The 144,179-nt window shown below is 35.0% G+C and overlaps 2 long non-coding RNA genes across 2 annotated transcripts; one reads left to right on the forward strand and one right to left on the reverse strand.

The window, feature by feature from the left end:
- Nucleotides 1-1,644: 1,644 nt before the first annotated feature.
- On the reverse strand, nucleotides 1,645-16,075 carry LOC143677641 (uncharacterized). Its single transcript, XR_013172771.1, has 3 exons — nucleotides 15,965-16,075; nucleotides 2,558-2,643; nucleotides 1,645-1,727 (listed from the first exon to the last, which is right to left on the reverse strand). It is a non-coding gene; the product is annotated as an uncharacterized LOC143677641 (long non-coding RNA).
- Nucleotides 16,076-16,120: 45 nt separating this feature from the next.
- Nucleotides 16,121-87,486, forward strand: LOC143676342 (uncharacterized). Its single transcript, XR_013172021.1, has 3 exons — nucleotides 16,121-16,348; nucleotides 83,505-83,748; nucleotides 87,147-87,486. It is a non-coding gene; the product is annotated as an uncharacterized LOC143676342 (long non-coding RNA).
- Nucleotides 87,487-144,179: the final 56,693 nt, after the last annotated feature.

Here is a 144,179-nt window from a genome sequence, read left to right on the forward strand (position 1 = left end):
TATACGTAGAGCAGTTAGGCAAGAGAAAGAAATAAAAGGCATCCAAATTAAAAAGGAAGAAGTAAAACTTTCAGTATTTGCAGATGACAAGATCCCATATGTATAAAATCCCCAAATACTGAGATAAAGCTACTAGAGCTAATAAAAAGGTACAGCAAAGTAGCAACAGATACAAGAGCTACACACAAAAATCTATAGTGTTTTTATACACCAGCAATGAGCAATCTGATGAGGAAATCAAGAAAAAAAATTCATTTACAATAGCAACCAAAAGAATAGAATGTTTAGGAATAAATTTAACCAAGGATATTAAAGACCTATACACAGAAAATGACAAAACATTGCTAAAAATCAAATAAATCAAGTAAGACATAAATAAATGGAAGGACATACTGTGTTCATGGACTGGAAGACTAACTATAGTTACGATGTCACTTCTACCCAAGTTGATTTGTAGATTCAATGCAATACCAATTAAAATCCAACATCTTACTTTGCAGAAATAGAAAAATCAATAGTCAAATTTATTGGGAAGGATAGGTTGCCCCAAATAGCCAAAAATATATTGAGAAAGAAAAATGAAGTGGGAGGTCTCAGACTACCCGAATTTAAAACATGTAACAAAGCTACAATGGTCAAAACAGCATAGTAATGGCATAAAGACAGATGTACTGACCAATGGAACAGAATTAAGTGTTCAGAATTAAACACTTTAATCTATGGACAATGGATCTTTGATATGGTGGTCAAGTTGACTCAACTGGGACAAAGCAGCCTCTTCAACAAATGGTGCTTAGAGAATTGGATATCCATATCTGAAAGACTGAAAGAGGACCCCTATCTCACACCTCATACAAAAATTAATTCAAAATGGATCAAAGACCTACACATTCAAACTAAGACTATAAAACATTTAGAAGAAAATGTAGGGAAACATCTTAACGATTTTGTGATAGGTGGTTTCCTAGATCTTACACCCAAAATGCAACCAATGAAAGAAGAATTAGATAAATGTCATCTCCTCAAAACTGAATACTCTTCTGCTTCAAAGGGCTTTGTCAGGAAGGTAAAAAGGCAGCCTACACAATGTGAGACAATATTTGAAAACCACATATTAGACAAGGTACAATATCTAGAATATATAAAGAGATACTACCATTCAACAACAAAAAGACATACAACTCAATTTAAAAACGGGTAAAAGACATGTACAGATACTTTTACAAAGAGGAAATACAAATGGCTTAAAAGCATGAAAAGATGCTCAACCTCACTAGTGATTAGGGAAGTGCAAATCAAAACACAATTAGATATCATCTCACACCTACTAGAATGGCCATTATTAAAAAAACACCCAGAAAATTACAAGTGCTGGAGATGATATGGAGAAATAGGTACACTCATTTACTGTTGGTGGGGATTTATAGAATGGTGCAACTGCTCTGGAAGACAGTTTGGTGGTTCTTCAGGAAACTAAGCATAGAATTGCCATATGATCCAGCAATCCCATTACAAGGTATGTACCCAGAGGAACTGAAAGCAGAGACACAAATGGAGATTTGCATTTGATGTTTATATAAACATTTATGGTTATATGTTAAAATAAATACTCACTTGATTTTTATAGCAACATTATTTATAATTGCCAGTAGATGGAAACAGCCCAAATATTCATCAACGGACAAGTGCTAAACTCTGGTATAAACATATGATGGAATATTATGCAGCTGTAAGACAGAATAAAGTCATGAAGCATGTAACAATGAAGACGAACCTTGAGGACATTGTGTTGAGTGAAATAAGCCAAAAAAAAAAAGGGACAAAGAATGTACGGTGTCATTAATATAAATGAACTATAATGAGCAAGCTCTGAGAATTAAATTCGAGTGCATAGGTTATCATGGAATAGAGAGTGGGCAGAGATTATACAAGCAATGATTAAGGACTACAGAATGTTCACCAAGGCTCATTGTAAAGGTTCCTAGATTGTAAGCTCTTACAGTAGTCACATCTATTCATGAGTTTTAACTGCTATTTCTAAACTCTGAAATGTTGTGCTTTTTGTACATAACCAGGTAATTCCTTGGAACATTGTATATCTGATGACACCAGTCTCAATTAGCTTTATGAGACTCTGTTAGATTTCTGCAGCTCTGAAAGACAGCATTACTGCATACTGTAATTTTAAAAGAAGCTGTATTGTATTATAATAGAGATATGAATGAAATAGACCTAGTTAGAACTGAGGTCAATCAAAACAGTAGATAAAGGATGATATTGTCTGTGTTTGAAAACTTCAACTTCTCTGTGAGCCCAAAGGAAGAGATGTTTGTTTGGTCCAAAATTAAATTTTAGTGTAGCATACTATCTAATTTAACCTGTCTGGTCAGTGTACTTAAATAATCTAATTACATGGAACCTAGAATAACGAATGAGATTTTATTATTCTGTGCAGGTTAATGTAATACCTGGATATATTCCAGAGTATTTGGGCCAGAAAATAAAAAAGATACTTGAAATGTCTTAGTGAGGGACTGGGGAGATATGTGGAACTAACCTTTTATGGGGTAGTTTCCTCTACCCCGTTAGGACCACACCATTTTCCAGCACGAACAAGTTAAAAAGGTCATTGCCCAGATATCCCTGAAGATTGAGAGAAAGATTAAATGAGAAGGAGGAGATGTAATTGAGAAATTAGGGATAAAAATGATTTCCCCACTTGGGGTACCTAATATTCTCTCAGGCAATAAGGTCTCCCAATTTAACAAGCCAAGCCCTCAAACTTGCCCTTAGGAAACTTATTTTCACAATGGCAAACCTAGGGCTGCATACAATTACACCTATGTGTCACCCCCAGAGAGCCTCTTTCATTGCTCAGATGTGGCCTCTCTCTTTAAGCCAACTCTACAAATAAACTCACAATCCTCCCCTCTAGGTGGGACATGACTCACAGGGATGAGCCTGGTCCTGGCATCATGGGATTGAGAATGCCTTCTTGACCAAAAGGGGGAAAAGAAACAGGAGAAAGTAGAGTTTCAATGGCTAAGAGATTTCAAATAGAGTCAAGAGGTCATTCTGGAGGGTACTCTTACATAAGCTTTAGCAAAATACTGCAAACATACCATAGTATGTCAAGCCCCAACCAATAGTATTCCTGAAAACCCTAGGAAATGCCCTGGGTTCTATCTAAGTCTCTATAAAAGTTTTTGTTTGTAAGTTTATTTTTTTTAGAAAGTTAATGCCGCCAGATGGATCCTATAACAGATAAGCCCTGAAACCCATAGGTACCAGTCTCTCCAGAAACATCAGCCAGTTTCCTCTACCCCATAAGGACCACACCACTTTCCAGCATGAACAATTTAAAACTTGCCCAGATATCCCTGAAGATCGAGAGAAAGATTAAATGAGAAGGAGGAGATGCAATTGAGAGATTACTGTGAATACTGACTCATTATATAGATATTTCTTTTTAGTGTCTAATGTTTTGGAATAGCCAGAAGGAAATGCCTGAAGTGTAATCCACTAGCCCTGCTTTTTGATAATGATTGTATAACTATATTGTGAAAAAAGCCAATTGCCCGTGTTTGTATAGATCTACTTCTGGATGTTTTGTTCTGCTCCACTAATATATAGATCTATCTCTGACAATACTACATTGTCTTAGTTTACCTACCCCTGTTGTAAGTCTTAAAATTTTGGGTAGAGTGCAAAACAACTGGCTAAAAGAGGGAGGCATAAGGGGCATGGTATGCTTAGAGTTTTCTTTTTAATTTTTATTTATTTTTATGGAGTAATGCAAATGTTATAAAAATGATTATGGTGATGAACGCAGGACTATGTGATGATACTATGAACCATTTATTGTGTACTTTGGATGGATTGTACAGGGTATGACTATATCTCAATAAAATGACATTAAAAATATGAAGAGCTAATGGAGGCAGTTTTCTAAATAGAAGGACCTTATGGAAAGGTACAGAAATATAAAATGGAATGCGCTGACATGTGGGTTGGGGAGTAAGATAATGTGGCCAAATATAGAGGTAGGGAGAACCCTGACTACATCATATAACAAAGATTTCAGCTTTTATACATAGTTGAGAAAAGAGTTTGAAGGGGAAAAGTTAATGGATTTCATCACATATAACAGAGAAATTTTGCTGGCTGTATGGAAAGTTCATTAGCAAAGGTCATGGCTTGTGATGGGATACTTATTTTGCAGTGTTTTTCAGATCGCAGGTAGCAACTCATTAGTGAAGTTGTAAATCAAATTTGTCTTAAAAAATAGAATATAAAGCATCCGTGTGAATCATACATGTGAATCAAATAATACATGTGAATCAAATACATAAAGAGTATGTATTGTTTCTAAAAACTTATAACTGTCTAAAAATATTCAGTTTTAATTTTGTATATTATAGTGAGTCATTAAGGATATATATTTCTTCATGGTGATAGGCAAAAATTTGAAAGCCTTTGCTTTAAAGTACTATCGAAATTATTGATGTAAAAGATTACAAGCCAAGGCATAAACAAGTGTGAATATATTCAATTGATAAAGAAAATGTAGGATTTACAGAATTTAGAGTTCAATGGGTTGTATGACAAATGAGTACAGGATGCCATCTTTGCAAATAACATATAAGTGGGTGTTTGGTGGTGACTTTCCCTATGATAAGTACTGCAGGAGGAGGTATAAATTTTGGAAAACCAAATATGGCTTCAGACAAAGAAAAACTGTAAAGACACAAAGGGTGATTAGGAAAGGAGGAAACATATCTAAGTTTTTACACAACACAAAAAAGTCAACACTAGTTAGCCTCATCTCCTCAGCCAGTGGACATAAGAAATTCAAGTAACAAAAGTGTAATGACAGAGTAACCTAAAAGCAGATGCACAAATCAGAGCAACAATCTAAATGAAATACAACATTTCCTTCTCAATACATTACTTCACTTTTTGGCTTAAAGAAAAAAAAGTATTTGATGATGAAATAAAGGCCATTGGAGGATTTTGACAAAATATAGAAATATAGGAAGATAGACAGAAGAACTGTACATTATACATAATACATAAGAGCTTAAGCCCTTGATGGCATTTATCTTCACTTGTGAGAGAAGATTTAATAAAGTAATTTATTAAGTCCCTTCTCTCTCATGAAAAGAAATGTCATAAAAGACCTATGCCTTCATATAGTGTCCATATATTGAGTATTAATCCTTATATTCCTAACTCAGTATGATATACTAAATTTTTAGTAGTTTTGCTTAAAAAGCAGAGCAAAACAAATGTAGATGCCAAGAAAACCTTAAATTTGGAGGACAGAAGAATTTCAAGACTGGTGTGTTTTAGAGTTCTTCAATTTTAAGTGCTTAATTATTTTTAGCAGAAAACTAACCCTAGGAAATAATTCAAACACCATTTGTGAAGGAAGAGCTCATGGGAAAAAAATAAGGAGTTGATCTTATCTAGTCATAGGGGTTATTTTGCTTAGCTGGTTAAATTGTGATGCCAAGTATGATATCCGTTCAGATGACAGAGATAATAACAATTTATATAGGCAAATCTCCTTCCCAACCTCATGTCTTCAAGAGGAGAAGTGACAAAAAAGTGTTGATGAAGTGGTATAAACTTCTCTAATGCTAAAAAAGCAACTCAGTTCTCTTCTGTTCAAGACAGCAGGGTTATCATTGAATACCTCAACTATTTTAAAAGGCATGTATTTAAAGTATATATAAAGCTTAGATCAAAGATTCATGAAAACAGGAGGATGTAGCCATTTTAGTTAGATATTTTAATTACTGCTAAAACATTGCTTGTTTTTCATCTTTGCCTTCCAGGCTTATCTTCACTTGGGAAGGGATCTGTCTTATCCAATAAATTTTCAGGTATATCTTCAGTTGCTTGAGACATGAGCAAAATGATATAAAACAGACTAAGTATGAAATGGCTTCAGAAATTGACAAAAATTCCTGCAGTTGATACAAGTGACAGGTCTTTTCAAAGGAGAACTCTTCTGACATTGGAAGCGTTATCTTCCTCAAAGCAGAGCTTCAGCTCCAGCAACATAGATAGATGGAAATGAATTTTAGGGAACTGGACAAGAGAACATTACATACATTGATAAATGGTCATAGTAATCAGGTTCATACAGACTACAGATTTCTTTGTTAGTTAAAAATTCTAATTCATTAAACTTCATTTTTTTTTTTTAATTTAAAAAGCATCTCATGGAAATGTGAATTCCAACATGGTGTTTCAGCTCTAGCATTTCAAGCTGAAAGTCTCATAAGAACATATGGGTGGACAACGGTGGCTCAGTGGCAGTGTTCTTGCCTGCCATGCTGGAGACCTGGATTCAGTTCCCAGTGCCTGCCCATGTAAAAAAGAATCTAACTATAATTCTTGAGCTGTTAGACTTTGGAACCCCTGCAATGCAAAAACATTCATTTTAGGTAGAAGTGACACTGAAATTAGAAATAACATGGATAGCTTCCTTTTTTGAGAATGTGCCCTGGTTCTTCTGTATATATAAGGGATATATATAAGGAAAGGCCATGCTTTTAGTTAGCTCTCAATTACAAATTTTGAGAAGAAAATCTAAAAGATGAAAAATGTATATAAAAGCAAAACTTATACTTTGCTTCTTCTACCCATGTTTTTACAGTAATCATTATTAGCAGATCAGTTATGAGAAATGGTTTTCATTGGATACGCTTTGATGTAAGAATCCATTGAGACTCAGAAAAACACTATCATTTTCTTTTTTAAACTATCATTTCATCACAGAATTAATTAGACTAATTAAATTGATTATAGAAATAAAGTATTGCCAAGAACATGTTATAGAAAAGAATGCATGGATAAATGTGCAAAATGGAATTATTCCAAAGGGGGTTTAAAAATTTCTTATTTTTGTTTAATTATATATGATGAGCTTGGTTCTGGGCTAACAGAGGTGAACTAGCAGCAATTGTTTTTCTTCTGTCAACTCCCATGAAATACTCACTGACACTCATTCTATGCAGGGATGGAATGCTTTAACAACTTTAGACACTAGAGATAGCTGTCCATGATCTGCAAAAAATCTCATAAGAAATTTCCACTCAGCAAATTTCGGTAGAATGAAGAATTTTACAACCCTTAACATCTACTCCTACATCAATGCCAGATATCTGCGGACCAGGAATTGAAGACAATGTATTGCAGCTGGTTTTTTAAATAAGTAGAAACGTGTCCTTTCCTACCATTCCCCAACATTGTTGCTCTTCTATAATTATAGAGAAACAATACGTCCCAGGATCACAGTGTGCCTGGGCACAGAAATGGACAGGTATGATATTGTATTCAGATGAATCCTGCAGAAATAAACTTAAATGTGAAAAAGCAGTGAAGGTCACGTACTCTGACAGTTTGAATACAATGAGTAACAAAATAGACCCAACGTGGGACTTCAAAAATATTTTTTAACGTGAAAAGAAAAGTACTTTCTTCTTAAGAGAAAAAATAAAACAACACAATAAAAAGAATATTTTTATAACATCTATTTTCACTTACAATATATTTTTTAAGGAAAAAGTAAAATAAATAATGACAAGATGAGATATAAACAAAGATGAAATTAAGCCTAGAAACATGGAATGATTGTAGGAAACAGGAAGATACACTAGCAGAGTTAAAATCTGTATAGAAGCATTAAAAAGCAAAATAACATGTCAGATATAGAAAGCTGTTTTGTAGACAAATATGAAAAATGTTTCTAGAAAACATAGGATCTTGTTTTGAAAAATTAAAAGTGTGTGATAGAAGATGATAGTTTCCCAAAATAGACAAAAGATCAAATTTTAGATAATTGATGTCCCTGAAAATGAGACAAAAATAAATGAAATAGAATCAATAAACAACAATATCATAGAAGAAAACTTTCCTCATCTGAAGACTTTAATCTGCATATTAACAGAACCTTTCAGGGAAAGATTCTTCAAAAGGGGGCAATGCTTGGACAATTGCTGGTGAGTTTGTTTTACAATCAAATATTCTATAGAGGATAATATTCTATAAGCATTTAGTTAGGGAACAAAAGGTTACATTAAAAGGTGCAAACATTATCCTGCTCTCACATTTCTCTGGAATAGTAATCATCACAAATCAACGGATCAAGATCCACTGAGTCTGAAGAGGGAAAAATGATGCCCCTCAAACTCGTGTACAGAAAACAGCAAAACCATCTTAGTTATTCCAACATTTAGAATTTTCACCTCCCATGTACCATTCCAAACCATATTTACAATTATACTTCCCATGTACTACTTGGGAGAAAATAGAATTTATACCTCCTTTGTTCCTTCCTGAGAAAACTACTCAGATATGTATCACCTGACCAGCAGTTAAATCAAATTGAAGATCTCAAGAATCAAAGCCATGATATGACTTGACTACTAATTACAAAACCATATTTAAAGAATTATAGAAAATATTCTTAAGAACAAATACACATATAAAATGTTTCTTAAAAAAGATGTATAGTATAAAATAATTATTAATCATAATCTTGGTTCAAAATTTTAGATAATAGAGAAAATTTTTAAATAGCTAAATGATAAAGGAATTTCAAATTTTGCTTATTCTATTTTATGACAGGAAGAACCAATAAACAACAGTTTTATTGATATAAATAATTCAGTACATTTATTAGAGCATATTTAAAAACTGTGGTGATACCATACAAATCAATAAAATATGATATCTTCTAAACCTCCAAATAAAAAAGGCAATTATAGCTTAGCCCATTTACCAATAGACAGGAAACAAGGAAAACATCAAGAAACTATGTTTTTTTGAAAAGTCAAGTTGCAAACGAGAAGATTAAGAATATAGGATGTAACAGAGCAAAAGAGTCAGTTAAGCCCCTTACAAAAAAATTAAACAAAGATGGCTGCTCAAGGTGCAAAATGATACAGGTAGATTAAAAAATAAAGAAAACAAAGCTATGTCAGGTAATTAGAATTAAATAGGAAGCAATAACAGAAATAGTACAAAAAATATCATTTCAAGGTTAAAAACAAAAAATAGTACAAAGAGGTTAATCTTATTTTGTCAAAAGGCAGGCTATGAGAAAAACATTATGTGCATGTGTTTTGCATGTGTGTGTATAATGGCCCAGCAGTGTAATGGATGTAGAAGCATTACATTAGGGGATATTATACCAAGGTTTTTTTCTTCATGTACTTTTGTAAAATCCAAAATCCTTCCTTGGCTTTTGATCTGGTTAGAAAACAAAAGAGATCAAGTTAGTTGAAACAAAATGAGTTGTTAGTAAATTTAGGGAAGAGTGTATAGATTGGAGGAAACATCTAGATAAATGATTACCAATGCGAGAAGAATTTGAGAGAACTGTAGTTTGTTATTGTTTTAATCATAGCAGTTTAAATCACATTTGAAGTTTGACCATGTAAAATTAATCTTTTGGTATAAACAAGGTAGCACATTACATTAGATTTTAAAATACATCACAGAACCACAATCTCATGGTAAATAGTTAAGTTACTAAGAAGACATTTGTAAATCACTGATTGGCAAAGACAACATATATACATTTTATTAATTTATTATTTTTTTGAGACAATATTTTTGAAAGTCATAAATTTAAATATGAAACATTTTTGAGAAAGAAGAGGACGTTCATTCCTTTGATTATAATGCAACACAACTTTACATTTCAAGGACAAATGGCGATTGACTCAGATTTTAGAGCTGATTTCATAAAACATAGAGTAGAGATGAATGTTTGACACTTTTAGAGTTATTTTTGTACTTAAAAGATGCTAAGCATTCAAACACTAACGGAAAGAGATTTATAGGGAATGGGACAAAGAGCTGGGACACCTCTGACTTTTCCAAGTGGCCAGATTTTGCTTCTTCTTTTGGGCTGACTCCTAAAATTATTAGGCAGGAATGTAGCTGGGAAACCTGAAACTTCTGCTCAGTGTGACAAGAGTTAACAGTGTCTGAGGGAGGGTCCAGGTAAATAGCTTCCAGGCAATGTTACAGAATCGCAGAAGTTTTCTAGTTACACCAAAGAGCCTGAGAGAAGTTGTTCTGAAGAGTGTGCCTGAAGAGCTTTCCCAACCATGACTTGAGGTCCTTGTTAGGAGACACGTAACTGTGAGCCAGGGGTGACGTTAGCAGAGGGTCCAGTGTTGCTGGGAAGAACCAGCCAAGCTCCAGATCCCCCGGAGGAGGAAAGAATGAATAACTGTGTGGAGAGAGAAATAATTTTCCTTACTACTTACTCCCAAGAGTCTGAATTTAGCCTAAAGGAACACCAAATTCCCTAAATTGGCAAGTTTTTAGCATAAGTGAATATGGGGTCTTGAGAGCTAAATTAATTTCAGTTAGAGAAGAATGATACTTTGTGTCTTATAGTCTTGAGTTATAAATGCAAAGGAATCACTACAAATACAAAATAAAAGTTAATACAATGAAACACTTGGAGATTTAAAAATAAATAAGGATATAGGATATTGGAAGGTTAATGAAACTGATTAAATTTGTATCCAACAGAAAATTCATTTAAGTGTCCATAGAGTACTTACGTATCTTCATTAAAACCTCCAAACGTTAACAGGACAGTCTACATTATCTGAGCACAATTTAGCAACAATTGATAAAATAAATAATATTCTATAACAATTTATAAATATAAATTATATATATATGAAAAACTTCAAAATAATTGTTGGGTTACATATGAACAATGAGAAGGCAAGGGTGTAAGTTGGGCAGATTTTATCAAATTTTAAAATACATTATAAATCTACAATAACAAACCAGAGTGATATTGGCTCAAAATAAATAGATTATTTTAAAAAAACTATAGAGTCCAGAAACTGAATCAATAATATGTATGCAACATTTTGCAATGATAAGGTGGTGTTTGAGTAAGTGAGAGGGGGAAAGGTGATTGTTCCATGAATATTCCTGCTTTAATTGACTGCATAACTGGAGAAAATTTAGATTTTTACCTATCTCTAAAATAAATTTCAGACATATAGTACTGGGAGAACACAAATAACTATTTTAATATATTGGGAGAAGGAGGCATCTTTAATTATCAAAGAAAAAAGAAATGAGGCAAATAATGATATTCTTTTCTGTTTACATTTATTTTTATTTTCTTATTGTATTGTCTAGAACTTCCAGAGCTTGTAGAACAATGAACTTGAAATGAACATGAAAATGGAAATCTTATCTCTTCCTGACATATGGTAATTCTTCTGAGTCTTTGCAATAGGCTTGATGCATATAGTACTCAAAAGTCTTTATTATGCTAAAGAGAAATCTTTTCCCTTATATTGCAGAATATTTACTTGTTTTAAAATCAGAAATCCTAGGTGACTTTTATAAAATGGATTTTTATATTATCTAAGATGATTATATGATAAATTATATTAGCAGATCTGTCTTTGCATTTAAAAAATAAAAATTTACTTTGTCATGACTTATTCTTTCATACACTTCTAAATTCAATTTACTATTACTTTAGGATGGTTAACTCTATATCTATAAAAAATATTTATCTGTGCTTAGCTGTGTCTATGAGTGACCAGGTTTTGCGATCAGGGTTGAGCTAGCTTCATAAAACATGATTTTGTACCCCTTCCTTCTTTTCACTTCCCAGAAAAGACAGACTTTGGGGATGTAGAGTGTTTAATTATGAAAACAGCTTCTCCACACTTATCTTACACATGAGGAAACTGAGAGATAAACAAATTAAGTGGTGATTTACATTAAACTAGCATGATTGAGAATATAATAAAAATCATCTTTATTTTTCTTTCCCACTCTCTTTTCAAAATATGTAGCACAGGAAAAGCCTCTCTTCTGCCATAGGATGAAAATTCTGGAGGTTCCATGACTTTCCAGCTCATTCTCTGGTAATACTAAATTGTATGCTCTTTCTAACTCACAAAACAATCTTATTTGGTCTTGAACACCTAGTGCCAAACTTGATTTATTTGAATCTGTTCCATTTTACTGGATGGGGATGACTTCATTTTGGCTGTTGATACCTAAAAAGTGAGTAGGCTTAGTATTTTCTCTCATTTTCTGCTTCTCCTCTCCCAACTTGATGGTGGTTTCTGGCCCTTCCAAAGACTGTGCAGAGTGGAAGAAAGTGAAATAAGGCAGGGAAAGTACACTAGTGCTATGTAAGATCGCTTCACATTCTCTGAGACCCGATACTATTTAAAGATGCCATTCCTGCTGCAGCCCTGCAGGCATTGCCCCAGGCCCTGGTCTTCTCCTGACCTGCTCCACACCAAGTTCCAGGTGGCGTTCCTGGACACAATCTGAAATGGCTCAGGTCAGCTCCTAATCCTTTTTGGCTCAATGAATGAAAAGCACTCCAACATTCTGTGCTTGGGTAGAAGAGCATTTCTACCTAGAACGGCCTTCCTTTTCTCTCTGACCTGTCACCTCAGACCTTTGGCACAGAAACCTGCCTTGAGATTCCTCAAGATTTGTCAGACCCCAATCCACTGTGGCCCACACTGCTTGCTGAAGGCTCCTGTGAAGGACCCTTAATGAGCCTGTGGAAGCCCTCTTTTGTCTTCCTAAATAAAAAGTGACAGGCAAATACCCCAGTCCCTACACACTGGGATCTACACCTTGGCAGTAGCTCTCACCAAAAAATACCCTCTCAAAATTCATTTTTGACACTTTAATGCTCTCAAAGTGGGAAGGTGATTTCAAGAGACCTAAAACTAGCTCTTGATAATTCTTCATAGGGTCAGGCCCCTCCCTCTGGAACATTATATTTACCATATGCTGGCAATTTTGCTGAGATTTACAATATAATGTACTGTCTTAGAGCTTGCCCAGGCCATACACGAGACAGGAAAGAGCTGCATGTGGGCTCTTTGGTTCCCATTCAGGGCTTCTCCATGACTTCATGCTATCACCTCCTCATTTAAATCATTGTGGACTAATGTCAAATGAGTTTAATTTCTCATATCTTGCATTTTAAAGCAAGGATTAGAAGTAATCCACATTTACACTTAGGTTCAGGATGTATCTATTTAGGCTGAAAAATTGATACGCCTTAATGGTTAAAATCATCCTGGATCCCAATTACTTATGATGAGAACAACCCTTCCCTCCAGAAATTAACCATGATTTGATCTTTAGACATAACACAAAATCTTTTAAAAATAAGAGATCAGAAATAAAAGAAAATAATCAAAATCATTTACTGTTTGACCAGATGATATCTGCACTACATATGAATGAGATGAATGTTAATTAATAGCTAACTTGATACAAAGAACTTTTTCTAATTAGGTACACATAATCCACATTGTTTATCATTTTATGTAAAACAATGAAGACTGAAAATAGCAAGGGCAAGGTAAGTGGGTTTTTTTTTTGTTGTTAAGTGTTTTTTAACGAAGTGTTATTTACACTAACCATGTTATATTTGTTAGTAGTTATTTTCTATAAAGAATAGGAAAACTGCTGTTGAAAAAAGAATATTACCTTGAGATATGTGTGAAAAATTGTGTAAGTGAAATTGTGTGTTAAGCTAATAGACACTATTATTAATTATTGGCTATTTTTCTGATATTTTCTGGTTTAAATATTTTCTTTGACTTTTGTTATAGCTTGATGTTTTACAATATTTATTTTATGAATTTGTTACTTAATTTTATTTGTTTTACAGAAAACTTCTCTCCAAAGTAATTATCTTATGAATAAATTATAGCTATGATCAAGAAGTGATAAAGGATGAATATCTGAACTTTTCAGTAGATATTTATGCATATTACCAAAGTACCATTCATTTGTAATACATTTCACATAACACATTTTAAAATATAATTTCATATATGCGGGATACTTGGTTTTATTAAAAACATTTCTTGATAATTTATATAGTTCTATCAAGGTTTTTGATCTATCTTTATTGCTTGATCATTCAAATATATATTTATTGAGTGGCTATTACATGCCTAACATGGGATCAGATAGTACATAACTATATTAGGCACATCAATCTTACTTTAAATTTTCAATATTGTTAGCAAGAAAAACTTTCAACAGAAAGCAATGAATGACAATTCTGGGCAGTAAGATCTTACAGAAGTAGATTTAATGGGACTTTAAAGAACTGAGAGTGCACAGAAGACAAAGGAGATGAATAAGACTTAATGGAGGAATTGGGGAATGAGTTAATCCTTCATGATTGCAAAAGATGATTGAAGTAGAGAACTCTAAACACACACACACACACATCCACAACATGACCAAAGTAAGTGATGTATGAAAACCCATGTCATATTTAGGGGATGTTGACTAGGACAGAAACAAAGAAGACAAGGAACAGAATATATTTTGGAAGGATATATTGAGGGAGGACCATGTCAGTCCTTCAATGCCGGGATAAAAGACATCAGCTTTATCCTCAAGATAGTATAATTACATGGGAACTAAGAAACATGGGAGGGAAGAAACCATCGGAAACTCGTGAGATTATTGCAATGGTCTAGGATGAGGGGGTAAAGAAACCCTCAAATAGGATATGGAAAGGAATGAAGAAGAATGAGTGGCTTCCAGGCACACTGAGAAGGAAGCCCCAATAGAATGAGGTGAATGGACTGATAAAGGGAACAAGGAACAGGGAGGAAACAAAGACCAGTTGAAGATCTCCTGGGTGACGTTTTGATCGCAGAGCATATTCATTTCTAACCATAATTAGAAGATAACTTTTTCTTGAGAGAGATACTTTAAAATACTACTACCATTTACATATATTTAAAAATGACAAACATATTAATGGTCATAATTCAATTACCAAAGTAAATCCTTAATCTGGAAGTTTACATGCCAGTTATTTGTCAGTGAATCAAATTTTTAAAATCATCTTGAGGAAAGGTGCCTTATTAATAGAATTCTTTTAGTCAAACTACAAATTAATTATTTTAGAAAGCAATGTATCTGGCAAATCATGTATCACAAATAAAGTTAGGTAATAGAAATGTAAACATGTCTATCAGGACTATTAATTTCCTTATTACTTCCTATTTTGATTGCAACTCATGGCTACTTCCTGTAGCAGAGAAAAATCTGCATTTACATTTGCTGAAACATGCAAATATTCTCAAAGAAGTAGCCCAAAGGACAGCATTCCTGATGGACATCAGCCTTTCCCTTAGATTCTTCCCCAGAGGCCACACCCATCCTTTTCTTCCAATAAATCCTCTTAACAAGGACTCATGTGTTTCAAGTCAGCATTTGAGAACCTAAAGTTTGGGGATGGTCTAAATAAAGGACTGCAAATTAGAAATAGTTGTTCTATGTTTTGGGATGTATTTGCTAGTTTCCTACATACTACTGTGGGTGAGCTGCCATAGCGAACTCTCTAACATCTCAGTTTCCCATAATGTACTAGGAAACATTCACTGACTGCATAAATATGATGTCTTAAGAATTTCACTGAGAACTGAAGTCATCCTAAATTACAGGAGTGGGTCTATATGCTTTTATTACCTCTGTAACATTTTATACAGGGTAGCAATATGTTCTTGGTCTTAAGGTTTTTAATTGACTTTCCCAAGGGCATGGTGCTTGTTTTTCTAAGATCATGCTGGTAGTGTCAACGGAGCCTGTTGCCTACAAACAATCCAACAAACTGCAGCTAGTTACTGTTTAATCTTTTTCATTGTAATTGACATAGAACAAAGTTCATAGGGACCACTAGCAAAAATAAGACTAGGCATCTTGGAGGAGCTTTATATATGCTCCTGCAATAATAGGTGCAGGCAGAAGAGAAATATGAGGGGAGTGGGGTGGGAGAGTGGGGCAGTATTAAAAAGAGATTAAGGCCCAGTGGGAATGTGGGCACTTTGGTTTCCAGGTTGCTCCTATATAGTGGGTTGGTTTAAAAGATAGGAATTAATTGGCTCACTGTTTCAGAGGTTAGAAGGCTTGCTTCCTTCTGGGCTTTGTAGTACTGTGGCTGGCTGGCAATCCCTGCCTTCCTTAGCGTTTCCGTCATCTGCCCATCTCTTCTCCTTTCTCTTCCGAGTTCCGTTGACTTCCGGGTTCCTCCACTTCCGGCTTCTGGCTGCTCCCTGTGGCGTTCTCTCACTACTTCTGAATTTCTTCTGTTTACAAAGGACTCCAGTAAACCAGATCAAGACTCAACTTCACTAAGCTGGACAAAGCCTTAACTAAAAGTATTTCGTCAAGAGATCCTATTTACAATGAGTTCACACCCACAGGAATGGAATTAATTTTTTTTCTGAGGTACAGAATTCGACCTACCACAGCTCCAAACATCAATATACAGGTAAGGAAGCTAAACTGAGAGGATGCTCCAGCGATGAAGGTAAATTACTTAATGATTTTGCCTAGAGAGTCGATGTGAAATAATCAACTATCACATTTTGGGGCAACAGTTTTTCTTGGTCTCAGAGCTGTGCTTCCCTTTCCACCGTTTAATCCCACTCTTTTTTTTCTTTTTTTCCTCATTTTGTTTTTTCATGAGCATTGTATATGTAGGTCAATATATATGTACTAGAGTAGTTCAAATTGTAGTAAATGTATTAAATAAAATTTAAGGTTATCTAAAGGAAAAAAACCAGGTGTTTTTGTATATAAATTTTGAGAAATGAATGTTCATGCCTCACAAATTAGAATCCAGTCTAATCACTAAGGGTTTTTAGATTTTCAAATCACATGCCAAATATTTTTTAAACTGAAGGATTGTATTCTCTAAAGAACATTAAGAGCTGCTCTTCTGTATTAAAATGATAACTAACCAATGCAAAATTAGTGTTGGTTTATCATAAAAAGTGTTTATATATCACTGCCCACATTATTGCCTCATCCGGAAATACCTCCTACACAACAGTGTTTGACAGAACACTGACCTAGCATTAAAACAAATCACCAATGAACTCTTTCACAGCCTAATTCTTTATCAGAGGAACTCAAATTTCAGGTACTTTCATAGGTCATTACTTTTCTTTAGAGTGGAAAGTATTATAAAAATACTATAGTGTCCAGCTGTGTCCAAGATTTCAGTCTTATTTAATAATACTACTAGATATGACATCCTTATGTAAAGAAAATTTTGATTGGAAGAGGTTGAGTTTTCTTAGTTTTCTTAGTAACCAATGAGGTTAGTTTAGAAAGCGTTCCCTCAATGATCTTGGTGTAACGAGTGGGCAAAGGCAATCTTTTAAATTGGTCAGCAGGATCCTCATTTGTTTGGGTATTCTGTTGTAGCACTAGTTGGAAGGTCTCTTAAACTTAGAACTTTGAAAACTATCATTTGAAGAGAAACAAAATAGTTAAGTATAACAGGAGTATTACGGCATTATCTTAGGGTCAATAAGACTAAAATATTATCCACAACATAGGGGTAATTCTCATTTAAGTAGTAATGACACTATATAGATTGATAAAATCTTTTAGCCATAAGGTCCAGTGGTATAAATTCAGTTCTTTGTTGTCTGTTTTTGTGCCATACTTTCCACGCACAAGTTACCTTATTTTCTTAATGATATAACTTATATTTGCAAGATTTCTTTTAGATCAGGGTATAAAAGTACAAGATGAAGGTATTCTGCCATAATGTCTATTCTGTGGTCAATAGGTCTCACTTTTATCTCAGTCTGTCTCCCTGCGTTTGCACAGTTATACACTGCATCACACTACTGGGTGGTTTTCAGTTTTCTGTCTGGGTAGAACAACGATGATATTTCTTTTACCTATTGCACCTTGTTCTTGATGTATGGTGTTAACTTATTGGGTCTGTATTTTTGTGTTTACCAACATTCCATTCTTGAATTTCTGTTTGTATATATTACACAATGCTACGTGTTCCCATCAGCTTCCCCATTCTGAAAGGCCTTAGGTTTCTGAGGCTCTCTAAGCATTGCTGTACATTGTGTGGTCCACAGATCAGCAACATCAGCGTCATCCGGGAACCTGTTAGAGAAGCAGTCTCAGTCCTACCTAGACTCGCTGAACCATAATCCGTATTTTAATCGGATCTCTGAATGAATAGCATGCCCTCTGAGATCATTCTATATATTTCTGGCCCTTTATTTTATCAACATTGATTTCTGTTACATTAAAGTCAGGACTGCTGGGTCAACCTAGTAACAGCCTTGTGTGTCTACATGGGTGCCAGATTCCGGTAATCTTCTGATCTCTCCTGTCTGCACTTTGGGTTTGGCTGTTCATCCTGCTAGTTTGAGTAGAAATAGGAAGGAGAGGATCGAGGCTAGGAAACCACAAACTGATACTTTTCCCCTCATTTTGCGTTCCCACTATTCCTTCTATCTGGCTATAAGGTGAACAAAATAATTTAAAGTGCTCCTGCCCCAGCAACAAACCCTCTAGAATTTAACTCTTTCTTTCTCCCACTACAAATGAGATACTCCTGTCTTAAACCAGCTATTTTGACTTAGAGAAAGGAGTCTTATTTGTAGGCTTGGGCATTTTATTGGCAGAAAAGAATACTCTGTTCTGCACTTCTATAGGGTTTGAAAGATGTTTCCTCAGACTTGTTCCTAGTGTACGTTACAATGTTTTTTTGTTAAATTTGGTTAGCAAGGGGCTTGCTGAAGCTTTAGTATCATGCTGTACTATGAATGCTCTTGTGTTTTGTATTTTCATTGTGTTTTGAAGTCCTTGAACTGACCAAGTGAAGTGAAGCAATTTTAAAAGGAGAAAGATGCACTGTACATTTCCGTATAGAATTGTCATGGTATGGCAATGGGCTATTGTTCTTCAATTGTGCTATTTGTCTCTTGGACACGGTGAAGATCTTTCACACACAGTAAACCTACAACAGAGACGAGGATAAGAGGCGCATGACGTCTTGATGTTCTTTTGTGGAAGGATGTTTCTACAGAAAGTAAAACAATTCTCAAATGAAAATGAACAGGTAGTTTATATTATAGTTTGGAAATGTATCAAAATTATATATATAATGAGAAATTCTCTTAGGAATTGTATGACAGGTTTTTGACAACAGAAACATTGAGATGGTTAAAGGACCCTAATAGAAATTGATCACATAAAGAAGGAAATCTTGAAGCCTGGTCAATTAAGATCAGAATTATTGTATCTGATTTCAGTTAATCATAGGCAACTGTAAAGATATAAATATATAGAGTGACTAATATAAGGTATACTTGATGTATTAATTTTCATTTCTAAAGGTAGTTGTACTGTTTCCCTAAGCTGACAGAAAAACATTTCATAAATTCTGTACTATTAATAATAAGTTACATTTACTCAATACTGATATCTATGTAAGAAATGTGTTGCTGCTGCAAAAAATGTAATGTTGAGTTAATATAAAATGTAATTGACAAATATTAAATTTAACATGAGTTATATTTTAAATTACAACACATTGCATATCATACTAGTTTAGGATTTCTGATTTTGGAAATTATGTTCTGTTACTTGTTTGCAAAAATATATGATCTAAATATTATAATTGTAAAATGAAGTTCCTTTCTGCAAATGCATAAGGTATGTAAATTCAGCCATGTATTCTGTTTCCATTTAAAAATTTGTTTTCAATTTACATATTCTTCATATATGTCTAACATTTTTATGGTTTTGATACTGGTTACCTTGATTCCTGCTGAAGAAAAAGTCTTAATGTTCTATGGTAAATGGTTCTAAGCTGAGACATTATAACATTTGTGAGTTTGATCAGCTTTGGAGTTAATGAGGGGTATGGATGCCATTTACTGTTCAGGAGTGTGTTTGAAAGCTGCCAGAATGCAATCTACCTAAAATGGAACAGCTATTAAAGAGGGGAATTTATTAAGTTGCAAATTTACAGTTCTAAGGCCATGAAAATGTCCAAATTAAGGCAAGGCTATAAAAATGTCCAATCTAAGGCATCCAGGGACAGATACCTAGGTTTAACAATGTTGATGATGTTTGGGGTTTCTCTCCCAGCTGGAAAAGCACAGGTGAACATGGCGAGATCTGCCAGCTTTCTCTTCAGTCTTTTTCAGCGTAACTCTTCTTCCCTGGAGCTGTTAGTTCTGTGGGCTCTGTTGGTTCTGGTGGTTCTAAAGCTTTTTCCAAAGTGGTTCCCTCTTAGAGGGCTCCAGTTAGAAACCCCACCTTGAATGGGTGGAGACACATCTCCACAGAAACCATCAATCAAAGGTTACCACCCACAATTGAATGGGTTACATCTCCATGGAAACAATAAAAAAGCTCCCACCCAGCAATACTGAATGAGGATTAAAGTACATGGCTTTCCTGGGTATATAATAGCTTCAAACCAGCACAAGGAGACAGGACACTAGACATCTTGTACTGTACAAGGCAGGCCCTACATTGAAGAACAGTCCTGAATACAGCAATTTATGTGGTAATTCATATGCAGCCTTTAAATGTTCCTTTAGACAGACATTCGGGGAGTTGAAATTGCTATTGGTAATTGTATGAGCCTAGAAATTAGCTGAGTTTACATATCAAAACAAAATATTTTTGTATGTATTTTAGTCTTCCAGTGCTGTCAGAGAATGCAACACATGAGAGATTGACTGGCTTTTAATAAAGGGATTTATTTAGTTAAAACTGTATAGTTCTTCAGAGGAAAGGCAGCTAACTTTCATCTGAGATTCTCTGTTACACGGGAAGGCACAAAGCAATGACTGCTGGCCTTCTCTCCCTGCTTATGGGTTCCAACAGCTTTCCCTGGGGTGAATCCTTTCTGTATCTCCAAACGTCTGGGCTTAGCTACAGGTGCTGAGATGAGGAATGCTGAGCTGCTTGAGCTGTGCTGCATCAAGCTCTCTTCTGACCTCTGTCTTTTAAGCCTCCAGCTAATTAAATTAAACATCATTCATTGTGGAAGACACCCCCCTTAGCCCAGTGCAGATGTAATCAACCATAGATGAGTTTCACATGCTAATGATTCAAGTCTACAGCAACAGAACTAGGTACCGTCATCTGGCTAAGTTGACACCTGAACTAAACTACCACAGCATGGTTTTAATATGTGCCAAATTTTCTAAAAATGCAAAGAACATATATAAGAGCAATTAAATAATAAAATTTCAATAGTTGCAATTGGTTTTGAAGCTTTTCCAAGATTCTACTCATCATGTCAGCAGATACTGTCAATCATAAGCAATATCCTTCATGGTGTTTGAGTCAGTGATAAAATACCCCTGCCTTTTGTAGATGCATGTGCATGGGGAGTCTTCTTAAAGAGGCAAACATCTAATTACTTCCTTGTATTATTTAGTATAGTTGTGTCCAAGTATTTAGCATAATGAAACGCTACACATGTACTCCATATACTACTTTTCCTTTATAATTATGTATTGAATTGATTTTTAAAAATGATCTGTGTAAGTAACTATGAATTTTAGTTCAGGAAAGTAAAAGGGGCATTACAATGTATTTTTGTTATAGAATGGAGTATGTTGGGTCTGATAGTTTAAGAACCACTGTCCCAGGAGCATTTTGTCTCAGATAGATTCATATCTTCTGGTAGTCACTTGTAATATAACCAGATAGTATGGCAAAAGTTCAGTGTGGTAGAAGGGCAAGTGTACATTGAACAGAAAATGTGTGGGTAGAGTGACCTGGGAGACGGATGGGTATTTGCATCAGAACACATGCCCATCCACTGTCTAGTTGCGTGGCTCTGAGTGTCAATAAAATTATCTGGGCCTAAATCTTTTTTCTATAAAATGAAAGTGTTGAATTTAAGGAGTTCTGTAATCCCTGTGATGTCATGATATTATAGATAAAAATTGTTTCCATGATATAGAATCTATATGCAGAAAGTTACATTACAGTTTCAGTATTCATAGTTTTTGATACCTGTTCTCTGGCCATTTTAACACTGCTATTAAACAATATCAAAGTGAACTTTTCTATAAATATATTTGCCACAAAGTACACTTTGTTTTGAGTAATATGGTAGCAGCATGATAGATACTTGTAGTGATCACAACTTCTTTGACAAAACCAAAAGCATGAGTGTTCACTTTTAACACATAGAGAAGCAAACATCTATATGATAGTGTGTGCATATGTATGTGTATGTACCCATATATAGAGATTTACCTCTGATATTTTGAAGGTATGTGTAGCAGTGTATTTTAATAAGTGATTTTCTTAAAGCTCAGGCAAGAAAATTACTTGTCCCCGGGTCATATGAGAAGTTGGTTAGAAAAGGGCACGTTCATCTTTATCTTTGGAGTAGGCCAGCATTCTGTCCTTCAGTTCCCATTTTCTTCCTCCCTTGACCATATGTACTTCGCCACCTTTTTTCTTTAAATTATCAAGAGGAGGCCACGAGATGAGGAATATCTCACTGTGGGTGATGATATGAAACTGACAAGTAGTTTATAAACTAGCCCTACTCTATTGCTTGGAAAAGCTTTATAACTGATTGTTTTAATACCAGAGTGACACCAAAGGGGGTCAAGTAAATAAATATGCAAGCCTCACCAGTTCAAAATAATAAAATTCCAATGTGTGCAAGCCTGCTTGTTGAACATATGTTTGAGGCACGGCTAAGCCATCTGGCTCAGTGTCAAGCATTTACACCAACTGCAGTCTTACAGTACCTGACAGCAGAAAAGCTTTATTCCCCTGGTGTTTGGGCACAAATGGAGAAATATTATTGAAATGATTATCTGCATCAAGACTCAGATTTGCTTTGACATTTAGCTGGCTCTGTTTAATCCAAAGGGTTGTCTGAATGAATAAAGAGAAGGGTTCCTCCAGAAGATGCTGCGAGCAGCCAGGGAAAGCCAAATGATTAATGAGACTGAAAGGCAGGGTAGACCTGCCCACCTCCACCCAGACCTCAGTGCCAAGAACTGCATATGAAATTAGTCGAAAGCTTTCCGTGCCTTGTCAGGGAGATTCTTCTACCTTCACATGGGTGCTCATTTTGGACCTCTGGAAACAAAAGGAAGTGATACCTTATCCAATATGAAAGAAATAAGCTAGGAGAGAGCTACATATTAGAATCAGAACAGTTAATATTCAAACACTTGTTTTCTTTCAACAGCTCTACCAGAGGCATTTAGATATTGTTTAGGAATAGAGTCTCTTTTAGGATGCAGAAAGCTACAACTTGCTGCCTTGTTTCTGTTTTGGCAGCTGGTTTCTATGTGTTGTGGTCCTCACATTGAGATAATTTCATTTGGCATAGAAGCCATGTTCCACTGGTTATTCTGTGCTGTTATTCATTTTAAAATGCTAGATTAAGCCGAGTTTCTTGAAAAATGAGGAATAGTGCTAATGTCAACATACATCTGTGATGATAAAATTCAGAGGTTCAGCCAAAAAAAGACACCTTTATTAGAGTCACTATTTCCAAACCAAAATATTTGCTGACACCAATGCAGAATAAGGACCTTAATTTGGAACTCTTATATCAAAAAATTAAAGGTTCATATCTGCCTTTATCTGATTTTCAGGTGTACTTTAATTCGGGCAGGGAGAATTTTCATACTGATTGTTGATTTAGATTTGAAATAATTTTGGCGATTTAGAATTAATAAGAATATTAAAGATGATGTCTTCCTTACTCTTACTTTTAATTAATTTTTGATAGAGATATGAATGATTCTAATGAACACAACTGGCAGGCTAATTGATTTGTCTCAGAGCACAGAGAGTGATCAGTATTCTGGAAGCATTGTGATATTCAAGGATGTCAAACAGTTTTTGGGTTAATTTTCTGGCAGAGGTTAGTTAGGGAAACTGTTTAAAATATGTACTGCTTTTGATTTTCAAATAAGTGCCTGTTTTTTAAAATTCAGTGAATTAAAGATATCTATTGCTTTGAATTTATAGTGTCTTTAAATTATCACATTGCCACTTGGGAGTTGTTTTGTGTATTCTGCGCATATTAACAGAATACTTTTACATGTGTTATGTACATGAGAATATTAAAGACAGTTTTTAAGAAGATAAAGCATTCTTGCTGCAAGAGAGAAGCCAGATATATGCTCCTCTTTAAAAAAAAGTTCTTTTTAAAAGTTGTACAAAATCAAGAATGGGCAAAATAAATCCTAAAAGCACCCATTTAAAAAATAAAGCATTATTCCGAGAGGCTGCGGTTTTGCCAGGGATCTCACTTTAAAGGTTTTGTTTAAATAAATCCCCGTGAAATGACATTCTTTTATAGTGTTAAGAACAATGAGCGGGTGAGAAAATATATTATGACATAGTTAAACACAGGGCTATAATTTCTAAACTGCATAAATTACATGTTTTCCCCTATTATGATACAGACAGCGAAACTGAACATTTTTGAAAGAAAATGACCAACGTATGATTAATTGCAAGCTCACAGATTTTGCAGCTTCAAGAGTAAATCAACTGCTAAGAAGTGCTAACTTGCTAAAATATAAACTAATTTTAGTCTCTGGATATTAAAATATAATCCATCTTCCTCCATTGGAAAAGCTAATTAGAAAATATGACTGGCAGAAGGAGGAGAACCCAGAGAACATCAAGATTGAGTTCATACACTTAAAGCCTGAGCCTAGAAAAGGTGGCCGGATTTTTATTCTTTACATTTCACAGATAAGAGTTTCCTGAAACCAGTTTATGGTAATGGCTTGCTATCCAAATGTGCATGTGACAGAAGAGTGTTTTTGTATAAAGCATGCTATTAGCTGACATCAAATGCTACAAATATAATGAATTTTCTTCTTACACACAGCTATACAGAAATAGTCCTTGGATTCCATTTATAGTCTTCCTCTCAAAATATCTAACTATTTTCACATAAACCATCTAAACTAACAGCTAGTGTTTGGGGAGGTCCATCAGATAAGTGGTATTTGTGTTCCAAACTTTTATCTTGTAAAAACTTCCCAAACTGTAAACTTGTCTGGATTCCAAGTTGGTTTTACCTGGGCTATGATAACTCTTCTATGAGGTTGAAGTGAAGAATTTTGAGATTGAGACTACATCATGAATAGATAAACTTTCTTGTTCAAACATCAGGATACTCCAGAAGTCTTGCTGGCAATATCAGACTTGCCATTTTATATGTCTAGGGTCTTATTTCACAGAATTTTTATGTTGCTATACTTTTTAAAAGAACAAATATTGAGATTTCGCAATTGTATAAACCGTGGACATAGAAGAAATGCAAAGGAAAGATTCCCAACTTATATGATGTTATAGTGTGAATAAGTGAGTGAGTTAGAATTGCATAGTTTCAAGGTGTTTCAGTCTTATAATAATAACACATTTTCTTTATTTGCCATTGAAGGAAGAGATCCAGGTCAACATTTCAGTATAGAAATACAGAGCTGATATTCTATGAGAATTTTAAAATATTAAAGTATGATGAAAATTTTCCAATGGATATTTTTGGCGTAGATTTACTTATATGGCATTGAAATTAGTCTCAATATAGTTTTAAAGAATAGTGTGTTTTTCCCCTAGGAATTTTAATTAAATTCAGTTTGTATAACAAAACACTAATTTTTCCAGGTTTTGGAACAAAACCTACACACATTTCTTTCCCTTAAAGCTTTAATGATTTTAACCAGCCAGGATTCCAAATTCTAATGTAAGTTTCATGATTAAAAAGTGTAGAATTATGAGAGGCATTATTACATATACTTCTAGGCCTGATATCGCAATTCTACCACTTCCCAGTTGTGAAGTGTTGGAAAATTTATTTAAAATCTCCACCTTACATTTCGAATCTACAAAATGAGGATAATAATAATAATATCCACCTCAGGTTTTCCATGTGGACTCAAGATATTAATACACCTAAAATAAGTGGAAGAGTATCTGGCACACTGTAACTGCTTAATAAATATTAAAACACATGCACATGCCAAACATTACAAGTTATAGTCAATATATAATGCATGAGCCTGTGGAAAACAAATTTTGTTTCTTTTCAATAGATCTCTTTGTCTTAGGGTCTCCAGGAGGAGTAGCATGAGACCAAGAGCAGCTGGCCAGGTGAAATGACAGCAAAGACATATCTGAAACTTGGATTCTTGCAGAATCATACTTATATTGAAGGATGAGAGCCTGGAGAGTTCATAAGTTTGGTCATATAGCATATATAATCATTATTCCAATATTTTAGTCAGATGTTTATGATTTACTACAAAGAGTGTATCATTTTTACAGCACATTTTAATGTACATTTTAAAGAATGTAGCAGTTATATCAAGGTTAATGATTAAAACTTCAGTCTTCTCCAAGAAGAGTTGCCATTTTGAGTACCAGCTTTGTGCCAAACACATTTATTACAGTTTCCTTTAATCACCACCACAATCTAAAAACATTTGGCTCTACTATCAACCCCATTGTAAATACATATAAACATTTTCAGAGAGATTATGTAATGTACTTTAAGTCATGTACTTGTTCGTCATAGAGCCAAGATTCAAATGCAGACTTATTTAAATTTAAACCAATATTATTTGTACTCCTTCATATGCCACAAGAGAGAAGAAACCTAGGCTTACAATATGACTTTGCTCCTAGAAATAAGATTAACTTTTCTCTTCCTTAGGTTTTACAATTTGTAAAATGTATGAAAAGCGTGATCTTTTAACTCCAGATTCGGTCATTTATCTGCATCACATGTCAGAATCTACTGGGTAAAATAGATGCAAATGTCATTTCATTTCTCCAAGATTCTCTTTTCTCAGTGTAGTTCCCCCAGTTTCATGGCATCAGCATCTTCATGCCTTCAAACCAGTTTTTTTTTTTCTAAATTTCTAAATCATACCCAAATTTCCCAATTGGTGTTGGTAACAGCATAGGTCTGCTGCAGACAACTTTGAACCACTCAAGAGATGTTCCTTCTGCCATTTCTTGGCATGTAGGACAGAATGAAAAGGGCTTATGTTTGTGTAGTTGAAATCCCAGAAGGGAGTGGAAACAAAGAATAGCAGAAGCAATATTTGAACAGATGATGGCTAAGAATTTTCCAAAACTGATAAAGTACATGCACAAATAGTCAAGAAATTCGACAAACCCAAGCAGGTTAAATATAAACACACACACATACATACACACACCCCTAGGCATATTAGAGAGTTGAAAACCAAAGACAAAAGAGGAAATATTAAAATCAGACAGAGACGAAAGACATTTTACCTTCATTGAAGCATCAATAAAATGAAATGACTTAACAGAAATGGTAGAAGCCAATGAAAAAATGCAATACCATCCTAATGCATTGCAAAAAAATAACTGCCTATCTAGAAGTATGTATCTAGCAAAAATATCTCCAAAAACAAGGTGAAAACATATTTTTTTGGCAAACATGAGAAAATTCATTGTTAGCAGATCTTCACTAAATACAGGCAGTCTTCAGAACTTGAAAATATGATTCTATTGGGAAATATGAAATTGCTCAGAGAAATGGAGGGCAAGAAAATAGATAAATATGTGGGTAAATATAAATGGATGCTGAGTGCGTATTTCTGTACAAAACAAAATAATGTCTGAGAAATTTAAGTATCCTGAGAATTAAAATGCATGACTTATGTAAATTGATCAAAGTAAATAGAGTTAAGATATTCTAAAGTCTTAGTATTATTGGGAGAGTGGTAGTAATTTTTATTGGGCTGTGATAAATCAAAGATGCATATGACAATCCAGGTAACTAGTAAGATAACATAAAAAACAAAATTACTAGGGAGAAAATTAAAATTACTACAAAAGGAGGCAAGAAAAGAAAGGAAAAAAGTAACATAAAGCAGGTACATGTAGTGCAATGGAAAACAAAAAGGAGGATAGTAAATATAAATCCAAATATATCATTATTTATTTTGAATATAAATTGAATAAAATTACAATTTAAAAGTCTAAAACTGTCAGATGGGATAAGATATAAAGGAAAAGAAAGTGCGTAAGCCAGGAAAGGTAAAAACACTAGACAAAAGCAAAAATAATCACAAAGCAATATGTAACAGAAACCTGCCTTGATATGGTAGAGAGTGATGGGGAGCAAAATCATACTATGGTAGAAGTAGCAAAAGCAGAGAGAAGAAGAACCCCCTACCAGGAGTGGTGGAAATGTTAATCAGAAAGTGACATTGCTATGAGGAAAGAGAAATAAATGAACTGAATTAAGAAAAAAATGAATGAAAACAACTTAGTAGTCTGTGGAAAATAATATAGGTTTTATTAAGGGCTGCATAACTCACTAAACTTGCATCTCATTTTGTGTCAGGCACAGTTCTATTGAGGAAATTTGTAATCATAACCAGTATTTATCAAGAAAAGGTTATGTTATGTTCAGTGTGGCCTATTTTTGTGGATGTGGAAATGTGTGATACGTTTTGGAAAATTTTCCATCAAATAAATAAGCAATGCTGCAGAAAGTGATATCTTTACATTCACTAGAAATTCAGGATACTTAAAAACCGTCATTCTGTCAACAGAATTATTATATTTTCTTTTCACTACCTCCCCCTTCTTAGTGAGCATTATGTATGTCTCTCTTCTTTGCTTATCCTCTTTCACACTAATGATTATCTTATTAATGGAAGAATAAAATGTGAACTTCAAGGCTTGGGAATCTCAGACAAGGGCATGTGATGCATTCTTAAGTCAGCTGATAAAAAAGCACGGAGATGGTATTAAAATAATAACAGATTTATTTAGGGCAGTACTTCTCACATTATAAAAGGCAGATGAATTACCTGAGGATTCTGTTAAAATGCAGATTTTATTCAGGGAGTCTGCTGAGGACTGAGAACCTGCATTTTTAACAAGTTGCCAAGTGATGAAATGTTCCAGTGCCTGGGCCATACTTGGAGTAGCCAGATCCTAGAGAACACAGACATGAACTTCTTGAGGGGACAATCAAATGTAAATCATGAAAACAACTCATTTCTTTTTTTTTTTTTTTTTTTGGGGGGGGGAACATTGCCCCCATAGATGTCACATCTGTCTTGACCATATATATTCAATACATTTTCAACAGGAAAAATCTCCAAAACAGAAAGCCAGGATATTTTAGGAAAACTATAAAAACTTAAATGTGTACCAAAATATTTCAACGAAAGTAATTTTTAAAAGGGTTTGCAATTGTTTAGTTAATACCACAAGTAGCAAAAGAGTTTGCAGCCTGTTAATGCATATCTATTATATTCCGTATCAAGACTATTGAATTCTACTTGAAGAAACAAAAGCTTCCTTAAAAAAAATACATACAGAGGAGCTGCAGTCATTTTTTGCTAATAATTTCTAAAATATACTTCCTACCAAATTTCATATAAAATTAAAATCCAGGGTCATATAAAGCTGCCAATCAAAACACTGGCAAATGAGAAGTGAACACAGTAAACATTTGGGAAAATACATAGCAGTTTCCTCCTTTTATTAAATTTTGACTGAACAAATGGTAAGTGCTTTGATGTCAGAGAAGCTGAAAGAATAAAAGGCAATGAATTTGGAAACAGTGTGTTATCAAGATTAAAATAAATATATTCGATTATCTTACTTACATAATGATTTTCACATATCTTCTGAAAAGTATTTACTCAATAATGTTGAATCCTGAGACTTTCTGGAAATTCTTCATATTGTTTTATGTTTGTAATTTTTGAGATCTATTGATATAATGAAGAAATCAAAAACATTAAATATAAAATCATTTTAAAAATATAACATGAGACATAAAGTATATTTAAGTGTCTTTAAAAGGAATATGATTCTCACTGAAAAGTATTTGTCTGGGATTAAACAGGTCTTGTTCAATAATCTTTCCATTTTATTTCATGGCTAGAATAAAAACAAGGGAAAAATACGTGAAAAACATTAAAGTAAGAAATAGGAGAATTTGGAAGAGAAGCACATGAATTTATTTAATCAGAAATTGAGTAAATCAAATTAGAAAAATAGTAATTGAATCTTTAGATGGCTAATTGGAATTGCACATAGAGACAAAGATAAAATAAGAAATTAGTACAATGAGGGGAAAAAGAATTGATTAAAACCCTGAAGGAATTAGAAAACAAAAGTTACTATATGAAGGAAAGGAGAAAAGTTATTCTAGTTCCGTAATAAGAGGAAGAGACAGATGAATACTTTTTAATCTCTAAATTTGTTTATGGATCACTTATAATAAGATGATTTTAAAGTGGTTTTCACATTGTAATGAGTTTCTGTACACCTTAGCTAACTAAATTAAGATAAAAATATCACTGTTATCACCCTTCACAATTAATTGCCTATTGAACATGAACTATTTAACAAACTGCTTTTCTAGACCTGGGAGTCCAAAATGTATAAAGCATGGCCAAGCAATCTCAGCAATTATAATCTAATCAGGGTGAGAGTATGTCATTTTATTTTTCATGAATTTATTCCTTTATTCAATTTGTTTCAATTCAGTGAATGTCAATTTGGCAAAAGAGGCCATTAGGGAGAAAGAATGAGTGGACAGAATTGTTGGCTTCAAGGAGCCTATACTTTAATAGGAGAAATACATCATGCAAAAACATACTAAACAAGACGTGAAGTGATGAGCTATGCCTTCTGTTAGCTCTGTTATGCCTTCTGTTAGCTTCAGAACCAAGCATAGTCCCTGGCACAGGGAAGGCCTCTAAAATTTGTTGAAAGAATATTCAGTGTTCTCAACGAGAAGGAGAGAACATGTGCTGTATGAAATCAGAGCTTGAATCACTGCTTCTGACTGGTGAGAACAAGAAATAATTTCTGAAAGAAGTGACATTAGCGATGGGTATGAAAATATTAATAGAACTTGAACATGATGAAATATGGTGAAATTTGAACATGATGAAATAAGAAATTTGGCAAAGTGGAAAGTAGGGGAACTGGTATAGGAAAATGAGAAGGACATGTAGAAAATAAGGAGTACCATGGTTTGGCTCTAGTATAAAAATAAATGCAAGTATATTTCTAGTACTGAAGACTTATGAGTTCATAATTAAAAAAGAAATTCCCAGGAGTGTGGATTATTAGGTTGGAGCCTATTATAAAGGGTCCTAGATTGCAAGCTCTTAAAGCAGTCACATATATTCACAAGTTGTAACTGTTATTTCTAAATTCTGAGATACTGAGCTGTACGTTTATAACCTGGTCATTCCAGAAACTTTGGGTATCTGTGTGATATCTGAGACTCAGAATTAAAGCATTGAAGCTATGAGAGTTAGCAGTACCCTATACAGGAACTGTTTAAAAAGTTGAAAAAGGGATCTGACTTTGAGTAGAGATATGAATGAAGCTGATCTGGATAGGATTAAGGTGTATCATAATACAGGGTAAAGGATGATATTGTCCATATTTTAAAACTTCAACTTCTGTTGAGACCAAAGGGAGAGATGCTTATTTGGTGCAAAATTTATGTTTTAGGCAGTGCATTTCCTAATTTAACCTGCATGGTTGGTTTAGTTGAATACCTTACTGATGCCCTGATATATACCAGAGTAATTTGGGGAGTGAATAAAGAAGTATTTGCAAGGTCTCTGTTCTAGTTTGCTAGCTGCTGGAATGCAATATACCAGAAACGGAATGGCTTTTAAAAGGGGAATTTAATAAGTTGCTAGTTTACAGTTCTAAGGCTGAGAAAATGTCCTAATTAGAACAAGTCAATAGAAATGTCCAGTCAAAGGCATCCAGGGAAAGATACCTTGGTTCAAGAAGGCTGATGAAGTTCAGGGTTTCTTTCTCAAGTGAGTAGGCACATGGGGAACACAGTCACAGTTCCTCTTTCAGCTGAAAGGGCACATGGCGAACACGGCATCATCTGTTAGCTTTCTCTCCTGGCTTCCTGTTTCATGAAGCTCCCCAGGAGGCATTTTCCTTCCTCATCTCCAAAGGTCACTGGCTGTGGACTCTGCTTCATGGTGCTGCAGCATTATCTGCTCTCTCCGAATCTCCTTCATTCTCCAAAATGTTTCCTCTTTTATAGGACTCCAGAAACTTATCATGACCCACCCAAATGGGTGGAGACATGTCGTCACCTAATCCATCTTAACCACCACTCTTGATTAAATCACATCTCCAGGGAGATGATCTGATTACAGTTTCAAACATACAGTCTTGAATAAGAATTATCCTACCTTTATGAAATAGGATTTTGATTAAAACATGGCTTTTCTAGGGTACATGCCTCCTTTCAAATCAACACAGTCTCCTTGAGGCACTGAGGAAAAAGGAGAAAATATTCAGCTTCCCCATTTGGGAATATTTCTGATATTCTCTCAAGCAGTAGAGACAACCAATAGGCCAAGCCCTCAATTTTGGGGTTTGCTCCTATAAAACTTATTCCTGCAAAGGATAGGCTAAAGCCTACTTAAAATTAGGCCTAAGAGTCACCTCCCAGAGAACCTCTTTTGTTGCTCAGATGTGGCCTCTCTCTCTAAACCAACATGGCATTGAACTCACTGTCCTCCTCTCGCCCCCCCGCCCCCCCACCTCCCAGCCCCATGAGATATAACTCCCAGGGATGTAAATCTCTGTGGCAACATGGAACAGAAATCCTGGGATGAGCCAGGACCCAGCATCAAGGGATTGAGAAAGCCTTCTTAACCAAAAAGGAAAGGAGAGAAATGATACAAAATAAAGTTTCAGTGAGTGAGAGATTTCAAACAGAGTTGAATGGTTACTCTGGAAGTTATTCTTATGCATTATATAGATATTCCTTTTTAGTTTATGGTACATTGAAGTGGCTAGAGGGACGTACCTGAAACTGTTGAGCTGTGTGCCATGCTAGTAGCCTTGATTCTTGTGGTTGTGTAAACCTTGTGTCTGATGCTCCTTTTATCTAGGATATGGACAAATGAGTAAAAAATATGGATAAAATTTATAAATAATGTGGGGGGACACGAAGTCTTAAATAAATTGGGTAGTTGGAAATAGTAGTGGTCAATGAAAGAGAGGGGTAAGGGGATATGGTATGTATGAGTTTTTTCTTTTTTATTTCTTTTTCTGGAGTGATGCAAATATTCTAAATAATGGTCATAGTGATCAATAACAACTATGTGATGATACTGTGAGCCACTGATTGTATACCCTGTATGGAAAGTTTGTATGTTAAGATTTATCAGTAAAAATATTTAAAAAAGAGAAATACCCAAATATCACACACACATACACACCTCATAACATAAGTATGAGAAAAAAAAATTCAAAAAAGAAATGACCAGATGATAAACAAGATGTCTATCTCTGAGAGCTAGAAATGTAGAGAAATGTAATCAGTTGGAAGATAACTTTGTAGCTCAAAATCAGAAAGGAGAGCCTGTGGATTTGACTGTTGTGATCTAATGAGGACTCTTCTCTCTGAGGTAGGTAATTAAGGCAAATCTCACTGCTTGGTGGCTGAGAAAAGTGATTATAGCTACCAGGTTGGCTTGTGATTGAGCCTGCTAATTAGGGTATTTCCTAGGACAGGTGCCCAAGGGCCTGATATAAGAATTATCTCTGATTTGGAATTTTTATTTCCTAAATACCACATGAAGAAGATGTACACTGAGTGAGAAAATAAGATTTCACTCAGGAAGAGCTCCCAAAGTAAAATTTCAAAAGACAGAAGTTATGAAACAGAGGCCAGTATCTGTATTCATGAAAAAGAACTAATTGAAAATCATGTTAATAATGAAGGAAGAAATAATCAGCAGACTGTGTCAAAAACAGAATCACTGAGTTGGAAGATATATGAGAAAATTGTTCAGAGTGACACTTAAAGATCTAGGAATAAAAAATTGCTAATGTGATGTCTAAAAAGAGTTTCAGAGGAAAGATGAAGAAATGATCAAGGAAGTAATGACTGAGAATTCTCTATACTTAAAGAAACCTTAAACCCTCAATTGAAAAATCACAGGATATATATTTTTAAATTCCTAGACACATTGTATGAATCTGTAAAACTCAAGAATAAAGAGAAAAACTAAAAGGCACCAAGATTAAATGGGGGATAATTTATAATAAGAAAATTAGATTGGTGCTATCTTACAAGGAATGAGAGGTGCCAGAAGAAGCAGTATTATTTTCAAACTATTGAGGTGAAATAATTGTTAAACCAAAATTATCTAACCAGCTGAACTTTTAAATGTGAGGTATAATATAGGCTTAGAAACTCATAATGAGTAGGAGAATTTACCACTCACTGGCTTTCACTGAGAGAACTACCTAAAGACTACTGATTCGTCCAGAAGAAGAATAGTTATTCCATTCATTACATAGCAAATACTTTATAAGCAACCCTTTATGCCAGACATTACTCATATGCAGTGGTCAAAATACAATGAATAGAGCAGTTAAAAAGAAAAACAAAGCAAAATGAAAAACTGAAACACAAAGTCCTTGATGTCACAGTGCTGTCATTCAAGTTGGGGGTGGATGTGATACAGATAATAAGTAAACAAACATATTATATGCTCTCACATAATGATGACTAATATAATAAAATAGGGTAAGATAATATATAGTGCCAGGAGAGTATCTTGGTTGAAATGGTGCAGGGGTGGACATTGGATTACACCCGATTGAAGTTGGAGAGTCAACCACGTGAACATATGGGTGAAGAGATCCCAAGAGAAGAAAATGTCCAAGTCAATAGGCAGTAACTTACTTTGTGTGTTTGGAGAATAACCATGACACCAGAGAGGCGGGAGTGCAGTGAGCAAAGAAGAAAACCTAGGAAATGAAGGTAGTGGGGTCTGGACCTCATAAGACCTTGAAAGCCATTGTAAGCACCTTACCTTGTATTTTGAATGTGACACAAGCTATTTGAGTGACACGATCTTCATTACATTTGGAAAAGAACACTCTGGTATCTATGTACAGACTGAGAAAGAGAGAGAAGTAGTAATACAACCCAGTAGGTTACTGCAGTTGTCCTGGTATAGTAGTAGCTTAATCATGATGCTATGTGGTATAGCTAGTGACAAGCATGAGGATTTTGGATATATTTTGAGGGTAGAGATAATAGGACTTACTCAGAGGGGATACAAGAAGCAACACAGAGATAAATAAATAAAACAAATAATGATTTGGGGTAGTGGGAGAAAATATAGGAATGATAGTTTCGGTTGGGGCTAGTTCTTGTATGTTACATCAAGGATTTTGGTATACATTTAATGGATAGACTTTATTTGGTAGAATTTAATAGGTAGACAGATAGACATCATTTGTTCTATTGCTGTCTATATCTGGATGAAGTGTCTGGTTAAGTGCAGTGAACCTAGGCAGACTCAGAGAAGTGAGCATATAGCTAGGAATAACCTGTGCTGGGGAACATTTGAAATGGTAGAAGGAGTTTAGTCTTACATGTGGGAAATGGAATTTGATGGCTAAGACCACAGATCAGAGATGGTTGACTAGACATGTAGGGGGTAGGCATAAAATAACATGGGTGTTATAATGGTGAGTTTGAGATATAAATAGGAAACCTAGAAGTAAACACTTTTCTAAGACACAGTTACATTACAGAATAGCAGGCAGCATGCAAAGCTCCAGTCATAGGGCTATAGTTCAGAGTCAGAGCTTAGTATTTGGTGATGAGGTTGGAAAGAACAATACGTAGGTGCAGTCAAATAGAGTTTTAGATCCTCAACAAGTGTAACAAATAGAAATTGTTTTTTATGGCTAGTAATAGAGACCAGAAATACTAATAGCTTAAATAATACAGAAGATAATTTTCCCCATAAAATGTGAGAAGTACAGAAGTAAGGGCAGTTGGGGCTATTATGGTAGATTTATAAAAATCACCAGAGCTTCAAGCTTCTTCTATTTTATGTTCAGTCATCATTCTTAATGAGGCTAAGCATTTTTGAGTTTTTTTCACAAGAATGTTCAAGATCCTGGATTCATGTCTGCATTACAGTTGGCAGAACAAAATAAAGGAAAATATAGCAAAAGGCCACACCCCAGCTGCTCCTTTAAAAAGGTTTCTGTAAAGAATGATCCATCAGCTTTAACTAACATCTCACTGGCAGGGACTTGAGTTACACAGTTATATCCTGTTATAAGGGAGTCTGGGAAATGTCTTTTAGCTAAGCAACCTTAAATAAAATCAGAATTTTATTTCTGAATCAGAAGGAAGGAATGAATATTGAGTGGGCAACTTCTAACATCTACCAGATGAATTTATCAAAGTAGGAACTCAGGTGTGATGAATCTGGGGGAAAGATAAGACTTTGGAGTAGTGAAAGAGAGAGAGGGAGAGAGAGGAAAGGAAGTGGGCAGTAAGGAAGAAAGGGATAGAGGAATGAAGGAATGAAGAAAATAAGGAAAGAAGGAGGAAGTCTAGTGCTAATGTTTTTTATATTTGTTACTATAGCTTGATTGATTAAAGAGCGTAAGGACACCAAATGGTAAACTCTTTTAACTAGGCCCACCAAGGAATCTATGCAATAATTTAATGGAGTCCATGTTTTAGACTGGCTACCATCATTATCCAGACCCTTGCAACTCCTGGCCTCCTTGAAATCTTCACTGACTTATATTCTCCAGTGTCAGCCAGTAGGAGTCACTGTCAAAGTGGTTCCTAGAACTTAAAATTGAGCAAGCCATGTAGTGTAGTTCTTTTTGTGGTGAATATTTCTTCTAACTTGCTTCGTCACATAAATGCAACTGCAAACTTTGAATCCCAACAACCTGATCACACCAAGGGAAGAGCTTGTATCATTCCAAATAAAAACACCAAATCGGAAGTGTAGGGTTGGAGCCAAGGTTATAGTATGTCATATTTAAAAGCATGTCTTTCTGATTAAACTATTGAAAGAATTGTTTTTTCCTTAATCATGTGGTTTAAAAGCCCACAGAGTTTGCCTTTCCCCTGAAGTCTGATGTCTGGCCATGCTAGGTCTCTGTGTGCCACCACAGAATGAATGCTGCTCCAGTGAGTCTGTTATGTGTATGTGTTGCTTGGCCAGTTCTCTCTTTTTTTTACCAAATTTCAAGCCCAACTTCCTTGCTAGACTTTAAAGTACATCAAGACCAATATATGTCTCTTTTAATTAGTTTTAGAAATGGTTTTATGTCCAATTTCTTTGCTAGCCTGTAAGTTAAATGAGAATAGAATCCTCTTTTTTTCCACAGTCTCATTATATATAGCATATAGCAGGACACTAATAATTATTTGTTGACTGATTGATTGATTTTATATAACTGCATTTTGTTTAGGCCTCATAACAATTTCCCATTTTGATAGCCTCCATTGAATTAGAATCAAAATAAAGGAATCATGCTGCCAGGATATTTCCAAGGTCAGAATCATGACGGTTGGTGTGCTGAAACTGAAGTTAAGGGTTGGGATAGTGTATTTTTCAGTTCTGGGCTACAACAGTGAATGCCAGGTGAAAAACCACCCAGAACTCCAAATGACATAAAAAATAAGCACTTAGTTTTCACTCATTTGTTTGCATGTTGTCTTAAAAAGACTGCTCTTGATTGATTTCAGGTGAGTTGACTGTAAGGTTTAGATTGGGGTCAAGTCGATTTCACACATCTCTCATCTTCCTGAGACCAGCACTTACTCAAAGTTTATTCTTCTGGTAAAAGATGGAACACAAATGAACAAACCTAACTTGTTGTCTTATGCATATTTTTGGCTTCTGTTCAAGCCATGTTGGCTAACATCCTACTGGCCAAAACAAGCCACTCAGCTAAGTCCAACTACAATGGTAAGAAGATTTATACTCCTGTCATGGAGGTGGGGTGCTGAAGAGAAAGTGAATATTTGCTGAACGATAATATCCATGTTCCTTCCATATGCAAAATGCACTCAGCTCCATTCTGAGAACCCCAAAAGTTTCATCTGTTTATGGTATCAGGTTTGAAATTCAGTATCTTATAATCTACATAGGTATAGATGAAGGTCATTTTTATGTAACACCCTATATACTGAAAAGACACATAATTTGCATTGTTCCTCCTCTTCACACAAACACACAAATTGAAAACAAAAGTGAAACAAGGACATGATAACAGCACTAAACATATATAAAGAGGAGATGAACAGGGGCCATGTAGTAGTTACAGATACTGCATAGTTCTGAAGTGCTGCTCGTCAAATGTTCTAGGTTAGGGGATACTTCTTGATTATACCAGATCCTCCCTGAGAGGGACTACTCAGTTCACTGTTCTACAAGGCTCTTGAATAAAGACTTGTTTTACAGTCACCCTTCCTGGTCATTTTTTTTCCTGGTCATTTTTGAAGGCTTTAAAGAATATGTCTTTGGCAGCTGAACAACATTCTCAACTTACTTGGGGCATGTAGAAAAAGTTTCACATGAGTATGCTGGATCTTGAAATACAATGTAGTATGACTGGTAGTCATGACCACAAATGTCTGAAAAACAGTGCTCTATGAACCTCTAGTAATAGCTTGGGGGCACCTTGAGGAGAGTGTGGGTCTATGACAATTAGGCCTATGAAAGCTTGTATTCTTTTGCCAATTCAATGCTGTGTTCAAGCCTTTTCTTTTAATATGGGCCTTTGATTGGATATCTGCATTGTCTTTCTTACTAAAATCATACCTGTGAGGCAAACAATTTGCAGATTGATTTCTTTAAATTGAATTGAGAACTTGTAAACCAACTTTTATTGCCACAGTCCTTAAAATGTGCTCTTATGTCTGTTGTATATTTAGAAATATCTCATATATTTAACATTTTTCATCCTTTCTTCTTTTTATTCAAGCAAAGCTGAATAATTATTATAATTGATCTTTTGATGCATACATTTGGTTAGTATGCAGATTTTCTTCACCTATTACTAAATTCCTATGTAAATTCTTTTTTAGTCCTGTTTAAAAAAATAATCGGTATTATTTATTTTGCAGTTGGTCTCCAGGAGAAATATTTTATATGCATTAACTCATCTAATACCTCAGACATCCTAGAGAAAGGTATTATTTGTATCAGTATCTTACAGAGGGGAAAACAGATTTGAGATGTTGACTTATTAGCTTGCTAATGGTCACAGAAATAGAGCTGAGATTTGAAATCAGACCTGCCTGATTCCAAAGCCTATACTCTTAACAACTCAGTGTTAGATTTCAGCATAATAATTGATTCAATTTTTATAACAAATCTACAAAATTTTATTTATTAAATAATAATTTAGCAAAAAATTGACTGTGTTTCTTGTATCTATATATAAATAGAGGCTCTATAGGTTGAAGAGACCACTTTTAAAGTCAATTATATACCTTTAATAAGATTTTGTTGATCTTTTTCATAAGCCCACATTTATTTTTAGTCCTTTTTAAAAAATAGCATGTAACATTTTTATATAGCAAGTTGTTTGATGACCCTTAAAAATATAACACAATATTTAGTCAACTTTATGAACTAGGAGGGCAGGGACTGTGTCTATTTTAGTTGACTGCTGTGTTTTCTTATGCCTAGTGTAGTATCTAACTCAATAAACATTTAATGAAGAATAAATGGATCAATGAAATAGTGAATAATTTTTTTCCAGTATGACATAAATGGGATAGCATATTTAAGATAAAAGAAAATTATCTTAAAAGCGATTCAAATTCTAAACATCAATTGATATCCATTATCAATCTTTTAAAATTTGTTGAGAAGGATGCAGCAGTTAAAAGGTAAAAATCTTCCTAAATATTATAGTATTTTTCCATCAGAACCAAGATCAGGGCTTAACAAACACAAACAGAACAATTATTTCAGAGGATTTTATTAATCATCTAAAATGTATTCCATAAAACTCTCTATGACTGTTCAAGACTTTTTTTTTCACCAAAGCCATCATAATTTAGAAAATTAAGGATTGGCAAATGTGCAGGGCATATTAAAATGTTTATCCATTTTAAATTGACAGCCATACCTTCTATCTGAAAATTCATTGATTTAAGTCAGTATAAATTTAGTGTTACTTAAGCCAGGGTCCCTACATGTGGCAAATGGCACACTCAAATTAAGATAATATAAGGAGAACTTAATAAAGGGACTATTCAGAAAGGTGATTCCAGGGTTTAGAAGAATCATGAGACATAACATAGTAACCCGACACTGGTAACATCTCCAAGATCATCTGAATACCTGAATGGGCAAGGGATGAGAGCAGTCACCTTGCAAAGCATTTGACATAGTGATTTGTGAGGGTGAGGTGAGGTCTGCCTGGACTGGGGGGATTGGTGACCTCCAGTCACAGGAGGTAGACCCCTGGCAACCACACACTACCTCATTCCCTTCTGTCCCTCTCATCATTTACCTGGTCTTTCTGCATGCCTAGGCCAAAGAGGGTGGACATGCTATTGATGTTGCCAATACAGGGCAGCCTCTTCCTTTAAAGAGCAGGGTAGAGAGTGGCAGAGAGATTTGTAGGCACAGTCAGAAAAGATCAGTGTACGGTCTAACTAATTTTTTTCATATTTAAAACTCCTTTATAAATTGCATTTAAAATATAATTTCCTAACAAGTACTTAGGTTTTGAATGGTAATAAAATAATTAGAAAAAGTAAATCAGCAAACCTATTTAAAGAGGTCTTTTAAAAAAATATATGTTTTAGGGAAGTGGAAGATCCCCAGTATCGATGGGATGAATAATACTCTGTCTAATCCACAATGTAGCTGTGGAATTAAATAAGATAACTATGAAAATGCTATGCAAATGTAAGGTTTTTTTTTAAGTAAAGAAAATAACCTTGTAATTATGCTCTTCATTTTTCTTTCTTTCATTGACATTTCCAAGAATGCACAATACTGTCTTTATAATGATCTGGTTAAAATGCAATCAAATAATTATGATATGATGTGATAAGTGTGGGAGATTAATTCTGCCCTGGATGGGGGTTGGGTAAAGCTTCAGAGAGGAGGTGACATGAGTTGGACCTTGAAGGGTGAATAGGAATCAGCAGAAATGATAAAGCGATGGATTTCAGTAGGGGAAGGAACATAAGTAAAAGCATACAGGTATGTCACTGCTTGGTTTATTTGGGGAAGAGGGAAACCAGAGTTGCTGGCGTATATAATGTGTAGAAGGTGTGAAGTGGGAAGAGAAGAAGCTGAAAAACAAGGCTTGCATCAAATTGTGGAGGGCCGTTTTTTGTTTTCTTCTATTCTAAGCATATTGGATAACTTTTTTTCCTGTAGAGCAGTAGTTTGAAACTCAAGCTCCACTTTAGAATTCTCTGGGGAACTTTTAACAAATACTAATGCCTAGGACCCACCCCCAGACTAATTAAATCAGAATCTTTGGGAATAAGGACAGGGAATAGCATTTTTTTTTAAATGATCCCTAGGTGATTTTAATATGCAGCCAGTGACGAGAAACTACAGTAAAATGAATAAGAAGACACATCAGTATCTACAGTTAAGAATTTTTCTTAGAGCAGTGGGCCCATATGCCAGCTGCCCCCTGTGTATGTTTTCCCCCACACATCCTCCTGGACACTGCACAGGTATGTACCTCCTATTTGGAATTGCATCATCAATTCTCTCTGTGTCCTAAACCTATATGCTTTGTATAATATTTTTCATTTCAGTGAATTCATCACCAAAATACATCCATCTAGAAATTTCGGAGTGAATCTTAATTCTTTCCTATAGGAATCACCAAATTCTCTTCTCCTGCTTCCTAATTCTTTGTCCCATCTGCCTAACTTTTCTCCAGTCCTATTGCCACTGCCCTAGGCCTGGTGTCCATTTTCTTTCACCTGGACAGTAACTAGCATCCCAGCTGTAATTTTGACTCAGGCAATCAGTTTTCTATATAATTGCCCAGTGATCTTTCTAAAGCATAGAGCTTCAAGTCATTCTAGTATCACATACCCTTTGATATTTTCTTATTTTTCTTAAAATAAATTAAAAACTTTCTAGTGTAAATTATAATGCCTATATGACCATTTCATCTACTGCTATCTGCCTCTTACCTTTTGTGGCTCTCCTCCCTGGAGTGTCACCAAGTGCTCTTCCTTCTCCGTGACAGTCTACACCTGCTACCCTTTACCTGGACAGCTTGATTCATCATTCAGATTTCCTTCAGGTATTCATGCCTGACTCTCTGAGACCATAGAGACTTGTACTACCCTTATCAATACACTTATTGTATTTTATTTATTTAGCTAAATATTTACTTAAATATTTTGCCTAGAGGAATAAAGTTTTATAGTACAAGGACAGTGTCTGTCTTGTTTATAATTTTTATTCCCAATGTGTAATATACTTTTTGTCTAGAGTAGGCATTCTGTAATTATTTGCCAAATGAATAAATAAATAAATAAATAAATGTGCTAATCTTGGGGCTGCAATGATAAAATGATGCATCCTTATCAGGCTCTTTCCCTAAGGAGCTTAAAATCTGGTGTGGGAAGCAGACAAATGAATGGGAAAACACAACAATATGAAAAATACTATTTTGAAGTAAAAGCTGCGGATCAACATAGGCATTGCATCTAACCTTTGCAAGAATTGAGGGTGGGTGGTTAGAGATGGTTTGGGTGAGGATTGGGCCTCTAAGCTTATTTCTGAAGGAGTAAGTAGTTGGCCAGGGAAAAGGGTGAGAGCAAAAAGTGGGTTACTGGGTGGGCCACGGTGGCTCAGTGGCAGAGTTCTCGCCTGTTATATCAGAGACCCGGGTTTGATTCCCGGTGCCTGCCCATGCAAAAAAAAGAAAAAAAAAAAAGTGTGAGTTACCAAGAACGAGGAGCTATGCGAAGTCCAGGAAGGAAGAGAGAGCATGGTAGAGCAACTCTGAGTAGTTAAAGCATGGCTGGAAATGGGGAGGAGGTGCAATTGTGGGGAAACAGAGGGAGTTCAGACAATAAGATGGATATACATTTGAAACTTGATCTCAAGGGTAATTAAAAGCCAGTAAAATTTGAAAGGAGGAAATTGGCATGATCTGATTTAATCTTTAGAGTGTGTTGACTGTATCCTGGTGACTATTTGAGAGAAGAGAATAGCTAGATGATCAGCTGAGAAACCTTGGTAGTTCAGAAGAAAGGTGGTCTATGTAGCGATGAGAACTAATGGAGAAATATGAATGAGAAATTCTCAGTAACATTTGATAACTGATAGGAGGAAGGGGAAGGGAGAGAAGAAGCAGTAAAGGAATTACTCTGGTTCCTGACATGAGCAGTGAAATGGAGGGCAAAGCCCTCTGCTGAGATGGGGGTGGCTGACAAGAATCAGACTGGCACATCAGGGAGGATGTGAGTTTAGCTTTAGGCCATTTGCAGGTAGAAATGCTTAGTTTACGTATAAAATATTGTAATTATACTCTCTAACATTTTTGGCATTTACTCTGTGCCAGCACTGTTAATTGCATTCCATGTATCAATCCATTTATTCCAACAACTTTATAGTAAGTTACTATTATTATAAAAAAGGAAGCAAAACTGGTTGAGTAAAAGATGGAACCTGTGGGAAAGGAAAATAATTAGGTTATTTTTATGTCTCCCAGATTATCCCTCATTTTGAGCCACTTGAGCATTTCCTGGGAGCTGCTGGCAATGTAAAAGGACAGGAGGTTTCTCTTAATGTAAAAATTCAACTGAAGAAACAAAGTATCCTACAGTGAGTGATACCTAAACCTACCAGTTGTACTGGGTAAGATTTGTTTCTGTGAGGATCTCTGGCTGTCCCACCAGGTGCTGATAACAGTGATCCACCTGGGAGGAAATGATTTCCCTCAGTTGTACCTCAGGTGATATATTTTGGGATGGAACTTTTCGTCTGTCTCTACAGTAAGAATTGAGAGGGCCAGCCAGTGCATTTGGATGAAATTCAAATAAGCATGCTTGATTTTAAACGTTTTCCATTTAATAAACCTGTGGCTGATTTTCCTTCAGGTCTGGATAGCACAAAACAGGAGTTTTCCCCTCTCCCTCTTCATAGTGTTACCCAGGGAAGGCTGAGCATTCCAGATAGCTCCCTATTCTCCAGTTCAGGTCTGCCTTAGGACTTGATTTCATTCTTGCCTCTGCCTCCCTCTTAGGGAAACACATTTCCTCAGAAATAAATCCCCACCATAAATGTATATAATGAGTTGAGCCTGAAAAGTTATAAGATGAATTTTTGCTTGTGGCTTCTGGAATCAATCTCAAAAGCTGAGGACATGAGGGAGGGATTTAGGCTGTCAAGATGGATACATTTTAAGGGCTAATTTATGTGATGCTGAGATATGTGATAGAATTGATACAATGTAAATGAACAGATTTTGCAAAGTATAAAGCACTATGTAGAAATATTCCTATTAATGATGGTGAATAATCACTGCCTTATTCTTTACACTGATTGGGAATTAAATGTATTTTATATAAGCCTTGTATTTTGGGCTAAATGTTAATCAAGAGAGCATTTTAGGAATTGATTTCTATTCCATCTGGAATCGTTCTTAGCTTTTATTAATATTTTTATACAGTTGTCAGTGAATATTTGTATTTGGTCGAGGATGAAGTACATGTGTTACTCACATCTTTAACCCAGAAATGTGATAATGTTTTAGAAGCAAGCATTAATTAAGTTTAGCTAATACATGTAAAAATACGAAATGTTGAGAGAGTCATCTGAAGTCATACAGTAAATCAACAGCATGATCAAATTAGGACATAGTAGTTCTGACCCTGAGTTATGTACTCAGATCTCTTGAAAGTTCTCCCTTCTTCTAAAAGTTTAAAAATATTGTATGAATACTTAAATAATGGCCTAATGAAGGAATACAGCATTCAATTTTTGGCTTAAAAATTCTTCACCTGACCTCCAAATTGAGCCAAGAAATACACTAGCTAATAGACAAAACAGAACTGTGCTATTGTGCTGGTTAATATATAGCTGAGAAAGATAAGTACGAGTTTATATAGTTTTAGTCATAACAATTTCCTCACATAATTCTGTGATACCACACATTGGCATATTCATATTCAGTCAACAAATATGATTAGATGTCATTCTTGTTTTAGAACTTGTTTTTAACATCCTAAGGTCTGAAAATTTCTTTGTGATATGTGTTCAGTGTCTTGAATTTTCTAGGTAACTGTGAACATGGAAGTAAGGCCACACTTGGTGTTGATGTCAGAAGATGTCCTCAATTCTGGCTGTTTATATATTACAGCTTATGCTGCAAATATCTTGGGTAGAAGAAATTTAGGGTCACATTCACAAAATCTGGAATAGGAAATAATAGGATTACCGACTTATCACTGGTTGAGAGATTTTATTTTTGTTATTTATTCAGATTTTATGGTCAGCTAGTATACTTTGCTGTCCTTCAAAGATATGGTCTGTTGATAGTTATAGTTTGCTCTGCCTTCATATATGAGCATCAAAATCAAAATCAATATGGAAATTTCTGGTTTTATAGCGTTAAATATTTAGGAATGCATACAATAAAACAAAATGAGACAATGCTAGTGATAACAGCCAACAGTAGACTGATGTCTGTGACTACTTTCCAGGAATGAGAGTAGGGGGGATGGGGAAAATTCTTCCCATTGAATGAGTGTAATGTTAGATTGTTAACATTGTATAACTGAGAAAAAGGGTTCAGGGATAAGTAGGTAAACTCTACTAAAAAACCCTCTTTGGTTTCTAGAAATAATAAATTTTTTATACAGTACTTTGTAACATCCTACATAATATTTTTTTGTTGAGGAAGAAAAGAAGTTTTTATAAACTATGTATAACTTTAAAACAGGTCCAAATATAAATGTCAACAATACTAAGACAAATAACTAACTGGAATGAAATAAAATTATATAAATATACATATGTGTTTAATTTTCATTTATATGCACTCCATAAATTATGTCATCTTTTTGAAATTTGACCTCGTAAATCAGACTGAAGTACAGCAAATCTTTGAGTTGTGTCTTATTCTTAAATCTGGAAAGTCATGAATTATATTGGTTTTAAGAATGGAATATTCCCGTTTCTTCACAAGCATTTCACCTCAACTAGGGGATATACCAAAGAGTATAAATGCTCATTTTTCAATTCTAAAAATATCACTGCCTTAAATGAACTCTAAGATATGCAAACATCTGTGCCATGGGACAAAGATGGAAATGTTGGCGTTGACAGGTCCTACTCCAGAGTATTTGAAACTTAACACAATTACATTTTTAAAGTGTTCACATCTCATTTAACTCTTGCATTATAATCAATCTCTCAAAAAGTGCTGAAAATGTTGAAATTTACTTCGGTGCTCTGTGCTGCTCTGACTTTGGGGAGCACTATTTTGACTGCCAAATGGCAAATTGGTAGGGTGACCACTGGGAATCATTTCATATGGCTTTTCAGTTCCAATACAATAAATACTTGCATGTTATACATGAATCATTGAAAAATCCAAATGTCTCTTCAAGTTTTCAGCACAAATACTGACCTCAGTATAATAAGATGCTATTCGGTATGCTTCATTCTCACCCCTGAGGATTTGAGGAATGTGAATTTAGCTGGACATTGTACATACAATATATGAGCATGCGATCTCAACTGTTCTATGCTGACTTTATGATGCAAAGTTTGATTAAAAAATCAATGTTTGCATATTAGACTCATTTATACAAAATAAAAATACACAGGGAAGTAGAAAGAAAAAATTCTGAAAATGATTTGAAATATTGAACAAAAAGCTATTAATCACAATAAAAATTGTCTGTGTTCCTTTAGCTTGTCAATTCAAACTGGAGTTCTTGGGATATCTGTGCTAACTCTGAAGGAAAAGTGTGTCATTGCTAAGATCATCTCCTGAATCAAGCTGGTTAGACACTGACTGTCAAACCAAACTAGTCAATCACAAAAGAAAAACACAGTCAGTTGAGAGCAGAAGCTAACTGAACAATTTTATTAGCTAAGTATTTGAAAAAAAAAATTGGTAATTTGACTAAGTTGTCCACATTGCTGTAATGATAGCATTCTTGTTGATACAACTTTAGTTTCTGATTTTCAAAATACGCTATTGAGCAATAGCATTTTATAAAAACAAGCATCAGACACAGGAGGTGTAAAATCTTGCAGCACCAAATAGGATCTGGATTGCTATCATGGACTGCAGCAGTCTCTACCTGTGCATTTTTAGTTCCATTTTTTAACTTTGGAAACTCAAGGGAATCTACCAATACTTTTTTTTTTTTTTTGCATGGTCCGGCACTGGGAATTGAACCGGGTCCCTGTCATGGCAGGTGAGAACACTGCCTGCTGAGCCACTGTGGCCCACCAATCTGTGCATTTTTAGATTAGATAGAGGTGTTGATGTAGCAGTGCTGATTGATTGATGCACTGCTTACTCATAGTGTGGAACCAAGGTATTTGGTGAGGAATTTTATCAAATGCTCCACCTTTAAAGGGGTTTTCTTCCTTTCTAAGGAAGCTTGAGAATAGCATATTGTCTTCCTTTTCACAAAAGCCTGGATAGGTATAGGAGTATCCATTCTTGGTCATGTTAGCTTTTTGCTTTTCAAAGCAAATTCCCTATGGTAAGGCAGATCATGTTATCCAGATCACTCTGAATGTGTGTGTGCGTGTGTGCATGTGTGTATTAATTACTCTTTTGCTCAAGTCTGACAAATACGAAGATTTAAATATATAGTTTCCTATTTCTTAAAATTTTCCAAAATACCAACACTATGCCTCTTCTGCTTTGTCTTTGCAAACCTGAGCTCTCTAATCTTAACTCATTCTGCACCGCTCTGTTTTGCCTGAACCTGCTGGAGAAGACTATACTCTCACAAAGAACCTGTTACTTAAGTTGGATATGCCTGTTTATATGTTGGTAAATATCAGGTGATTGGAGAGGAAATCAAAGAGAAGTGAAAAGATGACATTTAGCTGGGAAGATGCTTTGTCCTTTTTATTTATTTTAACCTCTGTGAAAATTAAAAGGTGCCCCTAACTCATTTAGTGTTCCTTAAAATGGTATTCTGATTTACTGGAGGGTTTTCTCTTTCTCACATTACATGCAGTGCACACACGCACACACACATACACAATAGATGCTCAGTTACTATTTATATTTTATCTGCCAGGGTCTTTGAATTTTCTGTTTTGCATTAAAGACAAAGAATTCCTTTCTCTGACTGCTCATTGAGGGTTTCCTGACACAAGAACATAATTAACTCTTTACTGGCCTAACTAATTTCTGCATCTTAAAAAGTAGCCAGATATGACAAAAGTGGAGCACTCAATCCACAGGGTGGCCATTAACTGCACTCCGTTACTGTATGTTCTCAATTCAGACCACAATTACTGTCAGGGAATTGCACTGGAAGCTCCTTCTTGTACTCAAACAGGAATACTATTCATTAAAGAGCACTTTCAATAAAATACAATCTATATATTTTAATGAATATGTGAGAAAGAAAATACAATCTTGGGCTCAGAAACCTGCAATATGGTTATTATTCTTTTAATAACATAGACTTTCTCATGTACATATACTGACAGATGTAGGGGAAGGAAGCAGAAATGAGATGGTGAGTGTATGAGCTTTAACTCAGGAGAAATGAAAAAGACGAGCCGCAGTAAACTAAGTCAACGTTAAATAAGGATTTCCTGGAACCACCTACAGCAGACAGAGTTTTTTATAGGCTTTATTGATGTCTCTGGGATTGTAGATTCTACTTAAATCTTTCAAGCCCAGTTAAATATGGGAACATGGGGTACTTCAGAGACCAAAAACCAAAGCCAAAACAAAAAAACAAGAGGCCTGCTTAAGACCACCCTTTGCTCCAACAATTTGCCATTCCATGCCTAATTCCTCTGTCCCTTAATGTATTTTTAATTTCAGTGACTGTAACTATCACAGTTTTGGGCTATTGATTCTGATAAAACACCTAGATGCAGTTTCTAGAATATATCTATAATGTTTAATGCTGAAGAAAGAAGTCTACAATTATTTCCCTCTAATGAACTTTAAATTTGGCACTGGCTTAAAAACTCAGAGTAAAAGAAAATGAGCTCATGGATTTGTTAAATGCAAAAGCAGTTTGTCCTAGAAGCACTCATGCAGTAATGCAGCTACATTGCCGACTGCTTTAGAGAAAAAAGCAAAACAAGCGTGTTGATATAAACTGAGGGTGTTCCATCTTTATGACAAAAAAAAAAACACCAGGAATTCTGCTACTCAAACAAACCTTCCATTGAAAATCTAAATTGTTCTTCCAGAAAAGAAAATAACTGAATTACGAATCTTTCAGGAATGAAAAATAGGTGGGAATAACCTATTAAAATATAATAAGCTGTTGAGAGAGAGAAAAAACAAAACAAAACAAAACAGCATCTTATTGAAGAAGAGGAGGATAACTAATTTAGAGTCTTCTAAAGAAAACAGCCCTTCCTTAAAGGCCTAAATTCACAGTGGGATAAATCATTTAAAATCATAGCATGCAAAACCCACTTTCCCACTCCCCACACAAAAAATAAGTGCTAGTTATCAAGATTATGACCTAGTGTTAATTTTAAATCATTTTAACTAATAAGATGATGGATAATTTTTGAAGTGAATTCTTTGAAAATGAACACGTAATTTTTTTTCTCCCTTTTATTTTCAGTTTGGTTACCTATGAAGCCCATGCTCCGATAATACACTCGTGGAGTATCTGAGAATAGGGGTGCAGTAAAAAATACCTTTCAACATTTCCTAAGGCTGATTCTCCTCTTGCCTATCACCTGGCACACAGAAAGGAAGAATTTAGAATCTCAGAGACAGCACTTGGCTCGTGCATACCAGTCATGCATGGAGTGAAATGTGTTAACCTTTAAACAATTTGGAAGTGGATGCAGTTAATAGGTAGGACAGATAGTTACAAAGTCCTGATTAACTACAGAGCGCGTAGACATGTGGAAACTTGTATGTGGGGGAAAGGGAAGAGACAGCAGCGATTATTTACCCTTCTAGAGACCAGGTCCCAGGAACCGGAATAAGGAAATTCTGAACAGCAACATTGCCCTCTTTTGGCAAAACAGTGCACGATGTGTTTACCTCATTCTTAGGTAAAAGCATTCCTTCAGGACGCAGAAATGTTCCATTTCAAGTAAATGACAAAAACTGAAACAAAACAAAACAGAAAAATAGAGAGGGCAATAGTTCGCCTATCCACCTAAGGTAGACACATTTCACCCACAGAGGAAAGACTCTCAAGTTATCCGGTAACAAAGAAGTCTTTAGACCCAGTCTTTCTGTTGTCCAGTTCCAGTGACAACCGTGTCTCTTTAACTCTTATATTTATCCTTGACGGCTTCAAGCCATCTGTAATGTAATCAGAAACATGTAGGCTTCTGAATGTGAACAAATAAAATGGGAGCAAGCTCTTTTCCCGCCCCCAGTGCTTAAATATGCTCAGAGTCTGCAGCCTAAGCTGGAGTAACTGAATAAAGAGCTGTATCCCGCAGAAAAGAGCCCAGCAGTTTCTGCTTTGTGGTTCTAATGGAGCCTGCAATGATTTAGGAGAGTGAAGGAAAGACACTTGATTACATCAAAAAAGGAAAAGGAAGCTGCCAGGGGTAGACACAATGTTAAATGAATTACTTTTTTTCGTGTTGTAGGCACCAGTGCCACTCTTTAAATAATACTATTATCAGGCCTGTCCTCCACTCTAGTTTCCTCCTGTTTATCAAGTTAGAGTCCCTCTCTTACAAGTCCTTACAAATGGGATTTTTTAAGTGGAGACCTCTGGAATTCAGGACTGTTGAGTGTAAATGCAAATGTACCTAACCGGGCTGGAAATTTATTCATTATGTTTTTCTTTCTCTGACTATGAAATTGATCACCACTACTACTATTCCTAAATTTAAACCTGTAAGCTACCTTTGCTAGCATACAGGTTTAAATGCAGTTAAAGTCAGTTACCTTTTACCTGAACGCTCACAGTCCTTTTAGGAACTAGGACCAAGCAAGTTCGTCAGGGTTCTTTCAACAGTGTGAGGTGAAATTTACTTCATGAAAGGAAGATGATGTTCCTTTCTTCATTTAATTAATTCTCACAGAGTAAAATACCAGTAAAGAACAATGAGTTTCTTCAAGAGAAACATCTCATTGCACAATACATAATACAGTCTCAGAGAGGTGGTTCATTGTAAAAGGATTCTTCTTTTTTTTCCCATTCTTATGATTTGGAATACCTGGATCATTATGCCTGCATTTTCTTTATTTTATAGGTAGGATTTGAAGAGAATTAGAGTTTAAAGGTTAGATAACCTTTTCCTTAGAAGATTCATTTGCAGAAAAAAAAAATGCTTGAGTCACTTGAGTCAGGACATTGCTCTACCTAAAAATTCTGAGAAACTAATTTGAGCTCTTTTGGAAAATCTTAAATTAGTTAATTCTCTTAGTGCTAACTGTTTTCAAATTTATTTCAGATAGTCATCTTCTTTCATCTTTACAAAAACCCAATAAGGTAAATAAGAATCTATTATACCTTCACTTTTCAGATGAAAAATTGGGAGAACAGATAGTTATATGACTGCCTGAGAGGACAGCAAACGGCGGTGCTGAAGTTAGACTCAAAGCCAGATATCTGATTTTCATTTTTGTGCTCTTTTACTCTTCCACATATGTGAGATCCTATAACTTATTTCTCAGCCTGCCTAAAAGGCAGAGTGAGTGGAAGTACGGCCCCGGAAGCTCCCAAATAATGTAAAGAACTTGAACCTAAGTTGAATAGAAAAATATTTAAAAAGGAAAACAGAACTTGGACCTTCTTGTTCATCCCTAAGTAGAAAGATTTAACCCTTAAACATCATCTGAATAGAAGCACACTTTCTAAGGGACTACATTCCATGAGACGAAAGAAAAAAAGAAAAAAAATCCCCCAAACAAAGTTTTTTAGTAACTAGATTCTTTTTACAACATCAGTAGACTTCAAAGTCACAAATGAAGCCACCCATTAACATCCTCACTCCGTCACAATCAGATTGACATTTCTCTCTCTCGCATCCAGTGGCCCTTCACCGCATTGTGTCTTTCAGCCTCTGCAGGATTCATATCGGAAGCAAAGGAAACTCATCTTCCGGTGGCAGTATTTGAGGGGCACATAGGTGGCAAAAGCAATTGTATAGGTCTGTCACCAAACACAAACAACACTGCCAGGGAAGCCTTGCCACACAGCATCGTTCTGTTAAACCCTATTTTCACAGAATTCCCCTTTGAACCTAAGGAATTTGCTTATTATTACCTGTAGAAGAATATGTCCTTGTGCAAATTTCTCCTGTCCAGAATATGCACGCCCTTATTATGGTAAGAAAGAGCCAGTTTCCCACAGTCATCTGTGTCTTTTTCTGCATGAATGTGTTCATTGACCTTTGAGGCCAGCAACATAATTTGGAGGAGGGGGATGTCACTTCTTCCAGGATAAAAAAGAAAAAAATCAGTATAGCTTGCTGCTTGTTACATATGGAAAAAGAAAGAAACAAAATTTCCTCGTTTCTGTGAGTGCCATAGACACACAATATAGATTTAGGGTAACTTGTGTGGCTCTTTTGTTTTCGCATAGGAAGTACAATTCAAGCAAAAGTCAAGTGACATTTTCTAGGATGATGTTGAAGTTATAAATAATAATGGTTCCCGGCATTTTTTTGTGTGGATCAAATGAATCTCAAATGACTCAAATAGGTATTGCTGCTATAATTTAATCAGCCAGTCAAATAGGAGTGCTTATACTAGTGGCAAAATTTTAAATATAAATTTTTGCCTTTTTTTTCTTTGTATGTCTGGAAACTGGCTGGGAAATAAAAGAGGTATCAGGATAACATTAACGGTTATGGTCACTGGTTTCTTTCAGTGTATCATGCAATGTCTTGTTAGGATTGCATGAAAAAAACCTGTAGTTTCTTAGAAACATTTAATTCCCCGATTTTACATTTCAGAAATGGCAAAGTATGTTTTGACCCATGATCTACATATTACTTTAATTGGATGTGCTTACTTTCTAGTCACCATCAAAACTCTTTCATATCATTTATATCAGGAAAATTGTTTCATACAAGTATAATTTTTTTACTCATAGCTTGATAATAAAAAAATCCAAGAACTTTTCATTCAGTTCTGATGGAATCACCTACATGATGCTGAAATATTAGTCTGGCTGTTAATCTTGTGTGAGTGTCAATAAAAAACACTTTAGCTCCTGTAGGTAACTAGTGTTTCTTTAGTATCTCTCTAATTATCAAAAGTACATGACTGTGAAAGTGGGATAACACTTCAGACTCTCCACAGTTCTTGACCAAGTGCCTACAGATTGGAATTGCATTTAATCTGCAGATCATCTGTAGGAGAACTGATGCCTTAGGAGTACTGAGTCTTTGAATCCATGTGTGTGATCTATCTCGCATCTATCTAGGTTTTTTCAGTTATATTTCTTAAATGGGGCTAGTTTCACATTCTCTATGCTGATCACCACTATTTTTATTAATATTATAATATTAATTTCATCTTCTGGTTTTCGCAACAAGTCCCAGTAACAATTTATGCCAGGTGAAGGAAAATAAATGAACGTCCAAAGTGAGCAGATACTCAAAGGTTTGGGGGCTGGTGAATGATTTGACTTCTTTACATGCTAAATTGCAGGCCTTTTAATTCTCAGTGGGATCAAACCTCAGTGGCTTTCAACCTATCTGTATAGGCAGTCCCCTTATTCAGTATAATTCAGTATATACTGAGAGTTCACTTGTAAGTTAGTTGTGTGGAACTCAGAAAGCATTTTCCCCCAGCAACAATATTACAATGGTGATTAGTATTGTAGAAAAACCACACCCCCTGTGCACACAGTGTTGCAGAAACATTGTTTTTACATGTTCAGAGAAACCGTTAAAAATTATGGGTCTTCTCATACTAGCAATCAGACAATAAGAGAAAGTAATAAAATTGAAAAGGACTATTTTTGAATTGCTGGTGCTTGAAGAAAGCAGGTTTAATTAGAGGAGGATGGGGAGGTGGAGGCCATGGTGGAAATCTGAAGGGGACTCCTGGGCTCCCTCAAGGGCTCTGGCGGATTGGGCCTGATTTCACTTCACAATTTGAGACTCTCCTTCGATCTTTATTACTGCTGTATCAGGAAAGCTTATGAGCCATAATTAAGGTCATGTTTTCTCCCTGTGTTCACAAATGGGAGGAACAGCTAAGAGGGAAAGGATTATTCTGAGGTAACTGTGTAGGAGCTAGTTGTGAAAGAGAGAGTGTGTGGGAAAAACAACATCGAGGGCAAGGACGCAGCAACCACAGAAGGTTTCCTGAGGGGAAGTTTATGAGTTGTAAATGGTTGCTAGGAGGAAAAGATGGCCAGGCAACTCGCTTAGTCCTCTGGAAGTCACAGGGGTGTGGTTCAGACACATTCTGACCCTGGACAAAAAGTGGAGCTTTTCTAGAAAAACCTATTGCAAAGGAAAGTTAGGATGGCTTGTAAGGGATTATTTTTTGTCAGACATTTACAATGTTGGTGGAAGAAATAGAGATAATGGATGGAATGAGCTCTCTGTTCATCATACTGTGTTTTAAAAATATATCTGTGCATTTTCACACAAGTTATGAGCTCAGTTTCATTGCAATATACTGGAGAAAGGAATAAAAACCAAAGTATTTATTAGACTTTTGGGCTAATAACCCATGGGTTTTCTAAAGGACTGTAGTTGCACATTCTTTCAGAATTTAATTTTTAAATATTTTAGAAAAAAAATTTAATTGCTGAATGTACCTCATATATAGAATTTGTAATCAGTGAGTATATGTGTATATGAAAACAATAGTAATATTTGAAATCATGTATGTATTTGAACCGAGTTATTAGCTATAGATTTATAAAAGGAATAATCCATTTTTAATTCCATTTCATTCATTGTCCACTTTTGAAGCATTGAAAATAATTTCTTATTTAAAATAATTTTATAATAATTTTGATCATACATTGTGTAAAATATAATAAGTAAGCCCATAGTATAAATAACTTCTTCAAAGAACCTGTGAAGTGGGCTCTAATTAAGTCCCATGTATCAGATAAGAAAACTGAGATTCAGAGATGTTACCTCATCTGTCCAAAATTACATGTAACTGATGGAGGGATTTAAATACAAATCTGCTTGACTCAAATGCCACTGCTTATGTGCTTGAAAATAGACTCCATTTCAGTGAGCAGTGAGGGCAGGAAAAAAAATGACAATTTTTCTTACATATCCCATTTGTGCTTAGGTTTTTGCTGCCTTAGTTCAATAGTGAGATCAGAGGGCAAAAGTAAAGTAGTTCTATCATCCATAATAAAATAGATCCTCTTACTGTTTTGTTCGTGATGAGAGGTCCTACAGGTGATGCAAATTCAGTGCCACCGGTCAGTCTCTCACTGAGGAAAAGTGAGAGAACTCAGATTGTTTTTACACAATCACTACCACTCCTGGGAAAATGTCAAATAACAGATGACTGTCTTTGCCTTTCCGTAGATATCAGATGATATTTTTATTAGATTAGAAATGTTACTAATCAATTGAGATGTTAAAACATTATATTTAATTAAATAGTCATCAAAACTGTTTTCAATTTTTGATTTCTTTCATTATTGGCTTTAAGTCATATTAATGAACTTCCATTATGAAGACCTACTAGACACATGTTTCCTCTGGTCCTTCCCAGGACCCTACACCTGCCCAAAATAAATATGTAGAAGAACAAAATGAAATAGCTCTTAATAGATAAGAGATTTTGAGGGGTGAGTCAGAAATAAATGAGAGATTTCAATAGCTTTCTCAAAGACAGAAATCAGATGAGCATAGATGAAAGATGAGATGGGGGACAGTGTAGCCTAGTATACTCTGTGAGAGAGTTGCAGAGAAGTTTGAGACTAGTCTACTCTCAAAGGAATTGCTAGGAAACCCTTGGCTCAGAGTTAGCATCCATGGAGAAGGCTGATCTGAGATGCAGGGATGAAAACAGGAATATATTTAAAATCTTTGTAATGGCCAAATTCATTTATGGCTCCATAGGAGCAAACATTTAGCTTCAGGTAGGAAAACAGATAGGACTTCTCTAAAGAAATGGCCTGAAATGCTATTGGAAAGTAAGTCTTCTGGAAAAAATACTGGCTTTGAAGTTCTCCTTCCTGACCTGAAGGGACTCTGATAACAGTCAGGTCCTTACCTGAGATAATCTGTTCTACCTCACTCCAAAGAGTGCTCCCAGCTGGAATTCTTGGAAAAACAATCCATGTACCCTATGGAACAGGAAACCCATAATAGTTCCCATTGTTTTCTATCTTACTTATGAAACATCATTGTGAGACGTGCATACCAGTAACACTGAAGAGAGCAACTGAAGTAAACAAAGAGAAACATGAATATGGGAGGAAACAGATGAATCAGGGCACAGCAAGGAGCCATGACTAATATATACTAATGTACATTAATGCAGTACCACACAAAGCATCTTCCACAGCCTTACTGCCAGTCCCCAACTACTTGTTAATGGTTCAGGAGAGCTAAGACGTCTGTGCCAAAATCTAAACCAGCTGTGGCATTAAGGACACAGTTAAAGTTAGTTGCTTGCTTTTCTTTTCTTTTTTTGCGTTTTGTGATTTTCATAGCAAGACATTCTCTAGGAAGACAAAAGTGCAGTTATTGGCATTGTAATGCAAGATCCTTAACTAATCACAGACCAGCACCTTGAATACGTCATCTAACATTCTCAAACAGATTTGGGAAAATAAGGTATCCATGACATGGATGCAAGAGTAAGGTATTATGAAAAGTTGATAATTAGAGATCAAAAAAAGGGATGTATAGATTAGCAATTAGTTTTTTAAAAAGTGGAAGATTTGTAGATAAACTCAAAACTATTCCCAGAGAGAAACAGAGGCAAGAAGATGAAATTTTAGGAGTAAATAAGAAAGAAGAAAGTAATCCAGGAGGTCCAATGTTCTACTTGTTCCCACCAACCCCTCTGAGCAGATGCAGTCTTCCTAGACTTCAGAGTGGTGAGAATAATCCAATCATCAAGTTGTCACAATCATTTCTATCCAAACTCTGGTAGACACAATAATGGCCTATCCCATGTCTTAATTCACAGAATTCCTGAATATGTTTCCCTACATGGACAAATGGAATTTGCAGTAGTGGATCTGGAAATAAGGAGCCCATCCTGGATTATCTGGATGGGTCCAACGTAATTACACGTGTCCTTTTAAGAAGGAGGCAGGAGGTCAGAGTCAGCAGGAGAGATTTGGAGATGCTGTGCTGCTGACTTTGAATATGGAGGGTCCTAGAGTCAAGTAATACAGGCTTCTAGGAGTGGAAAGGTCAAGGAAGTATACTTCTTTAGGGCTTCCAGAAGGAAAGCAGCAACACCTTGATTTTAGCTCAGTAAAACCTATTTTGGACTTGTGATTTGCAGGACTGGAAGTGTTGTTTTAAACTAAGTTTGTGATAATTTGTTACAGCAGCAATAAGAAATTAATATATAAACCAATTTGTACAGCTCATCAGGAGAATGGATTTCTACCATTTCTCTGTCCAAGGTTACTTTCAGGCAAATAGTCACATGCAATATGGATGTGCAATTATATGATGCATTATCCATTTAATATTTCTGAGTATTATTTCAGTCCTAGCTGCATATTAGCAGCATCTGAGGTGTTTAAAAATATCTGATTCCAGGCCCTACAGTAGAACAATTAAATCTTTGGGAATGAGATCTGAGCATCAACATATTTTTTCAAATGTCACAAGGTGGTTTTATTTGGAAGTTGGAGTTGAAAATCAATGGTCTACACTGACTCAAAAAGGCTAGGGGGGTGGGGGACACAAGATGTGGTACCATATACAGAATCTCTAAAACATGCAGGACCAGGGTTAAACCTTATAATAACCTACATTCTTCCTTTGTTCATCTCATCTTCTGCTGCTAGGTCACATTTTTCTCCATCTTTATTACTATATACTTTATTCTTCTGTGATTTTCCCCCTATAAATAATTATCTTAAAGTGGGGATCTTTTTGTGAAGACATCCCTAAATGCTGCTTGGGCAGTTCTGAAACCTCAACTTGATCACCTCCTACTAGGATCTTACCTCTCCTCACTCCTTAAGTGAAAAGAAAGAAACATTTTCCCAGTTCTGCTGACTTTTGTTCTCTGTTCATCAGATCTATTAGTGTTGTCTTTTCTTAATTTAACTTATCTCTATCTATGCAATTGATACCCTTTCTGAAAGTCTCCTCTCATAAGTTATGTACAGAAACAGATAAAATTTAGGAAGCTATAGCTACATTCAAAAGTAAAGTAAACCTCGTTGTGAATCCAAACCAGAAGAGAAATAGAAAGCAGTAAGTGGGGCAGAAACTACCTGCTGACTACCGGACATGTTAGCAGATTCAAGCATAAAGGAACTACAAAAAGGTTCCTGTTGAAACCAGGAACTAGATTAATTTAGAACACAGACCGAATAAAATTGTAACAGATCACTGGCTGGGCATAAGACCTATAAAAATAGACTTGGATCTCTAAGGAAAGGGAGAAGAAGAATCGGTTTTGCTTCCAGACCTGGGTCAAGCTGTCCACTACCTCAAGTGTCTGAAATGTGAAATACCCATATTTATTCTTCATATGGGTGTAATACACTTCCAACACAAAATCATTTTTGTGTAGGGCCCCAGAGAGGGAGATATGTAGAGGCAATTACAGAACATCAGACAGAGACAATTGTAGAGCAAGCAATTGGAGAGAGAGAGAGAGAGAGAGAGTGCATAGATGAGTACAAACCCCCAATAAAGAAGAGCCTATAAATGAATATTTAAAACTAATGCCAAGGGTGAGCAATGGAGGTGCAGTGGCAGAGTTCTTGCCTGCCATGCCAGAGACCTGGGTTTGATTCCTGGCGCCTGCCCATGCAAAAAAAAAGAACAAAAAACAAATGAATTCTGAAAAATGTAGGCTACAAAAATAAACTATTGAGAAATAAGTTCAATCCAGACAAAATGATAATAATAAATTAATCTTCAAAAGACTTTTAAAATAAACATGTTTAGAATCCGAAAAAGAGATTAAAAAAACCTAAATTAAATTCACTAAAAAAAGAAAAATTCTAAGAAATTATGAAACAATAGCATATAAATTAAGAAATACTAGCTGGATAGGAAAGAATCAAATAAAAATGCTGGATTTTTTTTAAAAAAACTAGGTTAATTAACCTCAATAGCAGGAAATAGTATCTATATAGATACAGATAAAGACAGAATTCTTGATTTGGAAGATATCAACAAGGATTTAATCCAGATTGCAACACAAATAGAATGAGAGTTAAAAATTATTGAGGAATGGTTAAAAAACATGGGAACAGATTGAGAAGTTTTAATATATGTCAAATAGTTTTAATATATGCCCAATACACTCCAGTGTAAGTATATAGAGCAAAGGGTTAGGAAGACATATTGAAGATAACATGGTAAGTCCTTTCTTAATTGGGAAAAAAAAAAAGATGAACTTAGGTCCTGAGAAAGTCAGAAACAAAGCTCTGTAGACACACTTTCATTTAGCTGCAGAACACCTTACCTACCAGAAAGATGGCAAATTACTCACAGAGGAATAAATAGTCTTCTCACCAGCAAAAATGGTTGGAGACTGCAAAGAAATAATATCTTCAAAATGCTGAGGAGAAGTAACTGTTATTCCTAGAAATCTATACAAGTCAAACTGTCATTAAAGAATGGAGGCATCTAGAGTAACTTTCCAGAAACCTACAACCTCTAGATGGGTCCCTGGTCCAGGTAAGTCCTGAAACCTAGCCCAGCCTCTCCAGAACATCAGATAGTTCCATCTCCCTGCCCCATATTAGTGACAGACCCTTCCAATATCACAAATTTAGGAATTACCATAGCCTAAACACCCCTAAAGAGATGGATGGAAAGATCAAAAGTGATGGTGGAGTTATGCACAGAAGATAAGATTTAGCAAATTAATTTGAATGCTGAATCATTAAATTGATATCTCTTTTAGTCTCTATTTTAGAGCAGCTAGAAATAAAACCTAAAATTGTGAAATTATAATGCATGTCAAAGTCTGAAATATGATCTACAACTTATTGTGGTGCTGTGCTTTGAAATTTATAGCTATTTTTTTGTATATATGTTATTGTTCACCAAAAAAGAAAGAAAAAATAAAGTCGATTGTAATGATAAAAAAGTATTTAAGCCCTGTAGCCTCCTATATTCTGGAGCAGCTAGAAGGAAAAATATGAGAGGATCATATGGTAGCCCATGGCAAACTCTGGAATCTGTCCTATAACCACTGGTGGAAGAGTGCTTTGAAAACTATTGCTTTTTTTATTTCTTTGCTTTGTATATATGTTATACTATACAATTAAAAAAAAAGTTACAAAAAGAAGAAAAAGAATGGAGGCAAAAACCTTATACAAGCACCCCACCAATTATATACTCATCCAGAACTCCTTTAAAATGTGTTTATAAGAAGAAGAACACAAAGAGAAGCAAGAAATTATTACAAGGAACAATGGTCACTCCAGAAATTTGGAAATTATACTGATAAATTTAATTAATTACATTAGAAATAATTTTATTCTTAAAAAACAAGATGAAATTAAAATTTAACAATATATTAGGAAAAGAAGTGGGTGAAAGTTAACCAATATGAAATTCAAACAAAAATTTTAATTCTAAATATTGGGAAAAGAAGGCAAGCTGAGAGTTTATTTGAATCAAATAGATAAAGTTTTATTAAAAAAATACAGGCAAAGTATTCGATTTGGAGAGGAAGAAGTAAAACTATCTATCTGTAGATGATGAGACCCTATGTATAGAAAATCCAAAGGAATCCACAGGAAAACTACTAGAGCTAATAAATGATTGCCGTAAAGTGACAGGGTACAAGATCAGCACACAAAAATCTTAAGTTATAACAGCAATGAGTAATCCCAAGAAGAAAGTAAGAAAGCAATTCCATTTACAATATCAACCTAAAGAATAAAATATCTAAGAATAATTTTAAATATTTTGGATATTTTCTTTACAGTTACCATATGGGTTGCATTTAACATCCTAACTCTATTATAATTTAGTTTATGTTGATACCAACTTGTGTAGACCGCACATACTCTGGTCCTATGTCCCTCCATCCCTCCTTTTTATGTTGTTCTTATCACAAATTACATCTTTATATATTTTGTGTCCAGTAACAAGAGTATGTGCTTATTATTGTGCAATTAAATTTAAACCATATAAAAGGTAAAAGAGCGTTACAAATGAAAAATACAATAATACTGGCATTTGTATTTATCTATAAAGTTATGTAAAAAGGTGGTCTTTATTCTTTCATACATCTTTCAGATAGTGTTTGGTGTCTTTTTCTTTCAACATGAAAGATGCCATTTAGCATTTTTTATAACACAAGTAGAGTGGTAATGAATGCCTCAATTTTTTGTTTATCTGTGGATTTTTTAAACTCTCCCTCATTGTTGGACAGCTTTGTCAGATATATTGTTCTTGATTTGCAGTATTTTTTTCCTTTCAGCACTTTAATTTTGTCTTTCTATTGCCTGTGGCCTCCATGGTTTTCAGTGAGAAATTGATGTTAGTCTTATAAGGATTGCTTTTATGTGATACATCATTTCTCTCTTGCTGTTTTCAAAATTCTTTTTCCTTGGATTTCAACAGTTTGGTTATAATATGCTTTGGTAGGATTTCTTTGGATTCATCCTGCTTGGTGTTCATAGAGCATTTGGATACATGCAGTCATATCTTACATCAGATTTGGGAAGTTTTTAGCTTTTATTTCTTAAAATATTTTTTCCCCTCTTTATCTCTCTCTTTTCCTTCTAGGACTAGTATGATAAGTATATTGTTATCCTTTATGGTGTCACAGGTTCCTCAATTTCTGTTCATTTTATTTTCCATTCTTTTCTCTTTCAGACTGGACAATTTCAATTGTCTTGCATCATGTTCATCGATCCTTTCTTCTGCCTCCTCCATCTGAAGTTTAACCCCTTATTGAATTTCTCCAACTCAGTTTTTATACTTTCTAGATCCAGAATTTCCTTTTTTAAAATCATTTCTATCTCATTATTGAAAATTTCATTTTGTTTTTATGTTTTCTTTGTTTCCTTTAGTTTTTTATCATTTTTTCTTTAGTCACTTACCTTCTTTAACAGAGTTGATCTACGATCTTGGATTAGTAATTTCAGACACTGAGCTTCCTCCTGAATAGTTTCCATTGAATTCTGTTTTTCCTTTTGGGTCATGCTGTCCTGTCTCCTTGAATATTTTGTAACTTTGTTTGCAACTGAACATTCTGAGTATTAAGTTGTGGTAACTCTGAAACTCTAGTTCTTCCACTCCTCAGTCTACCAAACCAAGAACAAGAAAACAGAAAGAAAGAAAAAGAAAAAAAAAGAGAAAGATAGAAAAGAAAAATAAATATTAGCACACGGATCACCCTCTCTCCCTCCAAAGAAGTTGTAATGTCTCTGCAAGTCTTTTGGTAGATGCTGGGGAGAAACTGACAGCAGCTGTTGTCAAGACCAAAACTGAGGCCATCCTCTACCATCTATCCCTCAGGGGTTCACCAGACCAAAGAATACAAACAAAAGGAAGAAAGAAACCCAACTTCCCATCCTCCCCCCCCAAAAAAATCTATGCTGGCTCTTCGCATCCTGATAGATGCTGGTGTAAGGAGAGAAGGGCTGCTGTGCAGAGGGGTGAAACCTTGGCTAGCATCTGGAGTTGGTCCACCAGACCAGAAAACACCCACTCACAAAAGAGAAACAACAACAAAAGGTACACTGGCCTTTGGTCTTGACAGATGCTGGTGTGAAGCCAGAAGTCACTGCTGCCTAGAAGGCCAAAACCAAGGCTAGCACTCATGCTCAGCCCTTAAGAACTTGTCAGACATTTTTAAACCTCCAACCACAACTTGAGGACAATGTTTCCTCTACCCATCCTGGCTCCAGTTAGCAACTCCTGGAATCTGGGCTGCATTTGAGTAGTTGCTACCATTTCCTCAGCTACTGCTGTGGGGCTAAAGAATTGGGTAGGAGCTGGCCACTGGTTAGTGTTTCACCTACAGTAGCTGAACTATAAGTAGACTTTCCCTTTGTCTGGCATTCTCTGGTTATTTTAAGTGTCCAGTGTTGTTCAGAGTTCCCACCTAGACAATTCCAATCCCTTGTTGGAGTTCATTCATTTTTCTGGTAGAAGGAGAGATCTGTAAACTTCATACTCTGCCATTTTGCATCTCTGGAAACTCCATACTTAATTTTTCAATATATAAGCACGGCATTTATTTACTCAATAAATCATTTACTGTGAATCTTACATATGACACACTTCTAAGTGTTAGAGACAGAGGAAAAGATTGTCTTCCCTTGTGGCACTAATGCTCTAGTGAAGAGAAATCCACACTAAAGATAAAAAGTAATTTATATACTATTTTAGAAGATGAGTGAGTAAACTATGGAAGAATCAGGTATGCTAGGTAGGGAAGGAAGCTCCCAAAAGAGAAGTGACATTTTATGAAAGACCTAAAATTGGTAACTAAATGATCCATGTGGTGACTGAGGGAAGAGTGTTACAGGCAGAGTGAACAGCCAGTGCAAATGTCCTGAGTGGGAGCATGTCTGACACATTCAAGGAAGAAGAAGGTGGCTAGGAGAGTATGATGTTGGCGAAGAGTGGAAGAGGTTGGTAATGTATAAGTGAGCCAGATCATGTAGGTTCCAAAATATTAAGTTCCTTGACTCTTACTCTAACAGAAATGAGAAATGAAATTCACTGAAATTAGTTTCAGTGGAAATTTGAACAAAACATTTAATATTAAAAGACTAAATTAGAGAAAACACTGTAAAGAGGAAACATTCAGGTCATTTCAGAAAGAACTGAATGACCTTTCAATCTCTTATTTCTAAAATTGGACTCTGGATAGTATAACACTCCATTCAAAATGTTTTGGGAAGAAAAATGTAATATTATGGGTTTGTCACTGAGTTTTGACTCAGCACAGTATTTAACCTGCCCTTGATTTAATCTTGAGATACTTGATGCCAGGGCATTCTGACTATGGCCTCTGCTGAGGAATTCTCTGTTCAGGTTGTCTTTTCACTTAAAATTAAATAGAAAAAAAATATCAATTTGCTGCTGTTTTCAGCCACCTGAAAATGCAGAAATATATTATTCGGTAGCCTACAAAGTGTTCTGGATTTCTCTCTTCTTCCTGTGTATTTTGTTGATGGGTGTCTAGAGCAGTAAAGTTGATTAGTTTTGGCTTTACCATTTAGAGCGAGATTCACGAGATTCTGCTTTTAATTCCATTAATGATATTTGGGCTAAACAAGCTAACTTAAATAATTTAAATGAATAAGCTGAGAGTGGTAAAAGGGATACCAATATTCTACTCTGTTTTTTAATAACCAATATACAGAAATTCAGTTAATATTCATTATTCACTTTGGGTCTGGGTCTGTCCTAGCCACTGCAGACACAGAAATTGAACAATATGATTCCTGCCTTAACAGAGTTTAATTAGCAACTCAACCCAGCGTGATAAGTGTGACAATAATGGAAGTACACGATGATATAGGAGGATATGGCAACTTTGGAAATGCAGCATTTTTTAGGGCATGTTCCAAATGTTTAAGGCACACATGTTTGCAGGCTAGTAGATGCCTAGTGAGTGACAACCAAGAGCCATTTTAAATAGAAGCCTTATAATTCTGCAAAAATAAAACTATAAAATAAAATAAAATTAACTGCCTCAAACAAATAGTTTGGGCATGCTGGGACTGAAACTGGCAGCACAAGTGTCACTTTAGCAGTAGAGGACAGGCCAGTGATTACCTTCCTATAACTGCAACTATGAGATTAGATGACAGTCCCAAAGTTACTGTACCTTGGTGGTCGAGGAAAGAGTGTTTAGAATGATTATTAGTTGTCTACCTAATGTAGAACTGGTACCTTATGGTTTCTCATGAATATAGTGTTTCTATTTTAAAATCATTCCCCAAAAACCCACAAGAACTCTCCTCTTCCATTTAATTGACAAAAAATTGAGAATTTGCTTTTGTTGTCAGCAAACTCATGAGTAGAAACATTAATTCTAATGGTCTGGAGGAGAGTGTATGAGTCAAATACCAAGATGAGTAGGAGTCATATAATTCTTAGCTTGTTATATTTTCAATTGCATTAATAATATTTTGGATAAAGAAGTACACATAAATCATCTAAATGAATAGCCTCATGCTTTTGAATAGAAATCCTTCTCTTAATCCAGATAAATGCAGGGACACCTGAGAAAGCTTCCTGGAGAAGGGGAGGTCTGAGTGGAGCCCTGGAGGATGGGGAAGGGTTAGCCCAGTGAAGAGCTTCAGGCAGTGAGAACAGCTTGGGTTACCTAGAAGTTAGAGAGAACATGAAACCTATGAAGAAATGAAGACATATAGTTATGGGTTGAGTGGAGAATGTGAGAATATGATATCTAGCACATGACACGCACTGAGAAAATCTGCATAACCATTTTGTTTTTTTTAAATAAATAGCTGTTAAATGAAAAGGCTTATTCTGGAAAGTTGCAACTCATCTGAATTGTGATTAGGGAAAGTTTGTGATTTTCAATAGAATTGTCAAAACTCACTAGAACCGTTCTCTTGGAGAAGAAAATGATAACCAAATTTTTATTCTTGGACATTTTTAATCCTGGGATCTTTCCTTTCATGGAATATCACCATAAGTAGAGGGGTAAGTCTTATATAATCTTAAAATATATTTCCTTAAACAATTTATGTGGACACATCCACATATTAAGATGTTTAAAATATGACATTGTAAGAAAAGAAAACAATTTTCAGATTCATAGCAAAATATATTTTAATAGTTTTTAATATTTAGATGATATACTATTCTTCTTGACTTTATTTTTCTCATAAGTACATTCTCTGGAATCAGATTAATTTAGCCTTCATGTATTTTAAAGTCATATACTAGGTCACCTCAAACTGACCTTTTTTGACAGAGAATAGCATCTTAACATTTTCAGTGAATGCACATTCCAGAGAGTTGATATCATTTTTATTTCTCTGCCCTGTGCCCGCTGCTTGCCAGTAATATGTTGGCATATAATATTCCCTTAGAGTAAAGAACAGTACATTTGACATTAAGCTGGAGGGGTGTTGTCTCCATAATAATAGGTTCCTGACACATGGTTTTAGTTATTTTACATGGCATTGTAGGCTGGAAAGAATGTTGGCTCTAGAGACTCAGACCTGATCTTAAATCCTAGCTCTTACATTTAAGACCACAAAAACTTGGGAATATTAATTACCCTCCCTAAGTTTCAGTCTTCTAATATACAATGAGGATAAGACTATTACTGCAGGGTTGTATTGAATATTAAAAATGTAATGCATATATATAAAGTACCTGCAACATGGTTAAGACTTAAAAAGAATAATTATTGTGATTAAAATAATAATTATTACAGTATTTACATGAACCAATATTAAGTATTTTATGAAGATTGGACAGGAAGTTAGAAGTCTTGAGGAAATATTTTCTTTTAAGGAAATATATGATTCTCTATTGTGAATTTAAATGAAATTAACTGTGAAATCATCAACTGAAATTTCTTGTAACATAAAATCAAAATTCAAGTGTTTCCAATTATAATGACTCATTGCTGGGTATTTAATGAAATGAAATATAATTTAAAAGATCTTAAAATTTCTATAAAACCTAAAATATAGTTTTATTGCTTCTTTATTTCTGGGATTTTCTCCTTGTTATAATTGTGTAGTAAGCCCAGAAATTTCCTATAACTACCTTTCCACTTATACATTGATTAAAATTTATAAAAGGACTTATGAATCAATAATCACAATAAAATTAATATAGCCTAGTTTTGATATTAGAAAATTTACACATTTCTAATATACAATGTTATTGGGGTATGTAGTATTATAAAGCAATAGCTATATAGTAAGTTATCTTAAGTATCAACCTAACATCAATAGGGTTTTTATGTCCTGTATCATTTCTAGGAAGAACTTGAATTCAAAATCAGATTTTTTTTTTGTATGCTGTATGCCAGGGATCACATTTCATCCTTTTTCCATGCGTGTATTACAGCACCATTTGTTGAATTTTTTGTTTGGTTGGCTTTTGGTTTGTTTATTTGCTTGTTGGTTTGTTTTTTGTGAAGTACATGGGCTAGGAATTGAACACAGGTTTCCCACATGGCAGGTAGGGATTCTACCACTGAACTACCCTTGCACCCCCAGGATGTTGTTTTCACTAAGTAAGTTAAGAGTTGCTCTGCAGTGTTGATGAACCAAGAAGTATAAGGAATAAGCCCAAGTTTGAGAAGATAGCTTATTCCTTGGAAGAAACAACATCTATATGACCTTGAAAATCAAGGGAATAGTCAAATGCAAACAATATGATGCTGTAATGGACAATTACAAAGGAATGTCAAAGGGAAAGAACCTCACATAAAATATAGGAATTATTAGTTTTTTTTAGGTAAGGAACTAAAATTTATAAACCAGAAAGTCTATCCTTTTGATTTTTTTTTTTTTTTTAACATGGGCAGGTTCTGGGAATCGAACCTGCATCTCCAGCACAGCAGGTAAGAATTCTGCCCCTGAGCCACAGGTGCACTGCCCTGCTTATCGTTTTAAAACTTTTTTTATATGGAAAATTTCATACATGTACAAAAATGGACAAATAGTGTTAAAATACCCAGTGTACTCATCAGTCAACTTCAATAATTATCAACTCCTATCCAATTTTATACTCCATTCACTCTTTCCTCCCTTTCCTAGATTATTTTAAAGCAAATCCAATATATCATACAATTTCATATGTAAATATTTCTGTATAAAAGGATACTTTTGGAAAGCATAACCATAATCCCGTATTTCACCTAACAATTGCTAGCAAATATTAATATAATCATGTAACCAATCAGTGAGACAGGAAGGGAAAACAGAACATTGAATACATGATTTTTTTGTATTTACACAACTTTTAAATAAATATCTTTATATGCTTAATTTATTTATTTGAATCAGGATCTGAAGGTGAACTTGCAGTGTATTTGTCAAAGAATTCAGGTCATTATCATGTAGTTTCCCACAGTGTGCATTTTGCTGATTTTGTCCTTGTGGTATCATTTAATATGCTCTTTTGTCCCTTGAAATTAAGCTTTATCAGATTTAGGTTCAAGATTTTATGATACTTCATAAATCATGTTGTGTATTGTTGTGTACTTCTATCTGGAGGCATATAACACCGATTATGTCTTTCAGTAATATTAGTAGCTATTGATCATTGCCTAGTTAAAGATCAGCCAACTATGGCCTATGGGCTAAATCAGACCCATAGTCTATTTTTGTAAATAAAGTTTTATTGAAGCATAGACAACTTTATTCATTTATGCCTCTCTATGGCCTCTTTCATTCTATGACAGCAGAGTTGCATCAGAGACCATTTGGTCCTCAAAGCCTAAAATAATTAGAATCTGGCCCCTTACAGAAAAAGTTTGCTAACCCTTGGTTTAAATCCATTATTTGAGTAGGGCACAAAAGCGGTCATATTTTATTTATGTCACTCCATCTTCAGTTATTAGCTGGACTTCTTCACCAAAGAGATATTTCCCCTCATCAACTACATGGTTACCCTAAGGTAGTAAATTGTATAGAAAAAGCAGGATAAATATTTGATTAAGCATATTTGAATCTATTACATTGTCTGCACTCAAAATTGTCCCAGTTTGGGCTGTTGAAAACAACTTCCAGTAAGCTCTCGAGTAATTTTATTAGTTGTTGTCTCCTTGATTTAGTGTTATTACAAAATGTTCCAGCCTCATTTTGTATATATCCTGCTCAGAATGTGGAATCTGTCATTTCTACCAGGGTCCTTGACTTCTCTTAGAAAGAATTGATATCTAGAGACTACTATGAGGCTCTAAAGATTCCATGAATCATTATTTCTAGGATTTTTCAGTATACCTAGCTAAGAAAGTTTCTCTTTTCTTATTTTTTAATGCAATATAGATATTTGTAATTCAAATTCAGGACTACCAAGCTTTTACTCAAACTTATCTATTTTACACCTATATTCCATTTCTCCTTCACTAAAACTTCCCAGTTCTCAGTGACATCAACGTAATAACTTATTTGTATTTTGTCCCATAATACATACACAGAAGTCTGAGAATAACAATACTAATTAAAGACATTTTTCATTTTGTTTTTTCTCCCCTTAGTTGTATGCCAATAGAACAGTTAAATGTTGCAAGTTTTAAAATCATTTGGAAAACTCATTTTCTGTATTTTGCCACAAACTTGACCACAGAGTTGAGTCTCCTATGTTGAGTCATTAGCTGTATTGTCTGCTCTCATCACAGATGTTACTCATAACGCTGAACAGTCATCTCATGGTTTGTATTTTTTACTTCGTTCAAGATCAGGAAAGAGAATGTTTATGGTCTTTTGATTTCCCTGCTTCTTTGAGAAAAATATTGTCCAATAACAAAGCAATTCACTGCTGAGCTGAAATTAGTAGAAAAATTCCTTGGAATATTTTTTCTTCCTATATGGGATTGCCAGCTGTATTGGATAGTGTTGCTCCAAAGTAACATCAGTCTTCCATTAGGAATATAATAGTAGCAGGAGTACATAGGGAGATAAGCTTGTTTCCTTTGTTAAATAGAGAATTTAGCTTCCTAAAATCAGAATGTGCTCATTGCCACCATATTTTTAAATGTGGAAATGTGAGACACAGACCACTTAAAACATCTTAGGACAGAAACAATAAAAAATAAAACAACATATGATTTCACATAGGGAAGCATAATAGTTGATGGATCCAACAGTTTTAAACATGTCCCCAAATGACTTTGACTTCTCATAGTCAATAGAATATTTAGGTAAGATTTTTGCATGTAAAAATACTAATTCTTAGAAGTGAAATAAAATATGTCAAAATCAAGGCTATTTAACAGCATTATGCATGCCAGTAAATCACGGGGAATCTCTGTCTCCCTCACTTGCTCTCCCTAGTGGGATAAACATGGTTTGTCACAACCAGGGAATTTTGTATACCATAGGAATAATCAGAACATATTGTTAGCTCCAATTTTCCATCATTTATTTTTCAGTGCCCAACAAAAGTAAACCTCCCCACACAATTTAGTCATGGGTAGAAAGAGAATTAGCTTTTCAATGGGAGCTGCTGCTTTAAAAAGTGGCTCTTAGAAATAGAAGATGGAAGGAAATTCTGCTAATATTAATGCACAATTGTTCATTGTGCTTACTAAGCTATGGAAAAGCCTCTTTAAAATGTTTTCATCACTATGTGCTTTGCATAATGTCCATATTAAAAATCAATGTACTGTTTGCCTCTGAAAAAGCTGCAGATGATAAGTCAGTTTGAAAGAAAACTGAATTCAATAGACAAAGACTGATTCTTCATCCTTCTGACATGTCATGCCAACAAATGGCTGTTTTATGTACTCTGTCAGTGTCTTAATCAGTGTCAGGACAACCCTCAGCACCTATCCAGCTCAGAAAGCTCTTCTCACACTTAATCCTTCAACTTGTAATGTGTTGTAGAGACATTCAGATAAAGCATGATAAACACATGATTTACATACTTCTGTCAATTCTTGGATTTGTCACATATCAAAATCACGTAAGATGAATTTCTCCCTATTGCCATCTGAAAAAAAAGAGTAAGTTGCAAAGAGAATACTTCTAATTGATGTGTAGAGTCTGAATTTTCACTTGATATTAAAATATTTAAAAAAATTTATAAGCCTGTTAGAACAATTTTATAGTACTTAGATTCTCATACACTGATGTTTTTGTATAGATTATTTTTTATTACAAAGCATATGTAAATTATTATATAGGGTTATATAAGTAAATGTTGACTTTTCTGCTGAATCTTTGGAAATGTAAATTTGAAGGCTTTTGGCTAATATATATATATATAGGAGTAAATAAATTAAAACTTGGCATATTGCATATGTATTTCAGATAAAATAATATTATATAAGGTAACATTATGGCATAACCCTGAGCAGTATACATTTATTGAAGAGTTCTAAAATATAGATTGACAGATGGACTTGTGCCTGTCTAATGATGGATCCAAGAACCTCATGGTAGGCTTAAAATTTGAGCATATAATTTTCTTTTCTTCCTCTGATATAAAGACACTTGTGATCCAGGAAGAACAAAGTTACTTTTCTCTGTTCAGTGGAGAAGGGATGAAAGAAAGAAAGGTTTATTTCTCTACTACAAGGTATAACTGAAGTATGCAAAGATGTTAAAAAGATAACCTAAGGTATTAATTACTTGAACTAACAGAAGAGTTAAATTATGTGACAGGATATAAAATAAATGTGAATAAATTAAAAAGTTCGCATGTGATGTTAAACTATGGTCTTGTAGTTAAACTACCTACAGTTAAATACTTTCTTACTAGCCATGGCATCATGGATAAGTTATTTAATCTCTAAGTGTCACAGTTTCCTCATTGATAAAATGAAAATAATACTGGTAATTACAGATATGTTGTGAAGATTGCTTCAGAGACCTCAGGAAAGCTAATTAGAAAAAATGCTCTCATTCACATCAGAAACAAATATTGCAAAATATGTGGAAATAATTTCAATAAGAAATGTGTGGCAGACACAGGAAGAATCCATAACATTCAGCAAGACAAACAAAATGGTACTTAGTGAACTGAATAGATAATCTCAGCATATATATAAACATGCCACTTTTCCCCCAAATCGACTTAAAGGCCGATCACAATTCTAGTTAATATAAAAGGGACAATTTTGGGGGTATTTGGCAGAGTATTTTTTTAAAAAAAGTGTGAAAAAATACATGGAAAAATAGCCATTAACTTTATATTTTTCTCTTTTTTTATATTTTTCTTTTTTTTTTTTTTTAACCATAAACTTCAGAAGCAAAAAAAGCAAGGAGTTGATGAGCCTATTTTATCTTGTAACTGGCACAATGTCATAATAAGGGAGATATTGGAAATTAAAGTAGCAGAATAGGTAGCCCTGTTCTATTAGTTAGGTTTTACTATAGAAACTACTGATATTTAAAAGTTTTTGACCTGCAAAATTGGCAATTTCATATTTGTGAAATATTTGCTGTGTGCATATTTGCTATGCACTAAGTTAGCATTAAATGAGTGGTGAAAGATAAAATAAAATTTTAAAATGATGTTTTAAAATGACCTAATTCGAAAAAAATCAAGTCAGAACACTATCTTAAAATAAATTATAGTTGAGTTAGAATTAAATGACAAACACATGGAGATGTTTATTTACAACAGGCAAACTTTTATGTGTGCTATGCAAATATCCTGACAGAGGGGAATGGTTAAATTCTGGTGTACCTATATGATGGAAAATTATGTTCTAAAAAATAATGGGTTTTGGAGGAAAATAAAAGTATGAAAAAATGCCTCTAATATAATGCTGGGAATAAAGCAGGATGTACTATTTTACATACAATGTGATGCAAGTCAGCATATACTCTGAGCAATTAAGTATATAATAAAATAAATTTGTGTAATGAAATCTATTTTACTTTGGATAAATATATTAAAGTAATATATTTATAAATATTGTTAGAATGTTAAATTTTAATGATAGTTGAATGATTTCTCAAGCATATCCTTATATTTATCCATATTTGTTTTATATATTTTTTAAGTGATAAAACATTATAGATAGAATTTAAGCCATTTCCCTTTTTGCCTCCTTTTTTACACAGAGAAAATTCAATTCTGGATTGAATTTTTATCATTCCCATATAGGTTTATTTTTTTAGAGTATCTATTCTTAAGTAGCATGTCTTTTTTATACTTTAAAAATTGTGTATACTCTCATAAAGTATGTATCAGTTTTCAGCTTTACTGAAGTATAATTTTCATACCATGAATATAGATAGAATGGCCCCATCACTACGAAATATTCCTAAATTCTCTCTTTTTTTGTCAATCCTTCCCACCATGCCCAACCCCTGGCAATAAATGCTCTCTGTTTTCTGTTCCTGTACTTTTGTCTTTGCAAGGATGCCATATAAAGGCTACAGTATGTAGCCTTTCAGATATCGCTTTTTGTACTTAGCATAATGCGTTTGAGATTCAGACATGTTATTGCATGGATTAGCAGTTGCTTTATATCACAGAATAGTATTCTATCATATGTATGTGCTATTTTTCATTGTCCATTCACCACGTAAAAAATATGTGAGTTGTTTCCAGTTCTAAGTGATTGTGGAAAAAATCTCCAGTACATATCCAAGTTCAGGGCTTTCTGTGAACATAAATTTTCATTTTTCTTGGTTAAATACCTTGAAGGAATTACTGACCTATATGGTGACTTTATATTTAGTTTTATAAGAAATTGCTAAATCGTTTTCCACATTTTTCCTTTCCAGCATTTACGTATGTGATTGCAGTTATTCCATATCCTTTTTAGCACTTGATAATATCAGGGTTTTATGACTGGTAGTTTGTTTTGTTTTAGGATTTGAAAGTTTCTGTTTTTATCATTCTGGTAGGTATATAGTGGCATCTTGTGTGGTTTTAATTTCCTTTTTCTTATGACTAATGATATTTCATCTCTTTTCATGGATTTTACCAGCACATAGCTTCTTCAGTTAACTGTCTGTTCAAACCTTTTGCCCATTTTCAGTGGATATTTGTTCACTTCTTATTGAATTTTGAGATATTCTGGGGACAAATATTTAATTAAAAATTTGTTTTGCAAATGTTTTATACAAGTATGTGACTTGTCTTTTCATTTTCATTCTTGTCTTTTTGAGGAGCAGAAGTTACTGATTTTTATGAAATCCAAGTATTTCTTTTATGGACCATGTTTTTGATGCCCTGTCTGTTATTATTTTAGGTTCTTTTTTTCTACCTATGGATATCCAGTGATCATTTTAAGACTGAATTACCTTTGTACCTTTGTTGAAAAACATTTGACCATATATGTGAGGGTCAAATTTTAGATATGCTATTCTATCAGTCTTCTATTCCATCAATATATGAGTCTATCCTTTTATTAATATCTACTCTTAATTATTGTGTCTTTTTATTAATTCTTCAGTTAGCTGGTAGGAGTCCTCAAACTTTGGTTCTTTTTTCAAAATTGTTTTAATGGTAAGACATATTTGGCTGCCCTTTAGACTTGTATATAAAATTTATAAAAATCTTGTTTATTTCTTTTAAAAACATCCTGCTAGAACTTATATGAGAATTGCATTGAATCCATAGTCAAGTTTGGGTAGAACTGGCATCTTAAAAATATTTAAATCTCACCCATGGTATGGTATATCTCTCTATTAATCATTTCTTCAACAGTTTCTCTTAGTATTGCTTCATTGTAATCAATGTACAGAGCATGCACATATTTTGCTAGATTTATAACTAAGAATATCATGTTTATTGCTGCTATAATGAATGGGTTTTTAAAGTTTCAATTTCATATTGTGTCTCATAATATATAGAAATATAGTATATTTTTGTATCAAGCTACTATCTTGTGGCCTGGGCAGACTTACTCATTACTTTTAATAGCTTTTTTTGTTGATTCTCTGGCATATTTTATATAGATAACTAGTTTTAATTCTTCCTTTCTAAACCATATGCCTTTATTTATTTTTCTTTCCATTTTGCACTGGTCAGGATCTGCAATGCAATGTTGAATAGAAGTGATGAGAGTGGACATCCTTGAGTTGTTTCCTTTCATTTTTGAAAAATATTTTCACTAGTATAAAATTTTGGGTGTTTTCTTCTTTTAACAGTTTAAAGATGCCATTCTATTTTCTTATGTAAACTTAGGTTTTTCTAGAAGTCTGGCTATTTTTTCCATTGTTCTTTGTACATAATATTTGATTTTTTTCCCGATTAATTTTAATATTATCTTGTTTTCACTGTTTTCATTATTTTGATTATGATAGATCTTGGTGTAGTTTCCTTTGCATTTATAAGATAGGGTCTTGGATCTGCTAATTTATACTTTTCATGAAATATAGGAAATTTTCTGCCTTTACTTTTCAAGTATTTTTATTTCCCTCTATCCTCCCATTTCTGGGACTTCAGGTAATTTATACCACTTTGTATTGTCTCATATATTACAGAAGCTCTGTTTATTTTTTAGATTTTTTTCTCTTACCTTCACTTTGGATAATTTCTAATGCGATTTCTTCAATATCTTTTATCTTTTCATATGCAGTGTCTACTCAGCTGCTAATCCCTTCCAGTGAAGTTTTCATTTGAAGTATAGCGTTTTCAGATATAGAGGTTCCGTTAAATTCCTTGTAGTTTTCTCTTTTCTTCTCATTATATTCATATTTCCCTCAGGTCTTCATCATATTTATGGTAGCTGAAAATTCTACATTGTCTCTCCTTTCAGGTTTTGTGTCTTTGGCAGAATTTCCTTTGATTTATCATGGTTACATTTTCCTGCTTTTTCACATGTCTAGTGATTTTTTTATTGGATACTGGACATTGTGTATTTTACCTTATTGATTTTGTTTGTTTCTTTAAACCATGTTGGAATCTGTACTGTCAGGCAGTTCGGTCACTTGGGAACAATTTGATGCTCAGCAGAGACTCAAGGGCTCCAATATAGAATTCTTGATCTCTTCCTCCACACACCTCCCTCTTCCCTGGTACACTGCCATGAACACTCTAGCCACCATGGCTCCCCTGAACTCAAGTTTCTGTCTTATCAACTTCATTTTCCATCTATGTACACTTCTACCTAGTGTATTTCTACTAGGTAGAAATATCTGAATATCTTAAGGCTCACTCATATGCTTCCCTTCTTTCAAGGACTATAGTCCTAGATTTCCATTGTAACGAAATCTGAAGCTTTCTTTCCCATATATTCTATCCAGTTTATTTGATGTTTACAGTTAGAGAGCAAGTCCTGTTGTGAGTGCACATACATTTATTGGAGCCAAAGTACCTGTTTCATTTATTTGTGCTTGCCTTTCTTACTAACATCTTCTTTATCATTAATTTTCTTTTCATCAACCCTGTCTAGATCAGGGATTAACCTATTTATTTGGTTTTCTTTCTTACTTTTTGTTTAGTAACCATATATATTTTTTTCATTTTTGATATTTCTAGTTTTTCTTTTTACATCATCCATTTTGATTTAATTTTTACCTGTTTAATTTTATATTATCTTATTACTTTTAAATGGATATTTTCTTTTAATTATCTCTTTGAGTATCCTAGTTATAATCACATTAAATTATTTGTCAGTCTATCTAAATTTTATCTGGGGAGAATTCACATTGCAATAGTTTCTTTTGTTGACTCTCTTTCTTATTATAATTTTCTTCATTTATTTTTATATTTTTTTGTAAATATTTTTGTCTCTCTCTCTATATATATATATATAGTTATTGTTGTACTTTAGTTATATTTTCACTCCCTTCATGTCTGTTAGTTTGGTAATTTTACAGTTGTCTACATCATCCCTCTCAGTCTAGAATCAGTTCTTATGATGAGTTTGGAGTCTTCTTTTCTGTGGTGATAAATTAGATATAGTGCAGAGCTTATCATCAGACCAGTAGGTGGCTAAAAATAATAATTTTTGCAAAGATTTATCATTGCCCTTTTTTCTTTTACAACTTCAAAGTCCTAGGCCATAGACCTGGTTGTTAAACCTTTGATTAAGTCTTCTATTGCTAGTGACAATAGACTTGGTTTTTCATCTTATTTAATGTACATTAAAAAAGATTTATTGAGGCATAATTCATATTCCATAAACTCTATTTATATAAAATTTTTGACGTATTTTAGTATTAGTCCTAATGATGAATCCCCCAAATTTCCCTGAGATCCTTTGTAATCCACTCCTCTGTTCCCCTATCCCTATCTCTATGGAACCACTGATCTTCAGTCAATCACAATAGGTTGGTTTATCATCTTTATAGAATTTTATAGAAATGTAATATAGGTACTCTTTTGTGTCTAAATTATATAACTCGGCATAGTTACTTTGAGATTCATCTATGTTGTTATGTATATCATTAGTTTGTTTTTCTTTCTTGTTGAGACGTATACCATCATATGGAGATACTACAAATTATTTGTGCATTGACCTCCTCATGAACATGATTTACAATTTTTATCTATTATGAATAAAACTGCTGTTAACATTCATTTATTGGTTTTTATGCAAATATATATTTACTTTTTGGTAAAAATCTAGATGTAAAATGGCTGGTCATATGTTAGATGTATATTTAACTTTTTTAAAAAACTGCTGAAATATATTAAAAAATGAATTTTCCTGTATATGTTCCCACCAGCAGTATATGAGATTTCCAGTTGTTCCATATCCTTGTCAATTTTGTGTTGTTTGTGTATTTTAATTTTTGCTAATAAAATGGACTTATAGTGGTATCTCATAATGGTTTTTATTTGCATTTTCCAATGACTAATGATATTGATGTGTGATGTATTTTTAATGCATGTGGCCTCAACTGAGACAAGGATTTGTAGAACAGGAAACATGCCTTCAGTCCATATTCAAAGATTTGGTTTTTTATTTTATTTATTTTTTTCAGTTTTCCAGAAATATTTTCCTTAGTGTAGACCCATCTAATTTTTCATTTTGTCTTGTTTTATTATCTCTTGCTATGTGTTTGAAGCAGAGAATGCAGTCATGTTGACAAGTCAATTTACTATGTCATCTCGAAATCCGTGAAAATAGTTCATCAACTTGAACAAAATAGCTTCTTTAAAGACCAGTTAATTGTCAAAACAGGACTTCTTATACTCTTTCACGTGCTAATATCTAAAGGAGAATCACATAGAAATTCAGCAGTTCCCAAATACATTTTAACTTGGAATACTTTTTTGAGGGGTGGAGGGTGGCACACAGGTTTCATTGTATCAGGTGTTCTGGGTAAAACGTTTTGAGAAATTCTCTCCTAGAACATTGATTCTAACCTCCTCCATTTTTCCAATATTCCCCATTGTTGAGTCCCTTTATACATCTTCATTCTTTCCATGCTCTAAACAGTCAGAGTTACTTATTGATATCCTTTGACAAATACTCTATTGTCTTTCTTAAGATCCACCCCAATTCCCTTTTGCCTTTCCTTTATCCTTAAAAAAAAGTCTGTATTTCTTTACAAACAGACTTTCTTGTTACTAAGCACTAAGAATGTGACAAAATTCAAGCAGAAGATTCTAGAAAAAATTTCTAGAATTTGAATGAAAGCACAAAACTTCACTAAGAGAAAGCCTCTATTCTTTCCATCCTCTCCTTCTTGCTGGGAATTGCCCAGAGGGGCTGGAGAAGGAGTAGAGATCTAGTGTTGATGTAGTGTTGATGAGATAACATAAATATAGAACTGTGGCCCTGAGCAGGACTGCCTCACTCTACAACTCTTTACGAAGAGTAACAATGGATTTGTGCAACATGAAGCACTGACTCTGACATTACTCAGCCTTTGAACCAACAATAACAGTGTCTCACTTCTGAATTTCTTGAGCTAAACAGTCCTTTATCTTATACACAATCCTGCAATAGGGCTTACTATATTTGCACCAATTGTAATCCTAATTTATACACTTCCTATCACACTGTACCATTGCATTTCCTTGTGCCTTTGTATTATATCATCCATGCCCCAAAAGATAACCATCCTCCTAATCAACTTTCTGGACCCTGTTCAAGACTCTTTCCTAGCAATTTCTGCCTTCAATGTCTTCTCTAAATATTTTGCCATCATTGTTTATTATGTATGGTTAATACTTTTTATATTGCCATATGATGTAGGGCCACAATACTTTGGCCCTACATCATATGCATGTTTGATTTTCCCTAATTCGATTCTCACTTTTAGTGGAGAGTGATAGAGAAGGCTATCATATACTTCTTTTTTTTTTTTTAAACTGTATACCACCTATGTATATAAGGAATTGATTGATTCAGGCCACATTTCATTCAAAATATTCTCCAAAGTATTTTTGTCAGTTTATTAAATATTAAAGTTGAAAAATCACTGGAATATTCACAAGTTAAACATACACAAATAATCAGTTTTTGAACAATAGCTTTATTGAGGTATAATTTACATAGTATATATAGTTCACCCATTTAAATGTACAATTCGATATTTTTTAGTATATTTTCAGAATTGTGTGACCATTGTGGTCTTTAAAGATAATTTAAAATGGTGATAGATAATACTTTGTTATTTATTGAATCTTTGTTGACTGTCTAAAAGATAAAGTTAAAATGTTTATTTGGGCAATCCCAGTACATGTAGAAGAGCTCAAGTATATACACCATGGAGGCTCTTCTAGTCAGCTCAATGAAATATTTAAAATATAATTAGTCAATAATTTAGTTGTGCCCCAAAATTCAGATGTTTATGTCATCCCATAGTAAAATATGATTGATTAAAAAGATTATTTTCCTTTCTTTCTAGGTTTTTCCCCCTCAGTTCTCTGATGATCTACTTCTACCCCTATTCCTCTAATAGTTTGCTTTCCTGCCAATGTCTTCATATTTCTACGCCTCTTCCCTTGGAATGCCCTTCTGTCTAATATATTAATATGGTTAAGATTTCTCAAGATTCTAATCAAATAAACTTCTTCTTGAAGTACTCTTTACCCATACATTTAAAGCTGTTTTAAGGCCAAAACCAGCTCTTCTGCATCTTTTGTTAGTCCTCACAGCCAAACAGAGATCTTCTACAAATGTTTGTTGACTGCTACCTCACCGGATAGTTTTTACAACTAAACAATAGAATGTGGGTGGCAGTTTGTTATAAGCATAAGTTTACCCATGAAATGAGACATGGAAGATTGGTGCAAATTAAAGAGTAAGAGTCTTCAATTTTTCACTTTGCTTAGCTTCTCTAAGGTTTGTGACACAAATTTTTTAAATGGCAGACAGAGCAACTGCCTTGACTACTCTATTCTGGATTGCAAAAGAACTAATTTTGATTGAGCTCTTAGTCTTGACACTAGTGTGATGTATCATTTTTCTTATCATTATCAGAGTCATAGATAGTCATATAGCAAAATAGAACATAGGTATAGCACAGAAATAGGCTTTTTTCATTTTCAGAAACATGAACAGTTTTTGAAATATAAACAGTAAAACCCAACCTATGATGGAAAATAACTAAGAATTTCAGAAAGAAGATTTAAAAGATTATTGTTGAGTCTTCTAGATCTATTTATAAGCATTGGTGAAGCTGACTAAATTGAAAGATTCTTGAAGCCATGTTCCCTTTAATTTTATGCTCCATGTACATTTTAATATTGATGGCTTGGATTTGCATATGTGTCACATTGTTCATGGAGGATGCTCCTTTCTCCCTGTGCTTTATTTATGCAAAGTACCTCTATTTTGAAAATATTCAGTAAAGTACAAAGAGGGAAGATTTTCTAAGCTTCATTTTTTTTCTGAAAGTAATACACATATAGCTGGAGAAAATGATACATTGTCAAGATTTGAGAAGTATTTGCTCAATAAACAGAAATCAAGTCATTTAATCTTACTTTAAATTTGAGTTCCTAGACAAAAAACAAAGCTTGGAAAATAGTTTTGTTAACTTCGTTTTATCACTGATAATATCTCATGCCTATTATTAATTTTTTAAAAGGATAGTTCTTATGTTTTCTTATAATTTCATCACATTTGGATGGATTTGGGGATGTAGTAAGCATAATTCTGTTAGTGCCATTTTTTGCCTTTATGAAGATTTTCACATTTTTGATAACTAAAACAGAATGAAATCATTACATTTTATTACATATATAATACATATATTGTAATTAGTAAGGATGCTAAAGATGATCAAGTATGATGATTTTCACTTATGTTTTTTTTTTTTGGGGGGGGGGGCATGGGCAGGCTCTGGGAATCAAACCCAGGTCTCTGGCATGGCAGACAGGAATTCTGCCACTGAGCCACTGTTGCACCACCCTCACTTATCATTTTTTGAAGTCAAATCACATTTTACTACCATTTTAAAATATTTCATGGATTACCAATATGAACAAATATCATGCCCATATCTTGGAACATGTAAATAAAAATCAGAAAGGCTAATGTGAAACAAGTCATGCAGCATCTCTATAATGTTCTACTCAGGTATCAAGCTTCATTGATATTTATTATAATTCATCGAAATATTAAAATCAGAATCTTTAATAGTCTGTGAATTCAATTAACAAAGTTTAGTAAGAGTTACACATATACTGTAGTATAGATATATATTTCTTAGCGTGTTCCTTGGAACAACATTCTACTCCCTAATACTTTCATCACATTATAAGGAAATCCTTCCAAGCAAGATATATAAAATAAATCAAGTCCAAAATGGTGGCCTGAAGACAAGTACATGTCTTCCCTTCTTCTAAGAAATCACTGGAAATATAAGGAAAATTCTTTTTTACCTCCATGGAAGAAGAACAAGAAAGGATGTCCTCAGTGACCTAAAGGTTTTGGCAAAATTTCTAAAAATGAAAAGTAGATGGAGTTGGATCCATAAGGAATTCATTGTCCAAAACACACTCAATCAAGAAATTGTTGAAACAGTTGGGGGGAACTTTGTGATGATCAATTATCAGAGATGGGGTTTACAGAGAGTGTGAGGGAACCAACCTCTTGAAATGAATATGTATGGTATTGGTAAATTATTTGTGTTAAATTTATAACAGCTACTGGGTTCACTTAACTTGTATCTTAGGGAGTGTCTGCTTTAAAGAGAATAGTATATTGGATGGAAAGACAGCAAAACATTGGGTGACTTCCAAGATGAAGGGGGAAAAGGAAACCTCACAGCCCATTTATTAGTGATTGCATACCTAGCCTTGTGTTCCATCCCACCCTTTCTCCATGATCACTAGAATCAGGCTTGGGTAAGTAAAAACAACAGTCCTAAAAATGCTATCAGAAAATACAAATGGAAATAAATAACTAAAAAGAACTCAATAGCTAAAGAAACTTGCAAAAGAGAAGCATTAAATTCAAAACAAAAATAGAAGAGCCATCACCAGAGCATATAGCAATGACTGAGAAATAAGGAAGAACCCAAAAAAGATTAATTTCTTAAGAGGGATGGTAAATAAAATCACAGCCATAGAATAAGAACAGGTAGCTAATAGAAAGGAAGGACTTTGAAATATAAGTATTGAAATTTAAAATTCAATAAGAGTTTTGTTTCCTATTATGATGTAGAGAGCTGAAAGAAAACACTATCCACATAACAATGAGAAAATTAGTCTATAAAATCATAATTTTATAATATATTTGAGAATTAAGATTTCAAGGCCACAGGGTGAACTGAATTCCAAAGGGTTAATAAAATCCTCCAAGGAACAATGACATTCATGAACAGTTTCATCTTTGGCAATGCACAAGAGGAAGAAGCAGCTGCTCGAGAAGAGGGTAAGAAGAAACAATCAAAATTTTAATACACTGTTAAAGGTAGTATAGACTAACATGATACCTTAGAATCCCAGGAAATCCAGTCACAATGAGCATCCACATATCCTAGGCAGGTCTTTACCATTGGCCTACATTGGATGATAGTGATAAAGATTGGTTGATGAGCAGGAGACTGAAAGAAGCCCTTTCAGTGGCATAGACACGAAGAGTCTGCCCTTTACGGTGGAACAGGAGTCCCCGGAAACATTTGGAATCTGCCCCCTAAAAGAGTACAATGCAGTACTTGTCAGGAATGAACAGGTATAAAAACCACTCCTATCCTAGACTCTTCTCTGATGTAAAGCAAAAGAAACCTGTCATTAGGGGAGGACAAGGAGAGTCTCTTGCTCCTTGTCCAGTCCTTGTCTTGACACCTGGCACATATTGGCTGCCTCAGGGGAAGGGAGTAGGAAACCTAACCTTTACTCTGCACCAATACCAGGTAAAAGCCATCTGGCATTGGGAGAGGGTGAAAAAACTCATTTATGCCCAAGAATCCCCACTGAAAAAGGAAAAGAGGGGCAAGAAAACCACCCGCATTCTAAACCAACACTGCATAGGAGACAGAAGTGCTTGCTCCTGGGGGAAAGGCCCTAATGTTGAGAAAGTTCCATCTCTCAGGAGCAAGTGCTCAGAGCCTACCAAAGACTGGAGCAGGAGAACTGAGAACCCTTCTACTCCTATCATGAACCTTAGAATGAGTATCAACCAGAATAGTCTATGCTATACAGGGGAAAACATGAGGGAGACCTAGCTCAGTGATGCAGGTATGCAGCAAATGCTGAAAGCTGAGATTGGAGAAGACATACTGAGAAAGCTCTTCAGGTACTCCACATACTAAGCATATGTTAGCAGCATTATACCGCTAAAAAATTTTTAAGATCGTGGTGCACTGAAGGTAATGGTGGCAATGACAAAACCAAAGCCTATTTTAACTATAAGCTGGATTGATTCAGCCACTCATGCCACTGGCCTGACAAAAGAAGAGCCAGGCTTATTTCTGTTCATAAATGTTATTTACATTGGTCTCTACTGTTTTGTTTTGTTTTTACACGCAGTATCTGACATTCATCCAAAAATTATAAGACATACAAAAAATCAGGTAAAAATAACTCCGTGTCAAGAGGTGATTTGGTCAATAGAGCAGACCCAGAGATCGCCCGGATGTTGGGAACTATCTGGAAATGTCAATACATTAGAGAATTTTGTAGAAAATTATGGACGCATGCATGAAAAGATGAAGAATTTGGTGAGAGATGGAAACTTAAAAAAAAAGACAAGTGAAATGCCAAAGATAAAAAGGTAAGTTTCAGAGATGAGGAATTTTTTGAATGAGCTTACATGTAGATGGGACAAAACAGGGAGAGAAAAAGAAAAGATGAAGTAGAACATTCTTTAAAAGAAAGTATTTAGATGTAAATTGCAAAGAAAAAAGAGTTAAACAAAAGAGCAGTTTGTGAGCTATGAGACAATATTAAACAGTCTAACAATTAAAATGAAGAAGATATACTTGAAGAGCTAATGGGGTAAAATTTTTCAAAAGTGATGAAAGACAAGTTACAAATACAACTGGCTCAGAGAACTTCAAGCAGGATAGATATAAAGAAAGGGACAACTAGGCACTTCATAGCCACACTGATGAACACCAGAGATGAGAAAAAATCTTGAGGACAAGCCAGTGATAAAAAGAAAAATTGCATGAAGTGGAACAAAGTTAAGAATAGAAACACATTTCTTATTAAAAGCTATGCAAACTAGCAGGTAATGGAGCAGCATTTGTCCTAAAAGCATCTGTAAGAACAGATACCAAACTCTTAACCTGTAGTTCTCTGAGGAAGGAAGTACTTTGGCAGGCTGGTAGAGAGGAGTTCATGGTAAAAGGAGTTGTCTTAGTTTGCAAGTCCTGTTAGCTATGATAGATGCCACATAATGGGTTGGCTTGAACGAGGGGAACTGATTGTTTAATTATTTTGGAGGCTGAAGTTCCAAAATCAAGATGTTGACAGGCTGTACTTTCTCCCAGAGTCTATAGTGTTTTGGTGCTGACTTGCCACAGTCCTCAGGGTCCCTTAGCTTGCGTATCTGCCTTTGTCATATGTTCCTCTGTCTCCTTGATTTTTTCTGGTAGCACTAACTTCTGGTTTTCAAGATGTTGTCTTTAGTTAAGGTGTGGCATCCTTTGTGAATAGGATCATTGAAGATCTTATTTATAAATGGATTCACAATCACAGGATTCAGTCCCCAACAGAAAAATTGTGCTTTGTCCTTTTTGTTTGATTTCTAAGGATGAGATTTTATTAATATATGTTTAAAGTTTAGTTGCAAATGAAACAGAAATAACAAACTACTAATAAAGAGTGATGATTTAAGAGTCAACTTGCCAAGTTGTAACATATTAAAGGACAGCATTTAAGAACTTTATTTTTGTTTCAATCTCACTGCTGTGAGACATTAAAGTCTATTTGGCTTTTTCTTTTTTTCAGGAAATTTTAAGGTAAATGACAAAAATTAACTTATTTTTCTTAGCAGATATTTTTACTATAAGAGCTAATTAAATTATATGGAAAATCATGAAATGTGATTCACAAACATCTAAATTGTAGAAAATGAAAACAAATAAGATACATTTGTTTGCTGGGTTTTAAAATATACACATCTGTACATTTCAAAAAAAAAAAAAGGAAAATGTAAATCCTAAATGAGAACAAATTTTATAAGGTTATTTGAATTCCAGAAAGTGTTCCCTCTTCAAACTTTTTATTCAAATGCCAGGGATTTGAATTCCTAGTGCCTACAAATATATCCAAAGTGGCTAAGCCAGCTTCTGAACATTACCTTCCTATTGCCTTCTGAAATGTAAAACCCTAGCCAGCTCTGCAGAGCACACTGGATGTGAAGTCAAGCGAGTCTTTGTTGACATCCAGTCTGTCTGGCATCTGACATTAGCATTACTAAGTACCTAATTGCTAAGTGCTACCCATTCAGATATTGTACTACCATATCATTCCTGGAGCTGGCAACCATTTCATTTTGAAGGAAAACAATAAAAAGCATTTTGAATTGTGGAATTGTAACCCATGCCACACTCTGAAATGTATTCTAAAACTGATTGTTGTGATGTACTTGAAATTTATTACTCTTTTGCATGTTATTTTTTACGAACAAGAGAAAAATACAGAGGAAGGAGAATAACAGAGAACATAGGATTTAGCAAATGAGTATGACTGCTGAATCATTATATTGCTATTTCTTTTGGTCTCCAGTGTCTTGGAGCAGCTAGAGAAGAAACAAAAAAATGTGGAACTGTAACCCATACCATCTGTTCTAGAACTACTTGTTAAAATATACTTGAGAATTTATTGCTTTTTTGTATATATGTTATATTTCACAATTTTAAAAAGTTTAAAAAGATAAAAAACATATTTTATAGAATGTAGGTTGTAAGGTATAATGAAACATATATTTGACTGCATAAATGAACTTATTTCAGGAAAATATATGTTTACATATGTATACACACACTATGTATCCACACAGATATACATATCAGCAAATAATTTAGTTTAGAGGAAATAAAAGATGTTAAATATTGATGGAGAAGGTTGCAATCTAGCATTGTAGAATAAAATGTGAAATTAAAAAAATAATGCACGTGATGTGGTTTCTCTAAAATTCTTCTATTACATGGATGTGTGCACACACTGAGAAACTGTCAGGATTGCAGGCTGTAAGGTTGAATGAAGGTACAGAAGAACATGCCTGGACAGGTCCTATGGAGACTGATCAAAAAGGCTGATCAAAACAGGGGCAGGCCATAGTTTAGTCGAAGAGACCACTTCTAGTCCTTGTAGTAGATGAGAGAGGCACATAAGAAAAAGACACTGGAAACATCTGGAAGCCATTTTAACTTTCTGAGAATTGTGTGAAGTGGCTGAAACAACATTTGAGTAGGACCGTTGAGTGAGTTTCTTTCTATCTTCAGGATTTCTTTGCTGCACAATTATTTCTCTATACTTAAATCCCTAACAGAATAAACCCATTTTATTTAAAAGTAATCCAATTCTTTTCAAAGGTAAATGTGAAAAATTATATGATCAGTTTTGTTCTGTAATTGTTCATTACCCCTTCTTTGAATTGCAGAGGTAAAGTATAAGCTCTAAATCTGGGAGACAGAGTTGACACAATGCCAGTTTTTCATAAAAAAATAAAGAGGAAAGAAAGAAATAAAGAAAAACAAAGAAAGAGGGAAAGAAAGAGAGTGAGAGAGGGAGGGAAGGAAAGAAAAGAAGACATGGGAGTGGACTGGGACATGTATATCTACTCTGTGTAAGTTTCTTCAACCTTGGAGCCCTCTTGGGACTGTATGAAATTTAGTTTTAATCTGGAATAGAAGTAAAAGGATGAACAAGATGCCCTTTCAATATCCTCTCCATTTCTGTGAATAGCTTTTGATTCTATCTCAACATTCTTTAAGGAAAATCTATTCTTCCCTAAAGACATCTTAAATTGCATATTTTGAGATCCCAACTTTTGCAAGTTCATACATAAGTATATACCCTAAAAAGATGTAATTAAAATTAATCATCCTCCAAAATAGTTGCTTGCTCAGTACAAAAATCTCATGTGTTATTGTATTAGTTAATTGCATCTGCAATGTCAATGCACTTCCCAGTGATTGTGCTTTTTTTTTTTTTTTGCAGATGGGGAAATGGGATTTCTTTAGAAAACATTGCCCTGTGCTCTCAGTGGCATTTTTGGGCAAAGGCAAATGTCATAACCCAAAGGCCTCCAACAAAAGTATGCATTGCATAGAGACTCTGCCACTGAAGAAATATGGCACTACGAAGTGCCAAGAAAAAATTCAGCATCCAAGTCTGAGTGTGGATTGTTTAATTTCATTGTGTATGAAACATGCCTATCAGAAGCCTCTCAGTGCATGCATGCATTTCACTATGAAAACAAACTCATTCCTTACACCTACCACTCCTTCTGAAGCAAAAGAAAAATAAACAGCAAAATTAAATAATAGAATAAAATTAATAGAACTCTAAATCTTCCACAGACACTTACCTACTCTTATTCATTTATTTATTTAGCAATTATCTATGGAGAAAAAGTGCCACACTAGGTGCTATGAGACTGCAAAGAATTTTAAGAGCCAGAAGTCAGAGTATAGGTTGAGAGATAAAACATATGGGTACATTGGAAAAGCACATGGAATTAGAATTCGACAGGTTGCAGAGCAAGTGATCCTTGGCAAGTGATTACCTTTGCAATTTGCTGCTGGAAATTCACACATCTTTTCAGAAGTTTCCTTATTTCTGCACAAAATTGGAATCATAATAAAGCAACTCCTTGCTCATAAGGTTTTCCTGGGGCCCGTATTAGATAATACAGCTGATATTTTTCTGTGACCAGTAGTTATTGGAGACCGTAACATCCCGAGGATGAAGTGATAGCCTGCTACAGGGGCAGAGGAAGGAGAAATCACCTCAGGTCAGACTGATCATCAGTAGCTTCTGAAAGAACTAAGATTTGAATTGAAACTTTAAGGACAAGATCCTTTCCCACTTTCTGTTTATTACAAGTATCCCTCCTACTGTAAAATGCCAAAAATTGGAAATTAGAGAATAAAGACACAAGTCTCATAAAATATTATATTAGTCTATTTCCCCTATATTCTCCTACTTTTTTCCCCACAGATACAATTTTCAGGAAATTTTAAAATCATAGTGATCATACAATTGTTATCCTAGTTTTCAGTTATCCCTGTTATATAGACTTTTTCATAGCATTGCTTAATCTGGATAAAGAAATGGGCAAGATTTTAACAAATGTGTATTAGGTTAATTACAATTAGCTAGTATAAGAAGGATCAGTCCTCCTTCTTCCCAGTCTTGGTGGCTCAACAAAATAAGAGTTTGTCTTGTTTTTCACTCACTTCCCAGTCGCCTGGTAGTCAGGCAGCTCTGATTGACAGGCTTTGCAAAAACAATAGATATTGATAATAAAATGAAGCATCATCTCTCTTGCCATTTTGAGCATAGTCAGTTGGCAAAACCCTAACCTGCTTAAATCTAATTCTCTGACCTTTAATGTTTCCTGGCAGTCATGCTACGTTTCTCTAATTCATTAACTTTCCCAGGTAATTATTTCAAACCTTTTCTCCAAATCTATAATGCCCCTTCACCTATCCTCATTCTCAGCTGATGCCCTTGTTTTCATTTGACTGAGGAAACTGAAGCAATCAGAAAAGGATGTCTATTCGTAACACCACAGTCACTCACCTAGGGCTTCTGGACCCATACATTCTGTACCCCTTCCCTTGCTGAAGATAAACTATGCATGCTCCTATATAAGGTCTATTTCTCCAGCCTGCATTGCTTCTTCTCTACTACTCAAGGACACTGCCCCAGCAATTTTCCCTCTAACATTCTATTTTATTTATTTCCTCCTCTCTACTAGATAATATATATCCAAATAATGCTTTTATTTCTTCCACTTAAAGAAAATTCTCCTTACCTAGTTATGCCTGCCCCATTATACCATTTCATTGCTCCTCTTAGTAGCAAAACTCTACAAATAGATGTCTACACTCATTATCACTAATCCACTTCTTTGTATTTTTGCTAAAACTTACTCCAATCAGTCTCATCCACACCAATATCCCCAAACATTCTTAATGGTTAATCTCATGATCAATTCTCTGTCCTCACCCTACTTTATCTGTCAACACTGTTCAACACAAGTAATTACACTCATCCTTGAAACACTTTGTTCAAACCTTTTCCTGAACAGTTAGATCGTATTCCTACTCTGCCCAAACACTCAGTGATGACTCATTTCACTCAAACCAAATTGTAAGTTATGTTATAGTTATGTTCAGGTGTCTGCTTGGCCAGTTATGATGACACTTAGTTCTGTTTCTGTGGACTTAAATCATCAGTATATGACATTTATCTATGGCTGATAACAGTTCTGGTAGGCTCAGGGGGATGCCTTCCACAATGAATGAGGTTCAATTTAATTAGCTGTAGGCTTAAAAGAGAGAGGTTGGAAGAGTTCAGCAGCTCAGCATACCTCATCTCAGCACTCGCAGCTCAGCCCAAATGCTTGGAGATGCAGAAAACAATCACCCCCAGGGAAGGCTTTTGGAACCCAGAAGCCTGGAGAAAAGACCAGCAGACATCACAGTGTGCTTTCCCATGTAACCGAGAAACTCAGATGAGAGCTAGCTGCCTTAATCTCTAACTACATAAATCCCCTTATTAAAAGCCAATCCATCTGTGGTATGTTGCATTCTGGCAGGTTTAGCATACTAAAACACCTACAAAATCTGACCTTGGAATACCTCTGACATAATTTCCCTCTATTCTCTCCTGTTTCATTCATTTCTACACACACTGGCAACTTTGCTCTTTCTTGACCACAGCCATCATACCCTTCTGCTTCTAGGTCTTTGCATGGGTTTTCATCTGCCTACTTTCTGATCCCAGGTATTTTACTTCTCAGCTGCTTGCCTCCTCACTTAAAATTCGCTTATTTAGTGTGGCCTTTCCTGAGCAGCTTATTAACAATTGCAAACACCTTTGTTTTACTTCTCTTCTTAGCTCTTATTCTATAAAATGCTATATAATTTACTTACTATTATGTTTATTTTCTCTCTCTCTTCACAAGAATATAAACTCTATACAGGCTGGTATTTTTGCCTGTTCAGTTCACTTCTGCATCTCCAGTGCTTGGGTCTTTTATATGCCTATTGAATATTAGGAGATAAGACTGAAAAGAAAGGTTGAATGTCAGAATTTACCCATTAAATGTTTTCAAGCAAGAGAGGAGCATGATCAAAGTATGGTTTTTAGGGAAAATAAAGATATGATGGTGTGCTGAATCATAGAAAATGGGCACAAATGGAATTAGGGAGATTAATTACACTATTAAAATTGCTCAGGCACAGAACAATAAAAAATGCAGAAAAGCCTATATTAATGTATGGTCAGTTAGAAAAGGAAGGAAAGTGAGAAAGCAATAGACATCATGAAGAAAATCAGTAATATTTGTTAGCTGTGCATATGGTATAAAAATAAGAATGAATTTTGGAGACAGGAGAGTCAGGATGAAGAATGGTTTTGCAGTCAATAAAAAGAATAAAGACAATAAAAATAATTATATTTTCATACTTTAAGGTAAAGCAGAAAGATCTAGTTGAGCTGTATAGCATACCAGCCATAGGTGCGGGACTGGAGAGAAGAAAAAATAGCAGGGCTGGAAATGAGCCCTTCAGGGGGAGTCCCCTAATAAATGCTGTGAGTTTATGATTTAGAGTCATTAAGAGGGTGGCAAAAATTAAATATTTATTTTCCTACAGCAATCTAAGTTAGGTCTTCAGCCCCTAGTTGTGCTCAGGTAGCCTCAGTTTTCTCTTGCTGGGGCCCTGCCAGGCCCTTCTCCTAGACATTGTCTGTACTCACAGCTCTTCTGTCAATCTTTGCCCCTTTGAACATGCAACTTTTCTATGAAGCTTACAGTCTTCCAAGAGAGACAGTGCATATTGGGTCCTCTTTGTTGGCCTGGGGATGTGTTAGTCATTCTGCCCTGTCGTGAGACCCTAGAACAGAGAACAGCAGTAAGTGTAAAGCCCCAGGTCCCTCACAGCCACCGAGGGCTTTCCTGCTCTGCTCCACCATTTTTCTGTAGCCATCTCCTCATCAATTACTTCTCTGCATTCTGGAAAAAGTGTCACCTCTGTCTCCTTTCCAGTGTATTATTTTCAAATAAACTTAGTTTTTATTCCTTCAGGCCTCTTGACATTTCAAGGCAAACCTTTTAGAAAATTTAAAACACTTTGTCTCTCTCAGGAGCATGGTTCCTACAATTGAAAGCTTTGAATTGGAAACAGTGTTTCCGTTATGGACTCTTAAAAAATCCATTCAAATCCTCAATTGACTCCTTGGTTCCAGGTGACATTTACCCTCCCCTTCGGGTAAGGAGGGATGACTCTGGGAGTAGAAGAAAAACACAGGGGCGAGAGAAATCTTGACACCAGCTCTGAATGTTGCTCCATTACACCAGCATTCATTTATTCATTCTTTCCTTTAATTTGTCTCTTCAAGGATGTTTTCCTTATGGCCCTCCAGTTTTTTGAAATTGTCCATTCTTTTCTTATCTAAATTAAAATCCCTGGACCACATTCTGTGTAGTATGAGAAGACCAGCCCCCTTCTCAATGACTCAGCTTGTGTTTAACAGGTTTCATTTTCCAGGTCACTTCTTGCTCTATTTTCCTGTTCCCATGTCATTCTTGTGTCCATAGTTCTTACCCCTTGCTGCTGTTTGCTTTTGTCTGTCCTATATTTTTCAGCCAAGGGTGAAATATCACTGTTCTCCCTTAATTCTCCAAATAAATCCTGTCTGATATGATAATAGCTGTTATAGTAAGTTTGAAGCTAATTCAATGAAAGTGATGGAGAGAGAAATTTTAGCATTGTGTAGAATAGGAAACAACTTGAGGCTGAATATTAGAGATCAATTGTCTTAAACAAATATTGACCATTGTCCGTAACGAAGTGGCCATTTTCCATAAAGAATTTCTCCTTTGTCTTATCCCTCTTTAGGCTCTGGTTTATTAATATATTCTCAAGTTTCTTCTTCTGAAGATGACGTTTTTTTATCCCTCTCTCATTTTCTTTAACTTTTTATTTTGAAATAATTTCAAACTCATAGGCAATTGAAAAACCGACACAAACTCCATATGGAGAACTCTGACATCCAGATACTCAGATCTGCCAGCTTTAACATTTTGTCACCTTGGCCACATCATTTCTATCTCTACCTACCTACCTACCTACCTACCTACCTACCTACCTACCTACCTACCTACCTACCTACCTACCTATCTTTATCTATCATCTTCTGAGCATTTGAGAGGAGTTGCACACATCATATTCCTTGAACATAAAATACGTTCAGATACATTTTGTACAAATAATAATATTCACTTATTTTAATCACATTAAGTTTAAGAAATTTAACATTGACATAAACCTTACATTTTATATTCCAACTTTTATCATGGCCCAATAATGTCCTTTTGAGCCTTTTATCCTCCATTCTTAGTTCCCATCCAGTACCATGTATTGCATTTAATTGTCATTATCTCTTTGGTTTGCTTTTCTTTTTTTAATTGTAGAAACATATATACAACATAAATCTTCCCATCCCAGCCATTCCCATGCATGGCATTCAGTGTGATTAGTAACATCCCCAATGTTGCAGTACCCTTACCATCACCCATTTCTAGGACCCCAAACAGAAACCTACACTCATTTTACATTAAGACCCCAATGTCCCTATCCCCACCTCTGGTAATCTCTGTGCTACTTTCTGTAGAGTTTGCAGGTTCTCTGAAAGTTTCTTTGTGGTTTCCATGAAGTTTGTATTTAACATTCTAAACCTATTACAGTCTCATTTGTTTTGATACCAACTTAATTTCCATGGCATACATAAACTATGTTCTTTTTTTTTAAGCTATGGATATTTGATGTAATACATAGAGCAACCAAAAAAAATCTGTACAAGGACATATACTCCAAAACACTATAAAAAATCAAAGTATACTTTTTTAAAATGCTTAGGTAGCCCACAAGAAATTATGTTCTTATATCCCTTCATCCCTGCACCTTTCTGTAGTTCTTGTCACAAATTACATATTTATGTATGATGAATCCAAAGCCATTGATTCATCATTATATTTCGTGCATTAGCCTTTTAGACCTGCAGTAAGGAAAAAGTGGAGTTTCAAATAAAAAAATGCAATAGTACTCTATTTGTATTTATCTATGCTATACTATTATCTTTACCAGAGATCTTTATTTTTTCTTGCCTACTTCAGCCACTTGTCTGGTGTCCTTTCCTTGCAAACTGCAGGACTCCTTTTAGCACCTATTATAGGGCTGGTCTAACTTTCATTTATTTGGAAATATTTTAACTCCTCCCTTATTTTAAAAGACAATTTCACTGGATACAGAAATCTTGGGTGGTGTTTTTTTTCCAGCCTTCTTGCTTCCATGATTTCCTGTGCGAAATCAGCCTTTACTTTTATCAAGGCTCACTGGTAAATGACACATTGTTTTTCTTTTGTGGCTTTCAGAATTATGTTTTTTAATCTTTGCTACTCAGCAGTTAACATGACATGGTGTGGGCTTGTTTGGGTTTATCCTGTTTGGAGTTTGTTGAGCCTCTTGTGTGTGTGTATGTATATATATATGTATGTATATATATGCCTTTTGTTAAATTTGAGAAGTTAGCCATTATTTCTTTGAATATTCTCTTTGCCCCTTTCCTTCTATCTTTTCCTTCTGGGACTTTCACAATTTGTGTGGTGTCCATGGGTTCCTCAGGATCTATTCATTGTCTTCATTCTTTTTTCTTTCTGCTCTTCAGACTGATAATTTCAATGGTCTTATCTGCAAACTCACTGATTCTTTATTCTGCAAGCTCCGATCTGCTGTAAAACTCCTCTAAGGAATTTTCGGTTTCTTTTCTGAGGTCTTTAGCTCTGTTTCATTCCTTTTCATAATGTCCATCTCTCTACTGATATGCATTTTGTGTTCATCTATGGTTTTCCTTTAGTTTTTTTTTTTCCATGTTTTCCTTTAGCTCTTTGAGCATATTTAGGACCACTTTTTTAAAAGGTCTTAGTCTGTAACGTATCAGTCTGATCCTCCTGATTGATGATTTCAAATGCTTTAATCATCTTCACCTGGGCCATTGCTTCCTGTTCCTTTGTATGTTTTGTAATTTTTTATTGAAACTTGGACATTTTAATGTGTTATCAGTTGAATTTAAACTCTGAGGCATCTGTTCCTTAAAATTGTATCCATCTAGTATTACGATAGAGCTTGAATTCCAAGAGGTATCATCAACAACAAAAAAAGATAAAAGAGAACACCTTTCCCAGACTTTTCAGATTAATCTGTACATGTGTTTTCCTTCAGAGTTTAGCCATACAGTGAATTTAGACAAGCATAGACATCCCTGGTCTTTTCTGCACATGCATCTTGTCTTAGGCATGCACATTTGGCCCTTGGAATTCCCCCATTTATGAATGCCCATTTTCTCTAGCAAATAGTTTCCTCATTGTCCCAGGTACTACACTCTATGTCTTACAGGCAACAGTCCCTTGCCCCAGGCTGCTACTAGACTGCTCTCCAGCAGTGTTCCATAGGGAGGATTCTCCATGCAGGATAATTTCTCAGATGGCAGATACCTCAGAAGACTACCAGACAGACTAGGCCCAACATACATGTTCCTGGTATATTTACAAGGGTTATTCTGCTCCCTGTGGAACTAAGACCAGGGTGCCATGAGATCCTACAGCTTTTAAGTAGCCTTTTAACTATTTTCTAGAACCTTGAGAAAGATGTTTGTCCAGCTTTGCTGGATGGAGCCTTGTAGCTTCTCACTTTGCCAGTTGATCAGGGCAGCCCCCTCACTCAAATTTTATCGAGTCTCAGAGTTCCCAAATCCTTATCTAACCCATTCACAAGTGAAAATGCAAAAGTTCTGTGTCCTTTACTTCCTCCATCTTTTTAGCACAATTTTTAGGCTTTATATATTGCTACAATAAAAGTTGTTTAAAAATAGGTCTGTACAACACAAACACTGAATGCTATTGTGAATGATGGAATGTAATTAATAGTACAATTATAAAAATATTCTTTCATGAATTGTAACAAATGTACCACACTAATGCAAGGTGTTCATAATAGAATGGTATATGGAAACACTTTATTTTATGCATGATTTTTCTATAACCCTACAACATCTGTAAGAAAAAAAAACTGTTTCTTGTAGGCTATCTATGCATAGGAATGTGATTATTTAATTTGATAAACAAAACAGCAATTATCTATCTGATTAAAATTCTACCTTATACTTAGATCAATATTAAACTACCTATATTCCCTCCATATGAATACACAAACACACACACACACACATACACACAAATAATAAAATGTTTTTCTTTATTAATTCAAGTACTGTGGAATATTAAAGCAAGGTATAAAATGTTCCTCTCCTGAAGGAGCAATAGCCAAGTAAAGGAATTGGACATATTAGCAAATAATTAGACTTTAGTGTGGTAGTTAGGTTCAGGTGTCAACTTGGCCAGGTGAAGGTGCCTAGTTCTGTTGCTGTGTACATGAGCCAATGGCATGTGAAGCTCATCTGTCACTGGATTACATCTGTGGTGGGCTAGGGGGCGTGCCTACTGCAATGAATGATGCTTGATTTAATTGGCTGGATGCTTGAATGAGAGAGCTCAATGGAGCACAGCCCAAGCAGCTCAGCATACCTCAACTCAGCCCTCGCAGCTTAGCCCGGACCTTTGGAAATGCAGAAAGGAATCACCCTGGGGAAAGCTGTTGGAACCCAGAAGCCTGGAGAGAAGGCCAGCAGAGACCACCTCGTCCTTCCCGTGAAAGTTAGCTGCTTTTCCTCTGAAGAACTATATATTTTTAATTAAATAAATCCCCTTTTATTAAAAACCAATCCAATTCTGGTGTGTTGCATTCTGACAGTTTTGGCAGACTAGAACAATAAGTAATAAAGGAATATCAAAAGCTACTTTTGGATCATAGAGAAGAGAATTTGTATTTGTGCCAGGGCTGAGAAGAGAGGAGGCAAGGTGCGCTTCTCTTGTGGAGTGCTGTGGAAAGTGATTCCTGTAGGATGAAGAGTTTCTCCATGATCACTGAATCCTTAGGAATGAATGAGGTCTCCAAAGGATCAAATTCATGTTAACTGAAGATCTGGAGTTAAGAATTGAATTCCTGTCATGTGAAACTGGGCAAAGATTTCTGAGTTTGGAAAATATCTCTTACTTATGGGAACTGTAATGACATTTAAACATTTTTTGTGTGTGAAAATATCTTAACACAACAAGGCCTAGCAAATATTTCTTGGCAATTAAGAGTATGATAATATATAGGCTCTTTTTTTTTATTATAACTGAGTTTAGGTACAGAGGTTGCAAACTAATTCAGTCTTATCTGAACATAGCTGTGAAATGTCAGAGTTTCAGGAATATCAATTTATACTGTGCACTATAAAAATGGGATAACTCATGACATGATAAAGTGTAGCATCTCTTCTATTGAAATCTAATGCTTACTTATACTCAGTTGAACACATATTTTAAAAGACATTATGCAATATATTAAAAATAATGATTTGGGGCCAAATTAAGTCATAACAGCCTCAAATCAGTTTGCCCACACAGTTAATATGTTGATTAATGTCCTGTTAGGACTGAGATACTCATTTTTATCTCATTATTCAACTCAGTGTTTTCCCACAGCTATTGAATAATAATGTAATTATTGTTTTAAATTATGTTATTATTAACTTTCAAATGGTGATTCTTGATAAACAGTAGCACAAAATAAAAGACTGCTAGGAGTATGTTTGACTAAAAACCCTAAACGTATATAAAATCATTTACTATTATGTGTTTCAACTATATTTGATACTGGAAAGAAGAGGGGCAGTATTTTTAAATATTGATATCCCAGAGCCTGCATTTGTCAAATAAAATACAGTTGACAGTAATTTCGAATATTGAATTTTGTTCTAAAAATCCGTGAATATAGAAGTGTCTTCTCACATGGTCATATTTATGGATTTTTGACAGAGTGATCAACACAAAGGTCATTCACCCCAATATTGCCATATTTTCTTCTAATATCTGAAGATTCAAAAGGAACATTTCTTGGTGACCTTTACCTAAAACAAACATGACTTCAGAAACAGAGCTCTCGGATCAGATCCACACCTGTGTATTTAAATGGAATATTTTCTTCTTATATCTTGTCAGAGATATTATACAAGCAGAATCACAAAGCATTTTGAAATTCTTTAAAGATAATGTATCAATCCACTGCCTGAGTTTTATAACTAAGGTGGACCTTTTCAGAGTTAAGCTTTTGACATTATTGTTATGCAAAACAGCATTTTTATGCATTAATTCCCACACGAATACTGAGTCCTACCCAGTAATGTTATCACGTTCAATAAAAGAGAGTGCACCAGAGTTTGATGGCTGCAGTTTCTTTGTTTGATTATTAAAAAGGATAAAGTATTAAAGCATCTCCATTTATATAGAAATGTCTGTATTTTGAACAATCCTAAAAATATGCCAAGAAGCTAATAATCTGATAAATAAGCATCAGTGCTCACATTCCAGAGCAAGTGAGCCTCAAGGCTGGAAGGGCTTGAGAAAACAGGTCTCTGTACAAGAAGGCCAAGTTAGTATTCAGATATTCGGTAAGGCACTCATTTCAGGAGTGCCGAAGATACAGAACGAAGTCAGCAAAGTGCTGGTGACGTTAAAGTCCTAGAAGAGACATTTTGTATAATGCTAATCTAGCCCAAGTCTCAGAAAAATTTTCTGATTCAGCCAATATCATACAATTAGTTGGTGGTATAGTCTTTTCTATTTAGTAAGAGCTTATTCTACAACATCATGCATAGGAAAACAGCTAATGCAATCAGGTATTAAAATCAAATAGCTAAAAAAGGAATAGCAGAAGAGATCAAAGCAAATTTAATTATTGGTGCATTGGGATACAGATAAGCTAACCATATACGCTGTGCTCCAGGTCTGGTGTCCTGCCATAATTATTAATAATTCCCCCTTTATTCTCAAAATTGTCCTGGCTTGAGCACTGATTTATGTGGTCATCCTAGTTATGGTGGAAATGGTATGAAAGCTGGAATAAGCACTCTGCCTCCATCATTTACTAGCTATTTGAGCTTTGTAAGGAAAATGAACTGCATGCTATAAAATGATGGTAATAGTTTGCATTGATCACTTAAGTGATCTCTTCATCAAGTTACACGCGAAATGATCCTGTAAGATGTGTACACATTTCATACCCATTTTACAGACAAGGAATTTAGGTGTGAGGCTTGGATTCAAACTTAAGCCAACTGGCAGACTTCTAAAGCCTTTCTTCACCACAACAAAACATGACCTCCTTATATAGTATTGCCTGCCACCCATACATTATAGGTTAATGTAAGTATCAGAAGACCTAATGAATCAAAAAGGCTCTAAACTAAACAGTACTAAACTCAGGTTAATGATAATTAACTTTTCCGATATGAAACTTAATCCACAAAGTCTAATGTTTAAGAAATGTAATTTTCTTTATATTTCTATTTTTAAAATGTCTATTTTGAGCTCCCATTTCCCCTGGCTTTATATGTAAGTTTCTTCTTTTCTAAATTCCAGATGAATTTTGGGAAATTCATCTAGGACCTTCAATTGTGGGAAAAGTGGCTTCAGGGAAATATCAAGGTAGGGTACTTGGAGGCAAGCTGTATTAGAAACTGTTTGTTCTGTTTCTCGGAGAACCTTGACTAATCCACTCCTCCACCCCTGTGAGCCCAATGCAGGGTGATCGCTCAGCTTCTAACACCAGCTTCTCTCCTCTGTTCCTGCTAACCTGTGGGTACTGACACCCTGACCTTGGCTGGTCCCACTTCTACAACTCATCAGCCATTTTTAAGATGGTGCATTCACTGTGTATGTATTTTGTCAGCCTCTCCTTCTCAGTTCTGCATTCCTTCTCTGTAACGTGAAATAAATTGCTGGTATTTTTGTTATTAGGTGGCTTCTGAAAATTAATTTCAACACAACTTGCCAGAATTGTTATCAATAAGGAAGTATAATGTGAGGGGAAGAGTAAAGGACCTAGGATCAAGTCTGGGTCCTGTCATCAAACCAGTGCATGATGTCACAGGGATCACAGAGCCTCTGACCCCACATAAGAGGGCTGGTCTAGAGCGGAATTTATTAGACATGATGTTAAGTACTTTTCTCCAGTAGTTTTATAGTTACAGTGGATCACTCACTGGGAGGTACCAGTAGCCACCCTCAGAAACTGGAATTGGATCCCACAAGTGATTTCAAATGCTATAGAAGAAAAAACTTATATGATTAGGGTGGAGCAGATTTTCCTAAAGTGGTTCTACCCACCCATTCTCATGGGACTTCACATCAAGGCAATTAAAAGTCTCTTTCTCTATTAGAATGAATTTATTAGATAATGAGAAGGGTATAACTTATCAAATCATGCTTGTCATCTCATCAGTAGATCCTACCAAGAGTATGGAATATAGAAAACAACTTTGGTGAGAGTTTCTCCATGAGTCTTAAGTAACTTTGCTTTACTCTATTTCTGACGATCTGCATTATTCATAACACCTAGTTTTCAATACCTATGTAGAATAAAGTTTATATTCTTTTAAAAATTAGTTTCAAGAACATGATGCAGCCATACAGTATACAACAACAAGTTAGTTTCAAGATTTAAACTTTGAAGCAGTAAATCAATTGATATTCTCCAAATAGAGAAACATAGATTTGAGGGCCTCTCAGGTAATTCACTACCTCTAAGAAGCTGAAGAGAGGTACAGACCTTAACTGTGGCAAAGAAGAGCGAGCTGAAACTGTATTATGTCACTTATCTAGTCAATCCTTGAACAAAATTACTTTAAGTGTCTATGTGATGAGGAAAAGAAAAAAATGAAAATTGAGATTTTTAACAAAAGAGGTAGTATGTAAAAGAACTACATATTGACACGAATATTAGGTTACTTAAGAACTTCCCCATACATAATTGAACTGAAAGCAGAGCTTACATTTATTTATATGTCTATTATGTATGTTTGAAACCAGTCTAGTTTAATGTTTCATGCTCTTCAAATTAATGTACAAGCTACTGGAACATATGAGTAGTGCTGAAATGAGTTGAATTATCTGGAGTCCATCATTGAAAGAGCAGTGTATGGTCTGCTCCTTTTTATTCACCCGGAGTAGTCATGTATTTAAATACCAATCTCACTTATTACAGAAAATTTGACTTAATACTTGGGCTTTTTGCATGTACTAAAAAGGCTTATCTCTTGTTTGTGTCAGGCTGTGGACATAAGTGTCAAGAATAAAAGTCTCTTATTTTGAAATGTGTTTCTTATCTTTAGCATCTCAATCAATTTAAGGGTAATTATCTTCACTATGATATGTGAACTCCTGTTCTTATAACTTCAGGAAGTTGTCGCTTTCATTCTCCAAATGACCAAAACCTGGAAAGAGATCTTTCTAGTCTTATAATCATAGAATTAACATTGGTGTTTATATTTTGAGGGTAATGAAGAAATAATTTATCTGTTCTTCCTTTCTCCAGCTTCTTCTTTACCTCTATTAAGCATATTTCAAAAGCAATTTTCCAGCATTCTTAAGAGGAAGGTGGTGACGGGACAAGAAGGGGAGGCCAGGGCAGAATAACATGAAAGGACTTTTTTCCTGAGCTCATGTGAGTTACTGCTATCCCTGGGTAAATTCAGAAATATCTGGAGGAGACATTTTTATGAATAAGAAGAATGCAGTTAAACAAGTGGGAGCTTAAAAGTAGTGGGTCTTAATGTTAATATTACCTATATATTCCAGTCCTTGTTAAGTGTGAGGCATTGATATTAGGTAATTGTCTTAGGAAAATCATTATTTCTCCTAATTCTCACTTTTCTAAGAGATTTTTCAAGTCATCAATATACACAGTCATGCATAATATACAAACATTGCATAGTATAAAGCGTATGTGTTTACTCTAAACTGTAAAATAAAGAAAAAATAAATTAGCTAGACAAAAGTTTGGACAAATTTAGTTCCCTAGATTAAAATTTTCAGTCTTCGAGATAGGAACACTTGCATTTTTTTTTTTTTTTGAAGAAAAAAAGCTTGTCATGTAGCAATAGGTCCAAGAATGAGAAATAGGAGAGCTCTCATGTACAGTTGTAAAATGGTTAAAGAAACCTATCATAAATTAAAACATGCTTAATGAGACATAATTAGCTGAATTACCACTGGCTCCTTATAACCAGATCTAAATTGGTTATACAAAAAATTTTTGCTTTTTTGCTACAAAAGCAAAAGCAAAAATTTTTAAATTGGTATACTAAAAGAAGTTGTTTGAAAATGTTCAAAAATTTCTTTTATTAAACAGATATCATCATTTATATTCTGATTATAAAAGTAATATAGATATTTTGCTAAAATTAGGAAATAGGAAAAGTATGAAGATGAAAATTAAAATCATTCAAAATCTCACTCTTCTAAGATCATGTCTATTAATATTTTTGGTGTTTTTACTTCCAAGCCTTTTTCTTTGTGTAAATATATCTTTTTCAAAATTTTAAGATAGTTCTCTGTGCATTATCCTATTCTTGCTTTTTTTCACTTAAAATTATATTATAAACATTTCCCTAAGCCATAAAGCGTTCTTCAAATGTAAGTTTTCATTGTGACTTATTATTCCAATCTATGGTTCTGTCAAAATATATTTAAAGATTTCCATGAAGTTGACTTTTGTGTTGTTTCATACCCAGTATTATAAGTACCATAATATTTAAAATATTGTAAATACTATAAATAATATTTAAATATGCAATATTAGACATATATATTTTCTCCATATTTCTAATTTTCTTCTTTGAATGAATTCTTAGAAATGGAATTTCAGAGTAAGAGGATATGAAATTATATAGATACTGGATACAAATTCTTTCAAGAAAGTTTGTGCCAGTTTACACACTAATTTATTATAAGCATGCCTAACAAAAAACTGCACATGGTTTTAGTATTCATTTTTCCTAAATAGATTTCACGTTACATAAAGAGTTTATTATGAAATGTATACAAGTTTCCATAGATTACTTAACAAAGGGCATTTCCATGAGGAAAAGAACAAGAAATTTCTATTCCTTCCCCAAACAAACTATTCCAATTTCCCTTTAAAGTAGTCCAGTCATCCCTACTTTTCAGGTGTCAACTCTCCCTTTTTTGTTTTTTTCTTATCCCTGGAAACCTCCTCCAAAGAGGTTATATGAACTCTGAACTAAGTGCCATTCTTCTATATATACAATTCACTGTTTCTTACCACCAGGCAACATAAACTGTACTGTACTGTACATGCATCTAAACCTCAGTGTTCCTTATTAAAGAAGCCGTTTGAGATTATGGAAAGACTATGACTCTTTCTTGGGAAAAGTCTCCTCTAGCACACTGAGTGTAAACCTTCTGCATCTGCGCTTCCATAGTCAAAGGTCAATCATACCATCTCATAGGTTTATTGTAGAGAATAGAAAATGCTGAGAAAATATCTAGACCCTAATGGTATAGATATTGAATATTGTATTTTAGGAGGTATATATGAAACATATAAAAATCTAGGAATCACTTAGAACTAAAATAACCCAATCCCATTCTTGAGGTAAACCGAAAGTTTAAGATGAGTTGCATTTAGAAGGTGAAAACATAAATTGACTCAACAATTCAAAACTCCTTTACTTATATATGTTTTTTAAAGAAATCCATGGACAGGAAACCAGCACAAATTAAAATGATAACTTTTATCAGGCCAGAAATGATTTCTGACTCATGCACACTGTTCTTGTAAATATTTTTTGCCTGATTTGATAAGTTTTATACCCAAAGTTTTTCAAACTGTATGGTGATTACTTTAGAAGAACCCTATGCCTGTCATATTGCTTCTAATGTGTAAAACACATACAATTTTCTATATCCTACTCCAGAGTCTTCTTATGTCCCTTAAAAGTTAGGGAATATAGGGCTTATAAATTTTCAATTTAGATTGCATTCTTTAATGATTGGAAGAGTTGAAACAGAGAGGTGTATTTTCTGACACATGATAAAATGTTAAAACATAGTCAATTTCAGCAACACTGGTGTTCTTAATGAGTTTTAAGGGGAAGGAAAGGGGTTGTGAATAATTTTGATACTGTCTTGTCTTTCACGAGTTGCTGCTAATCTTTTGAAAGGTATTCTATTTTTGACCCACATTCAGACAGACCCTGCTGTTTGACAAAGCTTGTTTTCAAGGCTGATTCACAAGAGCGTTGCAGGGACTCCAAGACTTGGAAGTAATTCTCCTAGAAATATAAAAGTTCCCTTTGGATAATTAACTACTGCCACAGGAAACTTGAAGTACCTAGAAATCAGACTTTCCAGGAAAACTCCCCTCTATTGGTAGAGTTGAGGAAACAAAGCCCTTATCCCAGCATGCTCTTCAGTGAAAACTGAAGTCACCCTGTGGGGCAGAATCAATGGATCAGTGGGATACAAGAAAGCTAAGACAAACACTGGGATACAAGATGCAATTACCGTATGTCTAAACAAAAGTATCAGGCAACAAGATACCAATGTTTGAATGAGACCTACAAACAATTTTTCTCATAAGTTCCAATTGTTGGAAAATGGTGGAGTTATGAGCTGAATATTTGGGTGCTTAGGATCTGCTTTGTAAGTTTATTCCTGAGACACTATGCTCTAATGTCTTTCCTATCCTATTATATGGAAGGTCTACTTTAAATGCCACCTCTTCTCTAAACCATGCATTCTCTGAATTCTCATTTTATTATGTAATTTAAATATGAATGGGATATTTCATCCTTCAATATTGTCATAATTATTTGGGGACACCAATAGATACCAATAGACAATAGTCACCAGACAATAGACAAAATGTTTAGGATGTCATACACCTGAGATTCCACACTGATGAGTAGAAAAATGGAACTATGAAACTAACATTCCATATTTTATGACCCATATTATAAAGGTTGTTTTTTGGCTTCTCTCCAGAAGTTTCCAAGGAGGTGCCAACTAGAATAATTCCATTTTTATGTCAATAAAACATAGGGTTTTCATGTGAGATTTCTTTTGGCAAAAGTGTTCATCTCTAAATCAAACCAAACACAACACAACAAACAAGCGAACACCTCCAGCAGCACCACCTACACCTTTTTGGAAATTAACTTCTATATTCCTACTGATCAGTCATGTGCTTCTTCTTCTTCTTCATCTTTGTCTTCTTCTTTGTCTTTGTCTTCTTATATTCAGCAAGGTATTAAATGTCAGAGTCTATTCAGGAAACAGAAGCCACAACAATTGTTTCACCAGAGAGAATTTAATGGAAGAATTGCTACTAGATATAAAGAATTGTTAACTAAATAACTGCAAAGGCAAAAAGGGAAAGTAAGTTATCAAGAATGTACAACTGCAAGAGACAGCTATCACCTCTAGGGCTGTTGGAAAAAAAGGGAAGAGACTGAGATTCTTAGAAGATTGGAAGAGGGGCTCTAGGGACTGAGGATCTCTGAGGAGGGATGCCAGGTAGCTGGTGGTGTGTCTCTGAGAGTCCCCACAATAAGACTGGGTCTTATTGTAAGTGAGGCTAGAATTACAAGCTGGATACAGCTAGAATGAACTGCTACTGCTGAGGTGAATAAATTTTCTACTGGCTTCCCGCTGTGTAAGAGGAAAATTTAGTTCTCTTTTATTTTTCACCTCTCCTCCTCTCTGTCTGCTTCCTGAGCATCCAGCTGCCATGCCCTTCCCTGGAACACTGCCAGTATGTTCATCATATATACAATATAGCTATGTCATTATTTTGGTTTAATCAAGAATTTCCATGCTTACATTATTCTACCTATATAAATATTATTCACAGTTAACCAAACAATGAACTATGAATTACTTATAGATGCGACATTTCCATCCCTTGTAGTTAATAATGTCTTAGGATTTTTTGTTTTCTTGCTTATTTGCATGTTTTCCAGTGAACTTCTCATTGATTCACCATTGGACACCATTGGACCCCCAACAGGCAAACTCAATGGGTGTTATAACTTTTTTTTTTTTAATGCATTTCTAGGAGTCCTAATTCCATTTGGACTAGCTGTTTCTTAGTCGGCTGCACAACTATCTTCCTAGAATCTTCTATCACCTTTATCACCACTCAGTGTGGGTTCACTTCTTTCCATGATCTTCCTTTACATTTATTCTCTCACTTTTTTAAAGGATTCAGCTGTTTGTTAAACACATTTCAAAGGGGGTTAGTAAAAAAGCCCAAAGCCCGTCTGCGATTCCTCAGATTCTTTCTTTGCTTCCACTTTCTTCAGCTGGGGCAGTAGGGTGGCGGGAGCGGGACTTCCCGCTGGTGACGCACCTGCTGCAAGGGCATGTGCACCAGACCCTGCAATGCACGTGAGGGTCCTGATGCTGACTGTAGCCAGGGCCTTTGCAAAGCCTTAAATAATGTCCTTAGAAAGGGTACATGGCGGGTAAATTTTTGAGAACCTGAATAGTTAAAAATTTATTTATTTTAGTTCCTCCCCAAAATTAATTGTCAATGTGAATAGGTCTAGAATTCAAGAAATTAGTTTTTGCTAGAATTTTGAAAGTGTTATCCTTAGTCTTCTATCTTCTAATTGGGCTGTTGAATATCTGGTATTATTTTGACTCATGATTTTTATATGTGATGTATTTCTCTCCTTTGGAGGCTTCTAAGTATCCTTGAGTGAATACTAGCATTCTGAAATATCTTGATGACATGCTTTGTGGTGGTCTTTTTTATTCTTTCATCATGCTGAGTCCTCAGTGGCTATTTCGGTATTGAAATTCATGGTCTTCAGTTCTGGAAAATTTGAATGCCTATTATTTTGTCTTTCCCTAATTCTAGAACTCCTGTTATCCAGATACTTCCTTAATTCATCATATAATTTTCTCTTCAAAATTTTATTTAAAAATTTTTCTACTGTATTTTTAAACTTCTAAATTTTTTATTGTTGTTACACCTTCCTATGTTTTATTTTTTTGTTTTTATTTCAGTAACATATGCAACCTAAAGTTTCCCCATTTACCCACATTCACCCTAATTCAGTGCTGTTAATTACACTCACAGTAATATGCTACCATTACCATCATTCATTTCTGAACCTTTGAATCAGCCTAAAAAGTAAGAATTTGTAATTCTGTACAAATTAAGCATCAACTCCCCATTCTCTAACCCCTATCTATTCCCAGGTAAACCTATATTCTAGATCATAACTCTAGTTAATAATAACTAATATAATTACTTTATTGTAATTAGTTCATATCAGTGAGATCATACAATACTTGTCCTTTTGTGTCTGGGCTGTTTCACTCACCATAATGTCTTCAGGTCCCACCCATATTATCACATGCATCAGAACTTCATTTTTATGACTGAATAATGTTCCATTGTATGTATGTACCACAATTTTTTTTTGTCCATTTCAACTGCATTGTTTAGTTTGTTGGTGTGTAGTTGTTCATGGTATCCTCTTATGATTATTTTTTTATTTCTACAGGGTCAGTGGTAACAACTGCCCTCTCATTTCTGATTTTCTTTATTTGCATCCTCTTTCTTTTTTTCTTTGTCAGCCTTGCTAATGGCCCATTGATTTTATTGAATTTCTCTAAGAACCAACTTTTGGTTTTATTGATTCTTTTTTTAAAATTTATTTATTAATTAAAAAATAAAGAAACAAATTTAAACAACATACATAATCAGTAATTCACAATATCATCACTTAGTTGCATATTCATCATTTCTTAGAACATTTGCATTAATTCAAAAAAAGAAATAAAAAGACAATAGAAAAAGAGATAAAATGAACGCAGGAAAGAGAAAAAAAAAGGTTATACCTACCATACCCCTTACCCCTTGCTTTCATTGATCACTAGCAAAATATGTACCACATTTTTTTTTAACCAATAATTGGCTGATGGGCACCTGGATTGCTTACATCTTTTGACAATTTTGCATAATGCCACTCTGAACGCCAGTGTGCAAATATCTGTTCAAAATTCTGCTTTCACTTCTTCTGGGTATATAACTAGTAGCAGGATTGTTTGGCCATATGGTAATTCTATACTTAGTTTTCTGAGGAATGACCAAACTGTCTTCAAAGCAGCTGCACTATTTTACATTCCCACTAGCAATGAATAAGTGTCCCTATTTCTCCACATTTTCTCCAACACATGTAATCTTTTTTTTTAATAGTAGCCATTCTAGGAGGTGTGAAATGACATCTCATTGTGGTTTTGAATTGCATTTCCCTAATAGCTATTTATGTTGAGCAACTTTTCATGTGCTTTTTAGCCATTTGCATATCCTCTTTGAAGAAATGTCTATCGAACCATTTACCCATTTTTTAAATTGGGTTATTTGTCTTTTTATTGTTGAGTTGTAGGATTCTTTTATATATTCTGAATATTAAACCCTTATTGGATAGTTTCTGAGTATTTTCTCCCATTGAATAAGTTTTCTTTTCAGTTTCATGAGGCAAAGTCCTTTGAGGCAAAAAGGTCTTTAATTTTGATGACATTCATTTATCTATTTTTTCTTTCATTCCTTGTGTTTTGGGTATAATGTGTACACCACTGCCTAGCAGAAGATCCTGAAGATACTGCCCTACATTTTCTTCTAGGGGTCTTATAGTTCTGATTCTTATAATTAGGACTTCAGTCCATTTTGAGATAATTTTGGTATATGGTGTAAGATAGGATATCTGCTTTCATTCTCTTGCATATGGGTATCTATCTGGTGCTTCCAGCATCATTTGTTGAGGAGACAATTCTTTCATATTTGAGTGGAGTTGGCAGTCTTGTCAAAAATCAATTGGCCATAGATGTGTGAGTCTGATTCTGAACTCTCAGTTTGATTCCATTGGTCTATATGGCTTTCCGTGGGCCAGTACCATTCTATTTTGACCACTGTAGCTTTATAATATGTTTTAATGTCAATGTGTGTGAGTCTTCCAACTTTGTTCTTCTTTGTCAAGATGTTTTTGGCTACTTGGGCCCTATCCTTCCAAATAAATTTTATAATTGGCTTTTCTTATTCTGCAAAGTAGGCTGTTGTAATTTTGATTGGGATTGCATTGAATCTGTAAATCATTTTAGGTAGAATCGATATCTTAACTATATTTTGCCTTCCAGTCCATGAACATGGAATGTCGTTCCATTTTTTTATGTCTTTCTTTTAACAATTTTTTGTAGTTTTCTGTGTACAAGTCTTTTACATCCTTGATTCGGTTGTTCCTGGGTATTTGATTATTTTAGTTGCTATTGTAAATGGACATAATTAATTTCCTTTTCAGGTTGCTCATGACTAGTGTATGCTTCTATGAACTGATTTGGGGATGTTGATCTTCTACCCGCCACTTTGCAGAATTTATTTCTTAGTTCTAGTAGCTTTGTGTAAATTTGGGGGGGGGACTTTCTATATATATTTCTATATATATATCAGGATGATGTCACCTGAAAATAGTGAAAGTTTTACTTCTTCCTTTCCAATTTGGATATATTTATTTCTTTTCCTTGTTTAACTGCTTTGGCTAAAATTTCTAGTACAATGTTAAATAACGTTGTGGCAATAGACATCCTTGTCTCGTTCCAAATCTTAGAGTGAAAGCATTCAGTCTTTCCCCATTGAATATGTTAGCTGTAGGTTTTTCATGTGTCCTTTATCTTGTTGAGGAAGTTTCTTTCTATTCTTTTTCTTATTTTTTCTAAGTGTTTTTATCAAGAAAGTATGTTCAGTTTTGTCAAATGCCTTTTTTCCACCTATGGGGATGATCATATGTTGTTTTCCCCTTTATTTTGTTAATGTGGTATATTACATTAATTGATTTTCTTCTGTTGAATGCCTCTTGCATATCTGCAATAAAACCCACTTGATCATGGTATATAATTCTTTTAATTTGCTAATGGTTTGGTTTGCAAGTACTTTGTTAAGGATTTTGCATCTATATTCATAAGAGAAATCTGTGTAATTTTTTTCTTGTAGTATCTTTATCTGGCTTTGGTATTAGGGTGATGTTGGCCTCATAGAATGAGTTAGGGAGTGTGGTAGTTAGATTCAGTTGTCAGCTTGGCCAGGTGAAGGTACCTAGTTCTGTTGCTGTGGACATGACCCAGGGGTACATGAACCTCATCTGTTACTCATGTAGGCTAGTTAGTGTGCCTGCTGCAATGAATGATATTTGATTTAATTGGCTGGTGCTTAAATGAGAGAGCTCAATGTAGTACAGCCGAAGCAGCTCAGCTGCATCATCTTAGCACTCACAGCTCAACCCAGGCCTTTGAATTTACAGAATGAAATCACCCTGGGGAAAGTTGTTGGAACCCAGTGGCCTGGAGAGAAGACCAGCAGAGATCACCCTGTGCATTTCCACGCAAGAAAGAACCTCAGTTGAAAGTTAGCTGGTTTTCCTATGAGAAACTAATGAAATAAATCCTCTTTTATTAAAAGCCAATCCATCTCTGGTGTACTGTATTCTGGCAGCTAGCAAACTAGAAGAGGGAGTGTTCTCTCCTTTTCAATTTTTTTGGAAGAATTTGAGCAGGGTTAATATTAATTCTTCGTGGAAGGATTGGTAAAATTCACCTGTGAGACCATCTAGTCCTGTGCTTTTCCTTTTGGGAGGTTTTTGATGACTGATTCAATCCCTTTACTTATAATTAGTCTGCTGAGAACTTCTATTTCTTCTAGAGTTAGTGTAGGTTGTTTGTGTCTTTCCAAGAATTTACTCACTTCATTTAAATTGTCTGATTTGTTGGCATGCAGTTGTTCACAATATCTTCTTATGATCCTCTTCATTTCTGGGGGTCAGTAGGAATTCCCCTCTCTAATTTCTGATTTTATTTATTTGTGACTTCTCTTTTTTTTGTCTTTGCCAGTCTAGCTAAGTGTTTGTCAATTCTATTGATCTTTTCAAAGAAACAGCCTTAAATTTTGTTAGTTCTATTGTTTTTTACTCCGAATTTCATTTATTTCTGCTCTAATCTTTTTAATTTCTTCCCTTCTGCTTGCTTTGGGATCAGTTTACTATTATTTTTCTAGTTCTCCAGCTGCGCATTAGGTCTCTGACTTTAGCTCTTTCTTCTTTTTAATTGTAAGTTTTTAGGGCTACAGATTTCCTTCTCAGCCCTGCCTTTGCTACATCCCATAAGTTTTGGTATGTTGTGTTCTCATTTTCATTTGTTTCAAGATATTTACTGATTTTCTTTGCAATTTCTTCTTTGACCCACTGATCGGGAGTGTGTTATTTAACTTTCATATATTTCTGGATTTTCCAATTCTCTGCCTATTGTTGATTTTCAGCTTCATTTCATTATCGTCAGAGAAAATGCTTTGTATAATTTTAATCTTTTTTTAATTTATTGAGACTGTTTTTGTAACCCAACTTGTGATCTATCCTAGAGAATGATCTATGTGCACTTGAGAAGAATGGATATCCTGCTGTTTTCAAGTGTAATGTTCTCTGTGTGTCTGTTAGGTCAGATCATTTATCATATTATTCAAGTTCCCTGTTTCCTTATTGATTGTCTGTCTAGATGTATTACTATTGATGAGAGTGGCATATTGAACTCTCCTACTATTGTTATAGGGGTGTCTGTTTCTCCTTTCAGTTTTGCCAGTGTTTCCGTCATGTATTTTGGGGCACTGTGGTTAGGTGCATAAATATTTATGATTGTTATCTTTTCTTGATGTATTGCCCCTTTTATTATTATATAGTGTCTTTCTTTGTATCTTATAATAGTTTTGACTTAAAGTCTATTTTGTTGGATATTGGTTGTACTAGTTAGGGTTCTTTAGAGAAACAGAATCAACAGGAAATATTCACAAATATAAAATTTATAAAAGTGTACAAATTTTTTAAATTTATATAAATTTATAAAAGTGTATAAAAAAAGGGTTATATTCCCATGTAACCGTGGGAATGTAGAGTCCAAAATCTGTAGAGCAGGCTGTGAAGCTGACAATTCCAATGGAGGTCTGGATGAACTCCACATGAGAGGCTCTCCGGCCAAAGCAGGAAGAGAGCCTTTCTCTTCTGAATCCTCCTTAAAAGGCTTCTGGTGATTAGATTAAGCATCACTCATTGCAGAAGACACTCCCCTTGGTTGATTACAAATGCAATCAGCTGTGGATGCAGTCAACATGCTCATGATTTAATTCTATGAAATGTCCTCATAGCAATAGACAGATCAGCACTTGCCCAACCAGATAAACAGGTACCACCACTTGGCCTAGCTGACACATGAACCTGGTCATGACATTAGTGTAGCTACCTCAGCTCTTTTTTGATTACTATTTGCATGGGATATCTTTTTCCAATCTTTCACTTTCAACTATTTGTGTCTTTGGGTCTAAAGTGAGTCTCTTATAAACAACTTATGCTTGGATCAAGCTTTTTAATCCATTCTGCTTATTTCTGTCTGTGTTAGTTAGATTCAGTTGTCAACTTGGCCAGGTGAGCATACCTGGTCTTGTTGCTGCGGACATAAGCCAACGGTATGTGAACCTCATCTGTTGCCAATTACATCTGCAGTCAGCTAGGAGGCGTGTCTGCTGCAATGAGTGACATTTGACTTAATTGGCTGGTGCTTAAATGAGAGATTGCAACGTAGCACTGCTAAGCAGCTCAGCATTCCTCATCTCAGCACTTGCAGCTCAGCCCAGGCCTTTGGAGATGCAGAAAGAAGTCACCCCGGGGAAAGTTGTTGGAACCCAGGGGCCTGGAGAGAAGACCAGCAGAGACCATCTTGTGCCTTCCACGTAAGAAAGAACCTCAGTGGAAAGTTAGCTGTCTTTCCTCTGAAGAACCAACAAAATAAATCCCCTTTTATTAAAAGCCAATCCATCTCTGTGTGTTGCATTCCAGCAGCTAGCAAACTAGAACACTGTCTTTTGATTGGGGAGTTTAATCTATTATGATTCAGTATAATTACTGTAATAACAGTTATTTACTGTAAAGGCAGTACAGTACATCAGCTATTTTGTCCTTTCATTTTTATGTCATATCTTTTTTTGCTCTCTTTTCCTTCATTGCAAGGTCCTTTTCTGTATAGCTGATTTTTTTGTAGTATGTCTGACTGTACCCTATCTCATGTCTGTTTCTGTATATATAAAATTTTTTTGTATGCTGTATGGTGGGGGTCACATTTCATTCTTTTTCAATGTGAGTATCCCCTTATTACATCAGCATTTGCTGAATTTTTGTTTATTTGGTTTTTCATTTGTTTGTTTGGAGAATGCATGGCTGGGAATCAAATGTGGTCCCCTGCATGGCAGGTAAGAATTCTACCAGTGAACTGCCTTGCACCCCCTGTTTCTGTATATTTTTAAAATACTTTCTTCATGATACCCTGGACTTTATATTCACAACCTACATCTATTACCTATTAATTTGAAAAAATACCAACCTAGTTTCTATAACATACACACTGTCTGCTCCCATATCCCCCATTTCCCTTCCTTGTTATTTTGTCCCACTTTACCACTTTATATTTTGCATTTCCATTTTCTGGAAATATGCTGTATTCTTACTCATAGGAATTAAAGAGGAGAGTTTTATATTGAGGATACAGTACTATTGGGTTTTGTATGTAATTTTTTAGTTACCCTTACTCTTAGTTACACTTTAGTTACCCTTCACTCTACTCCAAGCCACTCTCTTTTCCTTTCAAACTGTCAGAATGCCTTTAGTAATTCTTATAGGGAAAGTCTTTTGTTGTCAAACTCAGTTTCTGTTTATCTATGAATGTTTTACCTCTCCCTTATTTTTGAAAGTCGATTTTGCTGGATAAAGAATATTGGATTGGAAATTTTTCTCTTCTAATATTCTTAAATATATCATACAAATCCCTCCTCACCTCCATAGTTTCTGATGATGTATCAGTTAGAGTTCTCTAGAGAAACAGAATCAACAGGGAACACTCACAAATATAAAATTTATGAAAGTGTCTCACGTGGCTGTGGGAATGCAGAGTCCAAAATCTGCAGGGCAGGCTGTGAAGCCAACGATTCCAATGGAGGTTCTGGACCAACTCCACAGGAGAGGTTCACCAGCCAAAGCAGGAAAGGAGCCTGTCTCTTCTGAATCCTCCTTAAAAGGCATCCAGTGATTAGATTAAACATCACTCATTGCAGAAGACACTCCCCTTGGCTGATTACAAATGGAATCAGCTGTGGATACAGCTGATGTGATTTTGATTTAATTCTATGAAATGTCCTCATTGCAACAGACAGGCCAGCACTTGCCCTACCAGACAAAAAGGTACCACCACTTGGCCAAGTTGACACATGAACCTGACCATGACATATGAGAAATGTGCACCTAGTCTTATTGAGGTTCCTTGTATATTAAAAAAATCACTTTTCTCTTGCCACTTTCAGAATTCTCTATCTTTAACATTTGACATTCTGATTAGTATATGTCTTAGAGCAGGCCTATTAGGATTTATTCTGCTTGGAGTATGTTGTGCTTCTTGGACATGTGTATATATCTCTTTCATGATAGTTGGGAAATTTTCAGCCATTATTTCCTCAAATATACTTCCTGTCTCTTTTTCCCCTGCTTTTCCTTCTGGGACACACATGACACAAAGGTTTGTGTGCTTTGTGCTGTCACTCAAATCCCTGGACAGTGCTCAATTTTTTTTTTATTCTTTTCTCTATTTGTTCTTCTGACTGTATACTTTCAATTACCCTGTCTTCTAGTTCACTGATTCTTTCTTCCACCTGTTCATATTTGCAGTTGTGTGCTTCTAGTGTGTTTTTAATATCTACTAGTGTCTTTCATCGCCATAATTTGTTTCTTTTTATACTTTCATTTTTTTATTTATGCTCACACATTGTTTTCTTAATATCCGTGCCAGTTTGAAAATCTTATGTACCCCAGAAAAGACAAAGTTTAATCCTGATCCAATCTTGTCAGGAGCAGCTGTTTCTTTTAATTTTAATCATTACTGTAGGTGGAAAGTTTTAATTAGATTATCTCCATGGAGATGTGACATGCCCATTTGTGGCTAGATGACCATTTTGATTAGATGGAAATGTGACTCCACCCATTTCAGGTGGGTCTTGATTAGTTTATTGGAGTCCTTTGAAGGTGGAGACATTTTGGAGAGAGCTCAGAGCCTACAGAGAGAGAGGTAATAGAAGTTTCAGAGTAGAGCTGACAGAGCAGAGCTGACAGAGCAGAGTTGACTCAGATGCTGACACTTGGAGAACAGAGACACAGATGTTTGGAGATGCTTGGAGCCCAGCACATGTTGCCGTGAGATGTTAGGCAAGCCAAAAGCTGGATAAGAGATAAGGGAAGCCTAGAGATGAAAGCCAGCCCTGGAGTAGAAAGTGAGAAACTCCCACAGGAACATAGGCTGAAAGCAATGGGCCCCAGGAACACGGGACCAACAGATGCTAGCCACTTGCCTTGTCTGCTGACAAAGGTGTTCTATAGCCATTGGCCTTCCTTGAATTAAAGTATCTTTCCCTGGATGCCTTAGTTTGGATATATTTATAATCTTAGAACTGTAAAATTTTAACTTATTAAATTTCCTTGATAAAAGCTGTTCCATTTCTGGTATATAGCATTCTGACAGCTTGCAAACTAAAACAGTATCCTTTAACTTTTATGCCTATTTCCCTTTATCTCCTCATATTGATTTAGGAAGTTTGTTTGAACATCTTTGATTAGTTGTTACAAATTCTATGTCTTCTCTGAAGTTTTACTTTGTTCCCTTGACTGAGCCATAACTTCCTGTCTTAGTATGGCTTGTAATTTTCAGTTTAACTCCCCTTTTTGTTATCTGTGAGGCTTTTCTGCTTCCAGTTTTTTCCCCATTATGGTATCCCAGGCTTGGGAGCCAGATGAGGTCAATCTAGAAAGGCAATTCATCCCATAAAAATTCATCTTTTAGTTTTAGCTGGTTCAGCTGACAATAACTGGGTTGAGTGAGCACACCATTTGGCAGCCACATTCTACCTTTTGTCTTTCTCTCCCTCCCCTGCCCCCAACCTAGGGTCCTTTTGTATGCAGCACTCTTTGATGGCTTGTGTTCCACCCTGAGCCTCTGTGGACTTGGGTGCTGTGCTGGATATGCATGGGGTACTAACTCGTTGCTATAAGTGACCTTATTGTCTGTGTCCCTGGAGACAGACAGCTATCTGGGGTACTGCTTCTGAGAAACCACTAAGCTGTGTGAGATAGAATTAGGGAAATAGGAGAGGATCAGTGGGTCAGGATGGAAGTGTGCTACCTGATATGTTTCTCTTTCTTCAATTCAGCATTTGTAGAGTCCTTCTCCAATGTGGGAAGTGGTCACAGAATGTGATATGTGCTATATATACTTTTTTGAATTTGTTGAAATGTCGTGTGCTCTGTGACCTAATCTGGTATTTTTGGGAGCAACATTTCATGTGTACTTGAAAATACACATTTATTTCCTATTTGTTGAGTAGATAGTATATATATTTGAGTGTGTATTCCATGAGTATTTAGTTGTTACAATGTTCCATGTACCTCCTTGTTTCTTTACTTCTTAATCTGTTTCTGATAAAAGTATTAAATTTGCTTACCATAATTGTAAACTTTTTAGTTTCATCTGTAACTTATTTTTTTTGTTTTATGTGTCAAAATTTTCTTAGGTGAACAGGCATTTATTATTGGTATATTTTCTTGGTGCATGATCCCCATTTTTTCTGTCTTTTGTACTTTTTTCCCTGTGTTGGTTTTTAATTTCCCTCAAATTCTATTTTGGCCAATGTTAGTATTGTTTTATTTATTTTAGTTGGCTAATAATTATAGTCTGTATCTTTTTTCCATCTCTTTAGTTTCACTTTTTTGGGGTGTGGTTTCATATTAGTATTTTTCTTTTAAATCGTGCAGTGTTTGGATTATGTTGATTTTTAAAATAATCTCAATCCTTTAATATGTGAGTTTCATCCATGTTATTTAATGTGTTTACCAAAATATTTATACTTATTTTTATTCTAGTATTATTTAAATTTATACTATTGCTTTTCCTCTTTTTTCTTCTTTCCTTTGTTTTTCTGATTTCAATCAGATTGATTAATGTTGCTATATTATATTTTTATTTGTTTGAAAACTATTCTAGTCTTTAATTATTAAATCTAAATTTTCAAAATACAAAGTCCCCTGAAGGAGAGGAGAAAGACTAAGGAAGTATTAAACCTTACCATCAGGGAATCCCCTGATACTGTATCAAACATTAGGGACACCCAAATCAATAGGCCATACCCTCAATCATGAGGCTTACTCTTGTCAAGCCTATGTAGGTAGCACAGAAGCTCAGACACCTACAGGCATGTCTAAGAGTTACTTCTGGAGGACCTCTGTTGTTGCTCAGATATGGCCTTGGTCTCTCTAAGCCCAACTCTGCAAGTGAAATCATTGCCCTCCCCCCATACGTGGGACATGGCATCCAGGGGTGAAAGTCTCCCTAGCAACGTTGGGAGAGGATTCCCAGGGATGAATCCAGATCCCATTGTCAATGGGATCGACAATTACATCCTGACCAAATGGGGGAAAGAAGTGTAATTAATAAAGTATCAGTGATAGAGAGTTCAAATAGAGTTGAGAGGCTACTCTGGAGGTTCTTATGCAAACTAGACTTGCTATCATAACCTGCCAACCCCCAACCCAGGACCATTCCAGCCAATCCTAAAGAACACCTAGGCCAATTTATAAGACTCCACAAGGGTTCCAGGCACTAGAGTAACTTTCCAGAAACCTACAACCTCCAGATGGGTCCCTGGTCCAGATAAGTCCTGAAACCTAGCCCAGCCTCTCCAGAACATCAGATGGTTCCATCTCCCTACCCCACATTATTGATAGACCCTTCCAATATCAAAAATTTAGAATAGTCATAGCCCAAACAACCTTAATGAGAGGCATGGAAAGATCAAAGGTGATGGTGGAATCATACATAGAAGATAGAACTTAACAAATAAATATGAATGCTGAATCATTAAATTGTTATCTTTTTTAGTCTCCAGTATTTTAGAGCAGCTAGAAGTAAAAACCTAAAATTGTGAAATAGTAACTCATGTCAAAGTCTGAAATATGTTCTACAGCTAATTGTGGTGCTGTGCTTTGACATTTATAGCTTTTTTGTATATATGTTATTGTTCACAAAAAAAAAGAAGGAAAAAAAGTCAATTGTGATGATAAAAAAATATTTAAGCCTGCTAACCTCCTATATTCTGGAGCAGCTAGAAGGAAAAATATGAGAGGATCGTATGGTAGCCCATGACAAACTCTGGGATCTATCTTGTAACCACTTTTTGAAGAGTACTTTGAAAACTTTTGCTTTTTTATTTCTTTGCTTTTGTATATATACTATACTATAAAATAAAAAATGTTTTAAAAAAACCATGTATCTGTAATTATATTACCAAAAGTCTAAAGTTATTCATTATTCCCTTACAAAGCATGGCATGGATCTTAGTACATTTGAATTTTCCATAGAATATCTCAGTACCACCCAATCTTGCCTTTTTTGAAACAAAAGTCCTAACCACTTGTTTTACATTTGCTAATAATTTTTATCAGGTTCTGTACCTATTTTATTTCTTCACCCTCTCATTGGGGTCACTTTATTTATTCTCTTATTTTTTTTTACTTTATTTATTTTAAATGCTATTTTTGAGATATATTATAGTCACATACTATATAATCATACAAAGTGTACAATCAATGGTTCACAGTATCATCATATAGCTGTGCATTCATCATCACTTTCTCTTTAAGTAAATGATCGTATTACTTCTTTCAGGAAAAGTATATCTGTGGAACGAATTCTCTGAATGTCTGTAATTGTGTTGATTTTTTTTCACTTTATAAAAATAGTTTAATTATATTTTGAATTCTGGGTTGACAGTTATTGTCTCTTAGACTTTAAACGTCAATACTGTATTATCTGCTGGAACTATTACTACTACTGAGATTTTCATTGTCATTCAATTATAAATATATGTATATACATGTATTAAGTTTTAAGATTTTTTTCCCCTTTGATCTTTAGCAATCTGCAGTATCACTAAATTGTGATTAGGTGAGTATTTACTTTCATTCACCATAATCAGGACTCAGTAAGTCCTGGGACTAATTTCTTTTTTTAATTCTGTAAAATTTTTAGCTGACATTGATTCATATATATTGCTTCTTAAAACATTTCAATATTTAACTATGCAATTAATATTTTGCATATATTGGATCATCTTAATGTGTTTTTAAAATTGTTCTTTCATATTTTTATCTCTATCTCTTTGTGCTGTGATTCAGATAACTTTTTCTGTGCATTATTTCAATGTCAGTTTTTGACAGTGTAGTTTACAATCTGTATTGTGTAAAGTTAAAAAAAATCATAAATATCAACTCCAAGATTCCTAATTTGTTTGTTTTCATATCTGTCTGTTTTTCTTTAATGTCCTTCTGTTTTTGCTTTGGGATTTTTTTTTCAATTGAAATTTAAAAGTTATAATTTTATCTCTTTGAGCATGCTCAAATCAACATATTTACTTTAAATTCTTTTTCACACTGTTTAATAAAATTAAATCCACCTGGAATCAGTTTATGTGAGATAGTTGATTTTGTTGGCAGTCTTTCTTGCCTTTAAATTTCTCTTTCTATTTTACATTTTTATTTGTGAGCTAATGTGAATAGAGTATTTTATTTTGTTTTTCCTCCTCTCTGCTTATGCTTACTTTCTTAGTAGTTTTTGAAACTTTCTCACTTGGCCCCCTCTGTTCTTAGTGCAGAGAAATAAATAGCTCTTAAGGGGTCCTGTTTCATGGTGAGATAGGAGACAATATATATGCAATCACCAGTCTGCTGAACTGCTTTATTCAATTTCTGGTAATGGGATACTATTTGTTCTCTGATAGCTCTTGACACAGCTTGCTATAGCAGAATCCCAGTTGAATTTAGCAACAGCTACTGGCTTTAAAAAGTGAGTCTGACTCTTGTTCAACTTGTGGGGACACTTTTAATTTCCTTTGAGCCACAGGACCTGAACTCTGATTGCCTTTGTTTACCTCTGGGTCTACAGTCCAAAAGGCCTGTGATTTTATGTTTTTGATCCTTTTCTAATCCTTGCAGATGTACTCCAGTGCTACCTTTTTTGCTAATTTATGGTTTATTGTTTGTTATTATGATGAGTAGAAATGTGTGTTAAATCATGACATCACTGGACTTTGTGATGGAAAGTTCCTGTCCACCTTTTTGTGCCTACTTTCTGCAATTCCCATTGATCTACCCAGTGATGAGTCACTTCACTGGACTTGTTTCACTTCACAGCATTTGGCCTATACAGTTAAACATGGGTGGGCCATGGTGACTCAGCAGGCAGAGTTCTTGCCTGCCGTGCCAGGAACCAGGATCGATTCCCAGTGCCTGCCCATGCCAAAAAAATAAAAAATAAAAATAAGAATATAAAAAATATATATATAGGGCATATATTAAGCTCATGTATTTATTTTCAGAGCAGAATTTTGTTTCTTCTACATGACCCTCCCCCAAAATCTCTGAATTGTAAAACTAAACATTCTGAAACCAGATAAACTTCAGGATGGAGATAAACTTAGTGTCTAGAATAAGACCCTGTATCGCTGAAATAAAACCACTTACAAAGGTTATCAGTCTTTTATAATATCTCAACAAAGTCAGTGCTATAGAAATTACTGCCATATTTTTTAGATTAACGTATCTTTTATGTTCAATAGCTTATTTAATTAATATTTATAATAAAGTTACTATTGAAACAGTGGAAGAAACTTTGCTCTTACATCAAGCTGTTTGCCAAAGGCAATTCAGGAAGTTAGTAGCTGAAGTGATATCAGAACCCAAGATTTTATGATTCCTCAGTCCATGTTCTTAATTCTTTTTCATCTACTCCACTGGCCTGATGTTGTATCAGTGGGGACTCTTGGTTATGACAGAAAACATTCTCAGGCCAAAAGAAAAACCATACTGACTCATATAACTTGAAAGTCTTGGGAGGTAACATTGGTTTTAGGAATGACCAGGTATGGACTTAAACAACTCACTAGGATATGATTTCTCCCTGTTCCTTCCTGGACTCCTCTGTGTGTTGGTTTTACTCCCAAGATCTGTATAGGAGCAGGATGGCTTTGCATTACTTCACCCTCACATATTTTTAGGTTCAAATCTTAAGAAAAAGAAAAAGATTCATTTCCCAGTAGATTCACACTTGTCCTTATAATCATTCTGATTGGAGTAACTTGGGTCTTGAGCCCATCTATTTGCCTCTCACCGAGACCAGGGGAATTGAACATGCCCGTTGACCTAAGCCTCCGCAACATGTGTTACTCCATAGACAGGAGATGGGCTCCCACCTAAAGGTGGAGTACTGTCCTCAGTTGTCGGCTTTTTCCCAGAAATTAGGCAGTTGTTGCCAGAGGACCAAAATACAACATATGTCTACTTCAGTTGTGACCAATTATTAAGAAAATTTTATTATTCAGATGTATTGTCCCTTGGTATCAAATGTTTCCTAATTCCACAAGAAGAAATATGATTTGTAAAGTATCCATATGAGCTTTGGAGAAATTATCAGTGTTCAGAATACTCTGGGGATGATGTTGCTCTGGAAGCACAGTGTGAGGCAGTCTCACCAGTCTAAATTGATGCCTGCCTTTTATCCACATGAAAGAAAAGACGGAGATGTGCACAGTTGAGAAGGAGGTGTGAGGGATGCTTAGCTTGATTGAGAAAGGTTAATTACATGTGAAATGAGGCTGGGATTCAGAAGATGTTTGCTCTAGATTTTGTGTAATGTTATATTAACACTGGGATTCTCTTTATTCTATTAACAAAATAAACTCATTTTGTTTGGATTCATTTTACAGTTGCCTTAATCCCACTGAACATTTATACTATTATTTAATTTTACTAAACATTTGTGGGTAGTAAAATACCTATAGAATTAAGCAACTGCAGGATATTAAAGACATCCAGTTCTTACAGAGATTTGATCTGCTAATTAGCCACACCAATTTTATGGATCATTGCATCTCACTTAAAATGTATTGTTATATGTTTATAATCTTTCCATAATGAGCTTTTATGGAGTGCATGGGCCAACTTCTGTGCAATGTAATCTCCCCTCCCCCCAACTAAAGTGTATATTCACAGGCCCAGTAAATCACAAAAACATTCCTTTGAAAATGGTCCTCTTGGCATTATTAAGTGGCTTATTTGGGATCACAATATATGATATAAATACCTAAAGGATATAGAAACAGTGCTTTACAAAGAGTCTCAACAAAAAAAGAAAGAAAGAGAAAGATGGGAAGGAGGGAACCAGCATCTAATAAATTGACGTCTAATGTAATTTTATGAACAAAACAGTTAGGGGTCAAGTTTTCTTTCATATCCTAGTGACTTTATATACTCTTCTACAATTCAGCCTTTCTATAAATTAAACTAAAATTTAAAATAAACTAAAATTTTCTAGTTCTTAAACAGGAATATTCATTTTTTAGAATTAATTATTGATGTCTGAAATACATTTCTTCTTGAAAAGAATGTCAGGTTGAAATGCTATTGGCAATGCTGAACTTTACCCAAGCCCTGTGCTCCTGGAAAACAGTGACAGTCAAGAAATTTGCCCCCCAATCCCACCCCCTTTGGTGTTCCTGGAAATGATTTACTGCAGAGAATAACCCTTCCCAATATGAGTTAGATCAAACTTACAGATGACCCCCTTGTTTACCCATGACAAGGCCAGACCCAGACCCTCCAAATTCCCATTCTTTGGCTCCTAAATGACTTGCTGAACTTTTTGTTGCCACTGGCCAATCTGGAAAAAAGAAAATGCTTGCTATCATAACTTGACCAAACTTTAGACAGACTTCTTTCCTTCCCTTAGGCCCTTGAACTTTGGCCCATCCTTAAGCATTGGAATGTGGAACAACTTCACCTTAAGCACCCCTCCTGAAAATCAGCTGACCTCAGGGAAAAGCATTCCCTGGTCAACTATCTATTTGCACCACCTGCTCATCCCACTCTTCCCACTGTTCTTTCTAGCCTTGTCTACTTCTTTTTATAAAAGAAAATCTCCTTTTCTGCTGCCAATATCACATTCAGAGCATTCTCCCTATTGCAAAATAATAGGCTCTCTCCCCTTGTTGCAATAATCCTTTTGAATAAAATTTCTTTATGTAAGTCCAAAATTATTATTTTTTTACTTGGCACTACAAATATTTAAAGCAGAACTAAAGCATTTATGAGGATTCCTTTGTGGAGAGAAAAATCTCATGATAACATTTACATGTCTCTCTGACATTAGTAGAAATTAGTAGCATATTTTTAGAAATGTTAATGGTAAATAAATTATTATTGGAAAGACATACTTACTAGACATAAAAGAGCCAAAAAATGCTTTACACACAAACTAAATGCCTCAGCCTCACCCCCAATTCTTGTCCTGAATTATTTCTATTACTGAACCAACATTCCCTCATCCATATTAGAAATTCCAGTACTATCTTTGTATCTTTCCTCTCCCCTTCTCCATGATTTGTCATCACCACATTAGTTCATTCTGCATCCAATTAACACCCCTCTTATCTCCCCCTCCTTTTTGGTTCCACTGCTATCATCCTATTCAGATTCTCATTGATACCGCATGCTTATACTATTATAATCCTTGACTGATCTCTCCTTTCCCCACTGAGACTCCCTCGTCCACTGGGAGTTTGAAAGTGGGGTTTGAGAGAGATGGAATTCTGGTGGAGTATTTGGGGTAGATATTGGATTTTAAGGTCTGAAGTCAAAACAGGTATTCCTCTTAGAGATTCTGAAAAATTTGGGGCCAGGATAACATGTGAAATCTCAAGGCCAGGATTTGCATAAAACCAATTTTTAAAATGCAAGGAAGAGAGAAAGTTGAATGACAAATGTAGAAAAAAACAAAAGAAAATGAACTTCAAAAGATTAAAGTCAAGGGCTGAAACTCAAGAGTTAGATGAATTAAGAGGAAATAGTCAGGAATTAATACCTGCGTGTGCAAGGAGAATAATGAAGGGGAGCAGGAGTGTTTCTGTATAGCACTCAGGGATGAGTTTGAGTTTTTAACTGGGCTTGTTGGTTCATCAGGGGGTGGTATAAGGATAGGTAGAATATCCCTGGGTTAACTGGTGATGGATGGGTCAGCTTACTGGAAAGCTATTCTTTTCTGAGTTAGCCAGGGCAGTATATCTTGCAATTTTTGAGGTTTTATCAAGACAGGAGATGGGTTCCTATGACTGTTCTTTATCTCCATAATCTATTTTAAAGCACCAGGTATTGCAGTTGGTTTCAGTATCATGAAGCCCTAGTCCTTTTTTGTAAGGCATTTAATTCCTAATGTTGGGGGATTCAGTATACCCTCAGTAGTGGAGGGGAGTGGGCAGCATTTTCACGGCTTGGCAGAGCCCTCCTCAGGCTGTCCTTTTGTTCATGAAGTGGCTTGCTCTTATAGAATGCAGGCATAACTTCACAGCTTGGCAGCATTCCTTAGATTATGGAGGTTCCTGGATCTGAGGCCAGTTTCATTGGCTGTATCTTTTCCACAATGTCCCCCTCCCTGGAGTGAGTCCATTGTGCTGAAAAACCTGATCAATATCCGAGCCATACCTCCAATATCATAAAGCACCACCGTACTTACTTCTCTGACCACATTTCTTTTCTTGGACTCCCTCCCAGCCCAGTAACATATGCCCTTCTAGATTTTAAGCTACTTAGAGTATGAAATATTCATTTACATAAAGATAGTTCTTATTGAAACTTACCTCATATAATGCCCTCTAATGCATATGGTCATAGTGGTAGAAAATGCTAAATGCTAGATGTCCCTTCTTTCTTTAGAAGTAGATCTCTCAAACTTGAGACAGGGACATGGTTGCCAATAACGAAGATTGCGTTTTCTAGCCTCTCTCGTTGCCAGGTATGGCCATGTGACTAAGTTTTGGTTAATTGTATGTGAATGGAAATAACATATACAACTTCTGGATCATTTCCTAAAAGAGAGTGAAGATGGCCTTTACTTCTTCTCACTTCTCATTGGATGGAATAATGATGTGATAATTTTTGATGACAGAAACCGGAACATCCATCCTGGTCATGATATGGAAGTTGTGTGTTGAGGGATGCAGAGCCAGCTTGTCATCCCTGGGACTGCTTACACTTGGACTGTTAGAGAAAACAGAAAAGCAGTTTATCTTGTTTAAATCACTGTGATTTTGGCATTCGATTTGGAATGCACAAATATATTCTAACTAATATACCCTCAGTACATCCTGATTGAGTGAAAAAATGAATGAATCCTAATCCTAACAATGTCATTGACCTCCCCTCCCCCGCCTCTACTCCCATTCTAACCTGGTTTACAAGACAAGGCATTGTATAGCTGGCCTACATACCTTGGAGGAACTTGGGCTTGTTGACTGGTCCACATATTGTTTTAAAATTGAAATAATTACCAACGTTTACACCATAGCAGATTGCACATGAGCATTCCTATTTCTGGATCTCCTACAATATCAGAGGATAGAGTCCTAGGCCCACATGCCGGCATTGCATCAACCAATGGAGTCAGATGCAGCTGTGCCTTGGGATAGAGCGCGTGCTCTCATGTCCACCAGTCCAGCTGCCTTCATTCATTTATGCGATTGCCTGCCCATGTGGTTATTTGAGATTTGTGACCTGCCATGTATGTATTCTTATAAAAATAGAATTCTATCACTGATGAACACATACTGCTTCACACACACATAGACTAACAAAATGGTCAAAGTAAAGCTGTTTTACTGGAATTTCCTTCTCTTAGGAGCTCTTACAGGTCAAGGATGATTACCCTTTGCCCTTTACATCCACTTTGCTGCAAACCACACTCCTAAACTCTTTTATGTCCTCTAATTGAATTGAATGCACAACTAGGGGCACCCTGCAACAGTTTAATCTCCCTGGCAGGTCTCAGCCTTCTGTAAACTGACTGGCTTCCTCTCATACATTCTCTTCAAGTCATTTTCCTGGGATCCATGTTACTTGCTTCTCTACATAATAAATAGAGCTCGTTAATAATTAGAATCCTAGCCCAATCTGTCATAACTGAGGGAAAATCTCACCCTTCGTAACTTAATAAACCCCTCACAAAATCAGCATCTTCATTTGATTAACAGTTCATTTCTTCTGTATGATAAATATAGACAGAGTAAGAATTAATTAATGCATCACTGGGAATTAGTTATTAAAAACAAGTTAAAACTGGATGGGATCTGTACTATAACTACTTGTTGAAAAGTGCTTTGAAAACGATCACTTTTTTATTTCTTTGCTTTGTATATATGTTATACTATACAATAAAAAAATTAAAAATAAAAAACAAGTTAAAATATAAGCAGTATTATTTTTGTAAAGAGAAAGAATTGCAGGGAATTTTTAAGAGCACTTACCTTTGGGAAGAGGAGAAGATGAAAGAAGAGGGATGATGACCAGGAAGGACTGCTTACACATAACTTCCTGAAATTTTTGAATTGTCTAACTCTTTTCACAGGTATATATTTTAAATGCCAAAAGGAGTTGCTGGATGCAGCAGATTGAGAACCATGTTAAGGCATTCAATGCCTTAATTAAAAATATAAAATTAAAAATAAATGCGCTGGGTTCAATTACCCATGCACCCCAATGTAAAAAAATAAAAAATAAATGCGCTAATACAAGAATATCTGTATGAGGAGTTTTGGGGTACTTTATATTTTTCTAAAAGTTTAAAAGAAATCGGGGGGTGCGAGGGTAGTTCAGTGGTAGAATTCTCACCTGCCATGAGGGAGACCCGGGTTCGATTCCCAGCCCATGCACTTTCCAAACAAACAAGCAAACAAATGAAAAATGAAATAAATAAAAATTCAACAAATGATGCTGCAATAAGGGTATCCTCACATGGAAAAAGAATGAAATGTGATCTCCGCCATACAGCATAAAAAAAAAAAGAAATGTCCTAATAAAGAAATATATCTAGGATATATTGTGAAGTAAATAAGATAAATTATATAATAATGCATGTAAAACACTCCTATTAATGTAAAAAAATTTTATTTTCACATGTACCTATGCATATGTAAAAGCATTGAATGCAGAGGGAATGTCACAAAATCAAAGTGACTCATGACAGGGAATATCGTGGAGCAGCGAACAAAAAGACCATTATGTTCACATTAAATACTTTTATAATGCTTTGTGTGTGTATATGTGTGAATTTCATATGTTACTTTTGTAATTTAATAAAGTGGTCAATAATTTTTAAGTGGAAGTCATGGCCACTAATTCCATTTCTGGGAATATATTTTAATTATTCTAACCACAGGAAAGAGCAATATACACACAAATACTTTAAAAACGTATTTTAATTTTGAAAAATTGAAATAATTTACATATCCAATTCTAAAGCACATGTTAATTATGACAAAGCTGCAAAATTTGACATGGATTCATCCTTAAAAGTCATGTTTACAAAGAGTATGTGATGTCATGGAAATGCTTGTGATTTCATAGCAAATGAAAAAAAGGAGGTTATAAAATTAAATATTAAACTTGGGAATAAAATTACCATTGGAAAAAATACTAGATAAAATACATTACATGAGAATTTGACTGTATTTCACAAGCATCATTTGAAAATGAAGGATTTTGAGGCCTCCCAATGTCATCCGACCCATCATGCGCCCTGTAATATGAAGAACACAAAATATCCTGGAGCCAAAGGACATCAAGCTGTTTCTTTAATAGCCGGAAAACTATTCTTACCAACTGAAACCAACTTCAACTTTATGTGGCATACTTATGTGGCTTTTTAAAAAGGACTATAGTTTAACATGTAAGCTGAATATTAGAAACAAGTAGAATGCTGAATAACCATGGTATTTCTAAGTACATTTTTCAGTATGAATGTGCCTATAAAGAAAAAGTAAAGTCTCCTGTACAGGCAAAGAGTGTGAACTCATCCCTGGGAATTCCATTTGGGAATGGCAGAATATTCCTTCTCTATAATCACAAATATATTCACTACCACACTTCTGTTAACCTGCCTTTTTCTCACTGCAATAAGCATCTCATTGATGAGTCATCTTTGTTTTCCTGTTTTTCTCATTTACTTGGGTAAATAGGTTTCTATATACAAGTCTCCTGTCCTTCTTTGCCTTTTTTTTTTTTTTTATTATAGCAGTGAAAGCGGTGTGCCTTTTAGTTATTGGTAATTTTCTGGATGATTCTAATAAGATCTTTTATTTTCAAGGGTTGACTAATCCCATTCTTGCAATGGAAAGATTGCACTTCTATGTTTTCTGATTTACCTGTTCCTAATAATAAGTTACTTAGAGTGCTGTGAGCCTGGGAAACCCTTTCCTGAACTCACAATACCATCTTACCACCCAGGCCTGACCAGTCTCTTTTGCCAAGATCTCTTACCTATTCTCTACACAGTGTCCTCTTGTTGTATGTTTAATGTTCCACTAACAATGCAGAGGGATTTAAATAACCACATGGAGAGCATTTGATAAGCTCTTTAGTGTCCTTTCTCTTCTCTTACTCCACAGTCTCTCTCCAAGTGGAGTCCCTTAACCATGCTGCCAGACACTCTTCTGCAGGGAGTTAGCTTTAGCTCTGGTTAGTATACTTTTGCTGTGTATATTCCTTTACATTGTAATGTTTTAAATTTTTTGCATAGCGATGTGTTACTGTGAACTTTTTGCAAAGTAAGGTAAATTTCAAGACACAATTCAGTGGGATTTCAGACCTTTATCAGGAAAGTCAACTTAATCTCTAGGTGTCTCTTTTTGTCATTCCATGAACAAACTCTATGAACTACCAATCAGGTGACTGAAAATTGAATCATTCTTGTTTTTATAGACACTATCTTTCTGTTAATAAGTACATCTCTGATTTTTAGAAATATAATTTTAATACAAATTATTTCCCCAAAAAGCCATTATAATTTTCCTATGGTTCTTATGAATTCTACTATATTAATTTCATTGCCATGTTCCTTTTCCTCTTTCAAGATTGTCAATTTCCATTCGATTTTCAAGTTCATTAAACTATGTGCATGTGCACATTAAAATTACAGAGCCCGACTTTGGGAGGCACACAGATAATTAAGTAAATTAACTGAGCACTTTGCTATTTGACTTTCTAGTACTTGAAAAGCAGCAATTGCTGTTTAGATCTAAATTAAATATATTTTCTAAGACCGTTCTTCAATGGCAGCCTGGCTTATCACCTTAAGATCTACACTGCTTGACATCTGCAAAAACAAATGGGTTAAAATAGAAGCAATGCGTCAAATATCAAATCATTTTGCTAAGCAAATAAATATCAAGAAAAAGAAGATTTGACTTCCAATCTAGGGATCATTAGAAAATCACCAAGATGTTCAAAGACTTATCTTAGCTATGTTAAAGGTGTTGATTGTCTCTTCCTTCAGAAAATAATCATTACCTAAAAAACCTGGGAAGATACCTGAGTCTCGTAAAACACACATTCTTACAGGTGTTCTGAGCAGAAATGAAGTTCCGAGGAAAAATGGAAAAAGGTAAAATGTTTAGTGGACGCAGCTTAAAGTAAAATGGAGTGGTGAGCAGCTGTTAATACTGAGATTGGTAGCATGTTTGAGCCTCTTCCATGCTCATAGGTTAAAGCAAACCAAGGGAAAATATCCAACCCCACATATTTTTTGTAGCTTTAATTCTATGAAAAGAAAATGTCACCTCAACCAATGAGATGTGTTTATTGCTACAGGAAAAATAAGATATGTATATGTATGTATATGGTATTTACATAAGATATTCATGAAGCTCACTCTTCGATATGCTGGAAATTAAAACACTCTTCTTTTTCTTCAATGGTGGGCCAGTTTAACATTGACAATCTGATAAAGAGAAAAGAGTGCAGAGGTACAGACGCTTTCCATTAACCTAACAATTCTTTGCTTTTCTTCACTTTCTGTGTGATTCACATTTGCATTTTGAGAGAAGGAAAAAAATTAAAAAGGCACTTCAGTAGATGCTTTACATATTCATATAATTTAAGGGTAAGAGACTTCTCATGGATGAAAAAGAAAAAAAAATGACAGGGGAATAGAGACATTTCTCTAGAGTAACATTAGTGCATCTCACAACTAGTTGGTGTGCCTGTGTCTTTATATCAAGGTCAGGTGAGAGAGTTATTTAAGCCAGAAAGAAATAAAAGAAAGTGGAAAATCAGCTATGGATAGCTTTGTCTCTGGAGCAGCATTAAGGCACAGTGTTAATGTTTTGTTTTGCTCAAGACTATGCACAGTTTATAAGCATAAAAATAATAAAAACAATATGAGGTTTATGTTATGAATGCACATTTTTGTACAGAAAAGGTTCCATAATACCCTATTCAGGAGTCTTTTCAGATGCAAAGATGGAAAGAGGCATTTTTTTTTTCTTTCAGTAAAATATCATTAATATATTCAAGGTTTAAATTTCCTTTACAAGTGTTTTTGAGCATACCATATGGCACTAGTTAGATTTGAAGGTTTTCATTCGCTTTTTAAAAATCTGAGTGAGGTTTCCTTTAAAAGCTCATATACACTGGTTATTTTTTAATAAGTGTAAAACTTCTATATAACACTAAATGCATGATTTAACAGGAAGGAATAAAAAATACATGGCAGTAAAACAATTGGCTCATTTAGTTAGGAGCCCATTCGAAGTTTAGTAGTAAAGGATAAGCAGGCATTAGCTTATTAGCTCAAGTTGGACCCACAGCCTTTTTTTAAAATAATTGCTGGAATTCAAATCTTTAAAAAAATTTAAATGCCGATCCCCTTTTCTGTGCTTCCTCCCCAGTTCTATATTCACAAGGAAGAGTGAGCTTGTTCCTGCCAAATGAGTTGGGACAGAAACATCAATACATTTGAGTAGATGTGTGTCAACATCATTCTGCAAAAAAGGTCATCTGTACCCTGCATTGGCACATGCTGCCCCATAATAAGAGCCACTAAGATTCCCTTAGAGCGCTGCTATGACAATAGCGTTGTAGACTGCAAGGTAGAAGATGTAAAGATTGAAATGTACTTGCTGAAATTGTTTACTGACAGGCCCTGGTTACTGTAATGAAGGAAGGAGAGCATCAAACAAAGACATTATTAGAACACTTTTAAGAAATTTGAGTAGGATCTCTACTAATTGATAAGTTAGTCTTTCTTGAACTTTTTCATTTTTTGATAAATGAAACTTACTACTGTAGAGATCAGGCTTTTTAGGTGAATTGCTTCCTTTTGAATTTTAGAGTATCTAGCTTTTTTTCTACTAGATTTCAAATTCAAATTATATTAATTTCTAAAAGGACTCTTTTTATCCACAGGGAACTTATATCTAGTTTTCTCTTCTGCATTTTTTCTTTTAAGATTTAGCTGCATCTAAATATAGTGGAAACATCAGAAAATGGAGACAGTTAGCAAATTCAAGACAAAACAATTAAGTTCTTACTGGGCTCCTCTGTAAAAGGCACAGAGTTCCCTGGGGAATTATATAATTCTAAAGCTGACATTTAAAAGGATAAATGGCACATACAGTGTTCACCTGCTTTTCATAATTTTATCCACCTATATATTCAATAAATATTAATTGAGCACATATTATTTGCCATGCATCGCTTGAAGTTCTTATGAAGGCCACAGTTCACATTCTCAAGAAACTAACAGTCCATGAAAAAGAAAGACAGGCAGTTACAATTATAAGAATTTTGTTAGAGATATACTGCAAAGCTACAACAGCAAATAGCAGGCTACCCAAAAGATATCATTCTAGTGGACCTTTGAACAAATAGTAGGAGTTATACTCGTAAAGAAGGAAAAGATGGAATCAACTTGAAGGTGGTGAGAGTACAAGGTACAAATAAGAAAAGAGTTGTAGATGATGTGGCTTGAATATCAGAGTGGTAGATTAATGTGAGAGAAAGAGGGAAGTCGTACATTATTAAAGGGTTTATGTTCTTTATGTACTTGGTCTGTATGGGAAAGCATTAGAGGATTTTAATCATCGGAGTAACAAAATTATATGACAGTAGTGTAGAGGATAAAGGATACTCTAAAAAGAGTATGAGACCATTTAAGAAACCAGGGCAATAATTTAGGTAAGAAGTAAAGAGAGCTTGAGATAAACAATGGCAGTGGAGATAAAGACAAAATGCATAGAAGAAAGGAGAGTGTGAGGTGACCAGATGTCAGATAGAGAACATTTCTCAGTTGTTTCCCATTCTGACTTCTGAAAGAATAAGAAGTTGATAGTATTAATCTCTAAAGGTAGTATAGGAAGTGATTCAGGTTTAGGAGTTTATAGTAGGGAGGAGATGAGGTAGGTAGACAAAGAATTTCTGTTTTACAAGTTGAGTATAAGATGCCTTTGGAACATATAGCAGAGACAGTCAATAGGCATTTGGATAGATGTATCTGGAGCTCAAGAAAGAAGTCAAGGATAAGACATAAACATGGGGGAGTCTTTAGCAAATAAACTGCAATGATAATTCAAGTAAATATTTGAGTTGGAAACCCACCAGGGGAGAGTGTACAGTGAGAAGAAGGAGAGTCAAGGACATGTGGCTATGGAACAGTGATATTTAGAGAGAAAGGGGACAAAATAAGAACACTAGGTAACCAGGGGTGAGGTAAGGTGAGAAAGACCATACTAGTTACATGATTTGTTACTTTGAGGAGAGGGGTTTTTGTGGAATAGGAGGGGCAGAAATCAGCCAATAGTGTACCAAATAGTGAATAGTAATGTTTAAGAGGTTGTGAAATCAAAATGGGGGTATATATATTTCAAAATGAAGTTGGTTTATAGGATCATAAAGCATAACAAAAAATTTACCTATACTTCCAGAAAATATAATTGGGAGAAATAAGAGAGAGACCAGACATTCCGTAGGAATTCCCAGGAGGAGAGCGATTCTTTTGTTCAAATTCATTAAAACAGTCATAGAAAAATAAGAAGGGGACAATTTATATTAATACTAATAAATGACAGGTGAAATGACATGGGGAGGAACTGGGAGGAAGCCAAGACGAAGGAGGGATTCACTGGGAGTTGGAGTTGAAATAGTTAGGATTTCAGAAGTGAATATGTTCTCTGAGGTAAAAGTCTAAGATGTGGCCATGGATTCAAGTGCTAAAGTAGAGTAGAAAAGATGATATTAAAATTGAAAATGTAAAGAGTGGTGATGAGATTGGTAGCCTCACTGTCAGTTTTGGAGTCTCCAAAAGTGATAGAAAAAACTCTAACGTTGGAGACCTTGATTCTGACACCAAAGTTATCAAAGTCTGTGGGAAGCCAACACTATTTGAATAGATGACTTTATAGATCTGATGGTGGTCTCATTAGAAAACAAACATGGTGGTAGAAATGGGATCCTGGGAAACTGTTGACCCTTTTATTTGTGAATAAAGAGCAACTTTTGTTAAAGAGAGCTAAGTGGAGGCTGTGACTTCATTTCAAAGTTTTGCTAAGCTGTGAAGAAAGAAAGGAAAGAAGGAAGGAAGGAAGGAAGTAAGAAAGACGGTACTATGATGTATACAGGAATTTGTTAAAAAGAAATGGTGATCTGAGAGGATGCCGATTAGCATGAAAACAAGCAAATGACTATACTTTTCAAATTAAGACAGTCCCGATAAAGCTGTTCTGGTCATTGTTGATTACTTTCAAGGAGGTCAGCATTTCTCTCATTTGATTGGTATGTATTTAGCACTTAGTTATCACTCTTGAGTGATTTTTAGTAAATTGAAGAGCCTAAAATTCAACCTCTACTGTTAAAGACTCAGAGTTCGTGGGTGCAGGTGGTCTGGACATGTAGACTGCATTCCCAGGGACTTTGAAATGCATTATTTAAAAATGTTATTGCTAGCAATAATAACCAGATTTACTTCTAAGATCTGTTAAAATTCAGTTATAGGCTAGAGTTGTGGCTAACAAATTAAAGGAAAGTTTTATCGAAACCATATTTACCAATTAGTATAATTGGGCTTTTATGTTTTATGTTGAATGCCTTAGACCATAGATTAATCCATTGACATTTCTCCTTATTTATTTTAAAGCAGGCACACTATTAAGTCATTCAGCTTTCAAACTATGCTTTGCTACCAGCTTAGTTCGAATAGTTTTGTGGATTCATCTCTTTTTAGGCTTATTAAGCTTGCACCAGCACAGAATTTTAACCTCTGAACATAGGATAAACAGCAAACAGGTGAAAATCAACAAACACTGCAGAAAGGTTTTAATTGATGAATCAGATGGCAGAAGTGTCTAAAGAGAGAAGACCGGAAAGTGAGATGTGAACTGTGGGAGCCACAAGCCAGGGAAGATAAAAATAAATGGCTGTCTGCCAAGGAAACCTGAGGGCTTGTAAATCTAAAGTGGTATATTACAAATAAAAGCACTGCTACATGCAAAAATAATGGGAAATTTTAAACAGGGAGCTGTGTAAACCCTCAAAATTTTGCTGGGGAACCTCCACAGTCTAGATTTAGGTTAAAGAAAAAGTATTATAGAGAAATTCAGTAAAATATAGTGTGTTAGAGATTGGATTTTAGTATCAGGAAGGTGAGAGTCAAAATCCTGCTTTTGTCCCTAAATGGTTGTTTGCTTTAACATTCCTAAGCCTCTAATACCTCAGTTATAAATGTGGATTACAAACAGTTCCTTCCTCTAGAGTCCTTATGGGAATTGAATATGGGAGCTTGAGAAAGGATTTAGAATCGGGTTTGTTAAAGTGAGCATTCTGCAAATGCTGGCAGTTATCACTTAGTATGATTCCTTTGTTACCTTGAACCACATTTCCAACCCTGGGATCCTTTTCCTTTAAAGTAGTGATAATTTTCAAGTAGTCTTACTTTGTCTTTTAAGTACTGCTCTAATGTCTTCTTTCACATCGAGTCTACATATAGTTTAGCTATCTCTATCCCACATAAATTTCATACTTTTTTTTTTTACTGAAATCCCTTCCCATTTTCTACCAAACGCCCTCTCCCCTTCTCTGCTCACCTAGCAGTTGTCTTCCATTCTGACCCATTTCAATCTCTTTATTACAATCCAAGAACTTTCTTTCCCTGAACACCTATTTTGGTGACTTATTTAGCTCTTTTAGAATTTCTATCACTTCCACACACAAAATTAAATTCATCAGAAGATATTTATTGGCCAAATGAAGCCATTTTACTTTTAAATATATGTCTTATACCATTTGTATTTTCAATATTCAAGACTTAGAAATTTCCATAATTTTAGCTTTATTGTAACACAAAGTCAAGGCCTTTTTGATATTCTGTAAATGCTCTCCTTGTTTCATTAGTTTTAGTGAAAATTTGAGGTTTTCATAACATAAGGTACATTTTCATTTTCAATATTTAGTAATTTCTAAAAATTAAGTAATGAGGAAATGGAGAGAAACTTCTGAATTGATTTCCCAATGATACCTTCACAAAAAGGTATCTTTACAAGGAATTTTTTAGTTATACCAATATCAACATTTAATATTATAATGAGTGCATTTCTTCATTCAGAAAATACTTTTGAGCCTCTAATATTTACCAGGAATTGTTTTAGGCTCTGGAACTATAACAGTGAACCAGACAAATAAGTCCTTACAAGTAAATTAATGAATAAATAAATTTTCAGATGTTGGTGAGTAAAATAACAAAAACAAATTGGCCAATAAACTACAGAAGGATTGGAGAAGTGAGGAAGTTAGATAATGTGCTAGTTTGAAAATGTGTGTACACCAGACAAGCCATGCCCTTTAATCCTGATTCAATATTAATAGGGTGGAATCCCTTAGGATGAGATCATCTCTATGGAGAAGTGGCATGCCCAATTGTGGGCATGGCCTTTTGGTTAGATGGAGATGTGACTCCCCCTATTCAAGGTGGGTCTTGATTAGTTCACTAGGGTCCTTTAAAAAGGAAAACATTTTGAAGAAGCCTCAGATACAGAAGCCTGGAGAACAGTTGCTTCAAAGCCAACATGAGATCTAGACATCTGGAGATGCTTGGAGTGCCAACAGAGATAGCAGATGCCCAGACATGGGTACAGCCCTGCAAATGTTGCCGTGTGCCTTCCTGTGAGATGTAAAGCAAGCCAGAACCCAGAGTCGTACTCCAGAGGAGCTAAGTGAATACCCCCAGATGCCTAGAGAAGAAACCACTGGCATCAGAAGCTGGAAGCAATGGGACCAGGAAGCAATGGGACCAGCAGATGCCAGACATGTGTCTTTCCAGCCTACAGAGGTGGTCCGGACAACATCAGCCTTTCTTGAGTGAAGGTAACCTCTTGCTGGTACCTTAATTTGGACATTTTCATGGTTTTTGAACTGTGTGCTTATAAGTAATAAATTCCCTTTACATAGCCATTCCATTTCTGTCTATATTGCATTCTGGCAGTATTAGCAAGCTAATATAGATAGCATAGTTAGGGAAGGCATGCAGATGACATCTGTGCTAAATCTTGTATGGGAGAAGAATATAGTCACACAGAAACAACAGCAAGTGCAAGGATTGTGAGGCAATGGTAAGCTTCTATGCTCAGGGAACAGAAGAAAGCCAATTGAGATTATGGAGTGTGGAAAAAATATCAGGAGCCAGATTCTGTGGACTTAGTAAATTTTTTGAGCAATAGAAAGCCATTGGAAGGTTTGAAGATGAGAAGTGATAAGATTTGATGTACAATTTTAAAATATCTCTCTGAATGCCATATAGAAAAAAATTAGAGGACAATGATGAACTCAGGGAGAGCATTTAATAGGAGTGCAGGTTTGTCTATTATGTACCCCAGAAAAGCCATGTTTTCATCCTGTACTTGTCTTGTGGCAGCAGCCATTTCTTTTAATCCTGATTCAATATTGCAGGTGAAAACTTTTGGTTAGAGTATCTCCACTTTGATTAGATTATCTCCATGCCCAATTGTGGGTGTGAACTTTTAATTAGATGTAAATGTGACTCCACCCATTCCAGGTGGATCTTAATGAGTTTACTGGAATCCTTTGAAAGAGGAAACATTTTGGAGAAATGACAGAGCTTATAGAGAGAGAGCTGATAGAAACTTCAGAGCAGAGCTGACACAGCTGGTGACACTTGGAGAACAAAGGCACAGAGGTTTGGAAATGCTTGGAGCCCAGCGGACATTGCCATGAGATATTAAGCAATCCAGAACCTGGAGGTGCCAAGGGAAGCCAAGAGATGAAAGCCATCCCCTGAGAAGCAAAGTGAGGAACCCCCACAGGAACAGAGACTGAAAGCAACGGAGCCCAGAAGCGAGGGACCAACAGATGCCAGCCCATGTGACTTCCCAGCGACAGAGGTGTTCCTGACCAATTGGCCTTTCTTGAGTGAAGGTAACCTCTTGCTGGTGCCTTAATTTGGACACTTTCACTTCCTTAGAACTGTAAACTTGAAACTTATTAAATTTCCTTTACAAAAGCCATTCCATTTCTGGTCTTCTGCATTCTGGCAGCTTTCAAGCTAAACAATAGAGCATTGCAAACGTTCAGTTAATAGATAATAAAAGCATGGACTGGCATTATAGCAATAAAGATGCTGAGACATTAAAGATTATTACAAATTCTGGATGTACAATCTGCAGCGTAGTTATTGGATTGAATGTTAGGGATAGGGAAAGGTGAATCAAGGATGATTTATAATCTAGGAAACTAGGTAGAGGGTAATATCAATCACAGATGGGGCAGATTGAGTGGGGAGGATGATTTAAGGGAAAGAGCATAATCAAGAGCTAATTTTGAGATTTTTAATGTCAGCTTTTGTTTCTTTCACTTTTAGTAATTGTATGCACTTCTTTTTTCAAATTTTGCTTTGTCAATTTTTAAAGTTTTCCCTAAAGATAATTATACCTCCTCTTTTGTAAGCAAAGCTGTTTTATAAAAATTATTTTAAGCCCATGACCTAAAGTGTTTGTAATCTGTCTGTTTCTTTAGTCTTTTTTTTTTTGAGTATGTCTCCTTTGTGGTGTTATTTCCTTGCTCCTGGTTATTTTCAACTGTTTGACAAAAAATGCATAGGTAGCAATAATTTGAGGCTTAAGTTAAAGAAACTGGCTTCAGAAAAAAATTTGTGATTGCTTTTACCAGCCCCCCAGCAAAAGCAATAGCAATCCAAGATTAATTTAAACTAAATTCAAGACCAGAAGTTACCCCAGATATCGAGGCAATTCACAATCATGCTGGAATTTCATGTGAGGGGTTGTCTTATCTTTGTTGTCTCAGATGATTATAGGGAGAGCCTCCCATTTGACTCCCAAATAAGTGTGGGCCTTGCATTTTGATTCCTGTTTTTTTTTATCTTGTAACAGTTGCTGTGTTCAAATACCTCTCTTGATTTCTGCTTGTTAATTCCTTGTTATCTTTTCATATTGTAATGCTTTTTCAGAAGAATTAAACATATGCTGTCTCTATTTCTTTTAGCAACTTGGAGGGGGCACATTTTGCTTCAAATATCTAACCAATCATTGTAAAACATAAAGCAAAATGTTTCATTTTGAACATATTAGGGATTAAATGCCTATTAAGCAACTAAGTAGAGGCATTGAGTGGGCAAGTGGATATGAATTAATGTTCTCAGGGGAGGTCAATATTGGAGGTATAATTCAGAGAGACAATCACATTTAGATGTAATCTAAAGCTGTGGGGTCAAATGAGATCACATAAGACATGAATGTAAAAGTACAAGGTCAAAAGACCAAGGACTTGGTGCTCCAGAATATAATGGTCAGAAAGAAAAAGAGAAGCTGGCTAAGAAGACTAGGGAGAAGACGCCAATGATGTATGAAGTAAACCAGGATCACATGGTGAAGCAAAAGTTAAGAGAAGAAAATATTTCAAGAAGGAAAGATAGCCAACTGTGTCTTGGCCAAATGCCTTTGTGGTTATTGAGTAAAATGAGATTGAGAGCAAAGAAGTAACCATTAATTTTGGCAATATGGAGCTCATTGACAGGAACAATTTTGGGAAGCAGTATGATGAAGGCCTTAATGGTGCAGGCTGAGGAGGTAATACAATAATAAGTGGAGAAATTGGGGGCTAACAACACTAAACTAATTTTCTGTGAAAGAAAGAAAAATGGGGCAATAGCTAGAGGAGAATTTATGATTAAGTTGGAAGGTATTTTTAAATAGAAAATCCAAGACTGATTCATTATTAAACTGATCTTGTAAAAGAGAGAAACTGGGCATAACTGCAAGAGTTGAGCAGACAAAAGGGGAGAAAATCCAGAGTTCATGGGATCAAGGACATTTCTTCCATTGTGATTTGGAAAGAAAGCCAAGCAAGTGGGTTGAGATTCATGTAAATTGATACATCTGTTGGTAGAAATGGGAATATATGCTTGTGCTGATTTGAAAGGATGTATGGACCCTAGAAAAGCCATATTTTAATCAAAATCCCATTTCATAAAGGCAAAATAATCCCTATTCAATACTGTATGTTTGAATATGGAATTAGATCACCTCCCTGGAGATGTAATCCAATCAAGAGTGGTTGTTAAACTGGATTAGGGGAGATGTGTCTCCACCCATTTGGGTGGGTCTTGATAAGTTTCTACAGTCCTATAAAAGAGGAAACATTTGGGAGAATGAAGGAGATCTGAGAGAGGGCAGAGCAGAATGACATAACCACATGAAGCTGAGTCCACCAGCCAGTGACCTTTGGAGATGAAGCAGGAAAATGCCTCCTGGGGAGTTTCATGAAACAGGAAGCCAAGAGAGAAAGCTAGCAGATGATGCCGTGCTCACCATGTACCCTTCCAACTGAGAGAGGAACCCTAACCATGTTCACCATCTGCCTTTCCAGGTGAGAGAGAAAGCTTGAACTTTGTCAGCCTTCTTGAATCAAGGTATCTTTTCCTGGATACCTTAGATTGGACATTTCCATAGACTTCTTTTAACTGGGACATTTTCTCAGCCTTAGAACTATAAACTAGCAACTTATTAAATTCCCCTTTTTAAAAACCATTCCATTTCTGGTATATTGCATTCTGGCAGCTAGCAAACTAGAACGATGCTGTATTGGATTTATTGGTCTTCACTGAAGATGGACTTATGTCCCAAGTATTTCCTATCTCTGACAAGAAATTGTACACAGGAGAGGAAAAAAGAGAGACATATCTTGGAGAGAGTGACTTGGATTATGAGGAGGTCTCAAAGTTTCCCTGCTTATTGAACGAGACCAGAAACTGCATATATATATATATAAGCTACTGCAAAGGCTTTGGAAAGACATCTTTTAAATAATTGAAAGGTTGTCCTATAAAGAAGGAAATGTTTTTTGTGTTTACCTACAAAATAAATTGCTATGACAAATGGATGGTAGCTATAGGAAGGTAGGGTCCAATTCATAATAAAGATGAACTTTGTGATAATTGGAACTTCAAGATTGTGAGGCTGAGAAGTTCCCTTTGTAAGAAGTGTTCAGATTGCTGGCTAACTTCAAGAAGATGTTGTGAAGATAATTCTTGCATTGAAATGGGAAATGATATTAGGACATTCAGATATGTACCAAACGTTGGTTTCTTGAATTGTATGTAATTTTTTCAAACCATTTCTCAGCAACATCTTTTCTTTTTCATGCTATGCTTTCAATTGTAGCAAACATATTTAATGAGAACTTTGAAAAAAAGTTGTAGTGCTATAGGAAATATATCTCAGAATGCTTTTTGTGGGCATGTTTTACAAGCTTTAAAAGTAAAATATGCGGTATCATAGAATGTTTCAGAGCCAGAATTGTGAGAGAAATGAAGAAACATATATCCAATTCCCAGTTTCTCCTTCTCTTTTTTGCTGCTTTTGAATTTGAGTCTGTGCGAAAGATGCTACAATGGGGTTACTACTTAATTAATTAAAGACAAGAGGAGAATAAAATTTTAAAGAGAGAATTGTAGATTACAGAGTCTGCTGTTCAGCAATGACATGGACTAATTGGACAATTGAAGGGTCAGTACCTGCAAAAGTAAGGACACTGCTTACAAGCATTTGCATCCAACTAGTAACAATGTGCGTGCCAGGATAATGAACTTAAAACAATAGTAATTAACAGGCTAAGACAAAGGATTAAAATTAAAAATGAATGGTGCCGTGCTTTCCACTTGCTTGTAAAACAGCATTAAGCCAACTTAATCCATTTTAATTCATTGTGAAACCTGCAGTGCAAATGAGATGGATTCAAGGGTCAGGTTCAGCTCCTGAGAAAGTGCGATACATTCACCTGTGACAATTCTTTCTGGAATGATAAAGTAAGGGAAGTCTCTTAAGAACTCTGAGTGACTCCATAAGGTCTCCAGAGATCAGGTGTCAAAGTTGTCTATCAGATGCCTGAAAAGAAAAAAGGGAAGCATTACTCAATGCTATTGTGAGACAGTTGTCATTGACTGATCAGGCCTTTGAAGCACGCTTTCACAGTCAATGAAACCACCTGAATAGATGAAAGCCAGACAGCTTCTGACAAACAAGAGTCTATGGAATATTCATTGTGCATCTGGGAGGGAAAGATTAATGTATTAGAAATTAAAATGGGACCAGAATGTATGATCTTGCTCTAACACTTGGCCAGACCTGTGTCACCCACTGCTAGTGCCTGAAGTCGACAGACAATTCTGCCAAGGTAACTGAGAATCATTAAGCATCCTGCTATTGTGCATGGTGAATAATAAAACTTTCCCTCTATTCTTTGCCTGGAGCTGACAATGAATAATTCTGGAGCTATTTGCAATGTTAACAGCACCTATCTTGCCCATCCATTCCTTTATGATAAGGATGGAAATATGCATTTCAACAGTCTGTACAGATACTGATTCACAGGCATTTCAAAGGACACCTGTCACTCAAGTGAAGGACCTGTCAGTCTCCGATGTATGATGGTGCCAAGAAAATGGCCAAAAAGATTATCTCTACTTTATTTCTCCCCTTTTTCAGATTAAAACACTGTTACATTTGCCATAGACTGACAAGTGATTTACACTGGCAACTGTAATGTATTTAAGACTAGAAAAAAGCTATTCTCTTAGACAGGCATTTTCTTCCAAGGTTTACAACTATATCAAATATACTATCACCTGTGATCTAGACCATACAGAATGTCATGATGCTGGATATTAGAAGCATTTAATCTGTTTGCTGACATAAAGGTGACATTGATAGAGCTGTATTTTTGATGTCAGGAGCAGAGTAAATTTACTTTTAGGAAATTACAAGCATACTGGGTCCTTTTAGTGTGTTCAGCTTGTACTGGACATCTTCATTAAAATTATATGTGAGCAACTGATTTGTCTTCATCAGTAAACTACAATAAATGGGTAGATGACAAGAAAGAAGTTTCCATAATCAAGAGTTCACATCACCTATTCTAAAAGTTTTAATTTAACAGAGATTTTTAATGTTTTATTCCCCTGGGCAAAGGTAAATCTTGCTGATCTTCAAAGAAAAAGTACTGTGATCCTAATTAGGATCCTTATTGTTTTATCAAAGAAATTATTCTACCTCTTTCACTTAGATTAAATTAGTGACTAAAAGAAATAATAAATTAGTAAATTTCAGAGTTCTATCATCTTTACTTCTGCTGGATGTCATGAGAGTTCCTCTTTTTACTTAGTGTCATGGATCAGCTGTTTTTTTCCCAAGAGTTTTGAGTCCTAATCCCTCTCCTGTTGTTCATGGGGTAATTCTTAGAAGATGTTTTAATAGTATTTCTGTATAAAAGAACCCTTGCGTTTGGTACAAGGACTGGGACTGTGGAATTCTTAATCTCTGGCTGGTGAATGATCCCTTGCTTTCTTCTTTCAGTGCAGTTCATATAAATGGCAGCCTGACTTTCATAAATTTATGAGTCTGTGGTCTTTCACCCACCCTGCATTGATCAATAGGGTATATTTTGAACCAGGAAATTGTTTTGTTAAAAAATTGTCTCAAATTTCCCTAGCATGGAAGGTGTACATTAAAGCAACTGGAATGAGTTTTATCCCTTAGTGTAGATAGATTAGATAGATAGATAGATAGATAGATAGATAGATAGATAGATAGATAGATAGATAGATAGATAAATGATTGAGAGATAGATGAACTGAGAAGCTGTACATGATCTTCTGAGGCTCTCGGACTCATGTAACTATTATAAAATTGTAAAAAGATCATTGAAATCACTGGCTGTAAGTAATACACTTGAAGTCCTTCTATCAAAACATTCTCTCACCAGGCGCTATTATAATGGAAATGAATGAAGCAGAGATAAAATTAGAGTTGTCCTGGGCAAAGACTACAATGAATTGCTTGTAGTAAGAGTCACATTACTGTGGTCTGCAAAGATTTCCATTATGGTCAACAATTCTCTAAATTCCTTATAGTCAAAAATTTTTATTTTATTCTTTCCTTATATTGAATTTATCAGAGCTCAAATCTATATTCCATTCATTGTAAATATTTTTTTTTCAAAATCAGGTTAAATTAAAAAAGATTTGTGACCTCTAAATAGTGAGCACGAATGGTTGAAATGTCTTCTTCAGGATTTTTTCTGTAATAAATTGCAAAATAAATATATGAGGTCCTAATAAAATGCCAAGTTTTTCAGTGGCTTTAAAGAGTACTAAGATATTGAATAGTGCATACATTCTCCAGAGATACCCATTTTAAGTGAATATCTTAACTCTTCTCTTCACACTGACCTTGTACCTTCCCTGAACATCTCTGTGGTTTATTTTAAATTTCTCATTGCTTAAGGTAGTTAGATTTCCTTTTTTCCCATCATGCTACTATTAATTCCCAATTTTCTCATTTAATATTCATAATACTCTTTTGAGGTACTTTCATTATCCCCATTTTGCAGATGGGTAAACAGTCCAAGATTGTGTTCTTGGTTATCCTCATGGCTAGGTTTAAACCCAACCAGTTTGACTCCTGAGTCCTGTTCTAAACTATAATTCCAAACTACCTCACAAGAGATTCTTTGTCCTACTGTAACCTAGAAGTTAGGATTTAAGGGATGATTATGATTACTGAATTATTGTATGGATATTCCTTTTTATTTTCTGATAGCGTTGACAGAGGGAAATACCTGAAATCTTTGAACTGTAATCCAGCTGCCTGGATCTCTGATAATGATTGTATGACAAGCCTTTACCTTGTGTGCTTGTCAGTGTTAAAACCTTGTGACTAACTTTCACTTGTGCCCATCTATCTAGTTGTTTGGCTTTATAATCTTGTGATCTCTAAGGGTAGCCCCTAATGTTTATTAATGCAAGGTCTTGGGTCATCCCAGAGCTAATTCAACCCAAGTCCCAAGTTATTTTGATAACCTAAACTGGATCTAAACAAACTGAGCCTGCCTGACATGTGCAGTAGCTTAGAGTTTAACCTATAAGTCACCTATATCACAGTATAACACTAAAAATCAGGTCCATCATCATATTAAGGCCACCATTTCTTTACATACGTTCTGTGACTAAGTATGTAATCAATCTGTGCATGCTCAGTCATTTCTATTTGCATCATATGGGGCCATTGTGCTCATTTATCTAACACCTGCACATCTTTTAAATATATATATGTATGTATTTATATATACTTTTTTTATTATTGAGAAATCTTCACACCCATACAGTCCATCCACAATATACAATCAGTGGCTCACAATATCATCACATAGTTGTGTATTCATCACATGATCATTTTTAGAACATTTGCATCACTCCAGAAAGAGAAATAAAAAGAAAAAAAAAGACTCATACATTCCATATCTCTTACCTCTCCCTCTTGTGACCACTAGTGCATTCCATCTATCTAATTATTTTTACCCCTTACTCCTCCCCACTATTATTTAGCTATTTATTTTTCCTTATTTGTTTATTCATCTGCCCATAACCTGGATGAAAGGAGCATCAGACCCAAGGTTTTCATAAGCACATGA

The sequence above is a fragment of the Tamandua tetradactyla genome, chromosome 3 (assembly GCF_023851605.1).
Source record: "Tamandua tetradactyla isolate mTamTet1 chromosome 3, mTamTet1.pri, whole genome shotgun sequence".
Lineage (NCBI taxonomy): Eukaryota > Metazoa > Chordata > Mammalia > Pilosa > Myrmecophagidae > Tamandua > Tamandua tetradactyla.